Source organism: Labrus bergylta, chromosome 18 (assembly GCF_963930695.1).
Source record: "Labrus bergylta chromosome 18, fLabBer1.1, whole genome shotgun sequence".
In the NCBI taxonomy this organism is placed as follows: domain Eukaryota; kingdom Metazoa; phylum Chordata; class Actinopteri; order Labriformes; family Labridae; genus Labrus; species Labrus bergylta.
This window is the reverse complement of record NC_089212.1, coordinates 10452610-10593980: the sequence shown is the minus strand read 5'-3', so window position 1 is coordinate 10593980 and position 141371 is coordinate 10452610. Positions and strand designations below refer to the sequence as shown.

Below are 141371 nucleotides of genomic sequence, written 5' to 3'. Positions count from 1 at the left end.
TTCCATGAAGGGCTGCCAAGAGTACGGTCCAGGCGCACGCCGGACTTCAACGTGTGCTCTGTGTGGTCACAGCATCAGCCCTATTTATGTGTGTCTGCATTCAGACAAATAGTTCAAACCCAAAGTTCAGTCTTTCCTCTCACGTGTGGAAATTATATCCAAGCAAGCGGTCCTCCACCCAGGAGCTTCTAAAAAAAGGGGCATGCGGAGTAATGGACAAATTTGGTGGTGGCTGTGCAAACACACCCTTTCTGTTCTCTGTCTCGCTCGCTCTGTTCCACCCATACTGGTGAGCGCTGGTGCCTGCTCCTTAGAATTGACTTCACAGTTCAAGCAGACGTGCTCATGGGTAGTGGAGTGTGGTGAGACGTGGTGACATGAAAGAGGGATCAGTGTATCATAGACAAGAGTGGTAAAATTTGACAGTCATGTCAGATAGTTGAGCATTTAAAAAAAAAAATAATAATAATCTAAACAGAATGAGCCAAACCTACATCTTAACTCTTTAACACATTTCCCTCTGCTTGAATTAACTGGCTTTTGTTTACATTTTCAATATGTGAAATGACCTTGAGCATTCAGGAATCACAAGCCATTTGTACATGAAGCTTTCTCACCGCTGTGACAAGGCTCAGCTTGTCACTCCAACACCCTGCTATTGGTGTCTCAGTGGTAAACGGCAGTACTCCATGGTGGAAGCACGAGAGCCCTCTTCCACCCTGCTGGCGCTGACATTTATGTTGATGCGGTTTTGCCTCAGTTGCTCCTATTACTACCTCTGACGCCAGCTCAGCCCCAGAAAAACTTCACGCTACCATTACGCCTCTGTATCGTTTACAGTGCCGGTGAGGTGTAACTGTCTTTTCTCACACAAGCCATATTAGAAAAGTGGCAACAGTTGGAGTAACAGACTGCTGGACCTAAAATAGTCACACACATATTCAGTCACTCCACTGAAAGAGTGGGTGGATGGAGGCCCTGAAGAGAAAAAAGTCTATCGCTATTTTATTGATGATGTCATCCCTTATAGATATGTCTGTCCCTGCATAACGCAGCAGTCACAACCTACAGACTACCAAAAAGACAACTTCAATGAAGCTTGTGTACATACATATATACAAGCATACACATCACTCAACTTACGTCAAAAGATTAGAGGGAGTTGATGGTTTATTGGAGTAATTCAATGGATTTAAGACCCAAATACGACAACAGTCAACAAGACGGAGCTGAAGAACTGTATGTGCAGATAAAAATCAATACAGCTGTGCAGTCCCCTCTACTTCCCCTCTCCCCACCCTGAAGACTCCTAATCCCCACTAAATCAAATGAATTCTAGTGACAAGCGGTTTTTCCACGTCCAAGTCCAGGGGACGCCAAAACCCTCAGCCACATTTTAAGAAACATTAAAGTGTCACACCAATGAAGGCTATTATTGTTTCCCAAACCACTTCCTGTTAGAAGTCCATTTGAAGGCTCTCAATAGAGCCGTTTTAACAGTTGCCCCATTGACCAAAGAGTCATACTATGAATCATTGCATCCTGTGGAACAGCCATCCTTCATAATGGCCATCCTGCTCTGTTTAAATGTGTCCATTATGCCAGTCTGTCAGTGTTATGGTTCATCTGCTGGTCTGAGAACGCTTTGATACGTTTGATATGAAGCAGGAAAAACAGCCACAGATATTTATAAAACGACTGTTTTGTGGATTTCTGCAAAGAATATTTGTGTTCTGTTCACTTTGACCAAAGGCTCGGCTTCAGGCAGCTCCATTTTAAGTTACAATATATCAGTTAGTTATCCGAGGACAGTTCTGAGCCTTGTCCATCGGTGGGCTCCTGACGGAAAAAAAAGAACGTGAAACACACAGAGGGTGGAATGGTGGGCGAGGTCGTTTCACCCTGATCCTCCATCTGAGGTACGAACAGAGAAGTAATGAGGGGAGACGGTGGCAATGTATAATGTTGCAGCTGACAGGCCGGATTAGTGCTGTGTGTGTGTGTGTGTGTGTGTGTGTGTGTGCGTGTGTTAGTGTATGTGAAGCTCCTGCTCTGTGCTCACATGCCGGGTTCTCATGCTTCTGCGACGCCGTAATGCAATGTCAAATCACACCACTGTGCCGCCAATTCCACGTCATTACAGATGTAATATGGAAGCACAAAGGTGTAATGGCAGCAGCGCTTCATTACGCTGTGCTTGCGGAATTACAATCTGTAAAGTGCTATCATCGGGCGGTTAATTTCTGTGGTCTGGGAACCTTGCAGTGCTATGTTGTAATACTCACATTTTAATAATGTTGCCTTGTAAAAAAAAAAAATGTCACCATTAACTTAAGCGAGCACATTGTCATATTACTAATAAAAGTAAGATGGCCAAACTAAAAGACCGGGTCTGGCCTTGATATACGGCAGAATCATGCTCTATAGGTCAGTCTCCTTAACTAAAAGTACATCTACTGTCCAGCAAAAAATGAAAAGAAAACCAAACAAGGAAGACAAAGACATGTAGGCAGTAAGTTTCTGAGCTGTTACAGAAATATTTGTAACCACCAAAGATCCTGAAAAAGCTGCAGTGCCTGTATCTTTGGGCTTAGTTGGTCTGGCGACAGACAGAATTCACACACATATATTCTTCACAGCACTTTACGATAAACCCAAACACAGTTTTTCCAATCGGTGATTCTGGTCATAACTTCAGTTCAGCAGCCTCCATTAACTCAATTATGCTGGGAACTGAAGCCCTGTCCATGCAGGACTTTAACCACGTTTCAACTCTACTAAAAAATCTCTATGGTGTCTATTTATCTTTCAGACATCGGCAGACCAACATGAAAGGATTCTTTGCTTTGATCTTGAGCATGTAATATGCACAGGCACACACGCGCGCACTTTCTGATCCCCTGTGTGTAAAAAAATATCTTTACACAGCCCACTATCAAAGCCATGAAAGACAGCGTAGGTCAAAGTATCAGCGGACCCGCTTCTGACACAGCTACTTTACGCTGTAACGGATAATTCGGCACATAAAACGGTACCAGAGGATGGATATGACAGATGGCAGAGGAATTTTTTCAAAGATATATCAAAGGTCCAGAAACCGCAGCAGACAAAGTTAGCGAACACTGTGACTCACCTCTGTGCTCCTCGGAGGGAGGGCGTATGTTTGACCTCCAGCATCGCTCTCAAAAATCTGAAAATCAAGAGAAAAAAAAAAAAGAGTTTCAGACAGAGGGGCACCACACTGATTGACTCATGAGCGATTAAGTGGCCAACCACTTTCGGCAACACAATATTAGACAGACACACACGGTGCTATTATGGAAGTAATTAAAAACTACATGTGGCGAGTGCTGCGCTTTGATTCTGCATCCAATCGGCGTCTGTAGCCCTTTGAAGGTGCAGTGGTAGAAATACGCTGTGCGGTTGTGGACATGTGTGAGTGGAGGGGGTGTGTTTGGACACTGAGTGGTTTCTATGTAGCTGAGAGATGAAAGGGGGACACAGTCCGGTAACAGATGAGAGGAGGACAAGCACTGCCTCCTCCTCCCCCCTCTCTCCACATGCACTCCCAAAGAGTTTAAATCTCTCTGTTCTTAATCCATTCTATCTTCCTCCACCTCTCCTCTCCCGCTTGTGATTGTTAGGTGTGTTGTGTCTGGCTAAGCCCAGAACTGGAGGTGACTCTGCAGCCCCAGAGGGCTTTAACGACTCTATAATACAGCAGTGACACAGAGTCATCTGTTATGAGAGGGTGTAACTCCGGTCCTCACTCAAAAAGGCGGCAGTTAACAGCTTTTGCTGGGATACTTTGTCACTTGGCAGGCGAGACATGATAGGTGGCAAAAAAAAATGGGGCATTTCTTTTTGGAAAGAAGTCATAAGGTGCTTGTTTTCCTGCAGAATTAACAGACCTGAAGCTGAATTTCTTGCAAAACTCCTTCGGACATTATGCACAATAAGATATGGGTAAAAACGCAATACCTTTATTCAGAGTCCGAGGATTACTTTTTTCATTAAAGAAAAAATCCCAAGAAAAAAACTCTCAGGATCCTTTTGTGTTTGTGAGAACCCTCATCTGACCTCTGATCACCAAAGCACAGTAAGTCTCCCTTCATAACACGGGTACATTTATAAAGTGGCTGTAGACAGTGCTGCGTCGCTTTAAACTGACTAATTTTAGAAAGCTTTACCATCTCTCCCACAAATCCTCAAGACCTTTCTGGCCTACTTCCCACAGCCGACTGCCCGGGCCAGCTCTTCACTGTATACAGAGCTCTCCTATGAGAGATGAGAGCTGAGAAAAGGAGAGGGGAGGAGCTGGGAGGGGGAGAAGAGTAAGATTGTCAGGTCTGGAGTCGCAGCAGTAAATGAGATTTAGTCTTAGTCAACACAGATGAGTCAGTATGGAAACTGTGGGAGAAGGACTGTGTAATGTTTATGTTCTGAGACACAGGACACAGCTAGGGGGGGAAAAGGATACATTTGGGGAGAGAGAGAGAGAGATAAAACTCAAGGTTTTAAATTAGCAGCAAAAAAGGTAGAGGCGAAAAAAGAGAGCAATAGAGAGGGAACATATCATGAAAAAAATCTTCTCCACAGTTGGAAAACATGAGGAGGTAACAACAGATTTAAGCGCAAGGATGAGAGTTTGGCTGCTCAGACTGCCATGCTGTCCAAATCCGTCTCCAGTAAACATTTGTCATGTCAGGGCAACATGAGCCAAAAAGGGGATGATGTAACCTAAAATGACCCACACGGAATATCCCGTTGAGAACAAGAGAGAACTGAAACTTTTACTGTAATGGTTCTGAAACAACAAAAAAGAGAGAGAACAACAACAACAAAAATGGCAGCTGTCCAGGAAAACCCAGCACTCAAAAGCCAAAATTGAGTTCCTAATGAGGCGTCAGGTAAATAAAGAAAATACCAAAAAGCACTAAAATAAGCTTGTAATAGGAGAAGAACTTGGAGAAAAGAGTAAAGGAAGGCTATTTAATATTTAGTGTCTTTACACCAACCATCTGCCGGTGTCTGTGGGGCTGAGAAAAGATTGGAGAATGCCATCTACCACATATGGCTTTCAATAATTCATGTGTGAGCTGCAGCGCCACCTCGGCCTTCTGCGCTGCAAAAAGTAGCTGGACGGCCTCATTAGGGCCGGCCTGCGGAGTTCCCTAGAAAAATGTTCACACACACACACACATCTAGTTTCTGAGAGATGTGCGCAAATGCAAAAACATAAATAACACAGAGCAGGTGGCAGCATGGGTTAGCGAGATAAAGAGCAAGCTAAACAGGACAGGGAACATTTTGTAAGCAGTCAGAAGTCGGAGCGCCGACTAGGGAACATGATTGGCTCTTAGCTGTGTGAGCTCAAAAACAATAAGACTCCATATTGGCTTCACAGCATCAAGAAAATTTAAGGTAGATTGCTGCTAATCAAAACCAGAGCTCTTTCCTCTTACTTGACTTTCAGCTAATGAACAGAGGTCTATAAAAGACATGAGATGAGAAAATGAGTATTTCTTGTGTGGCAAAAGTCTGAAAATAGACCTCCAAGACGAGAGTATTCTCCAGGGCCGTACCTTCAGGGTACAGCTTGGTGGATCTCTGTATCAATAAATAACCAGCTTGCACACGTCTAATTACTAACTAGAGAGGATTTAAAATTCCCCATCTGCAGCTGGGTGAGGAATGCTCCTCTGTGCTTTTGTTGATGGGAGGTGTGCACTCAAACTTACCAGGAAGCAGGAGGGACGGGATTGTGTGCTTCTAATTAATAAAATCTCCTCGGGGGGCGGGGGGGGGGGGGTGGGGGAGGTGCTGAACGCGCTAAAGGGCTGTACCGATCTCTGATTTCTTTTATGTCAGCACAGGCATTTTACATGCAAGTAAGCAATAAGGCACCATGTTTTCACGTTGTTTCATTAACAATATACACAATGTGTGCCCAGTATGCAAGTAGCACATCCCCAGAGACTGTGTGTGTGTGTGTGTGTGTGTGTGTGTGTGTGTGTGTGTGTGCTCACAAACATGCATGCTTATTCTGCATGCTCATGTTATGTGCATGGTAGAATGAGTAGTTTCCCCTGCTGAATACATAATCCTGCATAAAGAATCTTCTAATCCAGACCACCTGAGTAGCTTCATTACTTTGGGATTAAATGGAGATTATTTAGTGTCACTTTGGGACGAAGTGCTGCCGTCAGAAAGGCATTGACACGTCCATGTATTCATTATACGAGCTTGAATCATGTTACCATATCTCTTTGTGATTTAAATGATAGCTCCAAGCGAGATCTTCACAATCTTGTCCCTAAATTGCTAAACATATCTTTCGGTTATCCAAGCAAAGTACACCAATGCTTTGAACAAGTGTGAAGTAAATCTAGAGCACAATGTTGTGTACATCAAGTGTGTTACTGTGTTTGACTATATATAAAAAAAAAAAAAAAAAACAGCATTAATGAATGGTACCTGCGATGCAGAGGGCCTCTTGTCCCGGCCTCTCCTTGTTAGGTTGTCCAGGCCTTTGATTGAGGAGAAAAGGCCTCTCTTGCGCTCTCTGTATGTCAGGGACAGCGAGCGCCTTCTGAGCGTGGCCTCATCCCTGGAACAGATCTGCACAGATACAAACTATCAGAGCTGCACTCATTTATCTCAACAAAGCATTCCAGCTAATCAGACCATCTTAATTAGCCCCTATTTTACTCCAGTGCTGCATAAAGAGAGCCGTCAGAAGGAGGCATTTTAGTTTCAGATGATTAGAAGATTTCAAAGAGTACTGCTAGACAACAAGTGAATCAAAAGTGAAGTATCCAATACTGAAGGAATCTCAAATTGACTGCTGGACTTAAGTATAGTTCTTTCATGCAATCAGTAGGTCATTCAGGGCATGCCCTCGCATTCCTCACCAGTGCATGGAAGGAGGAAACAGAGAAGATCCCCAGCCGCCCCAGGGTGGTTTTGGTGGGGCGGCTGGCGATTGCAAGCAGGCTCTTTGGGTTTGGAAGCTCTCCCCCCTGCAAACTGGCCAGGTAGCAGCGCATTCTAAACAGATCCATGTTGAACCTTTCTAGGTTCTGCTCCCACTGCTGGATCTGAAAAAAAACAAAATAAGTACAAAAGCATGTTTGTTAGAGGCTTTAAATGTAAGGGTAGTATATATTGGGTGGTGGCTGAGAAGGGAGTGCAATGGGGATGGGCAATGTTTGGGTGGGGGCCTGGAGAGGGAAGAGGGAGGGGGAGGAAGAAGATGGAGAGTCAAAGAGGTAGATCACGGTCAGAGGGGTGCTTTCCTTCAACGGCAATTGCTTGCAGATGTTGTTGGAGGCTGAGGGCACACATTGGCGGAGGTTTCATAGTAAGTGCAGACTATCTAGCCGAGGAGGGACCGTGTGTGTGCTGTAAATCCTAATGCCCATTTCTTTAGCTAAGTCTAGGGAGAGAGGTGATGTTGCACAGACCACCCGTTAAACCTCCATACAGCATACACACACAAGCAGAACATACACACAGTTTACAGTCGCCCCCCCCCCCCCCCCCCGTGCCTTTTTGCACCATGTAAGCTTTGAGAAAGTGCTTATTTTGTTGGCTGGAGACTGCTTTTAATGAGAACACTCAAGTTAAACAACCCTCTATAACAACTGACTTTAATAGGTCTTGGCTGCTCTGTGAGTTCATTTACAATAATGCACCCCATGGCGGTGTCCCATTAGGATTCATTCACATTGACGGCATTCTTGAGAATTAGGAACACACTGCAAAGGGACAGGAGGGTGAGGTTTTATGGACATCTGAAACAAAGAGCTCGCAGAGAAATCCCCATGGTTCCATGCTAAGCTATGTTATGTACTAAACTCATGAAAATGCCTATGTACACAGCTGTGCAGGTGTCCTCAGTTAACAAGTCTCCAGTCAATGACAGTGTGCCATTATTCCCATTCCAGACCTGCATCATGAGGACAAGTACCAGGAATCCACATTCTGTTTAAAAATGACCTTGCTCTTGGCACGTCAGTTATCTAAATTATTTGTAAAATAGCAAACACAAAGATAAGTGCAAGTCATTCTCCAAGCAAGATTGGCAAGGACCAACTTATCATAGTTTACATCTACTGAAAATATTTCAAGGTACATTCATCTCTACTAAGTCACAAATGTTTTTGCAGATGCAGAAATTAAATTTTGTTCAAATAAAAATCTGAATTAAATGAATAGAGAGTTTGTGGACATCTAGGACAGTATGACCAGATGCTTTCAGTGGCTAATGTTAGCCAATGTTAGCAAACTTTCAGAGACACTACTCTACAACAGATTCAAATAGTTAATTAGTAAAGATGTTGTTTTATACAGTTGTAATTTAACACTGTTTAAGATTTAGCGTTATATTATTATTGTCAATTGTGGTAACAGTTGCTGCAGGTAAGCTAAAGTTGTAGTTTTGTCTTGCTATGAGCGGTGATCACCAGCTATTGCTAGCCACTGCTATGAACTACAAAGAGGTAATAAGTGGCTATACTTTTGTAAGAAGTGATATTTAGGGATCCAAAATAAGACAAAACAACTCTTAACATATCATTTTTTTCTTGTTTGTTGTCTCATTAGTTGTTAGCATGGTTAGAGGTAGCACTTAAGCTAAATACTTGCTGGGACAAATGGATGACTTGTGTGTCATTTTCATGTGTCTAATTCTTGTGAACTCACAAAACTTTATGGAGATGCTAACCAAGTTATCAAAGTACAGTTTTCCAGCCTGCTATTCCTGGGTCACTCTAATCTTACAGGGTGTTCTGGCAGAGCCGAGAATTAATTTCACTGAGTAGTTTGAAGATGACTTTAGATGGGGAAGGAGGTATTACTGAGGACATCAGATAAGCTCCTTCCTCAAAAGAAAAGTGTTGCTGCTTTGGAAAAAGTCCTCTTTTTGTACATCTGTCACACAGTATCCTGCCATGCTTCTGATATACATGCCACCTGGATCTGTTTGTCAACAGTCAAATATGAGCACGGTTATTCCTAGATGTTCTAAAATAGTCCTGTGCATAAAGGTTGATTTGATGATTCATGCCGGGATCACTGATGAACAGAAATTTTAATGAAGGTTTGTGTGTCTATTGCTTCTTGCATCTAGCAGGCTTGAATCAATGCAGGGAAAAGAAGGGCACGTTTGGGGCCCATCTGTTTGTGAGCGCAACTTATTTACATTCATTTCAGAGCCATTAAGCCGCACTCCTCTCACAGATTCTCATCTTTTCTTATTTCCCCACTTTAACATCTGCTCCTGACCTTCTGTAAAAGCCCTAATGCATAAAAAGTCTATCAAAGTAACTTAATCGCAGTGTGTGTGTGTGTGTGTGTGTGTGTGTGTGTGTGTACGTGACTTACTGTGTATATCTTCAAAAGAGGTCTACTGGCACTGATTTCAGTAGACATGGATGGGGGTTGGTACATCAAAGTAGGGCCCTTTTGGTTCAAGACAACCTCAGCCTAACCTTAAATCTATCATCAGCCTTTGGGCGCCTGTATCAGTGTCCTGTCCCGTACTCCCCTGACCCTATCATTGACTCCTACTCCGTCTGTCTCTTTGTCTACTCCAAGGTGGCATACTAGCTAATTGAAAACAGATACGAGCACATAGTGGGTCAGTCCCACAGTCAGACAGTGACATCTCCATTGGTCATTACTGCAGTGAGCTTTCCAGTGTCTATCTTTCTGGTTCTTGAAAGTGTATTTTTCCATTCTGGACAATTTAACAGGCCTGCCATGAACATACAACACAACAATAAGTGTAAGTGTCAATTTTGCTCTTCTATTACCAAAGCAGTCGAACAAAAAGCCAAAAAGAAGTAACAATGAATAGACATGAAGCCAAAAGGGCAGCCGAATATTCCCACATTTTAGATCAGACACAAATGTTTTGTAAAGTATTTGGGTTCTGGATAAGCCATAGGTTATGGGCTTTTTATACCCATTAGTAATCTGCTGTTATGTAGGCTACAGCGCAGTGCTGGGTGCTTTGGAATCTCCCCCGGGCTGTGAGGAGGAGGAAGAGGATAATGCACGTTGAGAGCCCATTACCAAAAAACATCTGGAATCCCAATCTGATGCTCGGGGAGCTAGCTGCTCCCCTGGGCCCCTCGCATTGCGTTTGGGGACTGATGCATTTAGGCCACTTCACCCACCCACAGACAAAAATAAAGCACAGGCTTGTCACCACAGTCACAAAATCAGGAGAATTAAGTAGGGCACGTCGTGTGGTTGTTGCACGTATTACGTGTAAAAAAGCGACAAACAGAAGAGTGTGAAGATAAAATCATGAAAACAGCATATGTTACACCTCATGATCTAACAATGTTGTTGAGTTTCCCAGCAGATTATCTTTACGCTATGGCCAAAGGGCATGAAATATATAATGCTGTGAAAATGTTACAGAGGCCACAAATATTCCCTTTGACGCTTGGATTAGTTGCAGCCAATACAACAGTCGTAAGGTTAGTAATCAAAATATCACCTGGTTCTCAATAGCCCTGCGGTTCTTGGGGTCGCTGACCACTGTCAGCTGCAGCTCGGCCATCTTCTTCATCTTCCCGTCCATGTCGATCTTTTGCAGCAGGCTGCGGACCTGGCTCCTCAGCAAGCGCACCGTATCCTCCTTCCCCTGGCGCTTGGCCAGCAGCGAGGCACTTGCAGAATGGATGGCTGTCACCCAGTTCTCCAGGTCTGTTTGGTTGCTGGCCTTGAAGGTCAAAAGGGGACAGGGAGTTTGATTTGATGAAGTAGGAAGGTCAGCATCTCTGCTACGAGCTGAAAAGACTGATTGCCCAGGCTCTGCTCTCCTCTCCTCTGCTTTTGTGTTTTCATATATGATAATATGATCATAGGGTGGCAAGCTGGGCTTTTGCTGGATCAATAAAAGTAAACTTGATTAATGGTGCATACCTTTTCCAATTTTTTCCTGTTAATACACCTTTTTTCATTCATATCTCTATTGTTTTATATATGAGGAACTAGCATATAGGTTGAGAAATCAGTGGAACCCCCCCTAAATTGAGAAGGACTCATGCCATTGGAGTGGAAATAAAAGGAGGAAACCCAGGCTGTCCTCGTGTTACAGAGATGATTTGCTCTCTCTCTGTCGGCCTCTGGGGCCATTTCGGCTCCAAACAGAACTATTTTATTTGATGTAGGTCTAGACAACCTGACATACTTCAGTCTGGGAAGCTTGTAATCCTAAATAGGGGATGCTAAAGTGACAGAACTGAGGATAGGCCTGAATTTGGTGTGGGTATGTAGGTCAGTAAGCATAAAGGGAAAATAGGATCTATCCTGAAAGTTTGAGAACTTTGCTTTTAAGTCCCTCACATGCCAAACCGGTCATTTCATAGACAAAATTCTAAGTAAGGGAAGCTGAAAAGTGGACGTCAGGTGGTATTTGAACTTAAACCCTATAACTGTGCAGAACTATTCTATCAGGAACTGTCTGCCAGCTGATGTGCCTCACCTGGAAGAGGTAGACGTCTCCATATGTGTTGCTGAGACAAAAGACATTCTCCTTCTTGGGGTGCTCGGGAACAGCCTGAACGATGCTGTCTTCAGCCAAGAGAGCGTAGCGAGGGGACGAGTCCTGCTCTGGAGAGCCTTTGCCGTAAGTCTCATAGAACAGCAGTGTACATCCTGGACGATGGGGGGTAGAAGTATATGGACACAAAGACACAAATATGAAATAATGAAGAGATGCAGAAAACAGGCATCATCGAGACAGTAGGAGTTAGAGTTTCCTACAACTGTCACATAATGTCTTAAAGACACAATGTCCTTGAAGAAAAAAATCAGGAACAGGGAACAAAGAAGCAAAAAAAACTTTTTGATACTCCCAAAATACCTGTCCTTGCTTATACCTTTTTTTTTTAAACTTTAAAATGATTTTCTTCAGTAAATGCTCAGCACAGAAGTTTAAAAGCAATACGTGTTCATACGCACACATAGCCTGAATTTCTTTTCCATTTGGCTAGAAGCAAAAGCATAATCTCCTGCAAGCCTTTAGAGTAGGGGGGAAGGTCAATCAGTCAAAGTCAAGTGTGATGCTTTTGTCGAAGACATGACTGCTGTTGAAAGGGAAAACCCTGAAAATGAAAAGGAACCCACCCATTCCTTGAAACTGAATTATAAAACTAAAATTTGGATAATCTACTTAACTTTGAATAATTTCAAAACCACAACTCAGCGCGTTCTTTGACTCGATTTCAAGATGCATAATTGTCTCTCCTCACTCCCAGATTCTCACTCACCTTTCAAGGTCACCCAGTACTGCTTCCACTTGCGCCGGGTCACCAGCTCCAGCTTCCTGTCCTTGTGCAAGGTGACGAGGGGTTTAAAGGAAAGCCAGCCAGCCCGTCTGACCACCCCCTGCTCCTTCTCAAACAGCAAATCCAGCTGCTCCAGGGAGCCCTCGGCCGACTCGCTACTGCTGTCCCCCTCTTCAGTGCCCGTTGATGGGTCTCCTCTGTCACCGCCTCTCCCTCCTCCTTGCCCAGTGCCCGTCTCAAGCTCCCGCATGAAATTCTCATATATATTCTGGCGAACAGCATCGCTGGTGGTTTGGTGAATGGCTCCTGATGATTGGGCTCTGGAGGCTCCGGGGAACCAGAGGAGACTCGAGACCTGGGAGGGAGAGCTGGTGTCGGCGGTCAGACCATCAACCCCGCTGTCGAAGGCATCAGTAAGGTCCTTGTACCTGGTCTCCTGTGAGGCAAGAAAAAATGTTTAAAGTGTGAGGGCAGCATGAAGTATATGGAGAAGAAAATAAAAGATTTGAATGACAACAAAACAATACCCACACAGTTTTTTTTAATTAGTCCCCTTTAGAGGGGTTGGCCTGGTTTAGAGATTTTTAATGGAATTATAGTTCGTACATGAATTCTGGCATGATCGCACTTTGTTTGCTCCCAGATATCTATACAGCAGGGCTCACATTGGGACAAAAAAGTCTAACTGTGCCACTTTCAATTAGCCTGAAGGTGCTGCAGGATTGGAAGAGAAACTTTTGAAAACATCCAGTGAAACCACTCCAACCTACTTCAAAGTCTACATAAGAGTCTCCCAAATCTTCCACTAGGCTGAGAAAGTGGGACAAATTTCCTGTGATGGCACCTGGGAGGTTGGAACCCTCCAGGCTCGGACGATTTCACGTCATCCGAGGGCTGATGTGGCTTCCCAATCTCCCAAATGAACACTTGATGGAATTGCACTTTTCATGCCTAATGATAGTCTACTACACTTGACTAGATTGCAGCATTGATTCTGCCCCTGGCAACAGAGCGGAGTGCTCTCAGCACGCAGGAACAGAGTGCTATGAGTCGTCTTGCCAAAGCTCATCCTCCGTCATTGTCCCCCCCCCCCCCGTCTCTCACTCAGCATTATCAGTGTCTTCTCCATTCTCATTTATGCTACCCCTATTGTTGATATTTAGCAAACTATTACAATTTGCCCAAACCATCAGCAAGGGACGGGAATAATTTGAAAAAGCATAAACAAATTCTTTATTTATATGGAAATGAAGTGCAAAGAATTTGTTTATTCAGCACTCCTGTTCCCCGTCGCTAACCGACAGCTCGGAGCTCATGTTTAGCTACAGGGCATCAGTGAACCCTTCAACCGCTTATGAATAGCCTTTATATAACCTTAACGTCCACCTGCCACCGTGAAAGACACTGTATTTATATTGAGCAGCTGAAGGAAAGTTTGTTCCAAGAACGCGTTTTTTTTTTTTTTTTCTTTCAGCCTTCACATTTTTTCCTTTAGCCCAAATTTCTCTATCCTCTCAAAGTTCCCCTCCCAGCCGCTTTTCATTATGAACAGGTTCTTGGCCCCTGGCACTAGGGTTGCGGTTTGACCTTTAGACCCACAACAGAGCCATGGAGCCCAGGTGGAGGGGAACCAAAGCTGGAGGTGCTCTTAATTTTGGTTTCTGAGGGGAGGCACTGTGAACAGCCCTTTGACATATATGCCACGAAGGCTTGGCAGTTAACAAAATGGCCCCAAAGGACAGAGGATGTACACACTTGCGACAAGCTTAAAGCACTTTAGAGTCTTGAGCAGAAAACTTGTTGCAGGATTTGTCAGCCACTAAGAAAGAGATACGGAAACCCTGATGCTCTTTTTTGCCTGAAACATCAGAAATTAAGCTTTGTCACGTCTCAATGGGAATGTATTTCTCTTCGCACTTATCTCTAAAAACAGAGCTCAGCTTGTTACAATTTATTACCATTTAGTTGAGTAGCAGCATTCCATTCAAAGTTTTTTTTAAGGATCGCTGCTGGCAAAAACCGCCTCCTATCAGCTGTATTTATGCAAAACTACGACTGAAGTTAGGTAATTACCATGATGTTAAAGCAAGCATATTAATGAGATTTAGAGACAGACAACTCATTTAAAGTGAAAGCTGTGTCACACTTGCAATGAATAATACTGTCATACTTGTCACTTCAAGATGGGGGGACAGTATCAAACACAGCTAGCTCGTAGATTTCTCGTAGCATTATCTGCTGTTAAGAGAAAAAGCTTAGAAATTCCTACTCAGCAGGATACAAAAGGTCAACTCAATAGAAGGGCAGTCCTATTTGTCCCTTTAGTTTGTTGTCACACCCATCTGACTGAACACCAATCCCTATTAGCAGATTTACTCTCTAAAGTCCATGAAGGGAGCCCTGAAGATCTGCACCACATGCACCACAGTCGGAACACCCAAAAGTCATTCATTAACATTAGAGGAAGGCTTGGGTTAAATCTTCAGTTAGGATTTAGTTTCACTCGAATAGAGCTTCTCAGAGGCTTACAGCTATTCTCTTGGCAGTGCCCAAACAGCATTCGTAAAACTTTTACAAGGCGAAGCTAAATGAATTAATGCAGAAACAATTGCTTTCAAGCCTCAAAGACAAAGAGAGACATGAGTTCAGGCTCGGTTTCAACAAATGCTTTATGTCTAATTAAAGCTATTAAGAACAGTCTTTGTAGGACTTAATCACATGGTTTTAAAGTCATGTGCATGCTGACAAGCTGTGGTTATTTCCAACCACTCCTCTGACCTGTGTGCGTATGGTATTTGTATCGTTTTACTACTGGGAAAATGTGTCAGCTGTCTGTTATGTGTGTCAAGTGCTAGTATTCCTAAATTTCAATGCACCACTTTAAGCCAACACTTAGCTTTACACTTTTTTAAAATCTGAATAATAAAGACCTAAGCAAAAAAAAAAAAAAAAAACACTTAACATTAGGTTACATGAACATATGCATCCGTCTGCAAACTAAAGAGGTCAAATATTAACATGCAAAAACTAAACACAAATCATCTGTATGCAACAATACCTGCGATGCACCCAGCCAGATAAAGTCATCATGAATTCCGCACAGCAGCCCCAAACTTCTCGTCCCCGGAGGATCCTCCATGTCTTACATTGTAAAAGAAGTACCTCTCATCCTTGTTACATCCTCACAAAAATAACAAGAGCAAGCGCTGGCTGCCTTACAAATTTCATTTTGTGCCGCCCCACTGTGCCATGTCCTCAGACAGCTGGTGTTGTGGTGTGTATAGGACCAGAGGACGGTGGTTGGTTCCTGGCCATGCCAAGACCACCACTGGGGCTCATAATCAAAGAAACCTTGCCAGACAGGAAACTGACTGTGAGCGGCTTTTGACTAAAGCCCTCTCAGGGTCTAATTAGCTGTAGTTGTAATAACGTAATGATGGAGTGATAAACTCATCTACTGTTTGCTGACACTACTAATTTGGGCTGAAAGTAAGCGAGCAAGTAAGCACAACCAGCAAAACAACCTTTATGATCCCTATGAGTGATGAATAAGTAAAAATCATTAAAGACTGCTCACCAAAAGAATATATCAATGTGATTCCAAGAACCCATTGTGTTCAAACTTACCTGAGACTTCCTCTTCTTCCTGCTGAGGCTGCCCGTCCAGTCACTGAGGCGTCTGATGCGGGTTTTAATGGAGTCTTTCTTATGGTAACCAAAATCTGGGCCTGCCTGCTCCTGGTGCTGCTGCTGGTCAGGATACTGCTCCAGATCCTCACTCATGGTGTGGGCTTTGGGCCTGCGACAGGGCAGGGTGAATGATGAGTACTGGCGGGCTTCAGGACATTCCTCCTCCAATGGAGCATCCAGGACTGATGCGAACGAGGCTCGGTGTGTCCTCTGGCCTGGTGGAGGCCCATGGAACTGAGAAGACAGGTCCTTTGCAGTGGGAAAAGTTGCAGCCATTGTGGGGTCCTTATAGAGGTCTGTGATGGACTGTTCAGTGAAGGAGTCAAGCTGGTGGGTCGGAGAGTGGACTGAAGTCCTCCCAGTGGAGCAGGGTTGTTCTGGCTCACAAAGGTCTGTGTTGGGCCCCCATGGAGAGTCATACCAGGACCCATCAGAGCTCAGCGAGCTTCCCTTGCTGGTCCTGGCTGTTGAGGAGGTGGAGGCTGGTGGTGGACCGCTGCAGTGCCCCTCTTGTGCACTACCACTTGAACCAGGCAGACTGGGAGTGGAGGCAGACTCCAGGTTTGGGGAGAACTTGAGGAGTTGTACAGGGCCTGAAGCCTCATCCAGAAGGAGTGGGTGTCCCGAGGTGTTGGTGAACTCCACCCTGAGACTGCCATCCTTCTTGATCACCACCCTTGGGCTACTCTGCTCCTCCAAAGCCTCATCTATGTGTCCATTTATGGTCTGACCATTAAGCTCTGACCCGTAAGGATTGCCACCATATTCATCTGACATATGCCGCCTACGTATGCCACATCCAGGTGATTTATGCCAGTGGTGAGCACTTTGGTTGCCCCTTAACTCCTTGGAGACGTAGTCATAGTGCCTCGCGGAGTAAGGCTGCCGGCTTTTAGGAGGGGACAGACAGCCACGGCCAACACACCTGGCCTTGTATCCGGAGCCCACTGGAGCACTTCTCCACCATGAATGGGGCGACAGAGCGTCTTCTTTCCCTGAGCGGAACTTCAGTGAGCATGGCTTCTGTTTCCCCGGAAAAACAAAACTGGTGCCTTTGGGGCCCTGGATGCTATATTGGCTCTCTGAATTTCCCATTGCTATCTGGGTAAAATGAAAGAAAGGAAACATAAGGAATGTGTCTGGCATTGTACACCTGGAAAATTCAATAAAGCTTACACATTAGGAAGTAATATGTCATGGTATGACATCATACAAGCCCCTCAGAGACATACAATGTGCTTATTACTCAGAAACAATAACAAGTAAACTCCCATAAAACTATAGCATACAAACATTATAATTTAATTTGCAGTGGCTGTTTCCATAGTTAAACAGCAGCAGGTCTAATATCTTCCTCATGACCTTTAAAGACAACAGCTCTACGCAGTTTTATAACATCTGGTCGCTAACCTGTTTGGTCTCCCCCCCCACACTTCCATTCTTTCTATAGGGGTAAACAGGCTTTAGGCTATCATGGTTGTTATGTGTGACAGGGTTCAGGATAATAATAAAATCACTTCCAGACTGTTCACAACACTCTTAAGTTAGTGATGGAGAGCCGTGACCAGACAGACATTTTATTACATGGTAGAAGCTAAAGCACATTCTGTCTCTTACAGCTCGGACTGTGAGTGACAGTATATGCTGCTGCCGTTGTCTGTGATGTGATTACATAATAAGTGAGACTAGCTAAGACTGCATTCAAGCCTTTGAATTAGCGCAGCAAGTAGATTAGGGATATATTTCAGCATTTATATAGCTGGATATTGTGGAAGAAGATGAAGAAATAAAAGTATAAGTAATCACTGGATTATGGGGATTTCATCGATACATTTGAGAAGGAAAGATAACAGGGACACATTTTATATTCAGACATATATAATCCTTCATAATAATATAGAAAACCCCTCTATGAAGGTTTCAGTCGTTTGACTTACCCGTCTGAAAGTATCTTCTCAGATTGGAGCTCCTATGTGCGAGGTTCTCTCCGCCTCATCTCTCAAAATAAACTCATTCCTTTGTCATCTGGCTCATCTGAAACACAGAGAGAGAAGTTGACTTAGTGCTTAGTTTCTTTGGGCAGGACTGTAATTTACCAAGTGCAATGAGCCCCCTGGTTGATAACAGGTGTGCCAGATAAAGAGGACACCTAATCCCCAAGATTTGGGGGGAGGACTGTGTTTGGGTAATCAGAACAACTGGTATCTCAATGGGTTCAACAAAATAACTGTAACTGCTGATTTTGAAGCAGCATGTGAGATTGTCTCACTTGTGGTAGTTTTTCTGTAATTAAAACGGCTACATTGGAAGATCTGCAAAAACACATCCAGCCAATATCTCAGAATCAGAAAAGATGCCCTCTCTAAACCTGGAAGCCTGAATGTATCACAGCAGGTTCAATGCACTCAATTCAAGCCAAGTTCACAGCAGTATCATATCAACCAAGTTACAAGACAGCACAGTAAAGTATTGCCACTGTGGCACAACAGTACGACTAGTATAAATTCAACCCCTCCCCCACAAGCTTACTCACCCCATCAGTCACCAAAATCAAACATTGGTAGCATTTTTCCACCTCCCCACAAGTCAATGACGTCGTCGCTGATCTTTTTGAAAAAAAATTGAAAGCCAGCTACAGTTTACCCGCCTGTTTATTTTTAAACCTTGGAATCCTAGCTTGCTCCTTTTTTCCACTTGTCACCGCCAAATTAGTCCGGGGGCAGGATCCAAAACCAGAAACGGCTGAGGAGTACTCGTTGCAGAGGTATGGGCACGTTCTATGAAGCAGACTGACTTGTGCTCCCCTTGTGTGTGTGTGTGTGTGTGTAATATATCCCGGATACATGCGTGTAGTCCACACTCCAGGAAGCCTTTCGAATAGTGCTAACTCTGCTAAGCCTCGCAGCACACGTACAGCATGTGGAAGGTAACAGTGTAAACACCCACACTGCCAAAAGCCTTAACCTTCAGGATTAAGTGATCTGCAGCATTAAGAGTTTATCTGCTCCTGCTTGGATGCACCTCGAATGTAAGGTGAGATTACAGTATTGGACAACTGAATTAAAGGACTACAGTAAAAGCATGTCTTAAAAAAAATTACATTACATGGAAAATACCAGAGGACTTAAAAACTATTTAAATATGAAGTGTTAAAGCTCAAAAGGCACAAAATCAGAAAGCTTGGTGGGGGTACAACGTCAAAGATGACATGGAGCACCCCAGAAAAAATCATCCCTTCCTCTATATACTGTTAATAATAAGCGGAGGGGAAATAAGCACAGTGGAAACTAGGACAAAGACATGTACTGTAGGTACTGAACTTGAACCACCACTCTGAGCTGATCAGAGGATTAACCAAACAAGTCAGGAGTTAAAGAGTGAATTAGAGGGACAAGACATTGCAAGCATTAAAAGCTTTACTGACACTATGAGAAATACTCTGAGCACGATAAACAAACCTTTATAAGCAGCTTCTTAAGTTACATAATACTTTTTTCTAGATTTGTCAAGTCACCTAAATTAGAGCCACAAGTAAGGCTGAATACAGATGCACGGTCAACTGACTGCACCTGACTGGCCTACCTCTAAGATGTTGAGTAATAATCTGGACACCCTTGAGGAAACTATCACATTTTCTTACTTAATTCGAAATTCTGCCTTTACATCCAATGCCATCTACTCCCACTGAAACACACCCGACCCGCAGCATCTGTTAGCATCCCTTGTGCACAATGACACAAGAATGCAAAGGAACATTTAAGAGTTTGTTGTGCATCCAAAAGCTTGACAAAAAGAAAAGATTCAATGATTTCAAGTTTGTCCCTCATGAATGGAAAGCTACTAAACAATGCTTTCTATGGAGGAGAGAGCGAGGAAGCAGCTGCCGACAACACTAAGAGTCAGCAAAAAAAAAAAAAGAAGCTGGTTGTCGAACTTGTCACAATGACTGCTTTCTCTCAACGCCACTACTAACGCTTTCCTTGCAGAGTTTATTCACACAGAGCAGGGCTGTAGGGGAATGAAAGCCTTAAAGGCGTATACCAACACACAAGCCTAAAAAGACACACACGTTTGCCTTCTGCTGCGACTTGAACCGGAGTATTGTGCGACTGTTTTTGGGAGAACAACAAGACAAGTCTTCCCTCTTTCTCCAAAAACCCTGCACCCATTCTGAACCCTCCCTCCCTTTTTCGCCTTCACTTCTCCGACATCGTCAACAGGCTTCCTACAGGCCATCTGTTCAGGGGCCAAGAGACCACTGCCACCCTAACGTTTTCTCGACACACCCCATGACCTGGCATTCTTCTCCGGCTGCCCCTGTGTGACTCCCACGTAAGCTTCATGTTTAGTCTGGCACTGTGTGTTTCTTTGGTCTGAGCTCAATAGAACATTGAGGGACTGGCCACACCTCGACTTTGGTATAAACACAGTAGGTGCATGAAGGCAGCGTGTAAAGGAAGTGTCTTTTTTCCTACATGAAGACCACCTTGCATTTGTTTAACAGGAGCTACCCTCTCCTGTTCCAACGCAGAGTCTGGGGAACCATGTTTGTAATCCTGACCTTCATGTCATTGAATTGAAACTTGAGAAAAACTACCAACACAGCAATATAAAACACAGGAAGAGTCCCCTGAGCACTAAGCCTCACAGTAATATCAAGATGCTGTTGGAACGGTTTTTTTAACCAACTCCGCCATAAAGCCCTTGAGATATGAAATGTTACTTGACTTTTTCATAACAGTACATTGAGAAAATAAATAATGCTGAAAATAAAAAATAAACCACAATGAAGAGTTAACTTGTGGTTCTTATTAAAGATGCATAAATCAACCCATGCAAATGACATATAAAGTAGTTTAAGCAACCAGAAACAGGATGGTGTACTAATAAAGGTCTTGTTTCAATCCTTTTTCAATTATTATGCTGGCAGGAACCATGAGGTCATATGTTATTGCTAGTGACTGTTAACACCATCGCACTGCCTTCCTCCTGTCAAATCACAGCCCATGGGACCCGTCTCTTATCACTTTCCCCTGGCTCTATGACAAGTGATCTCTTAAAGGCACAGTGTGCATTAAGCCTCACTCTTGTAGACACAGCTTTTATTCAAAAGTCATGCAAAACTGAAGTTCTTTTACTAGAAAAACAACAGGAAGTGAAGAAGAAGAGAAAATATTGACTGACTCGTGCTGAGTTTTTTTTTTTTTTTGTGGGATGAACGAGATTTAGAAGTATCTAGCAGTTGTTTGCTTGTGAGGAGAAATGTCCATGTATGAATCACTCGCTGAAAGCTCATATTACTGGTGCGGTGGATTCAGCCAAAGCCACCGAACATCAATCACAGTGCTTGTTAAGTGTCTTTCGAACTTTTTCATTATACGATTTAGAAGTGCAGTGCCTGGCTCCAGACCAAAAAAATGACATGGCAGTCTTCCGGGTGATTTATACACGTATGCCTCTGCTTTACCAGAGTCATGCCACAAAAATGAAAACATTTACCAACACTTTCATATAATGTGAGCAAGTATCCAGCGACTTCAGCGGGAGCTACAAAGTTTAAACAACGTGGTAAGTTTGTCAGACTCAAGTTATTTCCATGAGTCAACATGAGCAATTAATGAAGGCCGACAGTCCTGAAACACACAGCAGAAGTGATGAAGGCTCAAAGTAGAAAAGGGTCTTTTTGTTTTACTTTCATGTAAGAGGATACATGTGGAAGGGATGGAAATTAGAAAGAAAAACTGAAGCACAAACTGCTCTCAGGCAAATACAAATGGTAATTAAACAGCACTAACACAAGCAATCACATAGAGCAGCCCACACCTGTTGATGTGCACAATGGGAAGCACAATCCAACCTCCTCACCCCAGCCTTCTCTTAATCCAGTAAATAGGAGAAACAAAGGGAGAGAAAGATAAAACACAGAGCCCATAGCATCTCTTACCTCTGTGGCCCGGGCTTTAATCTAAGAGCTCTTTGAACAGCTTGCAAAGAAGAACCCTAGCTGGTGTTGTCTGATCCCAAATTGGAGGCTTGTTGAGTCTTAAAGCAACACACACACACACACACACACACACACACACACACATACACACTGCATCTGACTCACACACACCCAGACGGACTGGAGGACACGTGGAAACTCCCTCCCGGCTTCGAGACAGCAGCGAATCACAATCCTCCCAAGAGTAACCCTGGGTAACAGAGCGCCAAAAAGAAAAGCAGGAGAGCAGGGAGGGAAAAAGTGAAAAGTTCTCAACAGAAGAGCTCTCTCTGAAACAGAAGCAAGAGATGTTTTATAGCTCTCATCCATTGAGAGTCTCCACTACTCCAGTGTTGTTTTTCCTATATCCTGCTTTTCCGCTGGCTAGGAGGAGGATGCCGGGCTCGTTACAGCTAAGGCGGTTTTCCATAGCTGTTTGAGGCGATTGGGCCAGACAAGCCGGCGTAAGTTGGCTGCAGCGCTGCCTGGGAGGCTCCACTGAGGGTGAAATGACTGGAGCTCTTGTCTGACCCTAAATACCACAATGACCCCCAGAAGGAGGCTGGGGAGGCAGTCAGCGACAAGAGACAGAAGAAAGAGTGTGTGTTTACTGTATTTGTGTGTGTATGCACGAGAGTGCGAGCCAGAGAATAAGAAAAAGGCCATTGAGTGCGGTGGTGTGAAAAAAAAAACTGGGGCCAAAGAGGAAACTATAGCGAAATGGCTAAGCTGTTTTGAAAATCTCGAGAGGCCAGAGGGGCAAAATATGCATCCTTACTTTTAAAGAAGCTAATCAAACCACAAGAAAAGCAGCGAGCGAAAACATTTCATGGAATTTAAATTCTGAAAAGGAAACCCAAATTGTTGTGACTAAGGCTTGTCCCAGAAGAGACGAACTTGAGGCAGCCGTTGGTCTAAAAACACACACATGCCTCCATTTGTCTATGGTTCACATAACTGTGGTCACACAGTCCAACTGGACCCGCTCAGAAAAGCCACACTGGAACACAGCACAGCATCAGATCTGGATGAAGAGCCCCAGAATGTTCCTAAAACATACTCACTAGTTGTTTATTCCATTGGAGCTTAATTTTACAGGTATGCAGCCGGGGACATATCACACCACTTCTGCAAATGGAAAACATGAACGTCTATGTAACTAGGATGCTCATTCGATTTCTTCTCTTTGAATTTCATCTCGGCCTGAATGGCTATTCAAAGTCATGACCACGCCACGCTCTCTGAGCAGCTGTGGAATAGCCTTCCACCAGCCTGCTGCTTGACAGAGCCATCAGCTTCAAGACACAATATTAGCAGAGTTCTCTGGGGCTAAACAACATTGTTAACAACACAATAGCGCCCATGGCCTAGAGTCGGAGCTCCTTTCAAAGCCCTTTGTCCGCCTTTACATGGAGGCAGCTAAAAGTTTGGTCAACAACACACTGAAAAGAGTGAACTGAGAGGGAGAGAGAGAAAGCAGGGAGGACTGCTGCCATGAATATTCATACAGGGCAGGTGCTGGGTCTAATTCCTCATGGCCAAATAGTCTAACCTCTAATTATGATCAATTAAGGCCCCAACAAGCTCTCCAGAGTCAAATTAAATCCCTCTACAGCCAAGCTCTGGGCTCCTGACTTATGCCCGCATCTCCAAGTAATTCCATTGACACGTCTTCCAAGAAAGAAGAGTGTAAAGCATGTCCTTCAAATCGAAACATTCTGGAGTATTATTGTTGTGTTAGTGTGGTGACACACGCTTTAAAAAGTTTATGAGCAGAGCTTTGCTTTTGGATAAAGAACCAAATACACAGAGGTCCATGTCCCCTGATGGCAATTCATCTCTCTGCCTGATAACAGCAATGTGACAAAACCCACATCACTCACAGAATGTTACCCTGAAACTTGCGACCACTGTGACATAGACAAAAAGCAACTAAAGCCCATAACACTATCATTGTCTTTCTGTGTAATATAAACCTGTAGGTGTATGTAAGTATGAAAAAACGCACATTTGTTAAGCTATGTTGGGGCTCAATGGACATGTGTGTCAGCCAGTTATTTCAACATTGTGGCAAGACTGAAATATCTGGACATCTTTGCACTATTTCAACCAAGTATGTATTGTTTTTGACTCCACTGTCAATTGGAGAATGTTAGCATGCTGAGGTTAGCGTTTGACAACAAATAAATAATTGAAGTATCTCAGGAAGCCAGAATGCAAATGAATGTACTGGTACTGGAGTCTCAAATGTCACAATGTTCATGAGGCTCCAGGAAGTTCAAATGAGAATTTTCACAAGAGTGAACAATTTACAAACTAAAATGTTAATGAACACATACAGCCGTTATTGTCCTTTCAGAGATAAATCATATCATGATTTAGAGAGCTACTAACAGCACATTACCTCTATAGCACTCTACCTTCAAAAAATGCATCCATTATGTTCAAACTGAGAGGAGTAGCCACTTTCCACGTAAATCATACTTTTTATATAAAATATATAAATTATGTAATATCTTATCTCTGAAGGATTACTTGAAATAATCCAGCCCTGATGGAAAACGGAAACCGGTTGAATGCTAATGGTCCCATGCAGGCTGATGAATGGGCTGCAGAAATAAAGTGGGGGAGAAGAGTCACAGAAGAAAGATGAGTTTTCAGTCAGCATGCCAATATTTCTTGTCTCCCTCACAAACAGCATGATGGAGCCACTTTCATAGCTGGAGGCCGTTTATGGTTTGATGCAATTGATTATCCTGCTCACTGGGGACCGCAGACTGCGGCAATTTGTGAGTAAGACGTCCGTCGGGATGAAATAAATTGATCTTAATTGCTCATTTTAGCACACATTAGTACACTGCCTCACCCAGAAACATGGATTTATGTTTCATGGTCTGGGGCTGCATTAAGTATGACTAGATTGTTGGAGGAATCAGGGGTGTAGACTTGTGACATTTACTGAAGCTGGGATGCTTTAAGTAAAAGGTGAAAGGTCGAGTCTTTTGTTTGGAGGATGGCGTCCTCCCTTGAACACACTCAACATTTTAAATTGGGGTTATCTTGTGGAGGAATCCACATGTTTTCTTTAAAAGCTCACATTCACAAGTTTGCTTTTGACAGAAGATGTTTTCCAGAAAAATAAACAACTCCAAACATCTGATTGCGACAAGAGAAAAACTACAAAATTCAATGAAATGCAAATATTAAGAAAATGTGGCTCTAGCACTCATTCTGTGACATTGAAATCGTACAAAGGTTATCCCTCCCTCTATCTATCCTCCATTACTCCTTCCCTGCCTCTTCATCACTCTGTCCCATACAGTGAAATCTTTATTATCTGCCAGCCTCCCCTGCTGCCAGCTCAGTTCCATTTTCTACAGATTGGAGCCACAATCAGACAAAGCAGCCAAAACAGAGACAGCCGGACTGGACTTCAAATTAATCAGGATAAGTTGCACAAACAAGAGACGGGTGTATATGAAGAACAAAATGTGTACAGTGGCTGTGTTGAAGCAAGCATCTTCTGATGCTTTGTTTTTGGACAAACAATGACTCAGAGTATCCTCAAGAGGGTGTCAGCACACATCTACTGCCTTTTTGTTTGAATGCATGTGTACTTTTACAAGTGCACGACTTGAATGGCAGAGGGACGAGTCGGTTAACGGAGCTCCCACAGAAAGATTAAATGTGTGTGAGTGAGATCTTGCAAACAGCTGGAGGACTGCAGGTGCAAATCAGCTTTCCATCAGCTTCACTGCTAATTAAGCAGCTTAATGGACAGAGGAAGGTCATTCTGAGGGTTAAATCTGGGGAGGAAAAATGTACAAACACACACACACACATACATGAACTTGATCCGCAGCTACAGTATCTGGCTTTCACTAACTGATATCCCCACATTTTAGCTGGATTGATTTTCTGGTGCAATCAGCATGCTCTCTCACACACACACGCACACACGCACACACACACACAGAACACACACCTCAACATCTGTGCTGCAGCAGAACAGCCTTGTTGTTTACTCAGCTTTTATGTCATTGTCTACTCAAAGCAGAGCTAACGCAGATCAAGCTTTAAGAACCCCCTGTCTTCAAACAGTGGAGTTAAAACTGCCCGGAGGTGACAGTAGAAAGTAAGAGAATGAGAGACAGACGGTGCATAGTGCATACAAAGCAACTTGAGTCTTTAGCAGCCACTGGGTCAGATGAAACGCCCCCAAGGCTCCTGGGAAAACAAGCCGACACCCAGCCCTGCTCCAAATGTCGGGGGCAGAGCTCGACAGCTTCCGTGCACAAAGGGGACGGAGAGATACCTAATTATCTCCCTGCAGATAAGAGATACCGAGAGAAAAGTGCCTTTGAGGCGGAGGAAAGGGAAAGGGAACAGTTTCTGTAAGGTGGGTTTGATCTCAGGCATCATCAGGAAAAACAAAATCTTCCTACCTCCTCAACGTCTCACCGAGGTTCACAGTGACTTTGTGTATTTTGCACACACAAAGTAAATGTCTCCTTAAAACACCTGCATTAAACACAAATACTCATGCTGAATTATCTCCACTGAAAGAGACTGTGGCTGTCCTTTGTGCGCTGCAGGATAATCTGTCACACTCTCCGCGGTGTGAGCTTTAGTGATTAATACCGTCAGCCCTTGACTCACTCACTCATTACCATCGCAGTAGCCTCTGTAGTGTACTGCAGCGGGCATGTGAGACACACTCCAGGATCCCTAAGGTGATCCATCACAGATCATTGACCATCGCAGTGCAATATCAGTCACACAGAGTCAGCGGCTGGAGGTCACAGAATATCATCAGGAGGATTCAGCGAAACAATGAGGAAGCAGGGGTATGGGAGCAGGTAGGAGCGTGCGTGTACGGTAATTGATGTTTCCATGTGGAGAGAAGAAGTGGCACAGAAATATTCAAAATTCAAAACCACAAACACGCAGCATCAATCACTGGCCCCAACAGCAAGGCTCCACCTATTGAGGGAGAAGAAATCGATTCATCCGCGATTTAAAAAGGACAAAGCAAATCACTCAAAATGCACACCGACATGACCTGGCATGATAAAAGCTATTCCCTCTACTCCAAATGACATGCAGCTGGTGAATGCAGCTCTATCTGGGGTAGTGGGGCGAATAACCAAGCCTGGCTTTGTCCCAGACAGAGTATCCACAAACCACACGTGCTAGGCTGGCATATACTCCTGCAGGGGCAGGCCAAACAATCTGCATCCAGATGCTCTGTAGGCATTTATATATGCAAGTGTGTTTGTGTATGTGTGTGTTTGGCCCTCAGTATCATCCATCACTGCCACAGACATGCATTAATCCCTCTCTGCATTCTTGAGGAGCTCTGACGCCAGAGGGACTTTGCCCCCCCCCCCACCCAGGGTGTAGAGCACCAAACTTGGATCTCCGGCGCCACATTTGCCCGATACAAGCACAGAACTTTATTCTAAATATCTGTTGGCACTCTGTGAGCTGATGGATCACTGGCATGTGATTTAAGCCCGAAAAGCCAGAGGACAGGTTGACGCTAATGGGTATGGTAATTCAAATGTTATCTCCCTATGCCAAGGCGAGCCATATGCTCATGGTAAACTAGCGCTCCAACTGGCAATGGCTCTCATTTTATGGCCTATTAAGGGCCAAAGTGTAACTCACAGTCAGTCTAAATAGATCATGAATCACTCCGCTCGCTCTGATTGAATTCATGAGCATTTTTTTACCTGACCACACCGGTTAGCAGACGATGTGACTGACACCTCGTGCAAACAAAACTAATGACACTGAAGGGGGGGGAAACACAAAATCAGGCAGCAACTGGTGATAGCACATCGCTCAGCACTTTCTTTGTCGACTATACATCAATGTCTTGACCACTAAAGCTGATAGACGTGTCAAACTGGAAACGGAAAAAGCCAAAACGGACGCTATAAGAGGGGGTTGGACTAGTCTGAGCATGTCTGGTAGGTTTGCTCATCGTGGTCAAGGTTAAGATAGGCAACAAAGGAACTAATGCTCAGCTGGCCATTAGCGACCCTAACCTGAGGCCATTATAGTCCTTATTAAAGCCTTTTTTACCAACACTGGCAGGTCTGAAAGATTGCTTCTGTTAAGTGCTCATGATAGATTTTATCAGGTGAGGAAATCATCCAGACTTGGCAGATGTGGGGGAAAATGTCTGTGTTAGCTAGCATGAGATAATTTAGTGACTAATGACATGCCTTTCACTTAGCTAACTCCTCCAGTACACTGTTTTCTCTGACTTTTTATACTGACACTTAAAGTTGCACTATGTAGTTATGTTAGAGCAATTTGAAAGTTGGAGAAGTGTACAGATTCTGTGGTATATGTTCATAACTCTATACACAAACTGTACTGAGAGGAAAAATGTGGTCTCTGTAAAACTGTGTTTGAAGATAAAATGATACGAGAGAAGTTATGGTGGGGGGGGCAACAGTGAAACCGTAACTCTCCTGGTAGCTTTTAAGCTCTAAACAGTGATCCAAGGACCCATTTTTTCCATTCAGTTCAGAAAATATAGCATTGAATTGTTTCACTTCTCCAATTTTCAAATTTCACCACCAAAACTCCACAGTGCACCTTTAAAGAAAGGCCTCAAAATAGAGAAACTGAACCACCAACAAGTAGGGTAATCCCTCTCCCCCACAGCGGAGGATTTACTTGTTTAAAACATTTTTCAGGACTTCATTGCTCATTAGGAATGACCTTCATTGCAGCGTCTGACCTGAAACCACATTACTAATGCATTAGACAATGCAGCAGTGTAATTCATTTCTGCTTAAAATGAAAATTAATGTGACGCTTCAGCAGAAACGCTTTAGTATTCTCGGCACACTGTTGAGCCTGAGTGAGACAAACATACATCCTGGTGTCTGGCTCAGTAGAGTGCAGTCAGGCTGCTGGCTGTAGATGGCAGGATAAAAGGAAGGGTATGTCAGGATCAGGTCACAGACCTACACCAGAGCTATGTAAACACAAGACCACGGTCTGGACGGCTAAATAAACCATCCGTCATGTGCAATCTCCTCTGTTTAGACACATCCCATGCTGTACCTGGAGTGTCCCTTAAACACATGTTCAGCCCCTTAAAATGATGTTTCCTACAGCACTGCTTCAGTAACCACAGGTCTGGTCTCACAAGCCGAGAGAGCTCATGTAAATCTACATGTGAGGTAACCTTCCTTTGACGCAAACCTGTGCTGCTACAGAAAGAGAGAAAAACTAATAATACCTACTGAGCTGGCAGTGTATCAACGGTGGGTAAATTCACAAAGCAATATACAGGTTATGAGATAAGACAGCTTTAGTGGAATATTGTTTTTTTTTTTTACAGGAACGCAGCTCCTGTTACTATTCACTGAAACAGTTTGTTTTATACAGCTTAAGTCCCAGCTGGCCATAATGTACAGTATATGTTACAGTCCACAGTTTAGACCTACAGTACAGATAAGAGGACAGAAATCTGAGCTGGGGCTGTCTGCTCAGCATCCTGAAAGCTCTGGTGATGGGTGAGACAGCTGGTGAGGAGCCACTCACACATAGACACACAGACATTTTACTCATCACTAGAGCCAACAGGTCTGAATGGCTGAGGCTACTCTGTGCATGCACAAGGCTTTTACATATCTGCAAAGGAACCGCAGGAAGACTACGTGCACATACGAGGACCATGCAGTGGCCTACAGTGAAGCGTGCTAAAAGCCTGGACCACATTTTCACATGTAATACACGTGTCAGTGGATCAGAACAAATCTACTCTACATTCATCAGACCACAGATTGAGATTTGTTTTCTTAACAAAACGACCATCCCTTGTTGCATAAAAACCCACGATCATGACCATTGGCTTCAAGCTGTGGGGAGTGAAAAGGTGTTTGTATGTCTGCTCGTGGGGGCATAAGCTTTTGTGAGAAACAAGGCCACAGGGTCATGTTGTGCAGAAGCAAACTCAACGCTAACAGGTTAAACACCTGCGGCCAGTGTTTGTTGACGTGTGGGGACAGTACTTTGCATGTTTTCTTGCTTCTTTTCAAGCAGACGCTCAGTCAGTGCACAACCCATGACCTAGTTTTCACAGCCGAGCGGTGTCATAGGTTAACGTGCCACTTATTGAAAGCTGTGTTAAACCTGTTTAAAGACAATTTGCTTGGTGATGCATGTGAATGTGGTGAGGTTTGTCCTTTTGTATGTGACTCCTTCTCGAGTAGAAGCAGATTTTGAGTCTTAACACTGTAGGAATTATCTAAAGCTCACCCTGAAGGAGCCCGAGTGGCAAAGGTGAGAGTAGATTTCACCGTTGAATTATCACATGAAATTAGCCGCGAGCCGTTATCAACCCATAATCCAGAACAGGTGCTCCACAAAGCAGCACTGTGTTGAACTCGGGGAGTTAAATCAACAAAACAACAAAAAGACTGACCTGTGCTGGCTGCAGGAAAAACACCTAAACCAGTTTCTCCAGTCACGCGGATGCAGTGGCACGTGAGCTCACTCGCTTGCTACTGAAAACTCGGACGCAAATCTTTGCAAAACAAACTCCTTTGTCCGGCTCCGCAAAGCCTTTTCACTGAGGAATGTGCTTTATAAAAGACTGATATCACAGAAACAAGCTAAATCAGGCATCGAATGGTACCTCATAGGGGCATGGCAAGACTGGGCTAAGCGCTAGCAGCTGCGCCACATGTGCACCACTTTTACCGACATGATTAAATTAAGGCCCCCTGCCAAACTCATTATTATCTCATCCATATAGGGAGGCACAAGAATGTCAATGAGGACCACTCTCATTATGCAGTCGACATGCACGGCGCACAGAGAGAAACAAGTACTTTCTCAGGATTACAGACTGTAAATCAACAGCATAGTCAAGCTGACACGCTTCTTTTGTCAGCCTGAAAAATGACAGGCCTGCCCTAAATTTTTTATTCTGTTTAAGAAATTCCTCGACCAATTAAATTACTGACCCACAGACAGATGTGACAACCCGCCGAGGTCCCACAGGATGGGCTTGCGGAATCGACAGGCAGATGCTCCGACCAGCAAAGGTCACAGAAGGTCAAGCTGTTCCATTATGAGAGGACAAGGGTGGTATTTATTCACAGCCTTCTACTCCTAAGCAGGGGAGGGCTTAGGAAGGAATTGAGATGGATCCTTAACCCGTGAGGCAACCGACTGACTACAAACCATCCACTGTTTCGCTCATTTCATTTCTGGGGAAGATACGGCAACTGTTCCACCCTCACCCAGGGAGAGGAAAGTACAGTAAAAAAAAATGCAGAAAAAGTTGCTGATGAAAGTGAGAAATTTGCAGATTATCTGACTCCTGAATGATCAAGAGAACAGGCTGACACCCTGACTAGATAATAATAACAACAGAGTAGGTGCCAGGGTGTTCTGACACTACACACTGCCAAGACTCATACTCCAAAACCCACTTTAAACAGCTATTATGACCACAGAAGCATAGAGTGGTTTGAAAGATCTAACTTGATCTGACTTGTCTGGGAGGCTGTTTTGTCTCAGACTACATCAAAGTGGCTCTGATGTCGCTCTGCACACAGCATATAGAAGATGATACTAACCTTTTTACAGAAATGCTCATGCTATAGAAGAGTATCTTGGCCTTGGACTCATGCGGCTGCCCAAAAAGTGTAATGCGCTGCAGGCCAAAGCGCCCAGACATTAAGCGCGATGATATGGATGGTGGTAAAAGATCGGAAAGAATGAGTGCAGTCTTCCAGCTTGTTAAAATACTTTGCTGGGTAAGAAAAGAAAAAAAAAGCCTGTGGCAGTGTATGATAGTGTGATTAACAAAAGCAGCAGGCTTGTCTGGGACCGAGCATGAGCACTTAAGACAAACCCTGTGGACACACAATACACACACACACACACACACAGACAGACACATTGTCATCATCTTGGGAAAGCTGCCCTCTGATTAATGCCGTACTTTCTCTCAGGCCAAACTTAAGGGCCAATTACGCATTGTGCATGCAAAACAGATACAAATGAGCTTTCAACTTCTGAGTTCAACATTTCATCAGCCACAGGAAAAACTAACATGAATCATTGTGTGAAAAGTAAAAAAAAAAAAAGAAAATCATCTTAACCATCAGGAAACCCCAGTTCCTGGCGTTTCTTTGCTTTGCTTTTAAAAGTTGAAGCCTGGGCATGCCAGTTCAAACTCATGCACTGTGTAATATTGTTATTAGGATAAAAAAAAAAAAAGAGAGAGCAGCCGCAACTTTCCAGTGAGGCTGATTTCTCCACGCGAGCGGACCACAGGGCTTGCTGCTGGAGACAAAACCGCCAGCTCACACGCGGCAAAATGACTATACCGAGGAGCAGGACGAGCGCCTAAAGAGACAGGCATGGTTTTCGAAAATAGCTTCAAGAAAACATCACAGTTATTAAAGTCATTCTTTCACAGATAGAGTCGATGCCAGCAGAAACAGACGTTTGGACTGAGGAAATTGGCAATCGCTGATGAAAACTGTCACAACCCTGCTCAGACACCTAAGGCAAATAAAAAGGAAACAAAGCTTTCTAGTACTCCTTTGTTTGACAGTGAAGATAAAAATGTAATAACCTAGACGGCAAAGTGTTTCCAGAGCTCGTCGGCGGGCTGAGTGACACAACATCAGCCACCTATTAGTCACCAGTCAGGGCGTGCTCCTTGGATCACTAACCTCATGAGACTGTGAATAAATGATTTCACCCTTCCAAAGAGGAAATGATTTATAATGAATGACTTCACTGCTGTTTGCATTCACTTTACACGGGATCCTAGATCGTGCAAGGCGAATACCAATGAGTATATAAAAGGAGGAAGGTGTGAAAAAAATTGCAACATGTCTGATAGAGCTTTTTTTTTAAATAAATAAATAAATATATATATATATATATATATATATAGTGGGGAGATGAAAGCAGATACTAAGAAGATCAGAACTTTCACCCTGTTAGCGGCAACAGGCGGTTCACACACAGCTACTCCCTCCACATGGATAATGAAGGCATGAGAAAGTTATGCCGTATAACAGAGAGTGCTTGTTATGCCGCTCGAAAGAATGAAGGCAGAAGGAGCTGCTATACAATGTATGCGACACAGTGGCCCCACATACTTCATCACACACACGGTATACACACATGCCTTGTAGTTGTGAGTCAGCCGCTCCTCTTTTCCCACCAGAATACAGTCTAAAGATGTAAACACTTAGACATCCTTCACATCCAGGGACATTCATCTGGAAAGCCAATAAGGGTCCTGTTGAGATGGTCAAACCTCGAGGGAGACATGACCCGTACTGTCCTAGCCATAAGAGTAAGAGTCATGGCAAGGACACAGAGAAAGGTGTGGTCACAAAGTCTTACCAAAGGGCCAAGTCACCGCCATCTACAGCTTCAATTTTGCAGTAAACCAAAAAGATCTCACTTTTTTTTTCTCCTATTTTACATGCAAAAAAGAGTTTTGCTTCACAATAACACCACAGAGCTGCAGCAATAACAATTTGTAATCCTTTGAATATGAAAAGTTCAACATTTTTGGAAAAACACTGATGCGTCTATGGAGTAATTAGAAGAGCAATTTAGCGCTCACTTCCGAGAGAGATATAAAGCAAAAAGCGAAGGAGACTGATATATATATAGACACAGAAGGCTGAGTTCAGAAGGTACATCTGTCTTCTACCACCTGCAAAAGCTGCAAATGTGTAGCTTGGAACTTTCTGATAACCTTTATTTTCTTAAATCAAAGTAGTAGTTCTTTGACACAGGGAAGGGGAAGCAGATCAGTGGGAGTCTATAAAGAAGGCAGTTCACTTTCATGGCTGCAGCACCTTTAATAACATTAGAATCGAGCTGCAGACGAATTAGACCTCAGCTTCTCCGATGGCGGTTGAATGTCAAACACCATTAATAGCCTGTAGTCTCTTCTGTACATAGAGCTAACACAAGTGTCTTGTGTGTTTACAGCAGCAATGTGAACGAGTTACCCTCTGTTTCAACTCCGATAGCACACGAGAAAGTTTACAGATTTAATAACATTGCATTGGTTCTTCCAAAATGGCAACCTTTCATAATCCTCTGACATGATTGTGAACCCATGACTGATAAAACTTTTAAAAAGGCACCATTTATGAGAGCCTGGTGGCATCTGCTCTTACAGCTTTTGAGGATAAAGGTGTATTAATATTGCAGGAGTGTTCCCAGCTGCAACAAGCTGAGCAGCAACCTGAACTCTGCGTAATCTGCTCGATTTAGCATCAACCCATGGAGGAGCCTACCTGCGATAAGACTGACCTTCTGGACTTTGCATAAACCCTTTGCTCGTGCGCTGCATTGGCAGGAAATGGATGGCATGTTTGTTGGCAAAAATGTCTCGGAACTAGGAGGCAACAAGGATTAAAACGATATATTTGCAGCAAAAACTGTGTGATTCTGTAAGGGTTTCTTGGTAGAAAAGTCCAGACAGTCCATTGCACCTGTGCCCATCAACAGTTAAAACCACCTGAGCTGTGGACTGTGCACTAAGGGGGTTATGGAGAGCCATGCCAGCTCTTATGTAACAGCCAAGCAGAGATCATGCCTTGGCTCTAACAGAGCAACAGAAAGTGAAGTTGGATGATTCTGTGCGATGAGGAAACTCAAGTCCGCCATCGCCAGAAATGGAGATGGGTTAGTCGATCTTCAGGCATCCAGAAAGTCCTGTAAAAATAAGCAAGGCCACACACAGGCTCTCCTACTGCAGCCTGCTGGAAACTGAACTCCTCTAAATTGAAGATCTGATGCATATTACAGTAAACTGTTTTCTTGCTGCCATTTCACAAAAGCGTACACTTCTGATGAAACTGATAAAATGTTCCTTTAGTTGTGGTTCTATACTCTTATCTCTTACATGCTTATCACTCATATAACTTTGATCCTCTGACAGCTGAGACCTGTCAGCAAGCTAGGCCTTGAAGTTGATATTGCCCGAGGCAACAGTTTATTTAGGTACATTTACCTCTTTGGAGAAAAAGATTTTCAAGAAAGCTTTAATTGAGCTTGTTCACTGAGTGGATGCCAGGATTGTCAGTGACCTAAAGCAATCAGAACCGTTTCTCTGTTTACACTGGCTGGATGCCAAATGACTGAACCAACATGACAAGGCCTGGAGACTGAGAAGTGGAAAAAAAAAAGAAAGAGCTTATCTTGTTCAGAGATCAAACCACAGACTGCTAAAGCTGGGAGTGGGCTGGACAGGGGAAGGGGTGCTAATGAGCCTGAAAATGTTCCTCAACAAAACACCAACACAATGGCTGCCAAAAGACCTCAAAAGCACTTGGAGTCTGTCACAAAGCCCAGGGCGACTGGGATGATAAGGGCATGTCATGTTCAACGCAGTTCAGTGGAGCAAACCCCTGAGCAAATAAAGAGCAGCATAATGCATCAATATCTTCTAAGACTGCAGAGTTCTTGTGATTTTGTGCTGCGATGGCTTATATCCGGATGCAACCATGATAAATGGATTTTGAAAACAGTAGGATCCATGTGTGGTCAGTGATGGATTAGTGCACATCACATCATTCTTTCCCATCTGCACTTTAGAACTTTGTGGTACTCAAACAAACGTGTCATCTCTCACAAAATCATATTGCAATGGGGAACTGATGAGGCTACGTTGAAGCTCGTAAAAATCAAATGATGTTGACACCTCTGCAACAAATACACAGAAGTCCAGGTTTGGGTAATTTCTCGTTTTAATAACCAAAACAACGCAGGCAAAGTCCTGCACACAAAGCAGCTCTCTAGTTTTTTTAAAGGCTTTGATTCATTTTTTGGTTTGCCAATCATGGTGATTGTGTCATTTTGAAACACAAAATGTAATGAGGAATGTAAAAGTTTGACAACCTTACTTCCTAGCTTTCATCAAACAATGAGATGGTCAATCTCCAGCGGCTGATGAGCAGGTGGGATGTGTTGGAGCGAATGTGTACCCAGAATTTGCTCCATCCATCACTGGGGAAACACAAGACACATGGCGCCAACTGAACATCCAAGCAGCGAGCACTTTGGCCTGTAGCACCAGCTGTGTTTGCCTTTCCAATAGGACATGGATAGTAAGTGAGACCTTATGGCTATAGTGGGCCGAGGTAGCGCAGATCAATCACAATTTCTATTGTTATAAAGAATTGACCGGTGAGCAGGCTTAGAGCCAAGAGATGGGGGGTGAAGAATGGGGGTATTTCCATTTCAAATGTGGGCTGTGGATCGCCAGGAGAACATGGCTACATGTGCCATCTTTTGAAGAGGTATTAGAAACACAGATATCGCTCAGACTGCTGCAGGAAGCAGAGACTTGATTTAACTTGACAAATTTGTAATCAAAGGGTCCTTAATTAATAAAAAACAACAGAAAGAGTGTGCTTCAAGCAGTAGAGATCTAACACTCTAGCAGGGTCTGTAGCAGGTGGATTTTCAAGAGATTATCAAGTCCTATACACTGATCAATATGCCAACAAATAGCTTCTGTGCCCAGCAGTCTTTGTCCCCTCTACCTCATTGTTCATACATTTTGATAATCGAACCACTACTTGTATTTCCACTGGTTGTAAATCACTTCATAGGTTTCAAAGTGCTGCGACAGCACCTTTTTCCAGACTGAAATATCGTGCTCTGTCTGGTAAGCTTACAGGCATTACACGCGCTGCTACTCAAGTGCTGCCATGGGGGCTTTTTACTTCATGTACACAATTTGCGACTTGATTTATACGACCATCAATAAAAGATTGGTAATGGCATGTCTTGCAGTTATTTCTTTGAGGTTAATGAAAGCTTTGATCACAAGTGAAGTCATCTGGCACTGTTTTAGGACACCGTTTTCACCTGCAACCTCAATAGCCCACATGGTAACTCCTAATCTATTACCTTGTCCAGCGCATTGTTAAAGCGCCCACCACCATTTAATCTTCATTTTCTTTGCAAACCCACAATCCATTCTTTCGCAAGTGACCCAGAAGGCGAGCAAATCAATTAAGACCCATGCATTAATCTCCTTAAAGGTCCTGGAGTCGTGGCGGTGGAGAGGACCATGAATGGGTGTATCGGTTGATCCGGATGAGGCCAAGTCACTCCGCTGAGCTGGACAGAAGGTTCCCGTTTGTGCAGCGGAGCAGGGGATCTTGTGTTGGAGCAAATACACAAAGTGCAGCTGACTGAACAAATCCCTCAAAGTGGATGGGTGTGTGTCAACTAAACCAGTAGCCACAGCAAAACGAGTTAAATCCAGAATCATGAATTATGCAGCACACGAGGCACAAAGCATCTCTTTTAGTGACAGGGTTCAATTATTGTTTTTGGTCCAAACTGCCACTTAAAGACAGAGTTGGTGATAGCTCGCTGACCTGTAGCTGTGTGCACACAGATGGGGTCAGAGCCACCCATGTGTCTTTTGGTCGGACCTCTCGGTGAGTGAGGTAGCAAAGTCTGGGCCAAGATGCTGTCAGCACCAGCTTTTAGTCCACCTGCTTTTTATAGCAACCACTCCGGACATTGCTGGCTGTACACTACCAGTGTACTCTTTGGAAGCCAAATATAATCTCAACCACAGAAGAAAGAAATAGAAAAACACACAGGCTACCATTACATTTTCTTGACTTGTCCGTCTAAATTTAAAAAAGTACATCTCTCTGTTAACAAAGGAGTTAATTTATAGAGCTATCTGCAAAAGAAAAGGTTGTTTTCAATTAGATCCATTACAAATCCTTTAGTCTTGAAGATGTAAAGCCCCCTATGGTTTCCCCCTGCGGTGCCTCTATACCTAGACAGTGGAGGGCCTTTGTCCCCGTGCGACAATAAACATGGATGTTACCCGTGCCTGATAAGTCACATGCAAGTCACCTTATATGGAGAAAAGTGTGCAGAGGAGAAGAAATGAAACATCAGCGTTTCTCGGCCCGTGTGCTATGACACTTCAGAGTTAACGATGATGGGCACTAACACACAGCGTGAACAAGAACAACTGTTTGTTTTTCACATGACAAAACGTCCCTGTTGACACAGAGCATCAAAGTATCACTGACAAGAAGAGTCACATCTTCCCAAAGTTACAAACTGTATATCAACTGACTTCAAAACAAATGTTTGTTGTTTTTTTTTTAGGGTAGTTCCTGTGGTAATGATGTCACTGCTCCTTGCTTTAAAGGAGCCTTTCAACTTGAATAAGACAAGAGATGAGCTGAAAATGCCTGTGAAGCAACTCTGTGCCACCCAGAGAGAGGTTTCATTTCATTTGGCTTTAGTTACTAGTAAACAACCTTGACTACTGACAGCCATGCCAAAGCCATAACTCCCATCTGTGTCATAATGGAAACAAGTGAACGTGCAAAACAATCACATTTTTCACGAGAAAGGAATAATGGTCCACGCTCAATCAGTAATCATTCTGAATCATGACCCCATCGCACAGCCGGGAAAAACAGGATGATAAAAACATTATGTTCCTCGTAGCTGAGGAATTCTTCACCGCAAAAATTTGAACCGCAGTGGCAAAAACATGCATGAAGTGCCAGAGCTTCAGACCAGGCGTTTATTTTATCTTTTTTTTTTACTGATCTCTGAAAACAAAGAACTGGGTGCGCACTTAAGAACAATAACAAGTATGTAAGTAAGATACTATTTCTGTGCAGCCCATTACACAAGCAGGGGAACTGAAAGGCCGGATGAAATATAAACCAATCACACAGCATGTTCAACCCTCCAATGATAAAGACATTCTTTTTCCTTGCACTCATACACAACTGAGGCCATAACTTCCTGAATAAAAACGATCTGAATCAATGATTAGTAAACCATTTACAATGGCTCTGCTTGTCTAATCCATCATTCAGTAAAGAATAATCACTTTAATTACCATTAAAACAACACATTTCCTCAGCCGAACACTTTCAACCACATACAGCTGCAAGAATATTGGACAGCCAAAGCCTTCAGACTGATCAATAACAAGGCCAGCCAGCGTCTGTAAGTCAAACATTAGCCTGTGTTTTTATTATTACAACCCTCCTCAGGACAGTCAGACTGACACCCCCCCATGTGTGGGTTTCCATGACAAGAGGGCCCACCAGTTCAAAAGGCATGCCCAGCCCTTCCTCCTGCTCCTTGGGATTGTTTGCTCTGGGTTGGCCCTTCACTCCAGGGGTCCCAGGGCCCTTTTGTTACCTCAGTTAAGTGGCAAGATCGCCCTTCCACCCCAGCGCAAGGCCAAATAACAATACAAACTCACGGTAAATCACATTCAAACACGACAGAGGAAACATAACCCAACATCCCCAATCTCTGAGTTCATAAATCAAAGGGAAGAAAGAGAAGCAATGAGCAGTCTGGCTGACACTAATGTGGACTACAAGATGAACACCTCCACACTTCCTGATATATTGTGTTAACACTATGACACCCAAATACCTTTCTTCTGGAGTTTTCATTCATTTTCAAGGCAGAGCATGCCGACAGGATTTATCATACCTAATGAGGTTCCACAAACCTAAGGATTTAAAAACAGATATTTCATGCTAATGATTAAACTGTCAGTTTTAATATCTGATGATTATCAATGAAAAGGGAGAGGTCATTCTCTGTCTCTTGTGCACAATAAACCCAGATGAAGCTCTCTGCACCTTTAACACAGTGATGTAGTCAACATTTAAAATTAAACTCTGACATGTTTTTTATAATAAGAATAATAATGACTTCAGTCACAGCTGCTGCAGCGTGACAACAACCAGTGAGGGGGTCACTGGTACAATAAATCCAGAGTGATAACAAACACCCGCAAAGTTTTGTGTTGCTGACAAACTTTGTGAGAACATCCCGATGAAAGAAGTGTCTAGGTTGTCGCAGAAGACAAAGCGCACTTGCAGGAATGAACGGACTCTTCTTAAAACCAACGTGACTGAGAGACAAGTTCGCTTACAACTTACCGGCTTATGTTTCCCCTCACTAAAACACTGTCTCTTCTTTCAGTGTCGACGTCTTGTCCTCTTCGGGAGCGATACATGTAACGTATTTGCATTTAATACAGACATAAAAGTGATTTTTCGCCCGGGCGTTTACTTCCACGGTTCCTCTGTTTCCAGAGCGAACGTTCCTGGGACGGAGCGCCAAGAGACTGCGGACTCCTCCCAGACAATGTGGGGTTAAACTCCTCCTTCCCACGGACACGCAGAGGGGGGGATCGGGGGGGGGGGGATCGGGGAAGGGGGGGGGGATGGCCGTGTGCTTCATTACAGCACTGGAATACCCGAGGTTTTAAAAGTGTTATCTACAGATATGATTAACAAGGGTTCCCAAACATTGGGTCGTGGACTTTAAGGGGCCTCACACGAAGATGTAAAGGTCCAAAGAGTGAATCAAGTTTAATGATAAGACAATGTTGCTTTTATTGCCACCTATTAGCCTAGACAGACAGATTAATTTGCATGTAATCCGATATGAAGCAAAATGGCCCTGTGTGCACTGAAGGAGCATTAAAAAATAAATAACTCCAATGACAACTTCCAGGTTTTTCCTTTCTTTTTTTTTAATTCAGCTGACATTTTAGATTTTGGGTCTATTTTTTCAGATCTGTCTGCTTTGAGAGCTGAACTTTATGGGATGCGATACTTTATAGACAAAGTGTTCCTTTAATTCTCTTCATAATTTCTAACATAAGAGGGTATGGGAATTGCACATACAATAGGCCTAGTTGTATTTATACTACATCTGATATTTGCTAAATGGTCACATGTATTTGTTGTTGCATTCAGCCAAATGGCAATACGACAAATACAGTGCAATACAAACCAACAGATGTACAAGCTTTAGACTATGTTTGCTTTTGGCTTTTTCATCTTATGTCATACTAAATAGTTTTTTGTTTTTTTTTCATGAACAAGGAAATGGTTAACCGTACCTTTTCCTTTCTTTACCTACTGAGCGTAATTTAGGATGAACTCAACTTCCTTTTTTCAAACACTGTTCAAATTGAGCTCTGTAGTCTAATATGGATCGACTTGTGTTTGGCAGTCCTTGCACCTACAGCTTCTCAGCCAGCTGTTGGAAAGGTGAACAGGGTGAGCATTTTTTTTGCATAACACTTACAGCCCTGTCTGTCACATGGACAAATGAACTGATAAGCAGGGTGATAGGAAACAGGTTCGGTCTCCTCTGACAATAAAACTGCGTGCCTGTGAAGAGAGCTGTCATTGTTATTCTTGGGCCTTACGTTTTTAGTTTTCCTCCTTTCTTTTCAATCTCTATCAATCTCAATCGCTCGCATCCAAATGCCTCTACTCCCTGATAACACAGATGCAACGAGCAGACCTTCCTTCCTGCTATCTCGCTGAAAATGCTCGTAAACCCCAATGCACTGTGTTGCATTTCTTGGCTCTTTGGCCAGGCGTGGCAGCTACAGCCAGAACCTTCTTATCATGCATATCAGCCTGTAGCGGGGTCTGAACGGAGCTATACTGTATATCTCTGCTGCTGCTCATTGTAGCTACAGACACTGCAATAATGCTCAGCTCTTTTCAAGCAATTTAAATCAGTGTTCACAACAAGCAGCCTCTTGTGCCTCTTTACTTCTATTTTTCCACAGGGTATACAGCTCCAGTTAGTCATGAGTGTTATTTTCTAAATCAACATAACTATTATGCATCTTTAGGATTGTCGAAGGATTATGCAGACCAATTAGGATGTAAGAGGATGTAAATCATTACAAGTGGAGACTTTGAAACCTGAAAGTTTAGATTTTTGAATGATTTTAACCATGATCAACTCCCTTGATATAGCTCTCTTTTATTTTCCAGAAGAACCAGTGTGTTAACCAGTAATGACAACATTTGATCTGGTTGGCCATCTTCCTCTGACATCACGCTCAGAGTAGGACTCTCAAAATCTCCAATCATTTTTAATTTAACTGCAGGAACTGAAATAACAATATGTAGTGTCATTTGATGGAAAATAAGGCAATATTCTAGGTTAAAGAAACTCATTTGATAACCTTTCACAAGACCCCAGTTCATCCACTCGTACCTTTTCTGATATAACAGTGTTACACTCTAATGTTAGCCTTGAGTTAACAGTGGCTGTTTTACACATGCACTCCTCATCATTTCTAGAAAATGTAGGGACACTTAATGATGCATAAAAGAAATCCTGCAGAAATTTAGGATGACGGAGTCCGATAATATAATGTAAATGTTTTGCCTTTATATCAATGTTACATGTTATCGGACGTTTTCACTTGAACAAGTGGAAAATAACATGTTGGCAAAAACGTTAAAGCAGCTTCATTTCATGCACGAAAATCACAGTGGTCATGCACCGGTAGGATATAAACATCATCACCCATGCATGCTCATGCTGAATTTTTCTGAATTTTTCCTGATGTGTTCTCACATCAGCTCACCCCAACTTCATGCAGAAACTTTAGTAAGGGGGCTGACAGGAAAAAAGTCTGGGAATGGTCTGGGTCCAGATTTTTGGCTTCTTGAGTTCACACATGCATTTGCCGATGCATTTTATGCATGTGTGAGAACACCATGAAGTGATATTGGCTAGGAGGGGCTTTAACTAATGTTAAAGTGACGAGGAATGTAGCCTCTTTACACTGTGCACATTACTGCTATAGGCTTCCCTGAGCCCCTGTTGTCCAATGCTAATGAATTGATTATTGATTATACATTGATTCAACTTGAAATATGGCCGGATGTCCCTCTAGACTTTTACAATCCATTGTCTTTTCAGTTGGTCAGTGACCAGCCCAGTATCTCGTGCTTTTCAGCGCAGCATTCTGGATTGAATCAAGCTTTGTGTCATCTGGCAGCTTGGTAGCTCTCTGGTCACTCCGCATCTCATTAAAAATAATTGGCTGTGACAGACATCCTGCAACCCATCATCACTTCCTGTTTGTCTGTCCGTTAATCTGACAGCAGACCCCAACCAGGGACCGCATTTCCCATGAACCCACAGAAAGCTGTTAAAAGAACAGACATGGCTGAAATATTGGTGTTGCCAGTTTAAAACACAACAAGGGGGCAAAAAAACAAAACAGTAAGCTCCGTTAAATTTCTTTTCTTTTTCTGCTGACACAACACAAATAGTCCACAGATAGGCTGACAGGTTTGACCGCACAAACATGCACACAAAGTCACACACCTATCAACGCCTCAGCGCCTTCTCCTTCTTTTAAATGAGGCTTCTCGACAGCCCATGTCCAGCCAACCCCGTATCAACACTTTGTTCTGCATTGTGTCCCCTTTAATAGGGTCGTCATAGTAATTCTATGTGTGTGATACTGCATGTGTGAGCAAAGGAAAGGCTGCTAAGTGATTTTCTCATTCTTCTCACTGCTGCCCCTTGTATAACCTGATCCAGACATTATTACCACTATCATGAGGGCAAGCCTGATCCACGTCCATGTGCTATTACCACGCTCATCTGTCATGTAGCGTTTTAATGACTTGCTGTGGCTGGGAGAAAACTGTCTCATACAGTTGCTTGAAAGGCTTGCAGGCTGGTGCGGAATATTTTCTGTGGTCATTTGAAAGAAAAGGATGTGAAACAGCATCCAGGAATACTGTACAAGGGAGTTTTTTTTGTCCTAAGGTGTGCGTGAGGCGGAGGGAGGGCTATGGTCACATACTGTAATCTCACACCACACCCTCAGACAACTCTCTACCTGTTACTAAATACAGCATCCACAAACACAAAGCAGCAGCGCCTCCCACAATAGACAATAGAGTCTGTACACACAAGTGTTTAGAGAGTCAGGGCGGGAGATAAGGTATGAAAAAGCCAGACCTATCCTGGAATAATTCTTTTAATTGAACTCGACCGATCGGATAGATAGATAGAAGTGATAGCTAACAGACTCCCAAGGGGACAAGCTAATGACAAATCAATGATGACAACTACTGGAAAAATGTGCGTCCCCGCTTTAGGGATCTTTAAAGGACAAGGGGGGGGGGGGGGGACTTATGGCCTCTGATTTACATGACTGCATATATGATTTTACAAGCATTAGATAAAGACTTTTCAATGCAATATTGACCTTTCATTTATTTGTCTTTGTGCACAAATAAATCCAGCATTAGGAGCTAAAGATGATGAAAATGTAAGTGATTGATCGTGCGTCTGCTCTGTGAGGATATTTAAATAGGTATGGATGTCCTCCACCCTTTGCATCATCAGTCTGTCTGACTGCCTGTCAGCCGCATGGAAATGTTGCTGAGAGGAGAAAGCAGCATGGGGGGGGGGCCGGGCCTGTTGATTACTTGAGCTCTAGGTGACAAAACTCTCGCAGGGGTGTGACAGACTGAGGAGTTGAATTCGGGTTTTGTGTCCCCGTAGGTGGAGGAAAGATTTGAGATGGCCATTTGATGAACGGGAGGATGGGACTGTTAAACAAAAAAATAAAAATAAAAATGAGGCGGCACCTGTGAAAAAAAAAAAAACTCTGGCTCCGGTAAATAGAGGACAGAATTTGCACCTGAGGCCAATGTGTCAGAGAGCAGTGTGGAAAATGTTGTTGTCATCCTAAAAAGATGTTTGTGCACCATCACGTGGAGCTGATCCAAAGACACATCTATTTTCTACCTCTGATGGATTGCCTGTTTTCATCTACTCAGACTCATTATTCTCTCAAAAGAAATGATTTCAAGGTAAGCTCGAAGAGGTTGTTAGAGGCCATGAGCACCATTCTGACAAGGTGCAAATATCCATGGCACGCCGACATGGTACAAATTAGACATCGCTGTCATTTCTTAGAGAATAGCAAACAAATACATTGAGCTTATCCCTGATTATGCTGGAACGGTTTTAAAAAGCTCACACAACAAACATGAGGAAGTGAGATACGAGTTAAAAGATTAAAAGCCTAAATGTTTTGTAAACTGTGAAGAATAAATCAATATGTAGTTTATCCATTAAAAATGTAATGTACAGCAGTATTACCTATGAAGGGGTTAGGATCATCTAAGTGACACACTATATGATAAATTGGACAATAGTATGGGAGATGATAAAATGGCTTTTTCAAGGCACGATATTGTGATTTGTTGGGCCTCAGTTTTTGTTGAAGTAGTAGCATCCCAAAGAAATATTCCACCAGTGTCAAGAGGTCACAAACCCCCAGTGTTTCCAAACTACTGTAAGGTAAAGGTTTAGCATACTACACTATGTTACATGGGTGAGAACAATGTGTGGGTGTGAATGTGATTATCGCCCTATTATGTCACTTTAAATGATCACCTTTACACTTGAACAATTCACACGTTTCATTTCAAATGCAAACAGAAAGAAAGAGAATAAATCCCCACAGTGTAATACTGCAAAGTGTATTGTTGTATTTATATATATGCTCCCTGAGAGGTTATTATTTTACCTTTAATGCCTGCACATCATTTCCTTCTTTCTAAAATAAATAAATAAAAACATGTATATATACTTTGAGATCATTTCTGAATGATTTAGTGTCCTTGTGTGAAATTTCCTTTTTTTTTTAAAAAAGCTACAAATGCAACATGCTTACGTACGATTCACGTTGTAACTCAATGTTTGCTACCTTTGATAAGCTTCATGGACACATGTGAGCTTCTGTTTATTTGAAATAATAAAATCTGATCAACACTTTCCTTAAATCCCACAGCTCAGTCTCCTCTTTATCCTTTTAGGCCATTATGTTTTCTCTGCACTGAATATCTTGCTTGCAACCATGTCAGGAAACATTGCCCACTTACAATAGCTCCAAAACATCCAGCTGCCTGGATTTTCTCTTTGGCTTTTTTACAAGGAGGGAATCTGCAGAGGCTGACAAGAAAATTGCTAAACCTAAAAAAAAAAACATGTTTGTCTTCCCATCAGGCCGTGCCAGTCAGGCACATGGTGGCACCGTACCATGTCCAAACATGGAGAGAGAAAATATGACTGATGGACTGATGTTGGCCAGCTCAGCGTGCGGTCAGCACACCATCAAACATCCATCCATAACTCCACCAAAGAAAGCAGTCCAGTGCTCATTTTTAATATCTTTCTTTGGCTGAATGTAGGGCAGATATGACAATGACAAAGTTTAGAGTGTGTAAAAGACCAAATATGTGGCACAGGAGAGAGGAAATGGTATACATGATTGAGAGACTGTGAGGAGATTACTTTATAAGAAATAAGAAAAGGACTGGACAAGTTTCATCTTTTGTAGACTCACAGTGAGAGAATAAAGTAGCATGTCTGTAGCTGTAGGATGGAGTGACAATTTAAGCTGCTTCAAATCTCTTTACTCCTGGTCAAATAACTACAAGCACAGCCTCACAGCCAGTGGAGGGGAATCCAGTAAGGACACTTTATTGAGTTATCATAAGCTCAAACTGAGTGTAATGTGAACAACATATTAGAAGCCAACAAGCATCCATGACAAATCAAAAGCTCTTTTCAGTAATGAATGGCAAACGCTGATTCCAAGAAGCCAAATACAATCATTGACTCTGAAGTGTAATGTGATTTAAACTGGGCTGCAGCTTGAGCTAAATACTGCTCATTCTAATTCAATAAGGTCAACAGAAAAACAAAGAACAGGAAAAACAATCCAGACATAAACAACTCGGAGCGCAAAGTTCAAGGTGGGAATAAAAAAACGTGTTAATAACATTTTCCAACTGCAACAGAATTCAAAAACACAATTACTTTCCCACTAATTAATGTAGCCCTGGGTGTGATATTGCTGGCCTCTCTGGGTCCCCTAGCATAGTATCCAAAGTGTTAGAAACAAATTGGCTCTTACTTGCGCCATTACGAGTGGTGTAGTCCCTCCACTAGCCCACTGAGGTAACATTCCCACACCCATTATCTCCGCAGCTCCCCGCTGAGAGACACTTTCACACCCGTGTGACAGGAGCCAAGCACAGGGCAGTTAAAATTACCTTGTTAAAATCTGCTCATTTCACTTTCTTAATTAGAAACACGCATGCTGTTCTCAGTCCTTCCCCACAAAATCATCACCCACAATTACAACGCCGAGCGGCAGAAAGCACCAAACCCAAGCAAGGAGGTTGTCCGTCTGGCAGCTCGGGTTTTAAACAAAGTAGGAAATGAATAACCCTGCAGCTGTAAATGGAAAGCTGATACTTCCTCCCTAAACTGTCTGGACTGGTTTTGTTTACAGGCCATGTGGAGACTGAACGATAAGCTAATTGTAAGCTCACATTTTCATGTTTGTGTCAGTGTTTTAGGCTCATAAGCAGGGCTTTAATGTCCCCCTCCCCCCCGGGAACAAACTTCTGTCATTCCAAAAGGGAACTGGTTCTTCAAATGGTTACCCATTTACTAATTACCTTTTTACTAAACATCTTTCCTTAACAACAATCAAAATATAGCTTAGCAACACGGTCAAGTGAAGAGTGGTGTGTCTTTTCTTAAGCATTTGCAAAAGAAAACAGAAATGTAGAAAATAAAATTAAGCTGTGTAACTCCTGATATGCAGGCTACAGCTATTAGCTGTTTGGCTAACTAGCTTAACGTCTTTGGTGGTAACAAAGTCATGTGAGGACTTCATTAGCCGACTACATTAGTTTGCTTGGGTGCAGATTCAGGACATTCCCTGCCTGTGATGTTAAGTCCCAGATGTTATCAAAGTAAATGCTAACATTAATTGCTTGAATGGACTTGCTATAAGTTTACACAGCAGCCTTTAGCGGCTAGTGTTATGTGAAGATGACACTGCTAAAAAAAAAAAAAAAATCCTTCAAGCCTCAGATTGTGAACATTAAAAATGAAACCTTACTATTTGAAGATACGAATAAATGTCTCACATTTTACCTCAACACTGACTAACCAGGACTGAATTTTGTATCTTGGTCACAATACAACTTCCAAGAAGGCCCACATATTACCAACGACAACGCAGGAAAATGCTGTACAATAGCATCACTATGCATTTCATGTAGCAAATCTGCACATCTGTACATTTGCCCCATGAGAACATGAGAACAGGGAACTTGACAGGTGTGGCAACTGGAGAACGTCAGTTGCACAATGACACCAACTGCTGACCTTTGAGAAAATCGTTCTATGTAACTCCGGCTGGGAAAACAAAGCACAATGAAAATTATATGGCCTACTTGAAATGTCACAATGCACTAAGTGAAGGTGGGATTATTTTTCAGTAATAAAGGTCTATTTAAAAAAAAAAGCTTACTCTTTGGACCGTGTGCTCACATGCTGAGAACAAAGGGAAAGCACTCAACACTTTTTTCAGTTTACAGCAGCAGGTCTCCCCTGCTGTTTGTTTTTCTACAGCAGCCCTTTGTGTTATGTGTGTGTGTTGTGTGTGTGTCTACCTATTAGCCTATTTAGCTAATAATAGCTAATGGATGTGTGCATGTGGGAGTCTTTGGGATGCTTGGTCTGGGGAAATCGGATTAGTTCTCCTGCGTGTGCTGTGATGTGTGTATGTGCGCATGCATTTTCAATTTGACAACAAAGAGTGTGTTTATGGGTAACCACTCACTCAGAGCATCCACTATTCAGGAGACAACTTAGATTGTGTGTTTACTGGTACAGGTAGTGCAATAACTAACACTGCATTTTGTGTATTATTTGACTTTAAAAGAGCTTCATATCATCTTGTGCGGCTGTTGGACAAATCCTGGACTGTGGATAACAGGATATTGGATCTCTCTATAAGAAGGAAAGCCTCCAGGTCTTCACTTCCTAAAGAGGTTTAATGTTGTTTAGGTCTGCCGATTTGGGAGGTCATGGGAAGCATTTGAGTTCTTACTGACACTACCAACTCAGAAAAACAGGGTAACTACTGCAGGGTTTAGGATCTACAGGAGATCTCAAACCTTCAGACTTACTGTTGGTCAAGTACAGCTTATCCTGATACCTGCAAAACTCTTGTTTCAAGCCCTTATTATTTCAGTGTTACACTAATTGTTTAGCATACTTGTAAAATAATGTAATCTGATCAACAATCCACCGGTTTTGTAGCAGATAAAAACGATACAAATATCACAGAGAATTAAAGAAAGGCAGGGTTTATCAGGGCAGAACTATTTTTGTTGTTGTTTCCCTGAGGCCTTCTTTTGGGTTAATCTGGTCACGTTTATTACAGATTAACAACAGTCTTTTTTTCTTGTCAGGGATCCAGGCTTAACCTGCATTTGGGCCATTAATAACCCATCCAATAATTCTCCATAAATCACACGTTGTATTCTTAAAGCGCCTGTGAGGAGTTTTTCTCAGGTGGTGCAACAGACTGAAATGAATATGGATGCCTCTATGTGACCTGCAAAAGTAAATAAGACCTGGGGCACTGGTGGTGCAGGGACGATGCAGATTATGTCTATAGTTACTTTTTTAAAATCTGTAACATCTGCCAGGTAGTTGCCAGGCGAGGCAATTCACGGCTCGCTGCCTAAACATTCACTTTCCACGGAAAAGATTTACTAAGTGCAATATGTTTGAATATCGAAATGTAGCAGGATGAGATTATTCTTTAGAAAACACCACATACACATTTACAGGACAAGAGATAAGGGGTACCGCTTTGTCCACAGGGGGCGCCAAAATCAACACAAACTTAAAGCTCCTCACTGGAGCTTTAAGTGATTTACTCCTGTTACTGAGGCTTTTGTCAGTGAATCTTTGTTTAACAATGAATCCTTTACCAGTCATATAACATGTTTCAAGCACAGTGGTCTATGTAAACTTCTCTCATGGACAAATATAATTGTGCTTCACAGGATTCATCTCCACAGTGAAAGGATTCAAATTGTATGCAGACAGGTCTTGTACTTTTGTTTATATGCAGATAGTGTGTATTTTAGAAAATCTCTGCCCTGTTTTCTTAGACACTGAAGGGATTCACATATGATTGTAACTGGAGTTAAACATATCTTAATTTACTTTATTACTTTATTTATTAACTTAAAAAATCATATGAATCTAAATCCCATTCATTTAAAAAGTGATGGTCCAAACTCTTTTACAGCTGGCACTAACCACTCATTTGGCTTCGGTTACCTGAACTTATAATCATGTAATGAAAAAGAGGAACGTTTCCTGTTTGATAATGTTTCTGTTATTTTTTCACCTCCTGTATTTGTGTTAAACATATTAACCGGTACACTTGTTCCTAGCCAAGTGATCATCAGCATTGTAAAGAAACAAAGAAAATGAGATGCAAGTTTTGATAAAGTGGAAATATTGTTTAACTCTTTGACAATGAAACCCAGTACACTGGATGAAACATTTATTTTACGTGCTGCCCCACTCACTCCTCCACATCCACTGTCCACTCCATGGCAGCGTGACTAATGGGCACACTCCCTGTCATCCCCTATGCCTCTATAACTTATGCCTCTATCCCCCCCCCCACTTCCAGGGCCTGGTACAGTATGACCTGGCCATCTTCCCAGGGAAGTATCTTTGAATAGATTAGATGGTTGCTATGTTCATGTATCTCATTTTCTCTCTGGTGTCCCGTGTGACGCTGAGGGCGTGGGCAGAAGGATAATAGGTGGCTGTAAAAAAAAAAACGGAGAAAGACAGAAAGGGAGGAGGCTGAACAGGTTGCAGGAGGGCAAATTGTCTGCCTACCTATTCATTACAACTTCCCCTAGACACTACTTTCCTATGTCAAATCCTTTTTTTGTGTACCCCTGACCCCCCTCTGCCTTCCCCACTGAGACCACGACTGAATTTAGCTACTATTTCAACTCTTACTCTGCCCCACTTCTTTGGGTTTGACATCTTATTAAAATTTCAATATTTTATTATTTCTCCTTTGACTCAACATTTTTTTGCAAAGGCAGCATTCATTGCAAGATGTTACTGACTTATTTTTTACAGGCAGTATCACTATTTCTGGAGCTTTTCTTCTTGTTAGCATGCATCATGCGGAAAAAGCAACCAAATGCAAAGGAATCACGTCTGGCATTTTAGCGGCACTTTTATTAAGGTGAATTAAAGTAACCTTGATAAACAATTTTCGACATGTATTCAGGTTGTCAGGCTGTCTGACATGCAAACACATATACTGTAAGTCAACAAAAAACGAGGAAAAAACAGACTTAAAAATTGGTTAATTTTAAACTAATTTAATCACATCTTTAAAAAAGTTGAAATGACGTGGATTTTTCGATACAGCTATCAGAGACTCTTTTATTTTTTTGGTTGTTTTTTTGCTTTAATTCAGAAAACGTTGAATTTTCAAAGGTGAGGCCAAGGATACAAAGTCTCAGAGTACTGATGACCCCCCCCCTCGAGAAGAGGGAATTCATGCAAGGTGAATAAAGGTTAATTTGCTGCCCTCTATTCTCTCCGGACATGAAGGAAATGAAACCTAAAAATAGCTTTTAACTTCTTTTTTTAAACTGCATTTTAGGTCAGTTTCAGTGTAGCCCTCATTGAGAGTTTCAGTTACCAGGGTGTGTGACCAGGCTGCGACCCGCAGAGAAGTAAAAGGCGAGGGGGATGAGACGAGAGGCAAATGGTCAGATAAATGAGAAAACAGAGAGGGAGAAGGCAGCGAGAAGAATAAAGATGGGAGAGCATGGGGAGAAAAGGGAAAATGTCTAACAATGAAACAGCAGAGGGAAGAGAGAATAGATGGGGAATCAGATGGGACAATGCGAGAAATGCTGCATCAGCACTCTCATCACTCATTTGTCATTTCACATGCAGAGGCTGCGGGGCAAAGCATGTTGTAGTTTTTATTATATCCAATGAAAAGAGGACAAATGGTTTCTGGGTAAAAGGGAAGAACGGAAGGAAAATGGATAAAGAAAGAAAGACAAAAGGTTAGAAATGTAGGGATGATATTGGTAGTGTGTAGTGTGTGTATTGGCACACACACACACACACACACACACACACACACACACACACACACACACACACACACACACACACACACACACACACACACACACACACACACACACACACACACACACACACACACACACACACACACACACACACACACACACACACACTCAAGACTGAACAAGAAAGAAGAATAATGGAAAAGAGGGACAGGAAGGAAGTCACTGTGAGAACATTTCCTCTACATTTTCACTAGGTCATGGACTTTTCAACCCTGATTACAGACACACACTTACACACACACACTTTCTCTTTCTCTCTCTCTCTCTCTTACACACACACACACACACCCACTGGTGTGACATCTGCTGTGGATAGGCCCTGTCACACTGCAGTCTCTGCAGGGGCCGGCCGTCACAGATGTTCTCAGCGAGGTCCTCAGTCCATCCCTTCCACCCCTGGGAGAGTTCAGAAAGGGGGTCCGGAGAGACAAGGAGACAGGAAATCTGTTCTTTTTCTATTTAACAGGCCAGTGGATCCATACCACACTCACTGACACACACACACACACACACACACACACACACACACACACACACACACACACACACACACACACACACACACACACACACACACACACACACACACACACACACACACACACACACACACAATCTAGAGCTTACTACCACTAACATAAAGACGAAGACTGTGAGATAATGAGTGTGTGTTTTGGTGCACAGAAGCATTTTCACAGATAGGAATGTTTGTTCTTTTCCACTCTGGTGTGTATGTGTGTCGAAGTGTATGTGTAGGTGCATAATATTAACAGAAAATGGGTTTCTTGGTATGTGGTATGTTTAGGTGCAGTAGGAAAATGTGATATGTATGTGTTTGTGTGCATAAAAGAGAGTGCTAAGAAGAGGAAGACTGTGTAGGTGTATGAGAAAAGTGCAAATCTGTGGGAGTGTGCGTGGTGTAAAAATGTGGAAAAAGTGCATGTGTGAGCTTTTCGTGGGAGTGTGTGTCAGTGTGTGCGCGTGTGTCTGTGAGACAGCACTGAGATCCTGATGCCTGCTGGTCATTAATAAACATGATCATGAATGTTTAATCCCCATCAGCCGGGTAGCAGGGGAACCCTTGTGGGAGATATTGACAAAGTCTCTCTCTCACACACACACACACACACACACACACACACACACACACACACACACACACACACACACACACACACACACACACACACACACACACACACACACACACACACACACACACACACACACACACTCAACAGATTGGAGGATTGGGATTTTATACACAAACCTTGAAATAAATCTCAATATAAAACAGATCCATGAAGCCGAGTCAATACAACTGTTGTCAAATAAATTCACTGTCACAGCTCACATCATTTCAGGAGTTTTGTTTGAATGTGTAGTAGTTATTGAAGCTTCAATTAAGAAAAGACTTTTGATTAAAGAAACAATTTTAAATAATTGAATCTATATTGGAAAAAGAAAACAACTCTCAACCCTCTAGCAAATTGGAATAACAAAGTTCTGCTGAGGATTTGTTTTCTTCAAAATTAAACTATTTAGAGCAAGGCTGCTAATGTTTCTATTGATGACAAGATCAAGTTGATCTAACAGGAGAGGAAAAGGTCTAAAGCAGTGGTTCTCAACTTGTGGGTCGGGACCCAAAAGTGGGTCGCGGATGTGTCTGGAAAAAACCTGGTGTCAAACAGTCTGTCAAGCGCTTTTTTAAACCTGTTCTTTTTCCCAGTTTGTTTTCTTCCATCAGATGTTTTGCACCATCTGAGGTACAAAACATTTGACTGAAGCTGCAAACTTTTGCAATAAATAAATCCGATTGGTTGAAAAAAATGTCAGACATTTGGGTCGCAATTTTTCATGGAGAAGTTGGTGCTGGGTCCTGAGGCTAGACGAGTTGAGAACCACTGGTCTAAAGGTTCTCTAAAGATTCTTATCTGGACCACATTCAGCCACTTCAACAACTTATTGTTCCAACTCCATAATTACAGCTTTGCAGCAAGTTAGTACAATTTGTTTGACGTTGAGTGTATTATGATTCATGTCAGAGGAGATCGAATTGTATTTTCTTCAGATTGAAACAGGTTTAATATAAAAGCATTGATTATGTTTCAGAGGCTTATGATTCATAATAGTTGAGAATTTTAACGATCACTTCATCATTAATTCATTAGAACAAACTTCCACTCTCACAGTCTATTAAAGCTGCAGAAAAGAATACATTGTTTCACATTCATCACCACTGAAATACACCTCTCATCGTACATATGACATAACATAATATTTCAACATCTCTACAAAAAAACTCGGGCAGAAGTCTTCAAAAGAACTTCACTATCCTCCTTCCAAACCAGACAGTCACACTGCGTTTCAAACATCTGATATGACTTCATGTGAATGTAAGTGTTTGCTCAAACATCAGTGAAGGACACCGGTATGTTTGATCACAGAAGCTTGATCCCTACAAATCTGTCAACTTCCTGCCATACTCCCCCCCCCCCCTTCCTCCCCCCTCTCCAGAATGATTCTGGTGAGTCAGGAATTTCCTATCTTTTTAATTTGACATCGTCTGCTGCGCACACTTCTGAGGGACGCCTCAGACTCGGGGGAGGGATTCTGCTTCTCACCATCGTAAACAAACTGCCAGACAACAAGGAGGTCTTCAGGACTAATTACCAGCTAGCTGCTGCGCTGTGCTAACAAACAGCACAGGGGGATCAGGGCAGACCTGGGGCGAAACAAACACTCACGTGTGGGCATGTATATATATCCACACTCACTATGTGGAGTACTTAGTGGAAACAATGAGGCTTGTTTTGCCAGTTGATGAACCAGGTGTCACATCTGCAGGAAGACGCTGAGTCAGCCTTTAATAACACACGTTTATAAGGTCTTCTTCTCAAGTGATGGCAGACGTGAACGTGACGTGACTGCATGAGAACAGCGAGAGTATGAAATGCTGCACTTTTTCAAGGTGCAGAAGGATGATTATAATCGGGAACTGTATGGAAATGCGTTTGAGCGTTAGTATAACTGCGATGTATGCATGCAGCCACTCTAATGAGAGCAGCACTGATGTTACTCTGACAGCAGGAAGCTGCAGCTCGTACCTGCCTGTCTTAGCTGATACATATCATATTTCCAAGTTTTCCAAACTTCCAGGCACAATGTGCTGTGCTGTCAATCGCTTGCTCAGCATTTCAGCTCACACACCCCCACCTTGCTGCATTTCTCCCCTCCTTTCTACCAAGCACACACATACTGCTAGTTTGTGTTGGCAGATTTAATAAGCTCCCCTGTCACCTAGATTACCCCCCCCCACCCCCCACCCCCACCCACACCTCACCTTCCAATGATTAATGACTGGGTCCTCTCTGAAAATCAGGAGAGATGCTCTCTGTTGTCTTCTTTGACAAACCTCTAAAGCACTTTTCTGTACACTTCCTGTATCTTCATCAGTTGGGACCTTTAACCCCTTACACCCCAATGACCCCCACACACTTGCCCTGCCATAATGCCCAGTCGTTTGAGAGGAGAAGCAGAGGCAGAACCAGAGAAACACACATTTTTTTTGGGGGGGGGGGCAGATAGTCCCATGAAATCAGATGAAACATGTTTACTGATTTTTGTGTTTTGAAATGGGCCACTAACAGGGAGGATTAAGGGACAAACAATGTTACAGTGGAACACATTAGTCCTAAAATGTGAATTTACTGTCGCTACTGTGTAAACCGTGTTTGCACCAATGGGTTTAATTGTAGTTGCATTGCTTCACCACTGACACACTGCCAATACACACACTGTTTGTGATGTGTGTGTGTGTGTAGTGAAAGGTATTCAGTGACAGGCATGTAGACCACTGATCACACACACACACACACACACACACACACACACACACACACACACACACACACACACACACACACACACAGAATGCAAATACACACTGACTTGGCAAACACAGGCTCACCCTCCTACTGCTCCTGGCGTGCATTACAAAAAAAAAGAAAAAAGAAAAACAAACTTGCCAGCCTCAAGAGAGGATGAAATGAAATATGATGATGAAAGTTGAGAACAAATAGAGATATAATAGAAAGTTCCCACCTTCAAAAAACAAAAGTGGAGCAACACTGTCTTTGTAGAGGAGAACATTCACCAGAATTAACTAAGTCTGGGGATGATGAACCCTCTTCCTATTATGATTGTACAGAGAAAAGTCATCCACACGTACGCTAACAAGAGCAAGACTCTATAGCCACAGTGTGCAGCTGAAAAGTCTGTAAATCAAACTAAACTGTCAGAGTGATAGAAACTTGAGGTACAGAGTTTTAATATTTATTCATGTATATATAAGGGCTCTAAGGACGCAATTTCAATAGCTTATCGTGATTAATTGCATTTTTAATCATGTTTGAAATTCCATCATATCCCATTTAAAAGTAAATAAATAAATAGTTTGGCTTTCATTTTGAATTGTTGTACTGTCTTGAGACGTGAGTACTTTAATCGCTGTTTAAATTCAAACCTGCGTTTACTATTTTGAAATGAAGTAAGGACCTTCTGGTAGGTTGAAGGTTACAACATTAAGATCGCATTGGATCCATGGAAGAAGAAAACTGATACAGATTAAAAAAGCTCAAAGGAACGGTGAAAAAGTGAGATGTGTGACGTCATAAGGTGGATAATACTTTTGACTTGTCGACTGACGCTGTCTGAGCGTTGAGACATTCAAAGGTGAAGCAGTGTTGCTCTTTCTCATGACTGTTACTACAGGGAGACACTGAGGAGGCTTATTCGCGTTGCTCCTAAAGGGACAAAATAGCATGCAAGTTTGGGATTAATCATCTCATTTAGAACCACCCTCGACTTATTACTCTGAGCACTGAGCACCCAATAAATGGCAACAGACTCAACACTTGTAAAGAAAGAAAGCACCACCACCATCATCATCATCATCATTCAGAGTAGAATTCTGAAAACTAAAGAGGAGGCACATTGTCATGAAAGTGCAGTTACTATCAAAAAGAAGAAATCTGTATGCTGTGACTTTATTTCTTTAATCACCCATTTGTTTTGATTTGAAGAATTGGCGTTCACTATCACAAGGTGAGTAACTGATCTGACCAACAGTGAGCATGTTGGAGCTGTTTGCTAGGAGGCTCAAGGCCCTCCTCAGCTCCAGCTCTTTGCCTGATACTAGGTTGACTGAAAGCTAATTGGGGACAGCATTTCCAATATGGCGAAATCAATTTCAGAAACCAATATGTGACATCACCGAGAATACGTCCAAGTTTCATGCAGACTATGGCATAACGTTATGTCTTCTTTTTGTCTCTTTTTCAAACAACTATTGAAAACTCTAAGCTTTAAATATTGAGCCTAAAAAGTTTTGTTAAGCCTTAACAATGACAAGTACACACCTTGCAAGAGGGCCCTTGAGCAAACCACTGACAGAGAACCAGCCCCAGGGCTGCTGCTGCTGCTGCTGCTGCTCTAGCTTCCTGCACTTACTCTCTCCTGTGGTGTGGGTGCACAACTTTGTGACCTTCGTGCCTCCCTCAACCAATTTTCAGCAGGGCGTGGCCTGCAGCAGAGCTGAGCTCAACACGAGGCCAAAAGTTCTCGGGTGAAGGGAACTTTGGACACCTCTGCCATGTCTCGAAAAGTCTGCTGGCTCTGATAACAGGGAGCCATGAGGGTAGAGGCGTCTTCAGGGCAGCAGAAACGTACACACACTCTCACAGTGGTGAGTAATTACTGTGACTGCAGAGTGTAAGCCGAGATAGGGGATTCCTCTCCTGCATAACTAGCTGGACTTAAGATAGATGACTCTGTGTTTTGCTCTAAATCAATCTCTCTTGCTCTTTTATATATTTGAGCAGCTGCACCAGCACAGACTCTGTCTTTCTCAACTTGGCACACACTTCTCTTAAGGATATCATATCGGGGTATCTAGCCAAGGCAGATATAGAGGCTGATTTTAGTGTGGAGGCTTTAGGAGGCCTAATCAGTTGCTTGAATCAATTAAGAATGCAGCAAGTGAGAAGCTGCTCCAAGTCACACACTCAGGAGCTTATTCCATATATCACACCTCTCCTATATCGATCTGAAAAAGGTATAGTAAGAGGCATCTGATGAATTAATTTCAGCCGGTGGAAGTATGAGAATTCTGCATAGCAGCAATTTTCTGTGCCCTTCGTCTTGTGTCATGCCTGTTGTTGCTTTAAAGGAGGGAATTTCATGTGTAGATATTTCTCTCCATGGCACCGGAGGGCTTTCATTTGTCTCACTGCGAGTAAAGAACAGAAGGTAAGAGAGCTGTGCACTGCAGATTTTGAGCTGTCACACTCCAAGAACCTAGTCTGCCAAAAAACATGCGAGCGCCTAATAGTGAGAGCTGCAGTACCACACTGACCTCCAATGGTCAGAAGTGGTACTGACACTACACAAACAGACTGTGGGGCTTTAAATGGCAACAGGAGAACAATATATGTGGTGGTAATGAACCACTAGCCTTCAATATAACCAAAACTAATTAAACAGCTCCCAACAAAGCACATTATGCACTAATGTACACCTGTAGTCTAATCAGAGTCAAAGATTTATGATTTCCCCATATCTCATATTCAAGTCTATTTACAAGATAAATCTTAACTGTTGTCACCTAATCCAATCAAGTGAAATCACAGCAGGGAGTTTCTGCCTCTGACCGGCAGTAAAAGCAGTACCATCCGGTCATGACACAGCAGTATATCATTATTCAATTCCATTACAGTTTTGGTGTTCTCATTAGTTGCCTGTGCCGAGGGTTAGCCTGAAATAAAGGTCAAGCCTACTTATTTTTTTGCTCTCATGGGCTTATAATGGAGTTTTAAATAGCAATGCTGTGCATAATACTTGGCATGAGATCGCCAAAAGACCCAAACAATAAGGACTACGTTTGTTGGTGTATGTATTTGGCTAACAAGTCAGGTTTGTAGGGAAAGAAATGTATACAGTGGACCCTAATCCTGTCCTGAGCCCTATCTGAAAGCAAGATTCATTTATCACGAGTCCCAAAGGGGGGGGGGGGACGACGACACACACATACCCTTTCTTCTGTAATAATATACATAACTAAAGGATGCTGGGCTTCCCTAGCACAAGGATTTATTATTTGAGTTTCAGGGTGGAAAGTGGTTGATTCAGAGTCTCAGCCTGTCAAATCTTTCTGTCAGAAGGTCAGACCTTGCCGAGCACCCAGGCCTTTGGGTGCTAGGTGGGAGCTAGAAATGTATAGACTGAGTCACACTAGGAGACACTAGCAGATATTTTTGGCATGGCTTTCCTCCCTTGCAAGGTCTCAGGATGCTAAATCTAGAGCCAAACTATGAAGCATGTTTTCCGGTGTATTAATGTTTGGATTAGCAGGCTAAGCTCAGGTGTAATTGTAGGTAAAGGCATTATTACGCAGCTCATTGAGCCGCTCTACTCTGACTTTTCAGCTCTATTAAAATGAAAGCGTTGAAACAGCTTCCGTACAAGCTGCGATGTACACGATTGTTTAAATAAATCCTCTGGCTTGTGTTTTCTGACACTAGCTGGGTCATGAATGAGCACAGAGGAGCTTTGTGCTGAGTTAGCGCTTCCTCCAGATGTTGCAGTTCGGTCTCTGGCTGTGCTAGGTTGAGGGGGGTGCAGGGCAGCAAGCATCTTTTTCTACCCCTCCTATATTGTGCAATGTCTTTCCTTATGTATGCTCCCTTTTTGTTCAGCTAATTTATGTGCCTAATTGAGGTATATGCTGGATGACTGCTCCACATTGTTTTGTCAATGTGGGATTCATTTTGTTCAGTATCTCAGGTTTCAGCTGAGTCAAGTTATGGCCTAACGCTTAAAAATAATCAAACTAAAAGAGTCTCTGTATTTATTTTTTAAAATAGAAATAAGGATATGTGACACTAATTTCAGTACATAGCCTTATATCATTGATTTGCATGTCCTGAAGTATTTCTACATTTTCATTAGTTCAAACTAATTATGTTTCTGGATTAAGGACAGTTTGACGATCCAGTGTGGATGTGAGTGCTAGAGTTCATCTGATTGGCTTAAGCCAGGATTCATGACAATAAGAAGGGAAAAAATCTGATGCACCTTCAACTTTTATTCAACATCACAACTCCTGTAGTAGACATTTGGTCTGAGAGAACAGCAGACTATGGATTTCTAGCAGTATGTCTCAACAGAAAAGCACTACAAGTATGAAATGAACAAGAGAGACAGGAGAGTTAAAACGTGGCTACAGGCCTGCATGCACAGAACGATGGAGTAAATAGACGTGTTCTGCTCTAGGTGAGTGCTGTACAAACTGCCTAGCTACTATTCAAACGGTAGGCCAGTCAATTTCTCCGCTGATAGCATTGTGTTTATAGAGCTATCAGATACTGAGTTGCAAGAGCAGTCTGGTGTATCTCACGGTAGTGTTGGGTAGCATCATGAAAGTCAAATCCGTTCAAAAAGGCACAATCCCATCCTCAACAGTCACACAACAAAAGCTTAAAGAAACATAGTCAGAGGTCATCACAAACTAAAAACTACAAATCCCACTGTTGCATCCACCAAAGTGCTCTGTGGATGGAAAGTATAGCAGCAACTTGAGTTACGAGAACATCAAATCGACTGAAGAGACAGCACACAATGTGTACGAGTCTGTATAGCAGTCTGAGTTTCCGCTGGTCCTGGGTCAGAAAACAGTCCTAAAGCAACATTTTTTTTTTTTTTAAACAGACAAAGCATGTTTATTTCAAACTAAAACAATAGGTACTCAACATAAGCATATCCCTCTGTTGATTTTCTTTTTTTCCCCCTGGCATGTCATTTTCTGTTCATGTTTACTGTATAATTGGAAACAAATTACAGACATTTATTTTGGGAGCACATTTCCATGTTTTCAGTTTAAAAATGTTCCTTTATTCCAATTATAGCAGCCATACTGGTCTCCCTGTATGCAGGCTATATGTTCTTCTTCGAAACAGAAAGCATTGTAGGTCACCACAAAAGTGTTCATTGAAAACTTTGCAGCAGCATTTTAAAAGAAGAGTAGACAGAAATGGAGCCAGCAGCTGCTGTTTTCAAGGTCTGTATCCATTGTCAAACACCCAGGATTTCTTACTCTCTTCCATAGGAAGGTCAAAGCTAATTTACCCCATATACAATTGAAACATTTTGGTAGGCAATTCAATAAAATTCGTCAAGCTTAGATTAATTAAAACGGGTGGGCGGCAATACAACTTAAAAAAAGGAAAAAGGAAATAAAACAAAGAAAATAGTCTATCAATAAATCAGCTAATGAGTCCTCTATTAAGTACACTGGTATTTGTGAGAGATAAAATCATTTGTTATTGGTTATCAGACGATAACTGATGTGAGTCTGTATTCACCATGTCCCGTGTGGTGGTGGTGGATTGCTGACATGAGTACAGAGAAGAAGAGACAACTTTACAAAATGATCTTTTACCTACTGAGTGATGATTATGTCCCCTCAGTGTCTGTGACAGTGTCTACCACAGGCTGACTCGCAGCTTCCTCCATGGGCTCACTCTGTTCATTGTCTAAGTCCTCAGGAGAGCCAAGCTGCTCCTGCTGCTGCTGCTGCTCCTCCTCCTCCTCCTCCTCCTCCTCCTCATCCTCCTCCCCCTCCTCCTCCTCATCCTCCTCCTCCTCCTCATCCTCCTCCTGCTGCTGCTGCTGCTGCTGCTCCTCCTCCTCCTCCTCCTCCTCCTCCTCTCTTTCAGGGAGCACAGAACCAGGAGAGGGTTCTTGAGTGGGCTCGGGAGAGGGTTTAGGAGATGCCTCAGGTGAGGGCTCAAGGGAGGCCTCAGGTGTAAGTTCAGCCACAGTGCTATTGTCTGTACCAGATCCATTGACCCACTGTGGTTGAGGTGAGGAAGGTCTATCTTGTGACTCCTCCTCATCCTTCTGTAGGCTTTCCTGCTCCTCCGGAGAGTGGGTCATCTCTTCAGGGGGGCTGGTAGCTTGAGTGAAGGCCACAGGAGAGTCGTGGGGTGAGGCCTCAATCAGCGGGGAGTCTTGGCATGGGGTCTCACTGTCTGGAGAATTAGAGGTTTTGGAAGGGGACTGAGGTATCGGCTGGGTTGGGGATTGTGGAGGGATTTCGGGTGGCGGAGATGACTCAGCCTGGATGGGAGCCTCAGTCTCTGGGCTCTGACCCTTGCTGTCTGATGAAAGGTCAGGTGATTGGGCAGGGGTTGGTGACTGTGTTGGAGGCGTCTCAGACAGAGCTGGGGTTTCTGACTTTGGTTCTGCCACAGCTGCTTGGCTCTGTGATGGAGGAGACTTAATCTGGGCCTGAGGCAGTGGCTGATTTAGGCCTAAAAGAGAGGGCTTTGTCTGAGCTTGAGGCAGAAGTGGGGACTGAAATCTGGGCTGAATCTGGGGGTTTAATTTAAGAGGTGCAAGCAGTTTGCCTTGACTCAGGGACAAGTTAGGATTGAGAGGTGGAGTTGGGAGCAGAGGTGTTGGAAGAGGGAGGAGAGGAGTCCAGCCCCCTCGTTCATGTTCTCTCTCACGATCTCTTTCTTTGTCACGATCTCTGTCGCGTTCCTGCTCTCTGATGCGATCTCGGGCTCGCTCTCTGTCTCTGTCCCTCTCACGCTCCCGTTCTCTCTCTCGGCTGTGGCGGTTTCCATTCATCTCCCTTCTGAAGTCAAAATCTCTCTCATCTCTGTCTCTTTGCCTGTCCCATGGGCGCCTTCGTTCATCTAGGTCTTGATGTAATTCATTGTCGAAAGGCGCTGCAGCAGCAGCAGCAGCAGCAGCAGCAGCACCACCCCGGTTCCAGGCCTGTGGCCCTCCAGTAGCCCCAGCATTTCCTGGAACCACAGCTGCTCCTCCGGCTGTCCCAGGACGGCTCTCAAAGCGGTTGGGGAAGTTCTGCCCCGGTGTGGGACGCTCTTCCTGGAAGCCCTTTGGGCCACCTGGGGCCTGTGGCCCCCCTCGCATACTATCCCGTTCATCAAAGTCTCCCCTGGTCTGGCTCCAGCGGTTATCAGGGGTGAAGCCTGCAAGAGCTTGAAGACGTCCAACTAAGCTGGTTCTTGCAGGCTGAGTCCCTGGAGTCTGGAGCAATGGAGGCCTGCCTCCTCCACCACCTCCTGGTCCTCCACCACCACCTGCAAGCGGCTCCCTGTGCTCAGGTGGAGGGGTCCTCAGCAGGCCAGTGCTCTGTTTCTCCATTGGAGGGAAGCGGTAGTCCTGGTCCTTGCCCTCATCAGCTCCAGATGACTCATCTTCTGTTTTGGATACATTTTCATTGGGTAAATTGGGGGCCCTGTTGAATGGGTCCAGCTGAGAGAAAGGAGCCCTGGCACGGGCTTGGGCCTGGAGGGAACTCTCAAGGAGGCTAGCAGCCTGCTGGGCTTGTCCCTGCTGCATTAGAAGCGGGAAGCGGGCAGCAGCCCCAGGTTGGAGGAGGTTAGGCCGCACATCAAGAGGCAGCAGGCCAGGCATCCTATGGCCAGCCAGACCAGAGTGATGCAGCGGGTGTGTGAGGGATGTAGGATGCATGCCAAGGAGACCCATCCCACTTCGGACTGCATTCTGCATGCCTGGGGACATAACACAGTAACATGAGTTAATGTTTACATTTTAGGACAAACAATAGTAACCTTTATGGCCATTATAAAAAACTTAAAGGACAACAAAAAGTAAGATATGATCAGAGTGACCCCCAAAAACAAATGTATAGTCTTCCATTTCAGTATGCTTTATCATTTCCTCACCTTGCAGTGTAAGCTCTGCAGCAGCATCCATACCGTCTACAGACTGGGCTGTCTTGTCATTAGTGGCTTGCTGAGTTTGGACTCCCAATGGGTTGAAAACACTTCCAGTGATGGCTGAGGCCATGAAGCTACCAGGAATAGTGTTGGTTGGAGGAATCATAGCGCCAAATGGTGAATCCTTCATAGATTCTTGGCTGGTTGCCACTGAGGGCTGCACAAGAGCTAAAGATGGGTACAGTAGAAGAACATATTTAATCAAAGCTAATAAACTCCAACAAAACACCTGAAAAGAAATGCCAATTTTTAAATAACTACATAGATTTGGATAAATGAATTATCGTGTTGTGGGTAATAAATACTCACAAGTAGCTGCTGTGGCCATTCCTCCTGCCTGTGCTGCCTGCATGAAACCTGCACAACAGCAAACAAACTTTGTGTAATCAAGTACATTTCTTTAAATCTATGTATATATATGACTGTTTGTGTCAGCTACCTGGTGGAGGCTGCGAAGTATTAAAGCCGGCTCTTATGAAGGGTGGTGGGGGCCCGTAGCCTGGCGGAGGTATGCCCATGGCGACAGAAAAGTTTGGAGGTACCAAACCTACAGCACTGGGAACAGCTTGGGCTACTGGCAGCTGGATGGGAGAGAAAATAGAAACTAATTAGAGGATTATAAGGTATTGGCTAAATGACATGGTACGTAACTTCCTGACCATGTCTGATAACTTTGTCACTGCTTATAGCTAAATGCAATTTTACTATTGTCATTCAAAAATTACAACAAATAAGACATGTCTGCATTTCACGCAAAGATTGAGGCAGACCCTCTCCAGTACCTGCACAGGCATCATGGTGACCTGCTGGTTGTAGGTCTCAGTCTGGGTGTTAGATGCTGCCGTCGTCTCAGCGCTTACTGGCAGACTAACAACTTCCTTAACTGGCTCAGCGTTCTTCGCTGCTTCCCATTCTGTGAAGAAAATATATATATTTTAAAAACAATCATCCAGAACGTGTTAATATTTCAAAGTCCAGAGGTATGTTTTTTTTCTAATTCAATCTTTGAATTAATTTCCTATCAGGGTTGGGAAACCCATCAAAGGATTTCATATAACCAGAAGAAACAAAACAACAAGTAAATTGAGTAGAAAACAAGATGATTAAATTTCAGGTGTCTGTGTACATACTTAAATTTAAAAAAGCACTGCTGACAAGTGATAGTGCCAATGAAAGAAAATAAGCTGATGTTAATCTTTTCACCATCATTAACTGTCTCCTGGTCAATGATTCCTCCTTCAGCAAAACCATCAAGGTCATCCAGCTTCACCTTCTCCCACGGTATGTAGGTGACGCCAAGATCTACATCCCAAAACTGCTTGTACTCTTGCTTTACCCCCTTGTTCAGAGCCCATGCAATCTGGTGGGGGAAAAAAAAAAACACGCAAATGACACAAGGAGTTTTTCAAAGACACTTCTGGGGGCACACATGTGCCTGGAAAGCTAAACTGAGGTTTTACAGTTAGAGGTCAATGGAAAATTACATTACATAAACCCACAAGGAGAATGAGAACACAGTCAATCAAATTATAAAGGTAATGCATACCTTGATGATTTTGGAGCCAATCTTAAAGGAGCCGGTGCTGAGCTTCTGGCGGGCACGGTATGCATCCTGTCTGTGGACCATACAGATGTAGGCACAGCCTCTAGGAGGGATCATCTGTAGACACATGCACAGATTACATTAAACTGGGACATAGAGGAAGGAAACAAGACATGACTGCACAGTGGATAATGAAAACGACTTAAGTGTGTGATGGATGAGAAACGAGTTAATGAGAAAAGGAGAAAGTGGGAATGTGTTGCCAAGAGGAATGAAAGTGAGTAAAAATGAAAAAATAAAAGATGGGAGACTGCAGTAAAGGAATGTGGCAGACAGTTAACAGCAGCTTCAGGTCACTGTGTGTTAATGACAAACGAAAGTTCACCAGAAAGATATCCTATTTTGTAAATCAAAGTACTGGCTCACACTGCTTTTACCACATTACAGGGTTAGGAGAGAGAAAAGTTGACTTACATTGATCGACTCAATCTGACCAAACTCTTCAAATAAGTTGGTGAGGTCCTGCTGAGTGGCCTTTTTGTCCACCTGGCCCACCCACAGAGTTGTGCTGCACACTGTGTGGGTACAGTTGAAGTATATGATTATTCATTAGAGCAGCAGCTAACAACATTTATTCATAGGACAAGGACATCAACTTACCGCTTAGAGTCTTGGATCTTATGGGAGGCAGTCCCTTCTTCTGCCGCTCCTTCTCCCGCTCTCGAGCGCGTCTTTCACTTGAGTAAGAACGAGACGACTTTCTCTTGCGGTCTCTGGAGCGCGAGCGAGACCTCTTGCGGTGTTTACGTTTGCGTGAGCCAGAGCGGGACCTGGACCGTCTTCTCTTGGGAGACCTATAGAAAAAAAACACAAAACTTTTGAAAATACTTGCCAGTTTGACTTTTGACAGGTTTACCATAACACCACAGACGTGCTCCTTTTAAATATAAACCCTTTTTTTTTTCCAGAGTTCATTATTACATGTAACATATGGGATAAAGTGTGAATTGTTTTTTTGTTTTTTCTTTGTCCTTTTCTGTTGTGTGTTTGACATGTACGGAACAAATAAAAAAATAAATGTTCACTTTACAAATTCACTTATTTCAAGAGTCAAGGCAGTGATTAGAAAGAAAGGAATTCAACAACATCATATTTAAAGCTTCTGAAGTCTTACAACACAGCTCTTATTTTATAATGTATTTGAAGCCAATATCACCTCCTTATATAAGTGATGAATAAAAATACTCTCTGGTCAGGTTTTAGTATATTTATTTATGGGGCCCATGGAGGAGACACAGTTAAGTATGTGACACTTTTGGCAGTTTTAAACATTGCAAGTCACACAGAAACATACAGCAAAAGGAAGGGAAAGTGTTAGCATGCTTCGGTTATTTTACATAAACTTTTCCTATTATAACTAATTCCAGTGACTTTGGGACAGAACTGCTTCCCATGGCCTTCAGAGCAGCCAGTCATTTTCTAACAAGGTTAAAAGATTCCAGATAAAAGTAAAAGATATTTCAGCAACATTCCAGACAGATTTAGAATTCCACACGATGACAAAACTGACCTGGAGCGCGACCTTGAGCGTGTTCTGGAACGTGTGCTTCCAATCTTCTTCTCATCTGCATCAAAAATCTCTTCCTCCATACCATCAGGGCCCTCATCAAGATCCATGTCCTACAAACAACAGAGCAAACAACAGCTGTTTACACAGAAACAAATAGGACTATGATTAATCATTTCTGTTGTTGTCCCACTGCTCAAACTTACCTGCTGCTGGTTGTCTATCGAGTCATCCACCTTGTTCTCTTGCTCAGAAAGCTGCTGCTGACTGCTACCCTGAGCAGATGAAACGGAGTTCTCTTGCCCAAAGATTGAGTCCTGCCCTTCCAAGCTTAATGCCTAGAAGATTAAAAAAAAGAGGGGTTTATACATTCAAGATTAAAGCAGAAAAAAAATGTTTGAGTGAAAATTCTCAACGTATAAAACAAGTTAAAAATACAATTTGAATAGGTGTTTTCTATCTAAGGAATAAAACTGACACATTTTTCTTTTTTGACGCTAAACATCTAGGCTACCAGATATGAGCTTGCTTCTTTTTAACAAATTCGACCTACAGCCAGGTGAATTTTATGCTTATATAGATTAACAGGTGCAGCAGGTGTTCTATACAAAACTTTAAAGAAGTGAAAGTCTGAAAAGTAAATGAAGTTAGGGGGGGTCTGGGGGGATTCTCCCATAACTATTCTAACCTACTCTGTTCTTAACCTTAAGCAGCCTTAAGTAGTAACAACACAGACATACCTTCAAATTACAAAAGTTAGAGTACAAAGGAAAAATAGTTACTTTGCAAAAATGTACCATTTACAGAATATTATTTATAAAAGATTTTAATGCATTCATGTGTTCCTCATTTTGTTGTCATTGCTACAGCTGGTGCTAATCCTACTTGAGTTATTTAAATACTGTAGCTGGGTACCTTGTGAACTCCCAGGGCATATAATAAAGATATTTTGACAAATAGTGTATTCATCCTATTTTAAATTATAAATCTGAATCTGAGCGGTAACTAGGAAACAAATTTAAGATTTTCTATAAATTCAGTGGAGTAAGAAGTTTTTTTGTTTTTTTTTAAGTACAAGAATGCTTTTTTTTCCCCCTTTCATTTTTTATTTTAAGAATGCTTTTTATTTGTACAGAACTTCAGAAAACTTCAGAAAATCAGTCGTTGTGTGTAAAAAAAGTAAACTAGTGCTAACTTGTTAAGCTAATATAACGTAAGAATTGTGTCATCAAACGGTCAACTTTAAAGGTGATTCACGTCGCGCGGTGCTCTGTGTGGGTACTGTGTCACCTGTTGTCTTGACGCGCGTTCCTAAAGGAGTGTGTCCGATAGCGGAGCACTCTGCCACTCTCTGCTCTGCCTGCACGTAATAATACTTTAACGGTAAACCTTGTCATGTTACAGATTGTTATTTCCCTGGTATTTTCTTCTTTGGTCTGGTAAATAAATTGCACACTGAAGCCTAAAAAAAAAGTCTGGACATGACGAGCGGTGCACGCTGATGTTCGCTACCACAATAAAAGCCTCCTACACAGAGCAGTCTTCACGTAGCAGATACAAGTTCTGACTGTAACCTACATTGTGGTTGCCACACAGACGCAAAACTACACTTGTGTTACAGGGTTCAAATAAATGCCTGACATTAAAAACAGCAGTTTGTACGTTTGTCATTAACCCACATTCTGCTCGACTTTTTTTGTCTGATTGACACTGACTAAAACTTTTAAACTGATGGAAATCCGTCGTAGCGACGGAGAACTTCAATGCCTGTATATTTTGTGTAGTTTATGATAAATCAATGCAGGCAAGTGGAGTGTATTTACACAAATCATGTTTGTTTTTTATAAGAAGGGAATCTAGAGAGAGTGGGCAATGACATGTGGGGAAGGTGCTGTGGTTCAGATTCAAACCTGGGCCACTTGCTAGGGAGGACTACAGCCTCTGCATATGGGGTGCAACCCAACAACGGTAGTCTTTTTTCATTTGAATTACTAAACTGAGGCATTTGAATAGCTTGCAGGTACTGTGATATTAGGAACATACTCTATGCCTGGTGATAAAGAGTTATTACTAACAGTATAAGCTGTTTATGTCTATATGTGCAGACCCTGCAAGTGAAATGTGGAGCCTACAGGATGTGTAGGAAACAAACAAGTTGATTTGATTGTGGATACGTTTTTCAACTATTTATACACCTAATTTGTCAACTGACTTAAAGCTATTTACTATCTAATGTGGTTAAAGCTGCAACATGGGAAGCAAATATATATCTATTAAAAAGGAAGCCTGAGCACATCATCAGTCCTGAATAACATTCCTCAGGATTATTGATCTGTGTGTGTGCATTGTGTGTGTCTACCTTCTGCTGGTGCTGCTGGTGCTCTAAAAGCTGCTTCTGAAACTGCTCCAGGTTCTGCTGTTGAAGCTGTTCTGCCAGCTGATGGAAGAGAGAGCTGTTGATGGGCTCTGACACCATGGGCCTGAAAGAGGTCAGCAGCACAATGTATCACAATTTAGTTTTAGTTTTAGAAAAATAACACCTTCGTCAATAAAGACACTGAACTCACATTTGAGATGAGGATGCGTCCTTTTTAGATTCTTCACCACGTTCAGAATCATTTCCAAAATCGAAAGGGCCCAGGAGCTTCTGCAAGACACAAACATCAAATTGTCATTAAGAGGCATCAGGGGAAGGAACAACTACATACAATTTGACTGCTGACTGGAGCATTACCTTATTAAAAGAGGAGACCCGCTGCTCCAGGGGGTTGAGGCTATTTGCAGTAGCAGCAGCAGTAAGTTGAGCTGTCAGAGCTTGCAACTGCACCACCAGGCCAGCATCCAAGGCCTGCAGCAGGGAGGGCTGGGGCTTCTGCTGCTGCAACTGTAGACTCTGTACCAGCTGCTGCAGCTAAAACAGACCATAAAACATAGTATTTTTATTTCATCTTTTACACCAATAGCTAAACAAACTACACAGGTTATTCAAGCAAAATGACTGTTCTTCCAGAACAAAAATGTTTTAATCAACAGCTCAGATGTTGGTTATAAATGTTGACTAACCTGTTGTCCCTGGGGACTCTGTAGGATCTGTGCCACTGCAGCAACAGTGTCTGTGTTGGTAATCTGGGAAGCCCAATCAGGCAGACCCTGGACTATGTTAGCCGGGGTTGCCGGGGTAGGTGGCGTGCCTAGACACACAGAGACAGTGGTGATGAAGTAAATGTATTACAATAATCACGGTGTGTGTGTGTGTGTGCATTTCACAACTTTGTAACCTACCAGGTGTAGTGTTATTGACGGGAGCAGCACTGCTGGGCATGACAGGTGTGACACTGGGAGGTAGAATCCCTGCAGCCATGTCCAACAGAGGCTGGATGATGTCACTTTTGAATACCGCATTCTTTTGCCACAGGTTCAAAACTCGCACTATCTTGCTCTGGAAACACAGAGAACGAAGACGGTAACAACAGTTAATAAAAAAAAAGTGGACTTTCAACCTTTGAGATCTCTGATTTTTCAAATATGTCTATAAATATAAGACATTGAAGATATGTTTATTTCCTTTATCATGGAGGTTAAATCATTTTATTTTTCTAAACACATTAAATGACTGATCATTAACTCGAGAAATCAGAATAATGCAAAAAAAATGTGAGCCCTTTGCCACTCGTTGATTTAATCCTTTAGACACCTTCCTGTAAAATGTAGGCATACTCTCTATTAAAGGGGTCTGATATCAATTATCATGACACCATTACAAGCTACAAAAAGAACCCATTATAAACTGTCTGACCTTGTCATCTGAAGGGCACCGGTAGAGGTGCTGAAACGTTGGAATGATGTTCTTGCTGAAACGTGGAGCAAAAACATCCTTCTCTGTTCCAAACTGGTGTCGCGACTGTCTGACGATGGAGTCGATGACATACAGCCCTGGGACCTTGTATTCTGGTTTGCACTGTAGACACAGATATGTACAGCTGGAGTTAGTACATTTTAATAACGGGGAAATATTTGATAAATTATGGCAGCAGCATGATATTTAAACTATTAGGGAGATCCATCTTTATTCACATGTATTCACAGTATACATCTCATAATCATTCTTAATTAACAGTTAAGGTTTCCTTAAAAAAATGAAAACATTCAGTAAATTTAGCCCCCAAAATCCCTCTTTAAACAGCTCACCTTTTGTATGAACTTCTCCACGCTCTGGACAACGTGCTTGTAAAACTGAAAGACAAAAAAGGAACAAGAAGAATTTTGAGTCACTTGAACAACAGTATTTTACATTATGTTTGGGGAAACACATGGCTGACATGGTCAATAACGGCAGGGGTAGCCTTAAGGTAATTTACGTTAGAGTTTTCATATGAACCTCAAAACTTGAGGTGGGGTTTCTCCAACACGACACACAGCAACAAAATATACAGAATCATGGTCATGGCTTTATGCCTGTTGCAGGTTCAATGATAAGAAAAGAGTTGCAAAATAGACATATGAATTTAGACTTAAGTACATTTCCACTTGTCTGTGTTTTGGTACACCTTATAATGTTGCTGTTACACATTTAAATATATGGCAGTAACCTGTACCACATTAGCCCATGTGTTCAACAACTCAAAGTACATTGTTCCTAGTTCTCCAAAAGCCAGATTAAAGAGAGAGGTCATCTAACTGCTCTTAGAAATATGACAATTTTGTTTTGGATGATAATTTGGTCTGTCATCCTAATAAACCCTAAACTAATTTCACATTATAGGCTAAATATAGAGTCCGCTTTACGATGCTATAATGGGAATGTTTGCCTTTACATCAATGCTCTGTGTAGTTTGACTGAAACACAATATCAACAAATAGCTAAGAAAAAGATACTGGTGAAGGGAATAAACGTCACCAACCCCTCACTCTCACTCCAAGTGAAGTCTCCTGATTCTATCCTGCTACATCAGGTCATTCATGACTTTCTGTTGAAAAAATACTAGGGGAGGTTGCAGGAAAAAACTCTGGATAAAGTCCAAGTGAAAACATTTGGCTATTTGTGTTCACATATGCAGCTCCTTCTGAAATTATCAGGAATGCAAGAATGAAAGTTTCTGTGTGACCACACAGGTATTCAGCATAGGCCTGCAACAAACAACTTTTTTTTTTACAGTTGACAAGTCATCGAACATTGAAATGATTAATCGACTCATTGCATAATGTTTTGGGCAAATGCTTCATAATTTATCTATCAGAAATTAGCTTTAACATTACTCATTCACACTCAAACTATGTCATTAAAAATTCAGCCTTAATTTAGCTTTATTTTTGTCTTGGATTTTAACGTAACTAGTGTTAATGCAAGACTGATAATTTAGTTTAAATCCATATGATTATAACACCACGGTCAGAGTTTGCTCTGAAATGAGAAAGCAATGAGGGGGAGAGAAGAAGATAAAGCATTCTAAGGGAAAGGTTTGCAGGATAGTGACTGAAACTGTAAATACGACAGAAATCGCTGCATGGCTGAAACTTTGGATTGTGAAGATGAATGCAGGGTGTCTTCCCTTCAAATAATTTCACATAACCAACATGCTCACTTGACAAGCAAGGTCTGCTTTAAAAATCCCGCTTATGATCTTATCTTATACAGGGGATAAACTACGTGGGTAGTAGAGCGAGTGAAGAAAGGGACCGAAAGTCAGCCAGTGCGTGTGTGAGTTACGTTGTGGTCATGACCGGAGCAGCTGAGGAAGAGCCATTGGTAGCTGTTAGGAATAGCAGGACGAATGCAGCCAACAGTTTAAGCTGTGTGTCCAACAATAAACGCCACAACTTCTACCTGGCTCCTGTGTGTTGCATACCGCTTGCAGCTGACAAGTTAAAATTGGGGGTTATCACAAGTAGCAGACCAAGAAGTCTCTCCTATGCTTTGTCACTATGGTCAGGACTCTGATGTAAGAAAGAAAGAAAACTTTAATTTGCAGTGTCGAGGGTGAAATGATCTCTGAGTTTAGAAGTTTGAGAACCTGATGGTGTTACATCTGCAGCCCCCATTATGTTATGCTTTGTTTTTCTGTCGCTTCCCTATCACTGTTTTGCATACATAACTCTCAGCAGAGATAGTGAGGGGGCAAGATGACTCACTCCGCTCAGCAAGACAGATCCAGAAAAACGATGAACACAAAAACATGCACATTAACCAACTAATGATCAACAATTGAATTCTTCAGGGACTCATTCTGTCATAGATTTCTGTCACAGTTTGCTGGTTTAACTATGAACACAAGCTTGCTACGCTGTGTTCAAGTCAGTTTAACTTGACAAAAGTGTGGCAGTCAAAGCCATTAGACATGACGGGCTTCAGAGCTCAGTGGGGCTGTTCTTCAAATTTCTCAGTTGCAAGTTTTATAGCAAAAGTATTCTGCTATTTGAGAGTTGCTAAAAACACCACCTAATGTTTATATCTGGTCATTGTTGCAAGACACTTGAACTCTCAGCTTTCAGTCATCAGCCTTGCATGATTTAGTACATGTGGTTTTTTAGTCAAATACCACATTAAAAGTAGCCAGCCAGAAAAAGAGGAGTATACAGCTATTAAGTGACGGCTGACATGTTGGGAACTCTTCAGATACTGGCTGTGTCTGGTTAAATTATTAATAAACCACTAACTATAGGGATAAGCTATAATAAAAAAGACCATGCAAAGTAGTAGTTGAAGACAGACTAGTTACTAACATGTCAATGACCTACTTAGAAATCACGTATATTAAATGGTAAAGGGCATAACAAAGTAAGAAGGAAAAAAAAAAACAACTTAACTTAACAAAATAGAAAATTGTAATGGAGCTTTTTTTTTTTTTTTTTTAAATTGTCCAGACATGTTTCCTTGCAGCTTTTATATATGAAACCAGTGCAGTCATTGCACTGTTGTGCATATATATTTTTTTAAATTCACAAAATGTATACCACGAATACCACAGCAACAATTTGGTCTCATGATTTGGAGTTTTATTTCAGCAAACTACAATACCGAAACCACGCTGTTACTCCTGTCAACAACAGCCACTTAAAAGAGAGATAAAAGAAAAGGCTCAGATCTCCAAATTCAAAAGATCATCCATGCATTGACAGCAGTGGAATAGAACTGTATAAATATCTGACTCTTTATAAAAGTGTCCTACAAAAGTTCTTCAATCAGCCAGTAGATGGAGTGAAAGAACAAGGGAATGAATGACCAAGGTTAGCGTTAAACATAAAAACCACTTCAAGTCTAGCTTCTAGCTGGAATCTTTAGATCATTTGGCTTTTAACAAACAACAACAATGAAATCATTCCTCCCAGACATTTCCTTGTCAAATTTACCGATTGGAGAAATAGGTATTGAAACACTTATACGTATTACCTAAGTGGCTAAAAGTTGTAAATGGTTTCAAATGATGAAGCGTTCTTGTGTCCTCTTTTGTATCTTTTCTTTTCTAGTGTTCACCAGGAACATTTTCACACAATGATAAATGCATTATGTGAACATAGACTTTAAGAGTTTTTGTGTTTCTGCACATTTCAGCCCAGCAGAATTTCTACCCAGCAGTATTGTTCCATAAAGTCGTCCAAATAACACACTCACGTTTGAAAGTTTCACTTGTGATGCCACTTTCACAACAGGAGAGCCTTGTCTCAGGAGAAGAGTTGTTAATGAGGCAGCAATACTAAGTGCAGAGTACCATCAACACAGCAGTGTCACAAGCATTACAGCAAAAAGAGACATTAAAGGGGACCTCTCTCTATCGCTCTGATCACCTGCAGAGCATAAACAAACTACTCAGAACACAAAGGTTACAGGTGGACAAGCAATGATCTCAGATGGTGATCGTTCACTGATAAAAAAAAGAAAAATGCAAAAATGGTGAGAGAATATACTTAGGAGGTCAAATCCTGGCTACCTACCCAAGTAGTCTATGTGTGAGAAACACTAATAGTTAAGTTAATTGCTCTTCAGGTCAGAAACCCCTTAATACCAGATGAATCTGTTAGAATCACATCCCTGTTTAAGATTTTGAATTGAAACCAAAACCTTGGATGATGCTGATAGTTTGCTGTGCTGCAACCTATGGTTAATTCAGATGATACCAAAATCGTCAGACATCGTTTTGATACTCAATATCACACATGTCAGTTATTGTTCGGCCTTTTCAAACTGTGTTCCCACACAGTGACAGTAAACATGTATACCCCTACTTTCTAAGATTTTTTCCCTAGAATTGTATGATTCAAATTTTGAAAAGGAAGCATTTCAAGTTTAATAGCTAAATATTTGAATACTTATGAAGTCATTCTGTTAAAGAAGTCATACCATATAACCCACATGGGGTGCTGCAGTAACTTTAATGTGCATTTCAAAATGATTTTAAATGATTTATTTTTTTATACTAAAAAAATAAATCACTTCCTGAACATCATATCCATGACAAACTTGAGTATGGCACCTATTGCTTCACCCTGGGGTTGTTTATTAAAAACTTGCATGCTTTTTTACAGTGAACATATACAGCAGAGTTTTACAGACAGGGCCCCTCAAAATGTTTGCATCAACTGACAGAGGGACGCCTTTAGGTGTTGCTTAAGGATTTCGAAAATGTAGTTTCTGCTTGGAGGTGGCAGAGGCTGCAGCAGCATTGGCAGCAGCTTAAGCTCATAGCTCTGCCAGCTCTCTAATTTCATCACAAAAAATCCCCTTTAAGAACTTGTGACTAGTACATCTGAGTGACTCCTTTATTGATTAAGCAGGAAAACAGCAAACGGAAAGACGACAGACAGTTAATGACACTACAGAAAACAGCTCACTTCAAGCAATGCCTTAGACTCCAGTTAAACAACTGGATTTCACATCTCAGCCTGCTGAAATCACCACTTTTAGTTCAAGCAACAAGATGTTTAACATTGAAACCATCAGGTAAACTGGTATTCCCCCCTCTACAAGTTTCAGCAAATAACAGCAAGATACACTAAGTGTACTAGCTTGCAGCACATCACTTTCTGTCTGTGTGGGGCTTTGACATAGACTATGCACTGGATTAGAATTGCATCTCCATTTCAAGAGGTCTACCTGCTGAAGGGGTGTTAAAATGATGACTTGCTTGTCTTGAGTCCAAGATGATTAAATTAATTGGACTGTGACTCAAGGTCTGAGGAGCGACTGTAAATACTATAGCTCCTAACAGTGTTATTGTAAGTATCTTTGCCAAAGCTCACTTAATTTAATGACAAACTAGGGATGTAACAGTATCAACATTTTCAGGGGTCGACATGTTTATTTTGTTTACTCTTATCTGAGGGTATATTTTAATATTAGTTTGTATTTACATCAAATGTATTTTTTCCCCTCTATTTCAATTTTGTGACAAACAACTTTAACCTACTCATCTTATCCATGCACAGACACAAACACTAACACCAGGAGTACGCCTTGTGTTTTGAAAAAATCCACTCGATATTCTGTTAATTTTTGGAGTTCAGCACAGCATCAGCAGCAAGCATCTGTACTTTAACATCATACATGAGAAGCTTCAGTTATGATAGGAGCAAGGCATCTCAATCAGTGCATTTACGGACAGTGGACCTGTTGTCTCCCTCTCTCTGAAGCTGCTGTGATTCTGCTCTATTGGCTTAGCTGCGGCATGTCTCACTGCAGGAGTCAAGAGGAATTTCTCTTTTTTTTTTTAAACAGGAGTTTTATTATGTTGCACCGAGCTGCAGAAGGCTCCTCGCTTGTGCATGTACGCACGCTCCCCCGCTCTCTTTCTCTCTCTCGTGCTCAAATAAAAATGTTAAGGGGAGCTAAGGGGCTTTCAAATTGGAATAAATTTGAAGTTGGGAGTGAAGTCCGTCTTGACATGTTTAATACATTTGAGCTGGATTACAAGATTTCAAATACATCAATTTTTCAGAGCCTAACAAAAAATATCATCAAATTAAAAACTTAGTATAACAAATACTGTTTAAAGTAGAGCTAGTGTCGATCACAAACGATGCCTGAATGATGCCTGCAATTCATTTATGATAAAGATATATCTCTGTTTTCATTATTCTTCTACTACCACAACAGCATGACTGTCCTGTCCAACCAGACCATAGTGAGGTTTTTTTTCATCTCGTTAAATTTGTTTGAATTTTTGTATCTTGGGGGAATTTATAATTTTGTTTTTGGTGTTTTGTAGAATGTTGTAAAGCCCACATAGTTTGTCATGGATTCTGCTTTGGCAGGGAACTGGTGGTCTTAAACCATTTTATTATTCTAATTTATAACAGAAAACCTGGGCTACAATCTGTGTCCAAATGTACAGTCTGAGTGTAGTGAGCAGACTTGTGAGAGGGACAGCAGTGAAGCTGTAGGCAGTGGCTGTCTTTCAACTATGACACATACATGTGGGCGTCTATTAAACGCTGAAGCTTCAGCAGTTATTAACAAGATGATCTCCCAAGAAGCATTAACAAAACACTGGTATCACAGGAAATCACATTTAATTCTGAGTTATTTGTTATGTATTTTAACTGGCCTAAGAAGGGTCAGTGGAACGTGCAATCTTCTGGTCCAGAGTCTTTCAATCTGTATCAGGCTAAAAATCTCTCAAAAACTTGGATGCCATGTTGCACTAAGAGATACACAAGTAAAAAAAAAAAAAAAAAAAGAGCCACTCTGGGGCGCTGGTGGCACAGTGGTTAGTGCACGTGCCCCATGTATGGAGGCTATAATCCTCAACGCGGGCGGCCCAGGTTCTAATCCAGCCTGTGGCTCATTTCCTTTTTTACTCTCTCTCTCCCTGATTTCCAGCTCTATCAACTGTCCTATCTCTCCATTAAAAGGCCCAAAAAGCCCAAAAATAAATCTTAAAAAATAAAATAAAAAAAGAGCCACTCTGGCTAAACACTAACAATACTGTGACAACAGAACGGATGTTCAATGCAGCATCAGAGTAAGGCAACAAGATTGCATTCTGATCTACGTGTTCCAAGAGCAACACCATTACTCGACAGTCTCTGCTGATGACGTCCAGTGAAGTTGGCAGAACCACTTTCACATCACAGACTCTGAATAAATGACCACATAAGTTATCACCTGCTTTGCTGGGCTGCCTCCGCCTAATTTTGTACCGCACTGGCCCTCGTCACAGTCTGATGGGTGTTTTAATGGATATCAAAGTTTTCCAAGTAAAGCACCTGTTTTTGTCATTTCTAACTGCAATTCTTCTATCATCCCTATCAATGATTTTGTCCTAAAATTGTACACATGCGCTGATCTCCAAACACGCGTTCAGCTGCTGAGGGATCGTTCATTTGAGACAGCTCTGACAGTTAACAGTCCAGACTGCAGATTTCATAAACTTCTCTGACAGACCTGAAAGTCACACAGAGTAACACAAGGCTTCATGGTTAAATGTGCCGTCTTATTGTGTCTTCACTTCTGTCCGAATGCTTTCTGACTCTATCTCTGGAACTGCAAAAGTATAATACATGTAAATATTATTTATTGAATATTCAGCGCTGTCACATCTTGGCAACAGCGGTGTGGCGTGTGATTAAAAGCTTCAACATGACGAGTCGCTGAGGTATTAAAGAAGTACCACTGAAGAAAAAACAATGATAAACTAATTTTTTAAAGTTAAAACTCGTTATTGCCACAAACAACATTCACCCTTCTGGCCATGGTTTAAAAAAGGCATATGTCTATAGTGGAGAACCTTGAAAAAAATAGTTCCTTACTGCAGTAAAAATATATTAATTGAGTTATGTTAAAAATGTATAATTCTGTGTGGTAAGAATACAGCTTAAGTGATGAAGTAAACTCCTCTTTGTGTCTTTCATGTTCAATATCAGACTCCATGTGAATGATTACACTTTAAATCTGCTTGAATCTGCTAGGGAATTTGACATCCATGCTGAAAGTACCAGAGGTTTTAAAAAAATGTTTTTGCCAGAAATATACCACAAAAGAAGAATTACTGTGGTTGATGCTAAAAACTTTGTGTGGAAATGAACACAGAGCTTTTCTTTTGCATTGTTTTTCATTTTGGACTGGGCATGCTCATTTATAAGATATATTACGTTTTAATGTGAGATCCTTTCTTACGTTTCAAAATTATTAGAATTTCTAATTTTGCCAGTACGCATGATACATTATGCACATATACAAGTTAGGAAAGGTAACACGCCCTCATTCTGAGCCGGGAAAAACCCTGGACCCTAATCAGGTCAAATAAATTAACATACTTTTGGTTGTGCAATGGCTACACAGAACTATTAAGTTATTATTACAGATAAAGATTAAGACAACCACATTAGAGAGAGGAGAAATCACTGATTGCCAACATGGCAGTCTATACAGTGAAATACGGTGCATGAATAAAAGACCCTTTTCCATGTGGGTTGCACAACATATACTTGAAGTAACATAATTTTAAAAAAGGTACTCATCTGGCTGCAAGCTTTCAAAAACAGCTTTCACAGAATATTTACATTATCTTGTCAACTAGTGTTGGTGCAAAACTATTCATCTGAGATACTCTGCTATAAATATTGCAGACAGTGCTTAGAGTATAAAACTAGAGAGAGAGAGAGAGAGAGAGAGCGCTCTGCTGTATGGTTGAGGCAGACGTTTATGTGAGGCAGCCTTTGACTGGGTATATTACCGTTATCAGTGGCACCTTGGTTAAATGCTTGAAAATATTGGGGCTTCAAATGTGGGCTGTTGATTGTGCAGCATTTATCTGGTTAATTTTCCTTTTTTTTAACATTGAAAAATACATTGCAGAAAGAAGAGATATTGCAATGTCAATTTGTCTGCATGGTGTTCAGCACTTTATGTTCTATTCAAAAAGGTATCATTTGAGTGCATTATGGAAGGTGAATACAGTAAGAGGTTAGTGTGGAAGTCCAAGAAACAATGATAATGCCAGCCAGACGATACATGGGCCGTACTCAAAATTCTGTCAACGGTGCGCATAGTTTTTTGAGTATGCCAACAAATCACCAGCACTACATGGGAATGAGAAATACTGTATTGATCCCAAGGGGGTTGGTTATTGGGCCTCCTCAGCCATATTGACAGTAGATGTCCATAAACTACTGCAGGTGGTGTCAGTCACCAAACTGTGCAAAAATAGATTTAGCCCTAAAATCTGATTAAATATAATCAAAATTCATCAAGATAAGGAACTATAAATAATAGGAATGCAACGATGCAGGAAATGGATTAAACAATGATCCAATCAAATGTCAAAACATCCATCTCCATTGTCATCTTTAAGAGTAGCTTTTATTTTGAAATTCCATCCGTATGCCTGTTTGACAGTTTCCACCCAGATAAGCATCATTCTGAACTATCAAACAAGCCATCGGCAAGTGGACAATGACCAGTAGATGAAATAAGGAAAGAAGATAATAACTCCTCTCCAGGGACAAAACAGTTCAGTGGAAATATATTGGACTGCATCCTGGTGGGCCACCCAGCTCTTTTTTATCTGCATTGTTTGTATTTTTCAGTTTATGATCGCCATCGAAGAGCTGGAAAAAACAATCTCTTCTTGCCATCTTACTCATTGCTGGAGAAGTGCAAGTGATGTCTGATACAGGCGCTGTACGTAAACATAAGCTGTTAGCGGCCTTCTAGAATTCATAGATTGTGGTGCAACTTGATATAAAATACATCACGTAAATAAAAGCTTCTAGAAGTGATCTAAGCAGGACAGCAGCTTCCTCTACCTCTTTATGAGGCCATTCTGTGTCTGTCAAGACAAAAGTTTGTCCAAACCCCTCTATTCATCAACTTATCAAAATGAAGATTCCAGCAGAACAAAAGTAAGGTTAATTCTTAACTGCATGACCATGTGTTAACAGATTTAATCTCATTAGTATCCCCCATGTCTTTTAAAACTACATATGAACTGTACATATGCCACTTTTATACAGCTAGAGAAAGTATGAAGGGCTAAAGTAGTGAAGACACTACTTACATTGTTTGCAATACAATCCCAAAATTTGACACACAAACACGAGTCATGTGGGTAAACACATGGGAATGCTAGCCACCTGTTCACTTTAAGTGCAACAGAACCATTCATGATCCATGATATGTACAGACCGAGTTTTCTTTTTCTTAAGGTGAAATGTAACTGATAATGTTAGATGTGTACATAGTATCGAATCAATATAGGATTGCAGCCAACTCTTTGATGTCGGCAAACATGATATCGTTGTCCCAAGAATCCATATAATATAGCTACCCCGTTACACTGCTGAAGCAATTACCAGATAATCTTAAATTATAATCTCATCTTTCAAGAACTGTGATTTGGGGACATCATTTTAAAATTTACAAAAAGATACATATTCAGAGTTTTACCCTGGTTTGCATTTCTCAAGTATCAAGCAAAAAACAGCATATCTTGAAGTCACTGACCAGGTCCATTTAACCAAATATTCAACACTATTAGACAAGATGACTGTTAATCACTACATGTCTTTTTTTCCTATTCGAGATTTCAAGCTAAATGTGAAAAATGACAGACAGGTAAAAATTATTCTTGCATGTAAGTGGAAAACTGTCTAGACAAAAGCACGAAGTACTAAGTCAACAACAAGGGATGCACAGATTCGAGCCTGGTCTATCCGTCCGATACTGACTCAAATAGCTAGATCAGGTATCAGTGACAAAGGTCCAATCCAAGGGTCGAATCCATAAGGCCAATCTATTTAATTCATTTCTATGCTATTCTGTGTTTACAGCAAGCATGTGTACATACAACGTCACTGTCACCAGTGCGCTGGAAGGCCCGAGAATCTTTTTTAGGCGGCGCAAACATAGCATGGAGGGAGATAACAACAACCACTAAGCAGTTTGGAGGTTTTTTTTCACATGTTACGCTAACTCTGCGACTACTTGCAATTTCTGCAGTTAATGTTTTGAGCGGTGGTGTTTTAAACAAAGAGGACAGGTGAAACAAAACGCAGCAGTTATCTTTGTCTGCTGCTTGCAAGGATGCTAGAAACTTCCCAGTGATGGTTTGAAAGTGCCAAAACACTTGGAAGTTGGAACCTTGGTGCTCTTTGCCATGGCAATATATTTTTTTCTGTGAGTGCTCAGCCTGACCTCTACAAGAATGTCTTAGAACAGAGCAGACTTCCTGGATGTAAATGCTGTTATCACAGCAGATAACTGGAGCTCTAATTTATGCCACACTTTAAAGGTGCACTATGTAGATTTGGTAGTGAAAGTTGAAAGTTGGAGAAGTGAAACAATTCTATGCTATATTTTCTGAACTAAATACACAAACTTTATTCAAAGGAAAAAATGGGTTCCTGGATCACTGTTTGGAGCTAAAAAGCTACCAGGAGAGTTACGGTTTCACTGTTGCGGGCCCCCCACCATTACCGTAAAATCTGGAATAAGTCGCACCGGTATATAAGACGCACCCTGAAGGTGAAGAGAGAAAAAAAAAGTTTAAACTGTTTTCCTGCGTGACGATTTATATTGTGTTCAGCGATGTCTACAACGTGCATTTTCTGTGCAGCTGTGTCGTTCTTTTAGTTCCTTCTTTTTTCACTTTTGGGAGTTTGCGCTCCTACCAGCTACAGTACGGTAGTTGAGCTCTCAGCCTGCAGGGAAAGTTGTGAGGCACAGACTCCTCACTTGCGAGCCGTGCTGCTTGACTCCGCTGGTCACTCTTTAACTTTAATTCAGGACTCTTTCAATCAAAAGAGCACTCCACAAGGTTTATTTACGGAAAATATATACCACTGTTTTCTGTAAATGCATGATTATGACCTCGTGAGGGAGAAAAGATGTGGAAAAAAAAAAGAGTAGCACAGCCAGCCTGTTCTGTGTCGCCGTCTTTCCCAGCATTCACAGTGTGCACTCAGATTTCAATACACAATGAATGGGGATGGGTTTTTAATCGCGTCAGGTTGCAGTGATAGTGGCTGCTGCACCCGCTGTAATGACGGCGCGTGTTTCTTTATTTTCTACTGGTATATTGGTCGCACCGCTGTATAAGACGCAGCCAACTTTTAAGACGGAAAAATAGGTATTAAAAGTGCGTCTTATACACTGGTACTTCTGCCCTATAAGACAGTGTCCCAGGGACCAAATCTTTCCTCTAAAGACAGTTTGTATATAGAGGTATGAACATACCACATAATCTGTACATTTCTCTACCAAAACTACATAGTGCACCTTTAATAATCGTGTACACCAAGAAATACAACAGTCTTTCAAAAGTCATAATCAGTCCTTAGTGCACAAACCACAAGCTACAGCACAGGCTTTGATAACTGCATCACATGCAAAACTTGAGGGAGAGGTGTTCTTATCAAAGCCCTTCTTGTTTTGGCTGAGGATAAAAGGAAAGACTTGATACCTAAAAACAACGGACAAGTCAAACACCCCACAAAAAGAAAGGACAAAACCAACTTGATTTGTAAAGCACTCCCTCTATGGTTACATATTTCAACAGTAGTTGATTTATCATTTCCATGTATGCTTATATCCCAAAACATGTTGGTGTAACAGCTGTCAGAGAATCATTCAGATTTTAAACTGATATAATAAAGCAGGGCACAGAAAATATTATGTCTATATGAAAAAACTATCAATCTTGCCTACAGAATGCCGAGATATCCCATCAGAAAACACGAGTATTGATTTCTTTGATAACTTGTAGTGGTGAAACAGATCACAGTTGATCACCATTTCATACTGCATGTGATCCGTGGTTTGACATTTTTTTAAATCAACATGGTGTAATATAAATGCACTGCTGCTAAATACCTGAGCAGAGCCTCATTGAAAAGAAGGTAGTGTTTACATGGTGCATGTAGGCGCCATGGAGATCCACTGTACAAACAGTACAAAGACAACTCGGTCTATTTAAATATTTTTTTGCAGTTTTTTTGTGCATTTTCCACACAGAAAATGAGTCGCAAAGCGGCGATACTATATTGCGTATAGTTACTTTATAGCCATTTTCATATATGCACTCCGGATAATATCTAGATATTTACAGGAGGACCACTCCAGGGATTCTCCCGAACTAGGCGTTCACATATGCTCCTCACAGCAGGGGACTTTCCCTGTCAGAGGAGAGGGGGGGTTTTCCCGACGAAGACGTGACGTAAATAAACAATGCGGAAGTAGCGGCTGAAGCAACAGAATCCGCTACACGACGTTATAATGAGAATATTTGCCTTTATATTAATGCTATGTGTAATCCAATGGAATGACAACATCCACAAAAGAGAGGAGAACAACATACTGACGAACAGAAAACATAATGCAGACGTTTGATTACGTGCACGGAGATCGTAGTGATCGCGTGCAGACACTTTAGGCGGTCACTGTATATAAACGTCATTCTCTTCCTATTGGCTGAAATTGAAAATCTCCGGAGTATATTAGGCCGCGTTCAAACATCAGCTCACTCGGATATTCTGCAGATAAAATACTCGGGGTCTGGCCGGATAAACTCCGGGTAAAGTCTGCGCGAAAAATGCGGCTGTTTGCGTTCACACACAGCCTAAAGAACCTCCGGGTAGCCAAATCTCTGGAGTTTTTCAGGAGATTTCCGTGTGTGTGTGAAAAGGGTTTGTGTCTAATACTGCTACAACATTTCTCCACTTCATCTCTCATGTTGTCATGCAGATGTCAACTGGTGGCATCAAACAGAAATTTTACATGAGAAACTAGAGATGCACTGATCCTCTTATTTTCAGTTCCGATCCGATTCTGATACATGTACTGATACAGATATTTCTTCATCATAATTCATAATGTTGTTATTGTTGGTATTAAGTGTGAGGATATACAAAGTTGTTGCAAACCCTGCATTGAATTGTGCTGGCTTCACATACAAACAGCTAACAACAACAACTGTAAGGTTTTCAGATTAAACATTTTAAACTGAAGTGTAAGAATTGTACTTCTTATGATATAAAAGGAGCTGCTCCATCCTGTTTGTACTGTCTGACTCGCACAGCAAACGCTGCAGGTGCAGTCAGAGCTCTGACACAAATCCACTCCATGACGGGTGTGTGTATGTTGTGTTCAATGTTGTCAATGCTCATACAAGAAAAAAGATAACAAAAAAAAAGGATTTCTGTCGTTTACGGCAATAGAGCTATTCATAGAAATATTTCTATCGTTTGTTTGTAAAGTGGATGTCCCTGATTTAGGTTAATCAGGGAGGTTTAAGATTACTGTTACTGAAATGATGCATCTCTAAGTTAGATTTTTAAAATTGAAATTGAGTTCAGGTATATCTAACTGCTTGTATCGTAACTTTAGAAATCACTGCAATGTGTCTACTGAAGAAAATTGAGGCTGGATATATTTTTGGAGATGTACTTTGATTTGTAGTGCTGCTAAAATGCACAGTTTAATTCATGGCTACATGATTAGAAGAAAGATTATATTATAAAGGTCTTTTTATGGCCTATCTGAACAAACGATTCGATCCCTGAGAAAAAAATGTGATCTGATCCGGGAGGTTTGTGATCTGTTGCGTAACTAATAACTAATAACTAATACAAAGGAGGGAGCTAGCTAGGCTGACTAAATAGATAATCATAGCACAGAGTGTTTGCAGAAGACAACTCTGTTGCTCTGTCAAAACAAAACAAATTCAGTACCCTTGCACCATGAAAGACATCCCTCTGGAATGTATGAATTAACAATGTTTATGAATACTGTCTTTTAAACTATACTGACTATGTCTTACTGTTGAATCATAAATAAAATATTATCAACCTTAAAGCATCTCAAACATTACCAGCCTAAGCTTTGTGATATGTAAACGGTATATGTGATGTCCATTATATTGAGAGTAAAGGCTGAAAAACTGACTGTCTTTAAGAAACATTTTTATAAAATTAAATATCTACTTGCATTAGTGCTGCACGATTAATATAATCGCAATCTAAATATGAGAATAAGCAGCTACATGACGTTGATGTGATTTAAATAAATGTGTGCATGTGTAAACGTTCTGATCAGGGTCATAAATAAAACACCAAGAGCCAAATGTGCATCACAGGAGCAGCAAGAGATCCACACACATCTTCTCACTGAAAGGTCTGCTCAACTTTGTCTAAGCTAAATCGAGCAAAAAAAGTGTTTTTGTAGATTTAAAAGCAAATATATTATTGACATATGGATTTCTGTTTTGAGTTTGTAATGTTGTAATAAAGGAGCGGTTACAGGGGGGGTCTGGGCAATATTACCTTTCAAAAAAAAAATTAAATCCCAAAATTATATTTTTTTTTATCATTTCTCAATTTCCTCATCTGATAAAATGATCCGCAGCTCATAATGCCTTACAAATGTACACAACAAAAACACAATGCATTATTTTGATCAGTAAATGTTTTAGTCTACCCTCTCGAAATTTGTCCACTAAAATCCTAATCGCACAATTTTACCAAATCAAGCAGCACTAATTTTCATCACCAGTGTTTGCTCACGCTGCAATGATTCGCCTCATTAAGAAACATTGAAATGTTCTTGCTGTACAACCAAGAAATAACTATGCCATGACCAGATTTCAATTAAAATGATGTCACCAGACAATTTCAAGACAACAAGAGCTCACAACCGACATCAGCCTACTGATGACAACCAGAGAGTGATTAAGAATCAATGTGCCAACAGCAAAATCCACACTTCTCTGAGTGTGTGGGAGCAAATTAAGTTTAAGAGATTTCAGTCTTCTTCCATCTTCCTTTTGAAACAACCCATACTCCTACCTAAGCTGGTTAGGGACTCTCTTTATCTCTTTGTAACTCTCTCCACCCCATCCTCCTGCTTCACTTTCAGTGCTTTGGGGGAGCTGGGAGAGCTGCTGAGGGAAGGGGAAACGGGTGTTATTCACAAGAAACATGAGGCACAGCAACACCAATAGCACAGCAGTTCCTTTATAAACAAGAGTAACAACAGAGCAAGGAGACATTATCAGTTAATGTTAAGAACTTGTGTTGTCAGGCCAAGAAATCTTGAATTAATAAACATGATGTGATACAAAAACTCAATAATACTTTGGCCTTTAAACCTTTTTTAGCTTAGCTTAAGCTAAGTTTTTCAACTTAGGTGAACTACAACAATAGATGGTCAGTGGGACTTGGTCATAGTTTTCTCTGTCAGGCTTCAAACCAGATATTATTATTATTATGAAGGTTAAGTAAAGAAAATACATCTTTTTAAAGTAATATACGTGAAAGTCAAGGTGGCAGAATTGATTAAATCAAATAGTTAATATTGAACACAAGTGCATGAAATCAAGCCTATTAAAACTTTTTTTTTTAAATGTTGTACATGTTGTCAAAGTTTCTGTTTGCCTACAATGACCATGTTTCTGCTCATACATAACGGTGAGTTTAGTTTCTGGTTTATTGCAACTGTGTCTGGCATTGTTTTGTTAGTAAATCTGTTTGAAGACATGATATAAAAAAGATAATTAAAGCAGGTACATGTTTAATCTTTCTTTAAAAACATCCATTAGCAGCTAGTAATAATGATGCAGAGGAACACTTGTTTTTTTTAATGTATCACCCCTTTAAGTAAAGATTCATTTTATCTGGGTAGCAGTGGTTCCCACAACACATTCCAAAATATTTGTGGCAAGTGACTTGCAACTTCATGCTATGCTTCACCTCTGCCCCTAACATGTCTCCCTTTAGCCCTATTCACACTGCCATTTCAAGGCGTGATAGTTACACCACTGAGACGTTTTGCATTCAATATGAATGGCTCAGTAGTGTAATAGGGGGAAGAAGTGATCCCCTCTCTGTGCCACCTTCAGAAGTAGGAACAGAGGCGTTAAAGGGGCGAGACAGGATAGGGTTAGGGTTCCGCAACACAAAAAAAGGAATGTGAATTCACAGACTGGGACACTCATATTAGGCTGCTGCGGAATATATATGAATGTCTTAGGGTGTGATGACAGCAGGGCTGAGTTACAGCAATGTTGCAGAGCTGCACAATGAAAGAGCTTTTTGTCAGCAGCTGTGTCTTTTATAAACTTTCAAAACTTGCATTTGATGTGGACTAAAAACCAACCAGGGACTATGTCCCACAACACCATACGGATCACGATACAGAGGCCCCGATACGATATATATCGCGATATACACTGATTTTGGATAACAGCCATGTCCTACACAGAATTCAATACAAAAGTTGTTCTTTATTGTTGAGAACTACAGCAGAGGCATAAGGATACTACAACTTAAAACACTTCAATTCAGGTCCTCAGAGATCCTAGAAGAAATATATTAAAATATTTGAATCCCAAAGTAGTGGTGGGCTATATGGAAAAGATATTATGTCATTATTTTTTTATGGCAGGATCTAGATCACGATTTTTTTCCTAATTGATCTTAAAGACTAATTTGCAAGTTACTGGCTAATGTTTTTAAATGCACAAAAACTGTACTGATAAGTCAATTCTGTTTAAAGAAAATCTTTATAGGGGTCTGGAGGTCTCCTCTAAAAAACATTTCTGAAAGGGAAATGTCTTTCCCTTCTTTCGGATCAATTTGTATGCACAATTTGAGTTTTTCTGCACCACTTTGAGATTATGATTTAGTATCGTGTCCTCTTTTGTCTCCTTAAATTTTTTAGTGTTCATCAGATACATTTTATACAGTGATGCATTCATTTGAAAACATGTAGACTCCAAGTTCTCGTATTTCTGTACTATTGTAGCCCGCCAGAATTCCTACAACTGTAGTTTCATACAAAAAGTAGCCTTTGTTTAAAGGATATGTCATGCAAAAATGTGTAAACAAACTTTATCAAGAGTGTGTTTATTCTGTGACACATGGTCAAAGTAAGTTTTACTGAAAGAATAGTTTTATTCAAGGAGTGGGCGGGACATCGTTAATGGACAGACAGCTACAATGTTTACTCACTCTCACCTGCCTACTACACACTGAACTAGAGGAGAAAAAGCTGCTGACTGACATCACTTCAAGCAGCATGCATGGAAACAAATGATTGTACCGATCAACATTTTTATTTTAACAACCGAGGTCTGGACCTCGCTGACATCGTCGCCTCCCTCCGTTTGATAACGTCTTTTAACTCTTGTTTCCGTTATGACAACAGGTGAGCTTCGAGTGGAGAGGATTGTAACTTGTAAAAACGAGAGCAGAAAATCACCAGCAGCAACAGATTATATCTCCCAACACTGTCTGTTTGTCTGAGCTCCGCTCTGATAGACTCTCAGTAGACCAGGAGTGCCCAACCTTTCTTGAACCAAGATCTACTTTTAAAGTTGCCAGTCTGCCGAGATCTACCAGTCCACATAGGGAGCCGTAGCCATTACCGGCAATATATTTTGAAGGTCTTATGCTCATATCGGATGTTCGTGGCTATCTCTACGAGCCGCAATATAGCGACAAGCAGTTGATGCTGATGGAGGAACAGGAGGCGGCGGCTGCAGCCAAGGCACAAGACCTGCTGTGCATTGTGGGAGTTGTTGTCTTTCATCCACATGAACCAATAATCCACTTTCTGCCTTTTCTCGGTCAAGAATGCACCAACTTATTTATTTCACATTTCTACTACATATACGACCCAATTTCAATACAGATTCATGTTTCAACTGGTGAAGTATCCCTTTAAGTTTCGTTTTCATTGTCTGCGATGAATCCCGCCACGCAAAAAGGGAAGGGGGAGAGGCGTCTGTGTCGGAGCATAAACTGAATCGTGATAGAACGAACACTGAAGCCCAGTTCTATGATCTCTCTGCTTTGGACGATCGTCAACACATTCTAATCCTCCACGAGCGAAGATCGCCTTATCGCACACTACTATCCCAGAGCTATGGTTAGGGTGTTATTGTGAACTGCACCATAGATCAACTGCAGCCATATCAATTCTGTAACATCTGCATCAATAAATGTATCTGCAAGGAGCACATGACGATATATTGCTATATCGATTTTTTGAGCACAGCCGTACCAGGGGCACTTCAAAGATACAATGTCGTAGGTAGGCATACATTACACAGGAGGTAAACGTATCAGTGCATTAACAGAAAGGACGGATTGCAGTAGGGATATATATATATTTTTTAAACAAATAATCAACAAAAGGAGGAAAAATGAAAGACAGTGTGTCATCAAAATAATATGTCCGTATCTTATTTACTTTCCAATAGACAAGTGTCTAGGTCTGCTGTGCAAACAAATATTTCCTTCCTTCATATTAAGTAAACATGACTTGATTTCAGAGGTAAAAAAATATTCAAACTGCTTGTGCGATTGCAGGTTGTTTTCTTCTTGTGAGCTATCCTGTGCTAACTGGATTCTCGGGATGGGCAAAACGTCAAAATCAAGTCTCGTTAGATTTTAGACGCTGAGCACAGAGTGTAGAATAAGCAGCAGAAGCTCAGTAAACTGGTTTATAACTTCGAAGTCAGATTGTATAAAATCCATGTTAAAATTTCAGCTCACAGTGTATGACTGAATCGTTAACAACACTCAACAAGCTTACTATTTATGTGCTAACACTTTACGACCTGATTCCCGGGCACCACCGGAGCACTAACACTGTACGAGTTAATTCAGGACGGAGCTTTGATAATTGTCAAAGGAAAACTCTCACAGACTGAGGTTAAAGTCAGATATAGGTGTATTTAAGTTGTCTCATGCGCGACTCAAATGCACACACCTCTCATTCTCTCTCTCTCTCTCACACACACACACACACACGCGCGCACGCACGCACGCGCTCAGCCTCACCAACAAACAAAAGCTTACTTGCAGCTACATCTTTACAAAAAGGTGAAGGTCTGCAGATACTTCCATCTAATGTTTCTTTCATGATCTAAGGGGCAGGACAGATGTAACAGACAAGCCTGCTGTTGCCATGGTGATATCTGATGCTGACAGTTTGTATAAGCACCATCAGGGGGGAAAAAATGTCCGGAAGTGTGGGAATCTGCTTGGGCTCCACTCTCAGTGTGCTGTTATGAGGAGTTGTGTGACCAAAATATGGAACAGGTCAGAAAATCATCTGTTCGGGAGCACCTGATCGGGCCGTCATCAGCCTTCGTGCTTCAGCGTAAACTGCAGAACTGACAACCTGCCATCAGGTTGAAACTCTGCCTGACATCAAATGTAATCGCACTAAGAAAATCGGGAACTTAATCGTGCGTAAATTGTACAGCGTACGCCTGATATAACATGTACGGATGGGTAAATCTTTAAACCTTTACATTGTTTGCATTTGCCTTATTCTCTTTCATTAATGGTTGTTTGTTGAATTAAGTGTTTAATAACTAAGTAACAACATAATTGCCGTGATTTAACAATGTTTAAGAAGCTACTTTGAACATTCAAGTGTCATACTGTAATTCCTTGAACGTGCCGAGGTCTGACATTGTAACCATCTACGTGTTTAAAAACCTATTTCCCCATTGAACAACGTCTTATCATAAGAACTACAGACCATTCCCGTTTTATGACTATTGGCTTTTCGCCTTTACCTGCCCTACCTTAAACACTACATACTTACTTTTATAGCCTTGATTCCAGACTTGGTGATCTGTGTCATCTTGGCCTTGGAGATGGGTGGCTTGTACTCATTCAATGAGTACAGCTGGAAAAAAAAAATGAGACAAGACAGAACATCTTAAATCATTGGATGTAACTACTAAAACATAACATTGAGCATCATTTGACGACTTTAGTTTGCGTTTTTGTGAACAAGCAGTAATCTAAATTATTAACCCCTTTTGCCTGCAAGCTTTGTTTACAATTAGTCAAACCAAAATCTTGGAAACATGTTTAGTCAGGGACAAGGTGTCGTTTGGTTTTATTATGGACGATGTTAAGAGGTGACAGGTTTTTTGTTTAGATAATGTTTAGGATCCACCGATGCATCGGTTAAACAAGTATATTCAGATATCCACTGTGTCAGTATACATCAGCTGATAATGTGGCACACACACACACATGTTATCTGTTATGTTGCATCAATTTAAAGCTGGTAAGCAGGTATACCTTAATTATGATTAAGAAAGGAGGTTTGGCATTGGGTAGAAAAAGACACCTACAGGACAAACTGATTTGTTTTCATGGTCAAAGCATGCAGATTGTAAAACATGCTCCACTAGCACCAGTTTATAAACATCAAATCTCAGCTCATTAAAATACAGATTATGAGTAATAGTGAAGGAGTATCGGCCCTCGTTTACACAATCAAATATCATCAGAACAATTAAACAATGCATCTTGATACGGATTTAAAATGTTCTGTGCATTTCTTATAAGCTACTTCTTGTGTCTGCATGTTTTCAGCATTTGCAGTATTGATGTTAAAGGACAGTGTCAATGCAAACTGAGCCCTCCCACAGCTAACACTTACCCTAGCCTAACAATGCAATTGTTTTAGGTTACCTCATGTGTTTAATATCAAGTGCCGCTATTCATCAATACCGTATCACCAACCACAGTTAGTATTACGTGGTAATATAAATATGGCAAAGCGGTGGTAAGCGCTAAGTATTGTAGTCAGGTCCATAAGAGTTAAGATAGCTAAACAAGTTATCGCGCAGCTGCGGCGGGTTTTCATACCAAGCAGCTCGTTAGCTGCTCATTATTAGCACGGGTCAATGGACATTATTGCCCGCAGATTGGCAACGAAACAAGGTATGTATAGAAAGAGATGTTCAATTCGCACTCACAGCCCAGATAGTTAACATGAATTAGGCACCCAACAGCTTAACATCATCGTTGTATTGTTGTGAACAGACAGCGGCCTTGTGAAACTTGATGCTAGCGTTAGCCAGCTAGCAACCGCAAAATGTGCAATAATACATTTTCTACACTTAATATGTTCACATTTTTGCTAGGGTTTAAAACAAACCTCGTTGTTAAATGCTTTGACGGCCTCCATTGTGTTGTATTCGGCTCACGGGATACTGTGAATATTTATAGATATCTCCTCAATAACCGGTTCGAGACATGCATGCTCGACGGGCTGGTGAGATGGAGGAGACTGCCAATATGGCGCAGGACCTCAATGGAAGCGCTGCAGAGACCGGCGACACCTAGCGGCAGCATCAGGGAACTACAAGGGTACCAAATGTTCTCATCTGCTAATCATGTCATGTAAAGTGGTTGCTTTACCCAGATGGACAAATCACCAGTGGTGACTCTGACCCCATACATAAATTCAATATGCAGCGTTATTTATCACAAGATTTTATTGTCCTGTACACAACAAGCAATCTGTGTCTCATGCCAGACTTGAGATCCACAAACACATTACATTACACATCCATGTAGTAGTATTTACATGACCTTTTAATTACATGTGAAACAGATGAAATGCAATTCAGAAATATGTGTTTATATTTTTTTTGTGTGCACAGAGCATGGTACTAGTACAATTTGTAATTCAGGGCTCCATGCTTGGGGTAGATTTACTTTATCTGGAGCTGTGGCTGTGGCTGGGATCTGTGAGTTACCTCTTCATCACCAGTTTGTGTGTAACAAGCAAAGGGTTTCTGTCAAATTACTTAGTGCCCAGGGAGGCTTTGCCTTAAAGAACATTATTAGAGTTTTTCCTGAGAATGATTCACCATGCATCCTGTGTTATGCTAAATAATACTACTACAACTTGCCTGGAGTCAAGTAGAAGTTATATACCATTCCACCTGGAAACTGGTTAGTATTAATGTCAACATCTGCAGTAAATTCTCAAGTTATCCATTCTTCACTTAAAAATAATGGTTTGATTAGGTTAAATACATAATTTAAGCTTAAAAAAGAAATAAGGTAGATTATTCACTTGGAGCTTAGTTAAAATTACACAGCAATGGAACTGATTTGACACTTAAAATGTACAATCTTTAAATATCATGACTTGTGTCCAACATTTATTCTGTTAGTGCAGGCCCTGGTGTTCAGTCGGCAAAGGCTTAATGGTAAGTATAACCATGTCATTTCTCAACTGCACAATGCACACAAATTATTCAAAAAGTTACTGTAAGCAAATGTACCAGTCAGTGAGGGTGCATGGCACCAATAATTGACCAAAAACTGTTAAAATTTTAACATCTGATAAAACACAAGTAGACAAAACATAATGTAAAAAACAAGTGTCTCCATGCAGAGAACAATGTGTCTATTATTTCATCATGCTCCATAATTACAAATATAAAACAACTTATGCACAGGTTCACAGCATTACAACATAAAAACAACTGTGTGTACGATTGGCTAATCCTACACCTGCAACAGTTAAAGGAATACTACGACACATTTCACATTTTAATGTGATCTGCCTATCATAACATGTTTGTGCCATCTTTACTAAGGAATGTAAAACACTCTTCATTGATCCAAATTACATATTGAACAGAATTTTAAGACCACTGTCCGTGTGTGTGTGTCCGTGTGTGTGCTTCCGTGAGTGTGTGTCCACAGAATGTTTAAAATGAAGTCCTTTAAGTGCAGAGCCCAGAAATAATATTAAAATAGTCTTTATAAACTGGTCTCGGCTACTGGAGCAGCAATAGCTGATGCTGCAGCTTTTGTGGACTCTGGTGCCACCTGCTGGTGAGCTTTAACACAGATCTCCTGCACCAAGGGTGCGTTGGCCTCCTTCCATTCTCTGAACCTGCCTGATGTCAGCTCTGGGTCCGTCAGCACCTGCTCTATTGCCTGTAGGTCTGCCTCTTTTGCCTGTGCCATAGAAGAAGAACGCAGAGAAAATAGAGAAATTTAATGAAGTCTGTTAGCTGTAATGTAACATTCTAGGATAAGATAAAAGATGTAAAAACAGCAGGAAGAGTTAAAAATAGACTATACAATTTTACAATTTGAAAAATGTACCTTTAATGTGCTGTTGAGAGTCCTTACAAGATGCAGTCGGTTATTGACAGTCTGGTTTTTAGAGCGTTTTATAAAAGAGGCCCTGAACTCCCTTTTGGTTGATGGTTTACGATCTCCTATTGGCGAGAGGCTTGCCTCTTTTAGGTGAATATATAACTTCTCCATCTCATCTGAGCTGTTTCCATGATGACCTGCAACAAGTGAAATCAAAAATCACAATGTTTACACCGACTTACTACAAGTTCATGACATTTAAAGGCTCTAAAACTTGAAATCACTCACAGATCAATACAATTCAACACCGCTGCTTCTACAAAACATTATAATTTATACTGTATACATCAAATCTAAAGCATGAGAAAAATGTGCCAACAATAATATAAAATCTTCCTTTGAGCATTGATGTTAACCAAATGTTCTCTGTTGGTATGTTTCAGCCTTATAGCCTAACTTCCATGCCGGCCCTCAGGCCAGTTTCATAACAAAGTGGCAGAACTGACCGGCATCTCCTTCAGGGAAATACACTTACTATTGACAAGTATCTCATATTACCACACTCAAAAAAAAAGCAAGTCTCACCTTCCTCTTCAGCCTCTGACACAACTCTCTGTCCTTCCCCCTCCGCACCAGGACTTTCTTCCTGGTGAGACGAGCTCTCCAACCCCTCAGAATCCTCTACTTTTGTCTCTGCTGGCGGAGGCTGATGTGAGTGTACTTGAACTGAGCACACCACTGCCGTTTCACTTGTTGGAGGGGTCGCCTGTGAGACCAGGTCCATCCAGGACTGCCTGTGCTTGGCCAGCGAGGAGGAAGAGCTCTGTGATGTCATCGTACTGACGGGGGATGAGAGTGAACCGTTGGCTTCACTGGGGACTGCAGAGCTGTAAGGGGGAGGAAGGGTACCCTGAAAGATAAACACATTTACATCAAATGTTAGACAACGTAAGAAAGGGAAAGAAGGCTGGCCAGCAGAAAAGATTATAATGAAGCTTCACTACATGCAAGAAGAACAAGCCGGTCACACAGAGGATATAAACATCCTCCCCCTTGCCCACTTGCTTGCAGGGAATTTTCCTGAATATTACATGCTGCATTCACACAGCAACTTTTTGCAGGAATTTTGCCATGAGGATGGCTGGAAAAACTCTGGATTAAATTGTGGTGAACACTGTGGCTATTGGTATTTACGCACGCAGCTCAGCCTCGGATATTTCAGGAGTTTTGTGCAGATGGCTGATGGAAATTTTAAGCAAGAGACACGACTGACCTGATGTGTGCTACCAGGTGGATCAGACACATCCACAGAGTCCCGCAGGGTTTGTTCAGAGTAAGGTGGCGGGGGAATCTCGGTGCTTTCAGCTTCTTCATGGTCACTGGCTTCACTGTAACACTCTGCAGGGACACACACATGTAAAAACAACTCAGGAAATCCCCTACCGAACCTCAGAATTGTATTCAATAACTTCACAGGTGACAGAAAAACATGTGTGACTTTCATCGGTGCTCACCAGCAGTAGGGTTTGGTTCTGTTGGCTCATACTGAATGGAGGCTAACCCAAGCTTATTCAACCACCTAAAAACAACAACAACAACAACAACAACAAGTGCATTCAACTTAATAACGTGACAAAAAGTACACCACTTTTAAAGAAAACTCTTGGAGAATGGAAACAATGTTGTACTTCTACACAGACTTACACAGTCATCTCATCATGGCTCTCAGCAGCAAAGAAAAACATCATGACCTGTGGGTGGCAAGCTTTAAACGCACTGTGTGAGAAAAAGAACCCAAAAAGAATCTGTTAGGACAGGATCAGCGCAGCAAGAGAAGCAGGGTGAAGACAAAGTTCTACTGGACTTTTTGAAAACTTTGTTTATTCTACCACATTGTTGCTTTATTTAGAGATTGTTTCAAGAATAAACTCTTCCTATCACCCTGCATGGGAGTACTTTCTATGTCATCGAGGTCCCTTAACAGATACAGATATGACAGAGTTCCATCTTACAGCTGCTTGTGGGTGGTTTAATACGCCTTCTGAATCAGTTCAAACAGAAAGTAAACAGACTAAAGCTAAGAGCTTACTGTTTCTTTTTGCACTCCATGGCTACGTCAATCATGAAGTTGGTGAGGTCAATGTATCCTTCAGCCTTTTCTGCCTGCAACACACACACACACATGGAACAACAATGAGGGTAAAAAAAAAAACACACACTACTTTCTGACAATGACACCCGCTGCTGAATTGTAGTAGGCTACTTCTTCTATTTCTTCATGTCATGAGATGGTGACATTCAGTAAATGTGATGGAAAACTTCATGCGGGGAAAGCAAACACGTCAGTACTAATATCTGTGTAGAAGTCAGACCGGCTATTAGTGACACTGTCACATTCAGGAAACACGGTGACAATGCTCGGCAGTCTCTGCAGTGACATGCTGGCAGTGAGACACAGCTGTGGCAGAAACAAGAAAGACTCATCTGCAGCCTGTGGTGCCTCACGCTGCATCTTTGACTCAATGAGTACGTGTGTGTGATCACAATATCAACGCTGTATGAACTGTAAAAGACTTATTATGTGCCACTTCTTATCAAAGCTTTAGAATATTTTCTCAAATTACCAAGATGGGTGAGTGCAGGTCAAGAGTATGTTACTAATCATTTCTGCACATTTCATGCCGTATTGAGAAATGTTATGTAGAAATGTATGTGTCGATTCATTTGATTCAGAAAATGAAATAATGTCTCTCACTGAGCCCACACTGATGCAAATGTCTCTTTCTTTTTAATCACTGACAAATTGTGAACTGTAGTGATTTTATCCCTTCGTTGATGTCCTGTATTTATATTTCTTGTGTTTTCTTTTTAGATAATATGAACCTATGGGTCTGAAATAAAGTATTACGTAAAGTCAAGCTGACTTTTAGAGGCAGCTCTAAAACTGACAACAGATACAGTAAGACCACTTCTACTCATCGAAAACATAACAAGTTGAAATGAAACTGTTAACTTCATCATTTGGCAAAAAGAAAGGTGTTAACTTTTAACCACAGCAATCTGATACAGTGTCTGCCTTCAGGGAGCTGATGTACACTTATGGTTTAAAGTTAGTGAGACTCAAATCTTTAAACTTTCAAACTCTGATCACATAGCAGGACACATTAACTGATATGTATTTGTCAAACTGTTAAACAATAGAATGAAGAGATCAAAACTAACAGTGAATCTATATTCTACTTCTGCACTAATCACCACAAATAATAACTCAATGCATAGAGTCAGGATCACACTGGGTGACATGTTCCATTGTTACCAAAAAGCTGCTTTAAAACTCACTAGAGCACTAAATGTGTTTATATTTCCTGCTGAATTTTTTCTTTTCTTTTTTTAAATGCACTAAACTTGCTCAACTTTTTTGCAACCATCCATAGAATGAGGGAAGCCACAGAGCTATCTTTTATTCTGCATTCAATTACCTCAAAATATTTATTTAACATATATTTTCTTTGTTTGACATTATTATAAAATACCTAGTCTTGTACCAACCACTAGTTAATCCTAATACTTGTTAATGATATCCCATAATACATTTGTGTACATAGTTATACCACTAAAGCAATTTGAGAGAGACGGCGAGTGAACAACATGTAAGAAGATCTGAGAGAAATCCAGAATCTGAACATTTTTTTTTATCTCATGGAGTATGAAGCTCGAGCTGCTGATTTTACCAATTGAACATGTTTGTATTAGAAAAGGTTCACCTGAACTAAAGCGTGTTCTTTTTTACTCACCAGCTGGTTAGCGTACCAGTAGAGAGATGTCCTCTTCAGCACAAACCAGTACTTCTTCCATTTCATACCGAGGAAGCCTTTGCTCTCTTTCTTCCTGTACAGCCAGCCCTGGTGGTCTGGCTTACCGAGCTCTTTGACTGAGATCCGTCTCCTGCTCATTGTACCATTGCCTGTGCAAAGACAAAAAAAAGGCAATAACATGAAGCCACAGCAAAACCCAATTAAAGCAATAGAGGAAGCAAGAAGTGGCAGAGATTGAAATCCTGAAGTGAACAGCCAAAACATTTCCATTAGAGTAGAAACAGGCCACTGCGTTCCGTCAATAACTTATTGACCTCTAAAAATAACACGGAACAAACATGGACAGCATCCACTACAGTCATTTGCAAAGTGCCACAGCTACAATCAGCCTACCTCTTCCAGTTAGAAATCAAACAGAGCTAACAGGAACAGCACAAACAATCTGAAATGAATGAAATTAGTATGCGTCTGAGAGAAACCCGAGACACTGGTACAGAGAACTAAAATAGAGACAAACTGAAGTGAAAGTAGCAGTGTAGGCTAAAAGCCCTCTTGCACACACCAATTGCCATGACACTTTGCACACACCCACAGAGGGTCCAAATTACAGTTGAGGAGAGCACACGAAGAGACAAAGTGATGAGAGCTTGAGGGGTGTTACTTACCTCCTCGGCTCTTCTTCTTGGATTTATGTCGGAGGGATACCTTCGGGAGGAAAGCAGTGGAGGCAAATGTTAGGCTAGAGAGATAACTTTGACAGGCTCTGTCCCCACAGCTGAGGTGAAGTGGCTGCGTGAAACATCCTGTTTCTCACACATGTCACATGCATTTTTTTTTTCTTTCCATCTCCCCACTCACACATTACCCCCCCCCCCCCCCAACAAACATCTTCCTCTGTGACCTGACTCTCTGTCTTGAGATTTGTCTCTCTTTGTTCTTCGGTCTCTGAATGCAAAGGGAAACCAAGCGTGCCCTTATATGGAGTATATGCCTTTGTTTGTATATATATATCAATCAATCGGCCAATCTTTGTTTGTATAGCGCCAATTCATAACAAATATTATCTCAAGACACTTTACAAAAAAGCAGGTAAAGCACCTTACGCTTTGTTATATTATATTACAAAAACCCAACATTAATCCATCATGAACACAGCACGGAGCAACATTTAGCAAAGTTACAGTGGCCAGAAAAAAAACAGCCGAACCGGACTCATGATGGACAGATATCTGCTGAGACTGTGGTGGGCTTGGAGAGTGGAATAGAGGGAGGTGCAGGAAGACAAATAAAGCAACGACAACAACAAAGAACAAGATAGAATAATATCCACAATGTCAGTAATAATGGTATTTAACTTTGTCATCATAAAATAGGAGAAGCAGAAGTAGATCAACCATTAGGAGAAAGGTATCTGTTTCATTAGTTGCAAAAACAAGGCAAACTCAGTCGTTGTAAATGTCATACACGAAAAAGGGAAGGAAGACTCACAGGGTTGTAGTCATCGGCAGCCATGGACGGGGGCACAGATATGGGGAAGGCAGCCTGTTGAAAGATAGCAGAAGATGCGACTTGTGATACAAAGATTGATGGTACTGGTCTACGATGCAAAGAAAAAATTGGGTTGAAAATTAAAAAAATTTTTGCTTTAGCATGACAAGAGGAAGTGATGTCATGGGCAGATAACAAAGTAAATCTTTCTCAACTTGACATTTTGTCTTTTTGCAAGAGTGAAAAACAGCACAAGCACCTCGAGGAAGTCAAGCTTCTCCTTTCTATGGAAATGCAAGCTTCGTAAGCTTGCAAGTAGAAAGTTGAAAAAACTTAATTAGCATTTATCACACTGACTCACAGCTCACATTTGTCCCTGTCAGCAATTCTGAATATGACACATGCCTGCCTACACTACCTGAAACCTTTGACGATTCAAAGTCCCCTTTAAGTTAACACACCAACAAAGTTAGCTGTAAAGCAATGTTGAGCATGGGTACAACAAAAAGTCTGTTTTGCAATTCATCATCAACCCAAAGGAACGTTGACATGAGAGATTTTGAGACATCCAAGTCACCAGTATTGACCAACTTCCCCTTCAGTTAGGTTCCTTTTATGCAACGTTTTAGAACTACCTAAGGGAGACAGGAAATATCATAAAAAAAAAGTTGCCAGACTTTTAATAACCTTCCTCTGTTGAGAAGCCTTTTCAGATTGAATACAGTCAAATCTCAGAAATGACTTAACAGAAATTGAAAATCAGGAAATGTAAAAGCCTATGGGTGGTCGTATGGTCATCAGTCCTGTTACAGTCACTCCCATTTAACCACTCCCCACAAACTCAATCTACAACAGTCCCTTAAAAAAAAAGAACATAAAAGACAAATAGTCACGTACCTGATACACTCTAAAACTTAATCGATTTAAAAACAGCGGAGCTTATGTATCCTCTGTTGCACCAAAGCTCACACAGTGACAGCCAACCTTACAGTGCTTATCTTCACCAAAATCCTGTGTATGTGTGTGTCTTTGTCTTGCACAACACAAATGCATCATTTCTTGTTTTCCGGCTTTACAAATGAACTGGCTGCGAGTGGGAGATATGATGATCACCACAGAAACCACAGCACAAGCCTAACAGTAGGTGTGTGTGTTAACCAAGTTCCTGTAGGATTTTTTTTTTTCTTTTTGTAAATGCAGATGTTAAAGGTTGAAGTGTGGATCCAGTTCTGAGATTCATATAGAATAGATGTATCTGCAGTTTTACATTTCATTTCCCATGAGCAGTAACGAAAAAACAAATCAGTTCACTTTGCCAGATAACATTCCTGCATCACCTGCTTGCTGCTTGGCACAGGCAGCAACCAAGGCATAACATCTTGATTTTAGTTGAACCAAACATGACAAGTAAAGGCAAGAAACCTATGTGCAAGTAGAAGCGAACAATAGCCTATTCATCCTATCAAAACGGAGTCATGGAAATAATAATAATGTAAAAAGGGTGGTCGACGTTTGCAAAACAGGACGAAACCAAAACTTCATTGTGTTGTCTGTTCATTTTCTGTAGACTGAAAAGCCACGTTTAAAAAAAGGTGAAAGGAAATTAAAACAACAGTCAAAATAATCTCCATCGGTGTTTTAAACGACTCGAGCGAGTTTCACCAGAGCATGAAAACGTTTGAAAAACTCCTTAGTGTAAAATGTCCTTGTTTGGCTTGTGGAGCTACTGTCAAATGCAGCGTGTTGTCTTTTGTAGCAAAGACAAAAACATGGCCTGCGAAGAAACAAAATGATAGTTTCCACACAGCTATGCGAATAAAACGTTTACTGTACCTGCCACCACAACGTCAATGAAAATAGTTTTGCCCGACAGCTCCGCTCCAAGTCTGACCAAACCTCGGCGAGCATGTCGCGAAAAGACTTGAGAGGGAACAGAGACTGCTCGGCTGGTTTCAGGTGAGTCCACGTAATGTTTTGGTGTTACTCGCTTTCTCCTCCTCAACAACCCAAAACTCTTAACTGAAGTAACAAAGATATGGGGCACTTTTTTGTTGTTGTTGTTGTTGCTAAAAGCAGCAACAACTTTTGTGATGTAGTTTCATTGAGGTTGAGGTAGGGTAGGCTATGCAACTCAGGTCAAACATGCATACTGATACCAGAAACTCCCCGCAGTTTTCACTTATGGCCACTAGGCGTCGCCAAGTTACCACTTTTTAGCAGCCTCCAAAACAATCAAGTATTTCGAGGCACACAAAAACAAATGACATTTAGTGGCTAATAATTTAAGGGTTTACTTTTACTCTACTATTTACTTGTGTTCAAGCAACTTACTTACAGCTGATAATATTTGTTAAAACTTAATGAGAGAAGTTCATAATAAAAAAGTGTCAGGGTCAGGACCTAACTAGATGAGAGCTACACAACATCTTTCCCTTTCATGCTTTCAGAGATATACACACAATTCACAGTGGTTTCCCCCTAAAAAAAAAAAAAAGACAAACATGAGTGTTAAATAATTACAGCCATGGCTCAGTGAGAGTGTGGTCTTGCTATCCATAACCTTCACAGTCTTATATATTGAGGAGCTAAATTTGTAGCCATAACATCACTGCACGAGCTCTGCAGACACTTGGATGTTCTGGTCTATGTTGGCCTGTGTTGGGATGGCGGTAAACCAGCAGACACATTCCTGAGTCCTGCGTTATTATAGTCTCCATTTCATTTCTGCTTAAATGGACAGGGGCCTCTTGTTTTTTTCCACTTGCTATTGTACTGCAGCGAGTGGAATGAAGTGACTATGAAGAGACCCCTCTTTTTATATCTCCCACATTCTCACACTGTAGCTTCCTCCTCCTGCCCTTTCCCTCCCATTTGTCACCCTATCTTTATCATCCATATCGAATAACGTCCCTGTGTTACCCCTACCCCCAGGGAAAGATCCCCCTATCAACATTTCAATTAAAGGCTTTGAATTAAATAAAAGACCTCAACACAATTCACATTCTTCTCATTTCTGTGATGGGTTGAAAAATCACAGCATGTCACTTTAGGGTAATTTTAAAGGGCACTTTGCTGAAGCTATGTTCGGGTGGAAGTGAGGTAATCTAGCCGGCGACTCGTGTCAAAGGCCCGAAGGACTCGTGGGAATGCAGATTGGTCACACTATTGTAGCACTCAATCTCCCATCATGATCCATGCTGAGAATTGTCACGGCACTTAGATAATGCCCCCCTCCCCTCCCCCCCCAACCAGAACCAGTGTGTGTCTGTGTGTGAGGGAGACACATGAGAGAGGGGGCAAACAGAGTGGCTATTATTCAGCAGGGGAATCTCACACAGTGTATAGGGGGAAGGGTGCAGGGGCTGGAAATGATATCAAACTCAAGCTTGCCAGGTTTGATTGCACTGCCTGCCACTCACTTGTTTGGGGTAGTTACTGCCTGGTTGCTCTGCAATGGTCAGCACATAAATGTAGAGCTCACTGTGTGTTAATCGAGTATTCATAGCTCTGACTGAATCACTAAATATAACTAAACAAGGGTTGGGTTTAAATTAAAATAGATATCTCTTGTGCAGCATATGCATCAGTATAGATACGCACACATACAATCAAAGTGAAGCCAGTAACAGAAACATAAGCAGTAAAATACTTCATCTATCCCTCTATTGCCCCTTTTATCATATATATAAGCAGAATGCAGGGTCAAGGTTTCCTTGTGTGGGAAAACAAAGTCACCATTGGACCATAAATCTGCACACACATGATTTGTTCCCATGTCAATACTGACTGTGAGCCTAATCCATCTCACCTCCTGCATTGGTCTTTGTGCCACTGAGGAATTGACAGTAACTCATGGTACTGTGGTGTATGGCCTCCATATGTATTTTGTATTTACAGCAAAGAGTCCTCAGTTTACCGCTGTGGGCATTTCATTTCCACCTCTGCTACAGCCAATGAACCCTTTTCCATTTGAAGCACACTCGATTCGGATTACGACCAAGTCCACAGCCGCATCAGCCACTTTTTGAGGCAACGATTCAGCTGAATGCAAATGCTTACATTTTGAGATGTCATTTTTTAGCACATTTTTTTTGATCATGTTCAACAACTTTGGGTTGTCAATGGTCCTCTAGTAGTGATTAGGTGCTAAACTCTCACTAAAATTTCACTCTGAGGAATGCATTAACATCTCAGTACCTTATATGTTACATTGTATACCTTAGTTCCTGAGATATTTTATATGGGGAGGAAGTTGTGCCTCTCTAGTGTACTGCTACCACGGGTAAAAGGGGTTAATTTCTGTAGTCAAGCAGACTTTCACATGTTCTTCATGTTGGATTGTTGTTGTTCTGCTCTGTCTGTTGCCGATACAGAGCTGTGGCTGTGTAGGAATGTTGTTTTATCTGTGTGAAGTGTAACAAGTCTATAATTAAGGCTTTATATTTCACCTCCTTCCACTAAACTCAAACCACTTTCATCCTTCATGACTTACAAACTCGTCGATGTTTGCTAATAAACTGTTCGGATTAATCGCCTTTTCTTTGAGGCATACTGAACAAACACTGTATACTTACTGCTTGAGAGAAGGACCAGGATCGTATCTGTGGTTGATTATACCTGCAACAGACGATAAAAAGCAAACCCTTAATAGTTTGAAATAGTCCAGTAAAGCTTTAGTTCTTAGCAGTGAAGTTGAAAAACAACAAAAACTTGATTTAATCTTCATACTTTAGATCAGACAGAAGGGGCTTGTGAAAATTTCCAACACATACTTATTGCCTCCCAGCTCAATGGTAAGCAATCATTATCGTCATCTATGTTCCAATCCAGCTTATACTTTGATAGAGCCTGAACAGCACAGATCCCATAGAGTCTGTTTGAGGACTGGTATGTAGTTTGTGTGAGAGAGCAGTTCTGATAATACATTTGGCAACCAGCCACAGCAGCATGGGTAGACAAGAAAGTTCCCAATGCTTAAAATACTCCATTTACCTCAGCTGGGCCTCACCCTGCAATTTTAGGTTACAAAATTGTCTCTGGCTAGTTTTTCCTGTCATCCATAAATCTTCACGTCTTTGTCTCCTCCTCAAAGTAACAAGTTGCTCATGTAGTTAGCTCTGTTCTCCAGCCTCCACAGATTGACCTCCCCTTTATTTTATTTTTTAAATCAAATGAGATTGTTTTGAGAAATGGACTAGAAATAGAATTGATTCACCATCACATTTTACTGATTAAAATTCATATGACATCTGATTATACCCAGCGTCAATCAAATTCCATTTCCTTCATCAGTGTCACACGTTTCTTAATCTCGACTGACTATGAGTCACCTGCTTGGCTGATTTATGAAAGCATCTCTCTGTGTGTACTAAATGTGAGTAATGAGTTTTGATTGAGCGTGCAACCAACCGGATGCAGAGTGTTTTTCGTGCGCGGCTCTTAGAATAGAACTGCCACCGAGGGTCTGTGTTTTGTGCGAGGCATTTAGTCATCGATCCCGGTGTTAATGTGGGGAGTCACACCTCCTCAGGCCCCCGAATCCAAGACCAGAGGAGACGCAGGGGCCACGGATGACGAGCTGGAGGAAAACCAATCCTGGGGATGTCGTCATATTTTCGCAGTGGGAAGCGGTTATTTATAAGTTGGAAGCGCAGAAGAATGAGGATTTGTCATAACAGTGACATTTCTACAGATGCTTCAGCATGTGAAGGTGTCTTGGGGGTGGATGGCAGAGAATACACACTAGTGTGTGGGCAACATTCAAACACTTGGATGCTGGAGGTCCTGGGAGACAGTAGTGTCTCCAAATGAAAGAAACTTATCCAAACCTTAATTTGTTTGACTTTTAAACTGAATAGAATGGTGAGTATTGTTCCAAAAAAAGATCATACATTATCTTAGGGAATTTAATAAGGCTGGGATTTCACAGTTTCAAAACTTAGGGACTAGCATATACGCCTATGTACAAAGTTTTGAGCATGTGATCAGGATTCTTTGATGTTACTAGATAGGAACATAAAATATATAACTGTTTTTTATTGTCAAGCTAAGTCAGAGCTGCTCTACTTGAACTCAATCTGTGCAGGAGGGTATCATTTCTTCTAACCATGTTGTTGCACTTCATGATATCCACAGGCACAAATCGTAATTACTTCAAACTCTTCTATTAAATGATTTCTATACCATTACGCCTGGAAAACAACTCGTTTTTTTTTTATCCCTCAGCTGTCACCATCTGTTTGTGTGACTCTCTCTGTATTTCAGCCTCCATATCCGTGGCATATTTTCCCTCATCATGAAAACAGCCCACCCACTGATCAACTGTTGTTTTTTTTTTTTTTTAAATCCACAGCAGGCTCACTGTCACTCCCTGTATGAAATGTATACACAACACAGTTTTAAGTGTCTTTTTCTGACCTGCAGACTATGTAACATGGTGTACGGGTTGATATCTGTGTGGATATATATATTTGTGTGAGAGGAAGAGGCACTCACCGGTTGAGGAAGTCACTGCTAGAGTGCCAGTCAGGTCCCTGTGATACATAAAGATTAATGTGTTAACATGTCTGAGGTGGAATCAGCAGTTTTGAAATAGTTGTTTTGAAAGTCTCAGGTTTGATTTATGTAGATGTGCTAGCATCACTGATGCTCATTTTTGTCTGTTTATAGAAACACCCAATGCACAACTTTATGTGGTGAATTTTGAACCCTCAATGTAAAACTGCAGCACCTTGTCTTACAGTCAATTTAATTCAATCCCATTAGCTTAAGATCTTATATTCTGCTGATGTGAAAGTTGATACGCCCTTTTTTTGTTGTTGCTTATTTTGTGTTGGAGCCAAATTGAGCTGATCCCCCAGAATATGAAAAAGGGAATGGAGAACTAGTCACTCCACAATCATATGTGTCTGTATGTGATTTGTGATTGGATAATTGGACTCTGCTCAACGTGCACAATTTACCAATAATTGAGACTATTATTTTCATCCAACCATTTGTAATGTGCAGGCACGCCATGTTAGTTGTTAGCAAACCTTGCAGTGGGTTAAAGTAAGAGCAGGTTGTATTTAAGTAGACCACAGGTTCCAGAGGGTGCAAATTAGTGAAGACTGCAGGCGCAACAGTTCGGCAAGCTGGGGCAGAGCAAGACAAAGAAAAAAAGAAGAGCAGGAGAGATAAGGAAAGAGGCCCGTCTCCATTATTTAAGTCATGCACAGAGAAATGAAGGAAAAGGTCAAAGAGGTGAGAGAGGTGGGTCATCCTTCATAGATCTTCAGTCCCATGATGCAAGCTGATGATCCTTCCCAGGAAAACACTTCTTCAAAATCAATAAAAAAAAAAAAAAAAAGGCAGAAGCTGTCAGGCAAAGTAATCCTAGCCTCGCCCTTTAAATGTTTAAACGGCAACATATGTGCAGGAATAAGAGCCCCTGATGGAAAAACCTGCTTTGACCATATGGTCCCCCCAGCTGGAATTTAAAAATCATCAAAGAGGGAAGTAGTTACATAAGCATCAACACCTGAGACGCAGAGGAAAGGTAAGTTGACGTTAGCTATCCTGTTTCACCACATGCTTCAAAAACAGAGGCAGTGTTCACCTCAAAGGTCAAAGCAGGTTAGAAAGCCAGCAGGCTTAACAGTGGAAGTGAATAATGACTAAAGCGACCCCTTCACTGACACATTGTTGTGAAAAATATATTTCATTTTGAGAATTGTAGAACAACATGGTGTAGAAATGTAGTTTCAGAAAGAAACGGCCAGCATGCTATGGAACATATTATTCAACAACCAACAGTCAAATGAAGACAACACAAAATATCACTGAAATAAACCGAACTTTTTAATAAAACACTATGCAAAACTTACAAAAGGCAGGTAAAGCAACATCAGACACTACTTCCTCATTTACTTCAATAATACTGTCATTCTGTCCCTTGTGATCTGTTCCACAACATCGACTATTTGAAGGCTGTTTGACCTGTGTGTCGTCAAAGATTTGTTCATATCTCCGGCTTATATAGACCATATATTACCGTCAACTTGATGTTTGTATAGGCCATTTAAGAAGGTAATTAAAAAGTCGACTGAAACAGGATGTAAAAATGTTTACTGACCTGAGTGCACAGCTTTAAAACCAGCACAGATATTTACAAGTGATAATATATAAACATCCTTTAACCAACCAATGCAGCATTGTCTCTTCAAGAGACTATAAAAAATCTTTCTGCAGGAGATGCATAGCTTACAGGAGGCAACCTTTGGTAAAGGGAAATGTAACTAACTGATCACAAAAGAAACAGTAACATGTATAATCAAAGCAGTCTTACTGATTAACGATGCCATTTGTTTCACTTAGTCGTTTCTTTTTAGCTTAAAAATGCAAAGAAAAGCAAAGAAAGCAAATGTCTGAAGGGATAACAGGCAAGTTTTCTTTAGTTTTAAATAAAAGTACCAGAGAGCATTCAACTGAAACACAACATAACTTAATATATACAGAGAGTCCATAAACAGCACACAAGGCCAACGTGTATCCTCTTGAGGCAGAGATGGTTCTTGTAGTCAGGGATGAGGTGGGTTGTAGGCAGTGTTAAATGGATGATGACGCACTGTAGTGAGCACTACAAAAGCAAGTTTGGTTGAGGAGTAGTAGTTGGTAGTAGTATTAACACCAGGAAAGAATGGAGGTTGGGGAAAGAAAAGTGTGAGAAAGCCCAAGCTGCCAAAAAAACAGCTGGACGTTTAAAAAAAAAAAAATCAAAGGCACTGAGGAAGGACACAAAGACAGGAACAGGAAGCCCGAACAGGAAGCGCATCATCAGTGAGTCAATAGCTTAAGCCGCGTGATCCAACTGACCAGTAGTGAGCGCTCTGCCGTTGTGCGCTTGGAGACAGGGGCCACAGGAGCCTTTCTCAAGTCCTCCTGGTAGGGGATTGTGGCGCTGTTGTGGAGGTCTGAGTTGGAGTAGTAGCGGCTTCCCCTGATGTGGTCAACTCTGACTAGTTGGCGTTCGCCAGCTGGCCTGTAGGGCGGGGACACTGAGGGGACCTCCTCTGCAATGGTGGGGATCCTCTCATTGCTCAGGTATCTGTACAGGAGGTCTTCACCTAAAGCAGAGTGATGATGAGAAGTATTCAAATTGCTTAAAAAAAAAAAAAGAGGAACCAATGGTTTATACCAATTTACATAAACATGCAAAACATCTCATGACACTGATATTGTGGTAAGTAGGACATTTGTTTAGACCACAGCTTTAACCCCGGTCCTATGACTCGTACTTAAGTCATGTGAACATGTTTTGAAGTTTTGTGCAGTCATGTGTTGGAGCTGTCTTTAATCTATTTTGAAAAGAAAAGTCTTGATGGGGGTTGTCACTGTAAAGTTTAGTGTTCATTAAAATGAGATATTACATGTATATTACTAGTAACTAGTTAGTGGATTTGTTGCTCGTCGTTTTGTTTCTCATTTGTATGCATCGTTGTCAAACCATGAAGTTGTAATCCTCTCTTACTGAGGGATAAACATGAAACAGAGGTTTCACCTGAGAGTGAAAGCATGCTTGTTCATACCTTTCCTTCCCTGTGCCCAGGGCTTAGCATAGGGATCTACAATTCCAACACAGGTGTCCACTGGCATGGAAAGAGGCCGAGGCTTCCCTAGAGACAAGAGTTGAAACATGTATTAGCTGCACTATTTGAAGATCATTCTTATTTTATTTCCATTGGTGGACTGATTCTAAGATTCCCTGAATGAGAATATACTGACCACGAGAGGACTTGTGCTCCCTCATTCTGGGCTGAATCACGTTGGCCTCGATGGGGCAGCCGACGTTTAGCTTGTGATAATCTGTGACGGTGCAGCGCCTTCTGCTCTCCTGGTCCAGGAAGGAGTTGGGTGACTCAGAGCCCTTTGGTCTTTTACTAATGCTGGAGAAGGAGTCAGTTCTTTCTTCTCTGCTTGGAGAAACAAATGTTCATTACTCATTAGTTTCCATATTTGATAGTATAGTGAAGTGTACCACAATAAGAGGGATTTGTATGCGACGTGTGAGTTCAAGTGAAATATAGAAGACACGCAGCTACAAACTATCTAGAAATGTAGCTAGCTTTTTAAAATCAATATGAAGATGTTCTGTCATCTTCCTGGAGGTGGAGGATGAAACAGCTGTTGCATAAGGTCTATGGTAGGACTGGTGGGAGGTTAGTGGGCTGGCGAAATGCAGAACAGAAAGTGCACTAGGATGGGAGGAAGGTTAGGCGGCTCCTCCATCATTAAGGAGGAGGAAATTTGGCAAAAGGTGGACTACAAGTGACTGGATCACTCAATGTGCAGTGACACTTATTCCCTCTATTTGTTTTTCTAACAGGTTTTAAAAGTTAATTCATGGTGTGTTAAGTGTGATCCAACTTTTAGGACCTAAACTAGATTTCCTATAAACAGAAGCTTTGCATGTGAAATAAGACAGCTCACCGTGGAGTGTAAGGCATTGGAGGAGGAGGCGGGATGTATAAGTCCATGATAGCTGGCTTCTCCTTTTTGGTTGACCCGTTAGCTGAGCTGCAGGGTGACTGGGTTCTGATCATGGAGGAATTGTTCTGAAAGACACCACACAGTTATCAGGTCGATAATATCACCTCAACAAGTTATCAGGTCGATAATATCACCTCAACAAGTTATCAGGTCGATAATATCACCTCAACAAGTTATCAGGTCGATAATATCACCTCAACAAGTTATCAGGTCGATAATATCACCTCAACAAGTTATCAGGTCGATAATATCACCTCAACAAGTTATCAGGTCGATAATATCACCTCAACAAGTTATCAGGTCGATAATATCACCTCAACATACATTTATTAATCAGTTAATGAATGTTCCTTTTTCTCACTAATTCTTCTCTTGCAAGTATTTAGAAATGTTAGCCGCTCACTGTTTTTCTCCCAAAATCCGGCTGAATATGACTTGCTGCTAACTGGGAGGAGTTTACCACGTGTGGTGAGACGTTTAAGTGCTTGTGTGTCTCCCTGCGAATAAACCGTCTTGTTTGAGGTACGGAAAGATTGTTAGTGAAGTCCAGAATAGCTCTTTAGACGTGTACTTATAGATGTACTCATTCAGCACAGTTTTGTTTCCCAACACTCAACAACATTGTGCCCTTCACTAAATGTACGCTGCCAGTCTAATCAAACCTAAAATGACATGTCTGATGATATAGTGCAGTAAAATGTGATACAATCATGAAAAACTGCATCAGATTTAGGACCTCATGAATCATTCCCTTTCTTTCCTTCTCTAAAGTCCTCCCATGAGTACAAATTATACTGTATTACAAAGCCTGTGTCATTCCTTCCTGAATCAGGGTCTGTGATTTGTGTCTGTTTTGCCCTCTGGAGCCTTATTATCAAAGATAAACTGAGATGTCTCACTCTGATACCTCTTACTACTTGTTAAAACAAGATGCTGGTGGACATATTGACATGGGCCACCTTTGTGCAGAGGGAGGCTTTGTTGTTTTAAAAAACCCACTCTAACCTGATAGCATCTCATCTTGCCTTCTCCGGCTATAAAACAGGCTACACATGATAAGACGGTGCCAGAGCCTGAAATCTGGTTGTCTTGGTTTACACAGTGCTTATTGTCTGCCTGTCTATTAAAAGGGGACTCAGGTGGGGAGACGTAGTTAAAAGCGAAGTTCAGCCTAATGTGTTCACATGAGGGAGAATAACAAATTGGATTACAGTCGAATAACCTTATTAGCACAATCTATATTATCTAACCCTGACCTCTCTTTGAACAATAGTCATTTAGGGTGTTTCCTCTTCACAGAAAAAGCCGTTGCAAATACAATGAATTATTTTCAGTCCCTTTGTCGTATGTTTATTGCAGCATCTGGTGACTTTCCTTCTAATAAACCAGATTCAATCTAACCAGGCACAGGTGAAATAGGCCGTCAGCTTTATCTCTCAAACTGAATGACGTCATGGGAGTTTATTTGCCTCAGATGTTGCCCAAGAAGACAATGTTGTTTTTTTTGTTTAGCCAAGCGGCAATTTCAGGGTGGCTTTTGACACTTGTCTGAACATGCAGCTTTGGAACCAACTCCCTAAAAAGCTGATAATTGTTTGACAATGACTAGACGCTCAGGCTGTTGTGTTGATCTCTCATAATTAAAGGAGGATGTGTGGCAGGTTGCGTGCGGGTGACTATGTACCTGTGGTACTGGGGGCTTCCAGCGCATGTTCTTGAGTGGGGCGGGGGTGAAACCTGTTGTGCCAGAGGGCCTCTTCTTAAGGAGCAGAACCACGCCTTTAGGGTCCTCCCTCAGTTTGACAACCAGGTATTTCAGTTGCCAGCCCACCTGTTTAACGGGAGGAGAAAAACACCATTGATATTGCATTCATATTTATAGCATGTACTTATATTGACACCATGTATGATCAAGTGAGTAGACTTATTCTTACAACTGTCTGCTGGTTAACCTGGATCACCTCATCACCAGCATGGATCTTCCTGCTCAGGTCTGCAGGTGACTACAGAACAAACAGAGTAAAAGCCGGATAAACCACAATTCTCCATTCAAAAGGAAAAAATCAGTTCAAAAAAAGAAAAGCAGTGCAAGTTCAAATCGTGAGAAAACACAAACACTCTCTGCGTGTATGAATATCAGTTTAATTGTTTTTTTTTTGTGTCACACGGATGTCGAACAGGATTAACTTGTCACTATCGGTGATGATTCAAGTCCTGATTCACAATTAAGGACCGGAGGCGAGGACACGACCGTGGCAGTGATGCTGGTGTATTAGTCACCGGCTGTTTGTCTCAGTGTCGGGAAAGGTAGGACGTCTGTTTTGTGGAGGCTGTTTGTGATATTTTACTGGGTACTGGAGCTCAGAAACAAACAATTCCCATTACAGATGAGCAATTCTTCACTCCTTCAGATAACTCTGTGTGCCCTCAGTAGAGGAGGAAGAGGAAGATGATGAGGAGGATGAGATGTGGGTTTTTTTTTTAACAAGACACAGCACATTGTTTCGACAACTTTGATGCAAAACCCACAGTAAAAAAAAAAATCCTCAAAAGGTTTTTCACAAGAAGTAACAAAATTGTAAGTGATGAAATCAAACATATGATTTGCATTGCAACTAGTTGGCTATTTACAATGCTGATCATATGTCAATCTCAACCACAACCAGTCCTTCTCATTTCTTCAATCACTGAAGTTATTGCAGCATGAGACGGGGGCCGAGTGTCTTGTGTTTATTATACTGTGATACTCACATGTTCTGTGGTCCCTGTGATGACATGTAACCCATCGTAGGTAGACTTGATGTACATTCCCTAGGCGGAAAAAAACACATTATTAATGGTCTGAGTAAAAAAAAAAACAACAAAAAAAACGATACTCCTAGAGGGAGAGGAATGTATGACAGAGATCTTGGGGTCACAATTTGACACACATTGCATGGATTCCTGGCCTTGAACTGTAAGGCAGGCATCGGGTTGTAGACTGATTAAAAAAAAGAGAGAGAGAATAATAAAACAAAAAGTTCCCAGCATTCCTTACCAGCCCCTCTCCTGGTTTGATATTGTTCAGCTGGACTTCATCCAAGCAGGCCGACTGGCTCATCAGAGGGTCAGAGGTGGTTCTCACAGTCTGATCACAGATGCTGTTCAAAATCTTTGACTGCAGAGGAAAATGCACAATAGAATGCAACAATACATTATTTAAGAAACACCCAGCTCAAACAAACGACTAATAATGATTTCAATTGTTGTGCAAGATCCTTTATAAGAACCATCTGAGATATGGTACGTTCAGTTTGTTGTACTCCCTGTGTACCTGTTTGCTGTACATTGCAAAGCTTAATTAGCTAGAAGGGACCATTAGTAGGCTGTAACTGGACATACCAGTGCATGAACAACACTGCAATAAGTCGTGTACACACTACTCTGCTTGTTGCAGAAAATGAATGAGTTAATGCAAAGAATAAGCAAAAGGAGGTGATGCAATGTTGGGAAGAAAAGATGAGAACAAAGACCAGAACAAGACAATGCACAATTGCATGAAACAAAGAGCTGGACAAAGATACTCTGCTCTAATGTGGACTGTACTTCAGGATGTATAAGAGAGAGACAGAGTGCTAGAGGAAGCCCAGTGTTAGCCCAAAGGGTCTGGAGAGTGTCAGCAACAGGAAACATTGATTGATGGTGGGGGTGTATTAGAGCCGCCTCCTTTGCTGGCAATCCTACGGACCCGTCTGCTCCATTCACTCAGAAAACTGACCTTTCTGCTGAGAGCATGTCACACAGTCGCTATTTAAAAAGGCATTTACCTATACAACCAGCAGACCTGTGCCTCCAATAAAGAAACCCTAGGGACTCATTTAGCATACATTATGGGTAACGAAGTGAAGAGAAGCAGTACACTTACAACTTCCAGGATCTTCTCCTCCATCTCGTAAACACTGCAGTCCTGTTATAGAGAAGAAGTGAGGACAGATTAGGCTTCTGAGAAGTAAGGAACAGGGAAGAGGAAGAGGTTTTTCAATGACTAGAAACACAAAAAGTACCGGGGTTAGGTAAATAAGATATAATCAGCATTCCAGATATAGAACTGAGAAAAAAAAAGGAGAACAGCCACAAATAAACAGCTTTAGACTCAAATTACTTCTCTGCCTAAATTCTGGAGAAGCTGTAAGTGCATAATGTTCTGTGTGGTTCAGTAAACTGTACTGGAACATAAATGCCATACTGACATACATATAGTAACAATGTGCAGATGACATGGTGTGGAACAGTTGGGTTAAAAAATATAATGGTGTTCAGAAAGCCCTCATCCAAATAATGCGTTTGTTTTCTTGCACCACTGCTTCCCGCAGTTGAAAGTGGGTGGGCTTGTGGGAAGACACAGTAGCTGTGACCCTTGTTGTCTGGGGGATGAACCAATGATAGAATCTGCAAAGTCAGCCGGGAGACTGACCACCGTTCACTTCCAAGTCTCCCAACACAGCACTCATAGACTGCAGCTGGACTAAACACAGCTGAGGCAACAGCCTCCTGCAACAACTGTGTTGTTGGCGGTGAAAGGGCCACTGGTTAAGTGGGGGTGAGGGGTGGGGGTTCACTGTGCTTGTAGGGGGGCCCTGCTTGTTTATAGAATGGCTCTTTGCTCGTAATGCCCAAAGGCAACTCATTCATCAAAACACAGGTGAAATGCTTCTGTCAAAACTTAAGAGCACAGAAAATCTCCTCCTACATGTCTCTTATTTCATGAGCGTTCTCGCAGGCCACAAACCTTTGTCAGTGCTAAATAAAGAGGAAATAGTGTTTGGGTCCTCACAGTATTAGAGACATGCATAGGCATGTGCCATGTACAAAGCCAGCTCTGTTACTCTTTGTAAATCCATTGTGCAGACAGCCAATGGGGGTCGAGCAAGTTTTTCCATATTTCCATAGCTTGCACATTCCACTGGGCTAAAGGGGAGCGTGTGTTTTCAAATGCACTTTGCTTGACATAGTGTTGGTTTGTTTGCACAGACGAGATTTGCATGGCTGTCTACGGCCAGAGAGTGATGGCTTCACATCAAAGAAGAAGGGATCCTATGCTCGCTAAAATTATTTTGTTTCCATGCTTCAGAGCCTGTTTGACGGAGCTGGTTTGGTGAAGTCAGATACATGTGACTTTGCCACGTTTCCATTTTTTAGGGGGGGGGGGGGGATAACAAGCCAGTGTAAACAATAAGTAATAAAAACTTAATGGTTTCATTTGACTTTTATTTGTCCCAAAACTATGTTTCTTTACATTCATTCTTTCAGGTCAGTTGAGAATATATGGAGGCTTTTACAAAGAATTTGGCTATGCTTGCATAAACATGCAACTGCATATTTCTCTTAGAGAGTGTCACTTGTTTGGATGACTGCACAGTAAACAGAGCCAAGATGGGAGAGCTAAAAATACAAACTTTAATGTTTAGAGGTTGTGAAACTAAACAGTATCATTTCATGCTGCAGACATGGCTTGGCACATCTCAAATCAAGCTTTCAACGTTCATGGAACATTTCTCTTGTTTCATAGTTCCATCACATCATGTGAATAACACAAGAAATCAAAACGTAGCGCTGAGAGAAGTTGAGGGACAATTCCCTGGGTGTACTGATCCCTCACATTACAGACTTGATCCCACAAACTGTGTGGATCAGATGACTCTCTGTACGCTGCTCTCTGGGCTTTTGATCTGCCACCAGAGTGGATTTGCATGGTCGAGCAATGAAGTGGCAGAGAGAGAGAGAGGAGTGCTGGCACAGTGCAGAAACCTGGAGGGTAGCGGCCTTTACACCGGAGTGACATTAAGTCTTTGGACTAAAAAGTACGAGACATGTTCTTCTGACTCCCTGTTTTTCATGAGGTATTATTCACATGTGATGTATAAAACTGTTGAGTTCAGTGTTTTGCCTACATAATGGAATCTGTGTTTTATGTTGCTTAAAATGAAAATAAACCTGAAATCTCTCCCAACAACGCAGGAGTGTGACGCACAGAAAAAAAAGACATGGGGGGATCGATGAAAAATGCGTTTGTTGAAAGCGAATGACCTCCACGCTGAGGGGTCAGCCAAGATGGGTGATGCGTTCACAGTTTTATGGCTGTGGCCCTATTGTGTGTGTACACACAGGATTCATTCAGGCAGAACATATAAATTGTGTGATCTGAAAAGCCCTAATTCTTGGCTGAAGTTCACGAACAAGCTGGGCAAACCTCCGGCATCCTCCCCCATCATAAAACTAATCACTGTGGCGGACTGCTGTGCAACCTACTTTATTAACCAGTGGCTCTTACTCTGGCCTGCATGTTACAAAGAGAGTATCACAAAATCTTCTGCAAATTGAGTTACTTAAGTTATGAGATGAGTTGAAATAAGCATCGCATCCACCACTTTGAAGCTATTCTCTGCTCAAGTCATTAGAGGGAACAGAATGGCTGCAGCCTTAAAAGACTCTTTCAGCACCTTTTCAGGAGTTTTTTTTTTTTTCTACACCATAGCCTCTCCACTTCACATGGCAGTGTGGGAAATCTATACCCCCACTTCTGCTAGATGACCATGACCAAGACACCCACCAGTAAATCACCAGAGGCGCTGAAATCCCAGACACTGGTGGTGAAACAGGCACTCTGGGAAAGACATTTATTTTGATGCAATAACCTTTAAAAAAAAAAAAAGAAAGAAAAATGACACCTGCAGTCTCAGTGGCCACTTTCACTGGCAGTGTTAAATTAGTTACTTCCTATGTTCAAGTCAAACAATTTGAGGAGAACAAACGATAAAAGCTAACGCCTTTGATACTGCGCAAAAGGCAACTCACCAGCTGCCTCTGTTTTAAACGTTTAGAATCATTTACCATTGGTTGTATGAAACTGACAAAAGCAGACACCCTACTGTGTCCTGATGCAACGCAAGAGCAACTCTCCGTCAAAATACAATTTGGCAAAAACAGTGTACGGGTTCTCCATCTCTGTTTAACAGTCAAAGGTCTATCTGGCAGCCTCATGGACCTCCTCCTCATCCTTTGCATTAAACCTTAACGCAGGAAGTGTTTTCAGACCGTTTGGTGTCCTGCTGCGAGCATCTTAGAGAAGCAAAAACAGGAACCACATGGCTGAGGGAGTACAGCAGCATGCGGAATGTTGGCAGTCACCTTTAAGAGAGCACCAGCGGGTTTTATGAAACTGGAAACACAAAAAGCACTGTTTACCATTAAAGGTCCCCGCACGAAAGGGGGTCTCCTCATTAGGCTACATAAGGGGAAAAAAAAATAGCTCAAGAAAAACATCAGTATTTGCAATAATATGCTCAGACTGCTGGCTTCAGGGTTATGTCATGGCTGCCAGACCACATTTCCCATAACTCTCTCCTTCTGCACTTTATACTGAATGTCTGTGCCCCCAGGTTGGTTTGTACTCAGTGGAAAAAGCCATTGAATGTGTATGCATCTGTGTGCGTAGGTTTGCCAGAGGCTAGACACACGTGTGCTGTTGAGCTAACTAGCGTGCAGACCTGTTGAACTGTGGTGGTGAGCTCCAGGCACAGCTGAATGATCTTGTTCTTGGTGGCTGTGAAGTCACTGATCCCTGTAAGAGGTGTCCTGTGAGCAGACAAAGAAGGAAAGGGAGAAGATTAGAAGCAGCAATGGGCAACAGAGCAGCACAGTCACATACACACAGTGTACATGCACCCTGGAGGACTGCAGAACTCTGAAAAGATAACAATGTATATGATTCAAACAGAAACACTAGACAATGACCACATCATGAGGCTCAACTGTAAAATGTAATGTTATACGTAAGAGCTTGGCCATGGAAAACTTTAACCACATTTAGTTATATTTAAAATGTGTGGTATTCATTGGTAACCATTGTATTATCAGGGTTATAATTTAAAGCAGTATAAAAGTGGGATTGTTTAACGAGAGGTCCTTTAAAAATACTTTCCTTACCCCATTAACACATTTCAATAAACTGCAGCATTGTATATCTGTGGAAAAAATGTCATTGTCTCAAATAATGTCCACAGAGCATTGAGGCTGTCTTGAGGGCAGCACTGACTGAAGTGTGGTGGAGAGCAGTTACATTGAAAAGGATGCATCACCTTGATGATGTCCTGTATCATCAATCTTATCCATATCTTATTATTTTGTTCGGATATGACAGCAGAAGTTGAGAAAAACATAATAAATCAACCTTAGTATTTTTTTTTTTTTTAGTCTAACTATTGCGTTCAGACAGTCTGAGCAGAGGCCATCAGCTGGCATAATCCTAAATCAGATGATTATTTTCTTTTAAAAGAACATATAATGTATAATGTTCAGATTGAGTTAAATGACACACAGTATTAACAGAGAACCCTAAATGAAACCGTTGGCAAAAAAAACAGTTATTACTGTGAACTCTGAAGACATAATCTAACCAAAATTTTTATTTCAGGCCATACAATTTGAAAAGCTGTTTTATTTCTACCATCTCAACATAAAAACATTTAAATCATGATGTCATTTTAACAGCTTTAGCCAAGCCTGCAAAAAAACTGAAGCTTAATTTCAGAAAGCTAACACATAATCCAGACAACCTGCTTAACATGCCCTGCTTTGATGTTGTGATTTGGAGCAGGTCATTGGAAGAGCACGGTGGACTCTGTATGCAACCCAGATGACCTGCTTTTCTTGGCCAGGGGCATGGATACTGTATGTTCAAAACTATTCAACAATTCTGAGTGCACAGGTAAATGGTAGCGATGTTAATGTTGTTACCTGTCAAGCCAAGCCAGGAGGCTTTTTGCAGCACCAATCAGCTCCACCACAGACGTAAGGAAGTCGTTGGGGGGCTTTCGTGAGGTGCTGTCATCATATGCTGGGCTATTCCTGCGGTCGGATGTGGCCATGTGCAGACTGTTGGTGGCAGCTCTCATCCTCACAACAAGATTCTTCAAGTTGTCTGTCTCTACACCATAGTTCTGAAAAGAGAATTAAAACACCATTGTAACAAGATCAAATGAAGATGAAAAGCAAAAAACTTGAACCTCGCATCAAATCAAGCAACCCTACTGCATAGTCTAGACATGGAAGGCACTTTTATCAGAGTGGGGAGTGTCATTACCAGGAAAACAAGTTGATTCCTGCACAATAAGAGTCTGCAATAATTTCTTTGACAGATATGATTGAAGTGCACTTGTCTGTGAGGATGGCTGGTGCATGAAATTTCCCACCCGTCTCCATGTTTGTCCCAGCGTGTGCAGGAAGGGTGTGCATGCACGTGCCATCACCTGATTCTGATCAAGCGGAGCAAAGTCTGCATTCTTTAGCCTGGGTAGTTTCCTGCTTTTGCATTCCTCAGATTTATAGGTTATTGATGTGCACAAAGCAGTTGAGCATTGTGTCTCAAAAGGTCACTAAGTACAGCACAGACCAGCTGTGCACTTAACCACTGCAGGCTGCAGAGCAGCAACACAATGCATGTGTTTTTCCTTGGCTGGTAAAAATGAGTGTCTGAGACTGAGCATGACCACTTGACCAAGGGCTGTTTTTAACATCTGTGCAATGTTTTGATTGAATAATGTGTTGGTTGAGGGTAAACAGAAAAAGAGTAGCCTGGCTCCCTAGTAAATATCAGCTTACATGGTGTTGCATCGCTGCCAGTAGTGTTTATGCACGTGTGACGTACCAGTTGCTAAATATGCTTTGCAAGGAGTAAAACAGCACGTGTTTGGGACACTACGAAGGAAATCTGCAAGTGGTTAGTGTGCTTTTATTCCACTGCCTCTGTCCAACATGAGCTTAAGAAAAAAATGTATTTCACTTGTTTCAGTTCCCGTAGAAATAACCTGAAATATCTGAACTACTCCAACAGTAGCTCTAGGAAGCCGCACTCTTGGTGCACTTGACATGAAATGGATTGTTTATATACCTTTTATCATGTTTAAATACACAGAGGATATACAGAACAAAAATAAATGAACAATTTAATGGTTCCGCTTCTCCTTCAGTCATTCACACAGTGAAAGTGGAACTTGAAAGCAGTGTGAGCACTTTGCAGATCACACGTCTCGCCTGGCTTTTTCATTACCAGGCTAATCACACAGTCACAGCAGCTCTAACTGGCTCGCAGATGTCCAGAGAGCCTCTGTCCCACACTGCAGCTGAGCTAAAAGCCATGTCTGAGGCCAAAACCTGTGGTTCCAGTCAAATGCAATTTTTCATTCTCATAACAGCACTTGGAGCCAAATCTTCTTTCTTTCAGTGCCTTTTTATAGACATTCAGCTAATCTAGAATCAAGATGTGTAAACTCGAGCGGAGGCTCGTGAGGGGACTAAATTCTGCTATAAGCATCCTGGGGAGAAATAGAGAGCGGCTATCACAACAAAGCACTTCCTGTCCTCGCCACAGGCATTACATGGATCTAACTTGGCTAGAAAAGATACATATGCCTGTAGGGTAGACATAGGGTGTATGACTGTGTGTGTGACTGTGTGTGTGTGTGTGTGTGTGTGTGTGTGTGTGTCTCAGTCCCTTTAATGTGCCATCTGAGGTTAAGTTTAACAATATCTTGGGACAAATTCCTCCCTGGGCAATGCTAAAATACATTTTCAGCATCTCTTTGGCTCATTATGATGCCTGACGATCCATCATATTCTGTATGTTCTATAGCAGCTGCAAACAGCATGTGTGTGTGTGAGTGTACGTGTGTTAGTGTGCATGTTTGTGTGCTTGTGTGTATGTGAGTGTGAATATCATGTGGTGCTGATTTTTTGTGTGGGTCACTTGGGTCTTAGAAAAACCAGAGAAGAGTTGGGTTTCAACTCAACTTGGACTCTGCAGAAGACATCATGTCTGAGAGAAGTCCAATAAAATTAATTGAAATGTTCCCTCTTTGTCCCCAGACAGTATTTGGCTCTTGAAAGCTTTGGGTGAAGGAGAGGAATGAGTTTCCTACAGGGCTGTGGGGTTGTATGTCAGGCCATCATTCTTCCTGATCTAGCTCTGAAACCACAAAAGCTCAGGTCCATGAAATAAATATGGTACAATTATCAGGCAAAATCTTCAATGTACTGTATGTGCACAAGCTTTTGAAGCAAAGTGTCACAAAGAGAAATGTTTCTGCATCAACGTGAAGTGTCTAACCTAACAGTAAACAAAAAAGGTAGAAGAGTGGGGGGAGGGGGGGGGGAGAGTGTGAGAGCTTGTGGGGGTTCTGGGTCCTGGTGGCCTGTGTTCCTGTCGGTAGCAGTGACCTTGGCTCAGTCAAAGCTAATTGAAGGGGGGGGCCTCACTTCCTCCCACGGGGCCTGCGGAAGACCACAGTCTCATTCTTAATAAGAAAGCCCCTACCAGACAAGAAACATTTGGCTGGACTGCTTCAGACAGAGGAGAATGGTTGCTACCGTAAAAGCCGAGCACTCCTGGCCCTAAGTTACACAGAATAGAGAGGGAGGGCTGTGACTCAGATGTAGAGTCGATTGTCTCTAAACTGGAACCTTGATCACACACATATGAATGTGTGTGATCAGTTAATACTGATGGACACTTTGCAAAGCAGCCTCTGCCTCAGGGTGTGAATGTGTAGGTGTGGCCTGCAGTGTAAAAGCGCTTTGAGTAGTTAGAATACTAGAAAAGCGCTATACAAACTAAGTCCTTTTACCATTAACCATAAATACAATGTGCCAAATATGAATTTACTGACTATAGAGTCATACTATACTAGACTATGCAGGGCATACAAACACAGAGTATCACAGCCCGTTTTAGGGAAGAACAAAGTTCCCATGCAGGAAAAGGGGTTCACTTAAAACAACAGAACCATGCCGAGAAATCATTCTTGAGGCCAAATTTATGAAGCCGCTCAACAGGAAAACTACTCGAGATTTCACTGCCTTGATGTTGAGGTTCTGGGGTGAACAAAAATCTGGACCTGATTACTGTGGTGGTAAAAGAAAGGTTATGAACCACAGGATGTACAGTACGGTACATATCCCATGATGAGTAAATCTATCAAAACAAAAAAGGGCCAATACGTGCCAACTGCTTCAAGGTGTCAACTACCAGGTAGAGGACACACTGCTAAAAGATACATAAAACACTATCTACGCTTTATGCATATTTAGAAAAAATACTGAGTGAAAATCATGCAGGATACTTTTACGTCAGTGCATCATCAGATGGTCAGTGAAAACCCCCACCTTTAAGAAAAGATGGGAGATCATTCTCCCATCTCCCAGAATGTTGAACCTGAAAACATTCTGGTTCGACTTTTTTTTTTTAATCAAAGATGTCCCAGTATAGTTTTAAGGTTGAAGGTTGAAGCTCCCATTTAGACTCAAGATAATAATAGATTCATTGTGACCCCAAACATACAAAATGGGCCAGAAAATGAGATGTAATCTCAATTATGAGTGTTTTTGGCAGATCCAAAGCTAAGTTAATCATGTGTCTGCTTCACACTAGAAAAACATCTAAATAGTAGCTTTACTGTGCTGAGGTGGCAGATCACTTACAAATCAGAAGTGTTAGCCAAAAAATGTGTTAATCCAAACCCTTTTGAGCTACAGCCTCAATACATGATGCAGCCTCATGTAGGAGAAGATTACAAACGTAAATTACATCAGGACAAAAATAACCAAGCCATAAACGATTATTGTAAAGCACCTTTTAAGAGATGTATGAAGTCTGAAATGCTGACACTGATCGAAACGCAGGGACCACAAACTGGGCTTTTTATGGCACAGGAAGTGATAAAACTCCAAATAGATCCCATCTGCCTGAAAACCTGGTTCTCTTTCAGCTGGAGCATGGATGGTTTTCATTGCTCTTTCATGCTCACTAGCTGAAGGAAGAGACATTTTTGTTGGCAGATCATCTTGGAGCTGTGATGATGGACAGAGGGTCAGCTGGTTTGCTCCCAAAACTATGACTGAAACAGTACCAAGATGGCTAAGGGCAGTGGACAGATTCAATAACGGGAATGACCTGACATTTACAGCTTTTTGTAAGAGAATAGGGACTAACAACACAAATCTAGTTTGACCTTTTATGTATTTTGTGTATAAAGAATTTATAAGAAGGAGCTTTCCGCTTATCCATCAAACTATTTCTCGTTGCTATACGATAACCATCAGCTACCCCTTGTAATCTCAAACTATTTTAAACTGCCAAAACAAGCCCAAGGCCTCTCTGACTGATCTCTCCGGATTTCTGAGGGACATCGCTATTCCCTAATGTCCTAAGGCTTCATCATGTGCTGTGATGCCTCAAGCACCCTGATGGGCTGTTTAAGAAATGATCTTTTCTGCACTGTGAATGTGGACACTAGGAGCAAAAAGGGGGAGGGGGACAAAATGACCAAAAGAGAGCCTCTGCTTTGTAAATATGAATTTTTAAAGATGAGCCTGATTCCATATAACATGTATACATGTTACCGTATGAAGACATGCATCATAATAACCATGCAGCCAAGACCTACTGACCAGAGCACATAGTAGATCGACAGCCTCCAGCACCAGTTCTTGATGTCCAATCCTGGTGACGCCGAGCTCCTCCAGGTCTTGATGCGTGATCTTTAGTAGCTGCTCCCCGCTGATCTTCTCCCGCTCAAAGTTGCTCACATACTGCTGCAGGCTGTCATCCAATCCTGGACACACAAGAAGTAAAAAGCGGGGATTCATAAATTTAACATTGAAACACATAGCAATTTACGTTTATGGTATGAATGCAAAACCCCAATTACTGCCGAATTCAGATAAACGTCTTTATGTGTCACGTTTTGGTGAATCCTATTAGTGTGGGTGTGGGTGTTTTGTGTGTGTACAGTGCAGATAAAGAACAGGTGTGACTGCTATCTTTGCTAGACAAACACACCATAAACAGGGAAACGGTTGAGACCTTTAAGTCTGTTGGAAAGGTTAAACAACAGAGGGCTATTTTTGTGAGTTTGTGGCTAAGTGGGTGTAGACGGTTTTAGGAATGTCCCCTTACTACAATTCAAAACACAGAAAACAAATTTGATGGACCGTTACTCTACCGACTGCTTTGGTCTATAAAGTACATCAGCATGTAACTCACATAGGTATACTATTACTGTGTGCTTCTGTTATTCTACATGGATTGAAATACAGTACTTCTCCCCTTGCAATACACACAACGTGTCCCTCAGTTTCAAGTAGTGTTGATACACAACATAGAGAAGAACAAGCCTTTGTATGTGGGTGTTTGTGTGTGTCTCGCTATGGGTGTAGAAGGGAACGCCATCTTTTTCGCCATCAAAGAGCTCACAGAAACGGGGCAGCTGCAGATACGTGGCCCTGCGCCCTGTTTTTCTTTTTTTCTGAAAGACCTGTCTGCTGAAAGACACTCTCTCACTCTAACCATATCAGTGCCACACACACATATACACTCTCACACTAATGATATTCTTAACGATGAATTTCATGTCAAACATTCGAGTCAAAAAAGCTTTACTGTTTTTAGGCACATCGTGTAACTTAACCTCAGATAACTGCATATACAGTATTTAAAATGCAGGGCATGTACTTAGGAGTGAAGACCCACTGGGTGTGTGCTGTGCTCACTCAGTCCTTTTTGTGAATGGCACCTCATATCTTTATGGCTCTGTGATACTCAGGCTGTGCATGAGTATACATGGGGAAAATAACTTGATACTGTGTACGTGTGTATATCATGGTAGTTACTTTCTGACACAACTGGATAAGATAACATGTATCAGAGCATCATGTTACACAGAGCATACAAACTACACATACTGCCCGCACAAAAACACATGTTCTTTCAGTTAACGTGGAATTCTAACATTTTATTTTGTACGGTTTGAGCTCACTTTAATTAAGTCGAGTTTGCTGGTGGTGAAAACTGAAATAATGCAAAGTGTGAACAGGTTTCATTATAATGCTGCTAACCAGGGGTGGAAAAAAGTACGCAACTTTATTCCTTGGGTCAAAGTATAGATACTCCTGGTCGAATATTTCTGAAAGACTGTTGAACACAAAATAATAATCCCTCCATCCCCCCTCAAACCCCCACACAGGACTGCCTCAACGGACTGTGCAACATAACGCATCATTACACGTGCAATATATTTGATATCTTTTACAGTATTTTATACAACGTTTCTTTTATACCTATTTATGTTTGCACCTTTTATTTTTATGTAAATACTTGCTGCTGTTTTTATCCTGCACTATGATGAGCCAACTGCAACAAAATGTTGTTCTTAACTGCACTGTAGGGCACAATTTAAATGACAATAAAGAAAGTCTAAGTTGCTCAGTAAGACTTAAGCATTCGATCTACTTACAATTTATTTTTGTCTTAAACAACTTTTACAATGCATGAGTTCAGTCAATATGGCTGTACATTCTGCTACTTATGCTCATTTAGAAAACATTCTTTTTTTTAACTCACATGCTACAGATCTCAGATTTGTAGCTCCAAATCAATAGGAACAATAATAGGAACAATAACAAAAAAACCTGATGAGCAGGACAAATGTCAGCCAGGCAACTTCTCTATTCATGTTCTTATCTTTGTTCCTGATGCTTTACTTATCTGATGACCTACAGTATGTAATCATACTAATGCATTGCTTCCCAAACTTTTCAGCCTATGACCCCAAAAAACGACAGGGCCGGATACGGGGGGACCCCGACTGCCCCTGAAGGGGGTTGAAGCATAAAATTGTACACAAATGCAGTAATTGGCCTTTCCTGACACTGGTTTAAGAATACAACAGCCTAAAAACCACAAGATTGTTGTGTATAGTAATTTATTTATAAGAAAGGCTAGAAGCAGAATAAGAGTGATCTCTATGTTAAGACTGTAGCACTGACTGGATACAACATTTAATAATGCAGTGGTGATGTCTGTGTGTTTTTGTGCATCGTTATGTGTGAAGAGCGGCAGACACCTACATTGTTGCTGTTGTGCAAACTTATATTTTAAGGATCTCGAACACATCACTTTCCTTTCTGCATGAATCTCTCATGACCATGGCTTAATCTTTGATTGAACACATTTTATGTTATATTTTTACAATAATTGGTCAAATATACCATTTAAAACGATCACAATAACACAACACATTAAAATGTGCTCTATATGTGTGTCGCTCCTTGGCTCACCCTGCCATCAGAGGACCTTCAGGGCCATTAAAATTCCATCATAGCATCAAAGTTTACTTTATAATCCACTTTATAGAGAGCTCAAGTCATCTCCACTGAATCAAAAGGAAATTCTATCAGAACTTGTTAACCATTAGCCTTCACACAAGTCAGGTCCAGTTAGCCTGATTAGATTTTTCTCATTCCTCAGCATGCTAATTCCCAGGCATGGCTTCAGAGAATTTTAAGCTTAACCCTTGACTGGCCGACAGTCTGCCAAGAAATCCACTCCATGTTGTAAGACTTTGAGGGACTTATATGGCCTTTACCCAAAACAGAAAAAAACACAAGCCAACTACAAACAGCAGGCCGATCACTAAATACAATCAGATGAAAACAATGATAAAGAAGGAGGAAAGTTTCCCTTCCTGCTGGGTTAAAAAGGCATTTCCTGTGGAGTGGTGCCACTCTCCTCATCATCCAGAAGAAGAAAGGGCACAAGGGGAAACTTGTGGTTCCGTTACTAAACTTGCTTAAGCTTTTGTTGTGCTTTTTTTAGCTGAGGTCTTAAAAAAAACACATCATCTTCCAACCAAAGAAATGGTCTAAGTGGAAATGGTGAAATACTGAATGGACTGAATGGACTCCTGATCCTACAAGACACACTTAAGAGAGTTCAAAGGGTATTCTGATCTGCGTTGGCTTTAAACCAGAAAGTCGAGGGATTCGATCCCCAGCTCTGGCCCCAACATGACTGATGTGTCCTTGGGAAAGACACATAAATCCAAATTGTTCCTGCTGCTTCGTAGGCGATGTATGAATGGGATTAGTTACTTCTGATGGTCTCACTACATAGCAACCTCTGCCATCAGAGTGTGAACGAGTGTGAATGGGTGGGCTGGACCCAACTGTTGACACCTTTTGCACGAAAGGGGGGTGATCTTACAGTGTAGCTTATAAAACATTTATTAGGCCTCAATCAATGGCTGCTGGTGTGTGGGGGACTATCAATTTTCATTAAAGCTAGAGTAACCAGTAAAGGAGATAGGGTGTCAGGTTACTGTGAATTGAGCGAAAGGGGAGGCACAAGGGAGGACTGTGTGAATGCTTTTCAAAAGCTGTGCAGGATGAAACGCTTTGGAGTTTTACGGCCTCTGTGAACCACTTGGCAAACGTCCTCAAACCCAAGCTGCTGGTTGTTACGGTGTTGCTGTAGAAGCTCAGACACCCAGCACCAATGCCATACGTAATGTAACATGCAACCCACTTCTGGGTCTATACCCATCAGTTGGGAAACCACTGGTTTAAACAATGAAAACCTAATTCATAAATTCACATTATCCAATGTTTGTGTTCCTTATTAAAGTCAAAAAGAAAAAAAAAACGGTATTACGTACTCCCTTGAAGAAATTATCTCACATCTGAATCAAATTTTTTTAATTTGACCCTATGCCCTTCTTTTGTTCAAATTTTACAGAAAGCCATTCATACTCTTTGTACACAGTATGCCATTCAAACATCAATGCATTTTTGTAGGTAATGCAATAAAAAACTATCACATTAAATACAGATCAAAAACATTCTCTGCACTAGGAAGAAGCGGAGGGTATCTGAATGTAATCCGTCAAGGTCTCTGACCAACAAACAGACTGAACAGTAGGCACACAGTAAATGCCAGTTTGTATGTCACCTGCTGTTCCATGTGGGGTCTTACCACCCACCATCTCTTCCTCAGTACACACAGAATGTACGTAGAACAGGTTATCAACACAATGTTGTGAGTGTATTGATGCATGCTCATACACACGCTGGCATATTTTTGGACAGCTGGGAAAGCAAGAACCTCTGATACTCCAGTCTGGATGCAACAAGTGGAACTAGACCCAGTTGGAGGCCTAAGAGCTCTACAGCCTACTTAAAGGCTGTGTAAGCACACATTTTTGGCAACGTAAACAACAGAACCCTTCCGCTTGCAAATGGCTGAGCTATTCTTGTCATACTCAGCCCATCCTCATAGACGCGAAAAACAGCAGATTGTGTTTGATGTTGCCAAGCACAAGAGAGCTCAGGACCCGTTTTTGGTAGTGTGTTGAAAGGGTCATGGGAACAGCAAACACGTTTGAATATGACATCTTAAAAAAGTTCAGAAAAATGTTGATCAATTGTGACCAACAAAACTTTCAATGCAGCTTTTGGTTGCCAACTTTTTGTTCTCAGGGGTTTGATTACACCAGAAACGAGTGAACAGTCTTTCACCTCCTACAGAAAGAACGAAACAAGCTCCCTCCTCTTCACCTCCACCAACTTCCAACCCCTCCCTATGCTCCCAGTGGGAGATAAGCCACACTGTAACACACACATGAACAGGGACACACACACACAAGCATGCACAGACCACACAAACCAACATCCCCAGTGAGCTGGCCAGTGGGAAAGCTACTGGGTGTAGAATAGCAGAGCCACTGTAACTCTGCTGTCTTTATTCGTCAGGCAGGCCTCCGAACCTGCAGGGAACGGTCAGGAATTTGACTCATTGTTCTCCGTTGAGCAGCTCCATTGTGGGAATTCACAGCACATGGGCACAATGGTCTCTGGTCAGACCAGGCTGTGCCGTAATTAGAAAGAAAAAAAAAAGAAAAAGCTCCTCTCGGCTACTGCTAAGCTATCTTCTAATGCATGACTTCACAGGACAACAACAAAGACTGTATACACACACACACAAACTGGGCTGGCCCTTCCAATGGGAACTGGGGATTTGAGTAACACAATGGTGCTACATCTCTTTATTAAGCATGTAGTGTCCTCATCTGAGAACAGTTTACAATGTTACGGCTTTCTATGAATATCACTTGTGAAAAATGCTAGTGAGGTAATGATCTGTGTGCCATGATTCAGTATTGGATTTGAGATATCTTGAAACGTTTACAACTGTAAAAAGAAAAGGACTGGTAATACAGAGGAAAAGCTGTTTTTTTTTTTTTTTAGTCCTATGATTTTCGGACAGCTAAACTGGCTCTGACCCTGTGCAACCCATGCATGTATCCTAATCTTAAATACAGATAACTACAAAATGGCACTTATATGTCCCACGAGGACTTGCTTAAGTGAGAAAAAGCAGCTGAGGCTATTCTGACCACATACAGACAAAAGCATCTCTGTCTCTTAAGGGGTGATGGATGATGACTGATGACGGCAGATAGGTCAAAGTTCACAGGGCTGTCATTGGTTGAGGCACATCAGCAACTAGTGCTAGCCCCTGGGCTCAGTTAATCCTCACCTCAGCAGCTTTCCATCCCAAACACAACGTCAGATTTTAAAGTTTGAGCTCAGGCGGGTCGGATCGCTTGGTTAATATTGACTGGAGAAAGGTGAGAGGTTGCTTCTGGAGGCGTTGCAGGAGGTTGAGAGAAGTGTTTGGGCTGTCGCATGGCCTGATACATGATGACTTTTGGCTACAAGCAGATCAGAGGATTGAGGAATAACAAGATGGAGCAAGAACAGACACCAGAAACAGATGAAGCAGACTGCTGCGGGCGCATTAGTGAGTCTTGAGATGGAGGTGTGGAGTAAACAGCATTTTAAAACGACAATTTCTCAAGACAGAAACGTGGATCATAATCTACAACCACTTTCTCTGTAGTTCAGTTCGACAAAAGAAACAGTCCTTCCTCATCGTCTGTGTCTTTTGAAATTGTTCCGCCTTCAAATTAAGGCTTCTCGGCTAGCTTGAGTTAGCCCAACAAATGCCAATAGAACACACAGCTCATATCCTGTAAGCCAGAGACATGCTCAATCCGAAATAGTTACAGATACCGAACTGCATAAACATGTTCCTAGAGTATTCAGTCTCTTATATTTACAACTGCTGGTAGTACATGCAGATGTTTGATTTATTCAGTGGTATATCAGAAGAGGAATAATCAAGAGTAGGTTTGTAAAGCTGCTTGTGTAAGGCAATTGATGTTTTCATTCATGCACAAAACTGCTGACTTTCATTCGAGCCCCCTAAAGTAAAACTTCCGTGTGAAGTCTGGCTGAGTCGATGTATGAAAGTCCATCCTGGATTTCGGCACGGCTTTTTATGTCATGTCTTGCCTCCTGAGCTCCTCTTCCCCCTCCAGTCTGACAGGGGAAACTACTGTTTCCGATATATGTGAATAAACAAATCGGGAAGATTTCAGGGATAATTTTGAAAATTTCAATGACATTTTCTAGAAATTGTCAGGAGTGCATGTGTGAAAAGCAGCTTATCATTCCTGCAAAAGACCTGAGACGGTATCAGGAACAGTATGCGCAGGTAAGTGTAGCTGCATGGCTCTTGAGTGTTTGACAGGGACAGGGGTTGTGACTAGAGCAACCCTCTCAGGCCAACACAAACACTCATAGCTCTCCAGCCACTGGGCCGCCCAGCCACGCTGCAGCTTGTTACCACTAGCATAAACACCCACTAAAGAAAGGACAAGGGCCACAAAAGTCTAAGTCTCCACTCCTCCTTCACTTCTCTGCTCTGTATTCTCTGCTATTTCACCCACCACAATCTTTGTCTTTTTCTGGCCCCTCCAGGTCATATTGTTGTGGATCCGCCTGTTGTCAAGTTTTCCAGGATAGTCACAGTCTTGAAACTGCACAATGCTATAGAGTGGGAGTTCTGGGATGGGAATTGTCTTTGTTCTTCCCAGTTTAAATCAAATAACTACAGAAAAGAAGAAGAAAAGCAAGGGCCAAAACTCTGTGTGGCCCAGGAGTCAGATGGGATGTTGCTCAACAGACTCTGGTGTTTGTGTATCAACAGGATTTCTAAAATACTCACTTTGTTACAATGTATACATTATTTCCACAGGAGAACTATAATTTAAGACTGTTGTTCTTTGCAAAGACAAAGAGATAGAGGGAGAGAGGCTAAAAGCTTGGGAACAAAGGGCACTGACAGAAAAATACAAGGAGAGACAAAGAAGAAAATTACCACTTTTGAGAAGTGAAGTTCCCTTCTTAGCCCCAGCCCCTAGTTCAAAGTCAAAACCACTGAGACATAAACAGGCTATAGAAGGCACAGGGAATTCTGTTTACTGCCCTTACCCATCCACTTGTACGTCGTATGATCAGGGTGGCCCAGCGTACTGATTACAGAGCAGTTTACTAGCAACATAATAGTTGCCTATGGAAACCACAATAAAGATGAACAAGGTTTTGGGAGGAAACGAGCCCCACTCATTTAGTGCCGTGGGAAAAGTGTGCTCTTATAGAAACTTTGCATGTGACCATAGTTTTCTTGCAGAGATGAAACTTATCTTTGCATATGCTACAATGTTGAATTATAATGAGTTTCTTGTCTTTGATAACTGTATGGTTGAGTGTAGTACTTGCTCCTATGTGGATTACCATGAGCATCTCCAAGAGCCAGCTAGATTAAATCTACAGCAACACCTCGTAAATCAAGTCACTGCGTAGCCAAGCAGATGATTTCCCGATCACATCCAACAGCAGGTCCTGGCAGGGCCAATTCCCTAGCTTGGTTTCCAATATACAAATCTGAGCTTGTTGCCTGATTTCTTCCAAGGCTAAAGCCAGCAAGAGCACTTCGTTGTGGTAGCGCTAAGTGCAACTGGTGTTAACCCCCTCTTCACAATGAAGAGCTGAAGCAACGACTGACTCTGTAAATAAAAGGGAGGTTTCTATGGTGACGGGAAATAGGGAAAGGTTGGGGGATGATTGGGGTTAGAGGCAGTTGGAGGAGGGTGAATTAGGGAGAGAAAGAGGAGACGGTGACTGTCAAAATCCAAGGATTTACAAGTGGCTTGTGTTGAGGGTCAGAAGAGGAGGACACAAGTCAAAATGAACATCATCTATCTCTTTATAGAAGAAGAACAAACCACAAAAATGCACATGTTCCCAACAAGATCCATAGTCAATAAAAAAACATAGATCATTAGCTGTCCCTTAAAATTCCCAATGACTAAATTCTTGTAATACGACAGTAAGGAGAGAAAATGAAAAACACTTGGATTCATTATGTAGTAGAAGACATCACTAGGCAGCCTACAGGCCTTGGGCAACTGATACCGTTCGCCCTGCAGAGATGGGTGCGGATAGTTGAGGTTGAGTCAGTTTCAATGAAAGGCAGTGTGTCACCTGCAGGCCATGACATGGGACATATATGACGCACTTATTGAGACACACATTCACACGCGACATGTTGTTGTGCCGTTACTTTACCGACTCTCTGTGTTGGTGTTTAAGGATGAGTCCCTCTCGTTTTATCTTAATGCTCCAAACCAGTGACAGATGCATCGTGAACACACAAAGAACACAAGGAAAGTCTCCTCACATCTGCAGGTGATATTTGTTCATCCTCCTGCAGGCACCTGTTAGCTGGCTCTCCCTGATCAACGGTGCATATCGTAAAAGGGACAGTCATGATCCTATAAATAATGAATGCGCTGTTCTCTGGAAAGTGAGCCACATACAAACAGAGATGAAGAGCACGTGAGAGGATTTTCCCAGGTGGTTGTACTAATGGGAACAAAAGGAAGGATCAACAGAATCTCCCATGATTGTTTCTCTGGTCTGGAATATCCTCAAACAGGAGGTACCACTCCCTGCTTCAACAAATTGAAACCCTGGGTTTGCTCTAATATCCTTTGTTGACACCTACTGAATCAAGTTCAATGGAACACATTTGTTTTGTCAACTTTCTGGTGCTTTAAGCCCTGAGTTGAGACTCAAGATTTGGTAAGAGAAAAAATCTTCGATCCAGCATCGACAACAAACCTAGACAATTTTTAGTTTCAGTAGTTTCAGAGATTGCAAACCGATTCCAAAATGACAAAGCAGGTCAGGCTGGATCTTTCATGCTTGGCCTGTAACCTGCACCTCAGGAGTAACCTGCAATGTATGTTACTGTTGGGAGAGAATAGGAATGAAAGCAATAAATTGGATTGTTCTTCTCATGTATGGCCCCGTGGTTGGGATTTCCAGGTGAAGATAAATAAGAGAAATAGATACGTCAGTAAGGCCCAGTTTACATGACCTTACTGCTCTGAGCTTGTGGGATCTTAACTAGACATTCAGGAAAAAAAAAAGAAAAAAACAAATCATGTGATTGTGAGAGTTGTGTCCTTGTATCAGTATTATGAACTTTCCATAATAGATTCGTTTGCAGTTTTGTGTTCTGTAGAGCGGCATGGAAAATTACAGATGAAAATAACCACAAAGAAAGGGTTGGAACTTCCCTTTACTTATACAGGTGTCCTTTAGTTTCCTGGTACTACACTTTTCACCCCATCTATCCATTCAGGGTTCACAGAGCCATGCTGATAGCATCTCAGGGTTCATCAATGCACCACCAATGCTGTGCAAACAAAGGCTAACACATGACAGCTGCCTTGTCTTTCAGCACTCTCTAATGGAACAAGACAACAAGAGTGTTGACTGACTCAGGCACGTCACAGCAAGTCAAAACAAGAACATTTGCATTGAGGCAGGCCTACATACAGTAACATGGATTCCGAATGTGTTAGCTTAATAATGCTATCCTGCAAATCTAAATGGATTGGACAGGGGAAAAAAGGGGAGGTCAGGATACTCTCTTAAAATTGAACTTGAGTCTGCGTTTCCTATGGGGACAGTCATTGCAAACTGTGTGAATAACTTGAAAGGAATTCAGTCACTCAGTGTGGAGGACTGGGAAAATCTGGACTAGTCTGAACATGAACAAGCTCTGATCTGGCATCTGCCCAAGTTCCTGCTTAAAAAAAAAAAAAAAGTGGGTGACAGTACAACTAAAGATCCCTTCATAATCATAATGACATTACACTACATTGAAGTATAAGCTGGTGGCAGGATTAAACAGCTTTGTATGTATATGGTCATTGAGGTGACCATATCCACACAGTTAGGCGTTTTAGATCTGTTAAAAGAAACTGCTGGCTCCAAATTCCACAAAGGACATGTGTGACCTGTTTTTACTGCCCATTCCCAGAGGTGCTTGAGTTTGATAGGGGAAAAAACAGTTGACTGCATTCTTGTCATGTTCTGGGGTTATCTGAGCATTAATGTGTTAGCAGTGCTTAGATAGCAATGCCAACCGAGCCATTGACTATTTTATTTCTCCCCTCCACCAGTAAGAATCCTCACACGCTCTGGCGTGGTAGCGATTTGAGACGTTAATATATTGGTAAGACTCGAATTGCATGACTGCAAGTGTGAGCCTTCAGGCTCAATAAAGCAGTGAGAGTAGCTAAGGACACGCACTTGACATCCCTGCACGAGAGGTCAGTCAGCATGTGATCCAAGTTGGCTGCTGTAGCCGCTGTACCACCTAAGGTCTGAGTTTTTATTCGCATGGCTTAAGCATAGCACCTTAGAGGCCAAGTCTCTTTGGGAGCGGAGCCAAATAGCTTGCAGATCCTGCTAAGCTGAGATCATCTGGGAGATTTGCAATGTACATTTTAGATTTGAATGAAAAGCAAACTGGTCTAATGCAGGCTGGCAGGCATATGAGGGGACACTCTCCTCTCATGGCACTAAGAGATGAACCGTTGGATATTCATGCAAATGCAAACTGATTTTGGATTACTGATTAAAATCCTCCCCCCTGTAAAGCTATGAACACAAAACAGATTATTAGCTGGAACTAGCAACACACTGTATCAAAGCTGAAGCCCTGTCTCGCAGCCTGAAATGAGGGACAGCTTTCAAGCGCAACGTGAAGACCTTTACATTTATCAAAACACAGAATCTAGCTTTGTCTTTGTCTCCTCATCATCATTTTAAAACAGTCACATTAACTATTGATTATTTCTCCAGAAGTCTCCATATGGTACGGCTCCTGAGGCTATAAGACTTGGACACCAGGCCGTGTGAGAAACAGGCCATGGAGGGGCCGACAGGAACAACACCACGCCAATCCCTTTCAGTCACCTCTCCCCAGAGGGAATCCTCTTACAGCACTTCCCCTGAACTCTAGAGGTCCTTTTCTATGGAAAGGTAAAATGGTTATCTGTTTAATCAACTGAACACAAAGGGTTGCTTTTAAAAGCTAAATAACTGGAAACTGGTAAATGGCAAAAACAGGAGTTTTCACTCTAAGGGAGGACAAAGAAAGAATTGAATAACGATTCCAATTTGTTACTTCCCTGCACATGAGGCCACTAGATAGGGTAAACAGATTTTCGCTGTTCCTAAAGATTGTATTTGGATTCATTTAACACCTGTCCTCTCTGATGCATATCCACACAGTCTACAATCGTAGGTTAGCTGAAGTGGATTAATCAGGCCTGTGGTATCAATCCAAACATAGAACTCCACTAGTTCCGATTGAGCAACACTTAGCATAGGCGTTGGATGCCTTAATAAGGGTCTGCACGTCTGTTCACACTCCAGTTAAGGAAGTCTCTGTTTTAGCCTGATAAGGATCATGGACCATCATTGCCCACACATAAAAGCACATTAAGCACAGGTGTGACACTTCTCTGACGCGCTAATTATCATCTTGACACTTTGGTGCAACCTGAGAACGAGGATGAAGTCTCACACACATTTATTGCAATTCTTAAGTTTCCATCTAAACAGCTGTAGGATAAAGTGTTTGACCTATATCTGACCGTTCATATCAGATATGTTGTTATGGGAAATGGTCACACTTAAGCACACATGTGCTCCTGTAGCTCCATAGCATCACAGATAAGCTAATTAGAGGCATTCTATGAATAGATGTGTGCCAAACTGGCCTTTTTGTCAATAAGGGGTATGAGATTAATGAAAGTCCCTACATAAGTATAACTCTTGCTCAAAATAACTCCCATCATCAAAAATACAAACACCAAATATATGTCCGTATTAGGAACTTTGAAATATGATGAGCCAGTATTCAAGTTTAGAAAGTTGCTGCTGGAGGACAGGCGGTGTGTCAGGAACTGCAGTCCGGATTTGTAAAAGAAATGAGGAAAAAAAAAGGCACCAAGTAAGACAGTAGCAGTGCAGGTTTGCATGTCTGGGATGTCTTGTTTAAACCTGGCAGTAGGATGGACAATAAGCGAAAGAAAATGTATTTGGTAAATGAGAAACTACTCAGCTGAGTAAGAGAGAAAAACATTCTTAGATAGTGCAACCCCCTTCTCAGCTGAAGCACTGCCCATGTGGATTCAGGACCACATTTGGCAAATGACTTCATTCTTTGACTTTGCTAACATGTGGGTCACTAATTAACATCACTGGATAGAGGTCCTCAAATATACCCTTAATTAAATTGTGTAATCAAATTACTTGCAGAACAGTGACATCTGTACTGTCATTAGAAGAGCGCATGTGTCCCCCAGGTTAAGTAGTCCCGCACGTGACATATGGAATACTAATCGCATGAACACTGGTCCAGCTGGAAGATCAGAGTTTGTGGTGAAGGAAATATGCCTCAGGGTATCTTTAGTCCCCACACAAAAAAAAACAGTGTTTAAATTGAAAGAACCAAATGCCCTTTCCCTGGCAATAAACATCCACCAACCACTGTTTGATCTCCTTGAACAATGGATGCAAGTCATTAACAACTGCCTCAATACACAAAAACAGTCCCTGTGCTTCTGAGGACAACAACCTGAGCCAAATGAGGTCGCAGGCCTTGGGGTGCTTTCTGGGAGTTTAATTTCACTTTTGTCATGCAGGCGCAGCAACTCTGGAAACAACCGTGTTTGTCACTGGTGTAAACAGGTCAACATTAGGCCATGACCCTGCTCCTGGCATGGGTTCTACTTTGCTTTGATGCTGCTTGTCGTTGGTATGAAAGGATTAAACAGGTGGTTCTTCAGCCATCAGTGAGTACATTGTTGCTGTTGACTGTGTATGAAGACAGCACAATGTGTTTTCTTTGTCATAGACACTGATAAGAAATTCAGCCCGTTCTTGGCAATGTACTGGTACTCTGTTGTAGTTAAACACAAACATGTTAGACCTGAGAGTGAAACGTTTACCGAATACAGAACATTTCCTCTGTTAAGGACAAATATATTATATTTAGGTTGACTTGCACACATTGGGTTTACCTCAAGATATTACACATTAAAACATTCATTAAGACTTAACCAACTCAGTATTTGGAAGTTGGACCAACCTGTGGAAGTCAGGAACATGTGAAATGGTTTGCAAAGATGACACCAAGCAACGCTGTAGTTTGCATTTTAAGTTAAGAGCTCTATTTGTGTTGTGGCTCTTGCTGCTGAAAGGCAGAACAAACTTCTTGCAAATTATTGGTAGTTTATTATTCCCCTGTGAAACGCCTCTGACCAAAGCAAATGACTAGTTAGCCTTGCAAAACCACAATAAAAGGAAAGTTACCTTCAGTAGATTACTTTAAAAGGCTGCGTCACCTGTTTTCGCAGTCTCCACTTTTAAAGTTAAAATACATCGTAATGTTGTCCAGCAACAAATAGATGACATGTTGTTGATGTCACCCCTTGCTCATGACCTGGGTTTGTATGTGTAAAGGGATTTATGAAATATCCTTTTGACTGGCCCGTTGTCATTTCAGTTAGTCAGTTCACCTCTACAGTGTTTGTAAGGTCTGCAAATCCATTGGTTAAAACCTACAGAGACAACTGCTGAGTCAGATTTGAACAAGACTGACAGCAACGGGGGCCTGTGTAGACAACTAATCCTCTATGCATGCGTGCCCTGGCTGAGCCCTTTTCACTGGACACACTGAAACTAACCCCTCCACAATCCCCCTATAGCTCCCCGCTATGAATGAGCACTGGCGGGCATGCCTCAATCAGCAGATATGGCACTACATCACTGTTATGGAGCCAAATATTTTCAAAAGCAGCTTGACCCCAGACACTAACTGTGGGAGGAAGTCACCTACATTAAGCTTGGGGAAGTTTTCCAAATCTTCCTGACAGTAATGATAAACAACTTTGTCTCTTTGCCGGCCACGTACACAACCCATAACTCTTTAAGCCGTACAATACACACACACACACACACACTTTAGTTTTTTAAGTGTTGGAAACGACAAACACTCTAAAAATGTCCAGCCATACTTCACATACCATTTGGTGTCCCTCACTGGAAATACCAATGCTGTGACTGATTCAGAGATAGCAAATGATGGCATTACCATAGTGAGCATTCCTGTCAGGGTCTGAAACTTGGTATTGCTTTTATGGGTGTCAGAAACTACAAAGCACAAAAACACCAGGCTGCAAAAATGATTGATGGGATTCATTCCTGTAGAAGAAAAAAAAAACCACGGCAGTGAATGTAAACTTGCAGTTTACATGATAATGAGTAGACTACTGGTTACACATCAGTGTTACTTAATTAAAGTGAAGCCTACTTATGAGTCAGTGATCTTTTTTTTTTTTTTTTTTTTAATTGTTCACTGTTGTTCCTCACCTGTTCGGTTACACAACGAAACTGGTTTTAGGTAAAGACCCAGGGGGAACACGACATAGGAAAGTGTTTCGTGACTTCGTGTTTTTTTTTTCCACATATTAAATGTTAGACGAGTCTACAACACTTCGTCACCCACGCCACAGTGCTGAAGTCATCTTATAGCTGTCACCCAGAGCGAAAAGTTCAATAATTCAAAAAGGTTATCCGTAAAGCAGGCGTATCAAATATAGCTCAACTTCTAACATCTGTTAAGTGAGAGTAAAAGACATACAGTCCTATTGTTATGTGAGTCGCTTGAGGTATGTTGACACACAGGAGCAGTTTCTATGAAACCAACCCGAGATAACTGAGGAGCGAATCGGAGTTCAGACACAAAAAACTTTTAAGGAGAAGCAATGTCGTTAATTGACTATTGTTTCTGTCAACAACAACAAAAAAAAAAGGAAATTAACGCAACACACAAAGTGCTCCCTTACCTTTCATCCAGTCTAAAACTTGCTTTGGCGTCCACTTCGTTATCGGCTCCATGACTTCTTTAACGACACGGTTAAAAAATGTGCCAAAGTTTGGAGACGAGGTTCTATGATTTTAAAAAAACAAGAAGTTTGCGGTCACATTCTTCGCAACAGGTCGGTGAAATTCGTCTGTTTGTGTTCACCCACTACACGACTCTCTCTACACGCGTGACTGGAGAGGCAGGACTGAAATACCCCCACAGGTCCTCCCCGCCCGGCCTGGGATCAATGCTGCGTTCAAGATCTAATGAGAAGTCCGGTGAAACTGAAATGTCGGTGCTTAGAAATAAGACTTTAAAAAAAAAAAACCTAGAATAACTTGCTAATTTCAGACCCAGGTACATTTTTCCTATAAGAGTTACTATTTATATTCCATTAATTATACATTTTATATATATTGTTTTTATTTCATTCTGTTTAATTTGAATCCTTATTTAGCGACATATAACAAAAGGGAAATCCTAAAGAGTAAGTTCACAATGGCGTCCCCAACATATCTTTTTCTTATCTATTTTCGTTTGTTTGAACCTGCAGGATTGCTTTTTAATTCAGAAAAACACCCTCAAACGTAATTTTGTATAAACTATGCAGTTTTAGATAGTGACATGGAATATTACAGAGTGTACGTGAATGTAGCGCATGATGTGTTTTCACCGCCCTCTTTTAAAATTGAAGGCATGTCATCTGTATGAAAATGATAACTTAACAAGGACACGGATAACAATCTCAATCCGTCCATTTAATGAGTTGTTGTGGTGTCTGTTCGTATACATATTTTTGTAAAAATTTAACATGTTATTTTTTCATGAAAATGGGTCATGGCAAACTGATCCTTTCTGAATGACATGACATAACGTATTAATTATGATAAGCTGACTTTGTTAAACAAGTATTCAATGAATCAAGAGACAATATTTGTCAGAAAAAAACCCCATCTCAATCAGAAGGGACTTTTTCCTCATTATTAAAACTGAATGTGACTCACTACTGCTCTCTGTTGGTCTCTTGCTTCTTTACAAGCTATGCCGAGCAGTCTGCCCTACATACATGCTCACAACAGTGCTTCACATTGTATGCGTCACTCATTTTAAAAACATTACCAATTGTAATGATGTAATGTTATAAGATATAGAAACGGAGCAGTGAGAGCTGCTTATTGTGTGGTAGAACGGTACTAAAGATAAGCACCAGCTTGATCTGTCTGTATGTAAGTAGTTTTATGGTTTCTGACATTAGATTACCTTTTCTATCTTATTATTTCCAAACAATCTGAAACACACCTTGCATGGGAAAGTCCCGAACTTACCAATTACTGCACAGCTGGAAGGTGTTGTGCACTGCACTGTAATCAGCTACATATTAAAGCTGTGCTGTCATTAAAGTTCGGCACGCATCAGTGTATTGTCAGACAAAACATACTGGAAGCCTAAATAGAGTTGCTAATTTGCTCAACTTTTCCTGCCATAACATGCTAATATTAATTATCAAAGGACTGAAACAAGACAGGAAATTCTTGAAAAAAGATCAAACCTCTGCAAAGGAAGTTTAAAAACAAGATGCAATATTTTTTAGACCATAAAAATGCAACAAATTCAAGTTCATTTTTAAATCACAGAAAGCTAATGTTTAAATGAAGGAAGTGTTCAGAAATCAATGTTTGGTGGAATAAGCCTAATTTTTAATGGCAGCTTAAATGGGTTTTGGTATGCTCTTAACCACTCTTTCACATTGATGTTGGGTGACATTATGCTACTCCCAGCACACAAGTTCAAGAAGCTTGGCTTTG

The 141371-nt window shown here is 41.6% G+C and overlaps 3 protein-coding genes across 7 annotated transcripts in view; all 3 read right to left on the bottom strand.

The window, feature by feature from the left end:
* Positions 1 to 40157, bottom strand: part of tiam2a (TIAM Rac1 associated GEF 2a) — a 71694-nt gene extending 31537 nt beyond the window's left edge. Inside the window, exons 1-9 of one of the 5 annotated variants that reach the window (XM_029280408.2) lie at positions 39972 to 40157; positions 17936 to 18032; positions 15936 to 17099; positions 12291 to 12744; positions 11504 to 11676; positions 10514 to 10738; positions 6915 to 7100; positions 6478 to 6621; positions 3134 to 3190 (exon numbers count right to left, since the gene is read on the bottom strand). In XM_029280408.2, the coding sequence (XP_029136241.2) occupies positions 3134 to 3190; positions 6478 to 6621; positions 6915 to 7100; positions 10514 to 10738; positions 11504 to 11676; positions 12291 to 12744; positions 15936 to 17093 (2397 nt within the window). In that variant the 5' untranslated portion in view covers positions 17094 to 17099; positions 17936 to 18032; positions 39972 to 40157. Of the gene's footprint in view, positions 1 to 3133; positions 3191 to 6477; positions 6622 to 6914; positions 7101 to 10513; positions 10739 to 11503; positions 11677 to 12290; positions 12745 to 15366; positions 15487 to 15935; positions 17100 to 17935; positions 18033 to 18531; positions 18551 to 21942; positions 22294 to 39971 lie in introns of those variants that run through there. The other 4 variants (XM_065966256.1, XM_065966254.1, XM_065966255.1 and 1 more) reach the window with 4 other exon arrangements.
* Positions 40158 to 60040: 19883 nt separating this feature from the next.
* scaf8 (SR-related CTD-associated factor 8) lies at positions 60041 to 92917 on the bottom strand. The gene is made up of 20 exons (XM_020645021.3): positions 92762 to 92917; positions 91409 to 91492; positions 71050 to 71094; positions 70658 to 70819; positions 70144 to 70300; positions 69925 to 70052; positions 69596 to 69772; positions 69429 to 69508; positions 69221 to 69341; positions 67068 to 67199; positions 66865 to 66974; positions 65955 to 66148; positions 65769 to 65869; positions 65298 to 65411; positions 64955 to 65111; positions 64534 to 64664; positions 64191 to 64332; positions 64061 to 64108; positions 63698 to 63919; positions 60041 to 63523 (listed from the first exon to the last, which is right to left on the bottom strand). Exons 1-20 carry the CDS (start codon positions 92789 to 92791, stop codon positions 61428 to 61430), a joined length of 4431 nt encoding a protein of 1476 aa, XP_020500677.2. The 5' UTR covers positions 92792 to 92917; the 3' UTR covers positions 60041 to 61427.
* A 166-nt stretch (positions 92918 to 93083) lies between these two features.
* On the bottom strand, positions 93084 to 139764 carry LOC109992423 (connector enhancer of kinase suppressor of ras 3). Its single transcript, XM_065966258.1, has 25 exons — positions 139547 to 139764; positions 124041 to 124204; positions 119334 to 119536; positions 118085 to 118172; positions 114463 to 114504; positions 113596 to 113715; positions 113310 to 113369; positions 112493 to 112561; positions 112243 to 112389; positions 110499 to 110623; positions 109794 to 109981; positions 109598 to 109684; positions 108885 to 109135; positions 106527 to 106564; positions 104606 to 104648; positions 100032 to 100085; positions 99209 to 99248; positions 98523 to 98692; positions 96818 to 96891; positions 96433 to 96504; positions 96243 to 96307; positions 96002 to 96126; positions 95314 to 95638; positions 94735 to 94925; positions 93084 to 94584 (listed from the first exon to the last, which is right to left on the bottom strand). The coding sequence occupies exons 1-25, from the start codon at positions 139596 to 139598 to the stop codon at positions 94384 to 94386; spliced, it is 2994 nt and encodes a 997-aa protein (XP_065822330.1). The 5' UTR covers positions 139599 to 139764; the 3' UTR covers positions 93084 to 94383.
* Positions 139765 to 141371: the final 1607 nt, after the last annotated feature.

Excerpts from the sequence above, each read along its gene's own strand:
- LOC109992423 (XM_065966258.1), bottom strand. The coding sequence starts at position 139,598 with ATGGAGCCGATAACGAAGTGGACGCCAAAGCAAGTTTTAGACTGGATG. Across the intron at positions 113,370-113,595 it reads TCAAACCAGGAGAGGGGCTG|GGAATGTACATCAAGTCTAC; the intron begins GTAAGGAATGCT and ends TTTTCCGCCTAG. Across the intron at positions 109,685-109,793 it reads GGAGCACAAGTCCTCTCGTG|GGAAGCCTCGGCCTCTTTCC; the intron begins GTCAGTATATTC and ends TCTTGTCTCTAG.
- scaf8 (XM_020645021.3), bottom strand. The coding sequence starts at position 92,791 with ATGGAGGCCGTCAAAGCATTTAACAACGAG. Across the intron at positions 65,112-65,297 it reads TTGGCTCCAAAATCATCAAG|ATTGCATGGGCTCTGAACAA; the intron begins GTATGCATTACC and ends TTCCCCCACCAG. Across the intron at positions 63,524-63,697 it reads TGCAGAGCTTACACTGCAAG|GCATGCAGAATGCAGTCCGA; the intron begins GTGAGGAAATGA and ends TTATGTCCCCAG.